Source organism: Dermacentor andersoni, chromosome 7 (assembly GCF_023375885.2).
Source record: "Dermacentor andersoni chromosome 7, qqDerAnde1_hic_scaffold, whole genome shotgun sequence".
NCBI lineage: Eukaryota > Metazoa > Arthropoda > Arachnida > Ixodida > Ixodidae > Dermacentor > Dermacentor andersoni.
Genome location: NC_092820.1, coordinates 122,841,709 through 122,955,549, shown reverse-complemented (window position 1 = coordinate 122,955,549; position 113,841 = coordinate 122,841,709). Strand labels below are relative to the sequence as shown.

The following is a 113,841-nucleotide window of genomic DNA, read 5'->3' as shown; positions in this document are numbered from 1 at the left end:
GACGTTCTAGAAAATATATATATATGAGGAAGTATCATTTTCTCCTACTAATAAAATGGAGCTTTTTAAATCCCTTTCGATGTGCTATGACCTAAGCTGCTATAGTACAGCAGAAAAGAAATAGGAATCGGGGCTTCATTTTTTCCGGGGATTCGAATTTCGTTTCTCCGTATGAATGCACGCGAGTTTCTGGAACCGCTAACGTGACACGCTTAAGGCAAGCCGGTGTATGTAACAACTGCTTCACTTGCTAGTCACACATTAAACACGAATAAACATTTAAACAACAAACAACAAGCACAGTGGGCAAGCTGAATTCTTTCTTGCATTCTAATTGTTGCTTTCTAATGAACCAACGCGTTGAAAGCGCCGGTTCATTAGAAAGCAAGAATTAGACTGAAACCGATATGTTTGGGGAAGGTTAACTTGTTGATCGAACACTTGAAGTTGTTGCAATCGTACGATTGTCCTTAACCGGACAACAGTGAAAAATTCGTCGCTACCATTCTTTTTTCGCGACATCGCGTCCAACTCACTGCTCTCCGTGGCGGTAATCGTTAGGTCAGAATTAACGAATCTACTTTGTTGGTGTTCTTCTAATTAGCATATATTCTCCGGTTCATGAAGAAACGCTCCTGGGCACCAACTTAGAAGGTGGGCTGTCGCTCAAATATGTGACAGAAGTCATTACGCGAATAAAGTTAAAATTACAAGGACACGGAAAACCTAAAAGAAAACGTATTTTGTCACGTGTATACAGACTTGCTCCGGTTCAAGAGGTTGGTTCGAAACATGCCACCTTCTACTCACTGGTGAATTATGTAAGCTCGCGTTCGCCCGTTTCTTATGTGCATCCCCTCAATCACTTCTCGCATACATGCAGCTCGTTATTAAAAAAAAAAAAACGGACCAGAACAGCAAAATACGACTTACCCAACGCTGAGAAGACGATGTCAGTGCCGTTCGCGGACTGTTTGGCGGACGAACGATCACCACGGAGGTTGGAACAAGAGTAACGACTACGATGCGATGCTTTCTTGCTACCAGAATGCAAAGCGATGCGCCCACGTGGGGTCCTCGGTAAACGTGTTTGAGAAAGGAGGAAAGGAGTCTCGTACTGGAAAGGAAGTCGCTCCCCGAGATTCTTTCAAGAAAAGAATGCTGGAAGCGGGCTGAAAAGGATATAGAGGGAGAGCCCGCTGACCGATACTGATAATGCGTTTATCTGACAATACGCGAGTACATGGTTGTCAAAGCGCCGAAGCAAGAAGTTGGCGATGTGAGTCAGTGAGTCGCCGGATTTGTCGAGGTGGCGACGTGAGTCACCTGACTAGGGACCTAGGACCATGCGCCCTTTCTGTACGAGCGAAAGGGGAGATATCGGGAACCTCGTACACGAACAGGATGTGCTATACAGGACAAATTCCAGCGTTCGACAAGATAATAAAGGATCCGTAAAAGACATGTACATTTACGAGAAGGTCATACAGTAAACCTTTTACGCAGTCAGTTTCACAAGAGGGTCAACGAAAGTTAGTGTAATGACAAAAAGACAAGAAGGACGACATGCAATACAGATAATACAAGGGATGTCATTACCGAATACATACGAACATTGTGAGGATAGTGTCATACATTTGCTTACACATATAAAAATAGAGATGGCAACTTTTATTGGGAACGACAGTAACAGCAACAAAGCGGCCTGAAAAAAATATTTATGCGGATCCCACGCACTGTGGGAATTGATGTAAGCGAAGCTCTCAGTGCAGTTTGCTTTGGTCGACGATAATTAGAGGTGACCTTGACGGCAAATGTTTAATTCATTCAGCGTTCAGTGCAATGTGAGAGTGGTGAGTTGATGTTGGCAGTTACATTGCGCGCAACACCTTTCGTTTTCGTGCGTGCTACGCAAAGCACACAAAGAGACGTTTGCTTGAGGCGTCGTGGTGCGATATTGTTCATAACCTCCGAGAAAGTATGCGTTATCATTGGCTCACTCGGCGCATCACATCGTGGCAGAAGTGTTCGATTTGATTGAATTACGGAGATTGTACTTGGTCAAAACACAATGCGATTATGAGGCATGCAAAATGATAGAAAGTTGGACGAGTTGGTACGGTAACATATTCTTGGATTGTAGCACGTAATGACACGCATAGACTAGAAAGCCACGAGGCACCATGAGGCATGGCGTAATGGCGGACTCCCGATTCATTTTGACACCAAGGTGTTGTTCTCTTAACGTGTATCTAAATCTAAATTCACGAGCGTTTTTTCTTTATTTCACCCCCGTCGAAATGCTGCTGACGCGGCCAGGATGAAATCCGCGACCTCGAGCAATGGCGTACACTCTTAGGCAAAGTTACACCCTTTGGCTTGCCCCTTCTGCCACACAACAATAATCGTTATCTGCCTTCATGCGTTTCCTTTCTTTAACGCTGCGAGCCCTGTACTTTCCAGTAACGAATGGCACGCGCGTTATCAGCATAGAACAGTTTACACCCTTTGGAGTGCCGCTTCTGATAACGCGCGTGCCGTTCGCTACTGGAAAGTCCCTGGCTCGCAGCGTTAAAGAAAGGAAACGCATCAAGGCAGATAACGATTATTGTTGTGTGGCAGAAGGGGCAAGCCAAAGGGTGTAACTTTGCCTAAGAGTGTAGCCGTAAAGCTACCCCGGTGGCACGGAAGCGTCGATTTTACGTGCGACCGCTTCCGTAGTGTCGCATAGGACTCCGCGGTGCGTTTGAATTATTGCCGCTCTGCTTCTGCGCGCCCTGCATACGTTGTCCGCTTGACATATTTGTAGGGTGTTCGTTTTTTTGAGAAATAGCAGAAGCTTACCCTACCGTACCTTGAACTTAAATTTATCCAGTTTCCCCTTAACCGCTGCCCTCTCCAGTAGTAGCGTTTCCTTGCCTGCTCACGCCACCTATTCTTTATCTCCCCCTCACCCTCCCCCTTGTATGGGGAATGCGGGCGAACAGTGGCACGGCTGTTATTCATTCGTTTCGCGACGGCGTCGGTTCTACCCAATCCCTGTCTCCTCTCCCCCTCCCCCCTGTCATTCTATCTAGCTTTCCTCTGAACCGTTCCACGTTAGTACAAAGGTAAGCGCCGCAGCTTCTGCGCTGCTTGTGCTGGGGTCACTGATAATTAGAGCCGTCAAGATGGTACTGCGTAGACGCCAAGGGAGGTCCAGATACCACTGCGGTGACGCGTTGTAAAGGTCCGAACAAGTTAATCGTGTCGCATTTCTTCTCTGCCGCGCTTTTGCCATGTGTATACACACTCTCAATGAACTCCCGACCCGGCGGAAAAGTGGAAGAAAGAGAAAAAAAAAAAAAAAGCTGCGCTGTAAAAGCTTCGCTCTTAAAGAAACAAAACTGCTCCTTTAAATGTCCGTGTAATGGGAAATGTGCCGCCAACGAAGCCCGTGAATGGGGCGTTTCTCACGAGAGGGAAAATCCTGCTGGAGGCTGCACCGAGCTACCTTGCCTTCACTAACATTACATGTACACGGTCAGATGGCCTGCAGAGTTGACGGGGGAAACGGTGACCGTTTAGAAAACAGTGACAAAAGTGCAGTATATCAGCGACATCTTAATAACGTTACGATTTTGTATGGACCTATAAAACCATCTAGTTAGGTGAAGTTAAACCGTGTACAATTACTTAGCAGTCCGCGAAGAAATGCGGAGCAATCATATGAACAAGAAAATAAGAACGAAAACGACACAATAAAATGAAATGGTCTTTTCCCGTATACTAGGCGGTAATGACAGGGAAAAAAAGAAACGAAAAAAATAAAGACGGTATTCTAACCGTGCGGATGGCGAGCTGGTCTAATTTGTTCGGTTTCCCAGTTTTCACCTGTCGTTTACACTTCTTTTGTGCTTGCGTGTTTAACTGTTTCGCTGGAACATTGCTTCCTCTCAGTCCCCTAGCGTTCTCAGACACTTCGCGCGTGAATACACATTTAATTCTATAAAGAGAAGCACCCTGTCGTGCGATTCATGTTGTTCGTGGACGCTTAAAATGTCACTATACACGCTTCAATTCGACTACCTAATCGTCTACTAACCACCACGTGGCGAACTTTGACAATACTGTGCTATTCTCAAGATGCATCGGCACGTCTGGCGTTGTTCATGGAAGCGGCCATTTCTGCAGCAAAGATGACTGCTACATTCTTCACATCGGCACTTGGTTCACGTGGGTGAGTCAGCCATTCCGATGCGATAGCTGCACGACTTGGCGAAGGCTACTCCGAGACCACATTTGACACAACTGTGTTGCGTCCGATGGCGAAATACGCAGTGGTATGACTGGCAACTGTAATGATAGATTGAGGCTTTATCAATCTGGCTAGACTGCACTATCGGTAGCAGAGGTCCTGGAAATCTGGCCTTACGTCTTGCCAGCCCACCCGAGCCATTTTTGCTGTACCTGAAGGCGACAGGCTTTGAGTGCCCGACTGTAAAGACGCTGCACGTGCCTTGTATCTTCGGTGTGATAGCGCGTGGCTCACCTCCCTCTCTCTCTCCGAACCTGTCATTTCGTCACGCGTCAATGTCGCTAGAATGCTGAAAGGGTGACGCGTTACATGCACTCATGTTTCGCCCGCTCGCTGTGGGACGCGTATGGTTTAACTAGCAGTGCACAATTTTAAGTGCCAAACACATGCAGGGTGACCATGTTTGAGTTTTATGGAATTTATGGAAAAAATCGCCTGTGCCAAATAGCGAAATTTTTTCCTTGCGCAGGATTATTCGGAGAGGTGGACATTACTAGCATGAGATATCGAAACACATATTCGACTGATCAACAACATTCACCAATTAACTCAATTATTTAAAGCACATATCGCAATTTACGAAATCTAGCCGGTGAGTATACAAGACGCGTCCACTTGAAATTAATTTCCAAAATGACACCAGTTTCGAGATAAACTTTCCCAGAGTGTGGAGCGAGATACATGCGCGTTTCAGTTATACGTTTGTGCTTCAATGCATAAAATAACATTTTGTTAAAAAAGTAAGTGGAACAACGATGCATTTTTACGGAAAGCTTGATGACCCTATCTCCAAACTGGCGTCCTTCTGGAAATTCATTCCAAATCTACACGCCTTGCAACCTCAGCGGCTACAAGTCCTAAATTGCAGCATGTGCCGTGAGGTAATTATTTCGAAAGATAATTAGTACATTTTAGTAAATTAGCTGAATGTGCGCCTCCATTTCTCGTGAAAGTAATGTCCGCCTCTCTGAACAATCCAGCTCAAGGACTGCAATTATGTTGTATGCAGCAGGCTATTTCGAAAAATTCCATAAAACGTAAAAATGATCGACCTGTGTTTGCGAAGCTGTGGGAATTGCAATACGGTTTCTCCGACATAAAGAATGATATTATTGCGAGTGTACGAAGGGTGGAGAATATCAGATATTCCAAGTCCACACATGTATATATATATATATATATATATATATATATATATATATATATATATATCAAAACGTTTATTTAAAGGAAAAGAAAATGCAGAAAGCGAGTGGGTGGAGCCCCTAGTCCAGGACCCGACTGGCTTGAGCGGTCCGCCGTGCCTGGTCGAGGAGCGCTAGTTGCATCTCCCGATCCTCGCTGGCGAGCCAAGTCTCCCACTGCTCCCTTCCGGAAAGTTTGCCGGCTATTTTTGGTGTATTAATTTTGGGTGGCCTGTTCTGGCAGTCCCACGTAATGTGGGCGAGAGTTGGCCGGCCTCCGCACCACGGACAGCGAACGCTGTACAGCGTTGGGTGAATGGCATTCTTCAAAAAAAGGTTTGGAAATGTGTGCGTCTGTATTCGGCGCCACTCATAAGAGTCCTGCCTGGATAGGTCAGGGTGTGGTGGACTGTACTTTCTTCGCTCGCGCCGCTGGTGCTCAAGGATGTCTCGTGGTAAAAAGGGGTTTTCGTCAGAGTGGTCGGCCGCTCACCGGAAAGGTTTCAAGGAAACAGAGACGATCCGGCTCGTTCAGGCTTTTGTGCTAAGTCGTCTCACATATAGCCTCCCTTTCCAGGAGCCCACGAAAACAGAACTAAAGGCCCTAGATGCGTTGATTAGGACGTCGTATAAAGCGGCTCCTGGCCTACCACAGGGAAAGTCGACAGTAAAGTTCTTCCCGAAATATCGGACGTCGCCTCATCGATGGTGCATGACACAGAGCAGAATTTGCTGATGCCTTGCAGCAATAACGCTAGGTATGCTGATCTGTCTTTCCTTCCCTTTATGTCTCTCTCTCTAGGCATGATGATATTGGTGATAAAGGAAGCAAAGTAACCCATAATTACTGTACGAGTCCTCAATACCTCGTTAGCACCAGGAGTCTCTGGACACACCATCTTTTTATTACGACCCGTTAGAGAAAACAAGCGTAGAGAGCAACGTCACTTCGAGCGTGAAAAAAAAAAAAAATACGAGACTCAGCACGTCACCGGAAGCGGAGGCGGTGGTCACGTGGTGTTTAGACGACCGCTAGAAGGTTTGTTCGATTCAGAAAAAGGTGCACGGCACCTCAAACGAAAAAGTGCAGGGGGTGCCGGGCTGTACCCACCCGCTGCAAGGTTCAAGGGTGCAGTGCACCGCGGCGGCACCTTGCATTGCACCCCGTTCAATCGAGCACGGGGGTGCAGGGTGCACTGCTGCACCTTGGAGAATCGAGGGTCTAGGTGCAGTGCACCGTGAATAGGTGCAGAAGGTACAGAAAAACTTGGCTGAATCGAATAGACCTAGTGTGTCTCGTTGTCCTCGCTCACCGCTCAGGGTGGCGACAATCGCGTCGTCTGCTACGGAGCGCGCCATGTTCCATCTCACTCCGCAGTGCCGTGCAAGAACACCCGTGTACCGTGCATCGGGTGTGCACGTTAAAGAACCTCAGGTGGCCAAAACTGACTCGATGTCCCCCACTACGGGCGTGCTTCATAATCATATCGTGGTTCTGACACGAAAAACGCCATATTTTTTTTTTAGGATCATGACGCAGCTGCTGAGCTGGCCCCGTGGTGGCTGCTAGGGCTATTGCTACCTCTTCCGTAGTGTCTGTAGCCTGCACTGTGGCCGCTGCAAGTTCTTCTGGAAGTTTACTACGCTTAGGCCGTATTGGCTGCTTGCCGGCCTTTGTATTTACTTGGCCCCGTAGGTGTACTTGACCGTTTCCTCTTTCCCGTAAGAGCACTGCACTGCACGCAATGTTGTCTTTCGTCTTGCTGCGTGGCGTTCGAGGTGCATGGTTCGAAAGGGGAATTTTTGCCACTAATGGAAAAGTGCTTGCTTTACCGTAATTATTATGTTCAGGGGTCACTGATGAAGTGCTTTCCTCTGAAGCCTCCTTCTTGGACCTAAGTGTTGGTCCAAAGTGCGTTATATGAACAATGCAGCAGGCTCTGCTTAAGCGGATTTCGAAGAGACAGGAAAAATTCGGTTTCGTTGGAAAGGCGAAGCACCAATTGAGATAGCAAATCAGTAAACAGCTATACGAAGTAAGGAGAGTAGCTTTATTGGCGGAATAAACTTGCAAACGTTCGCTTACTAGCTAAATTAACAAGCATGGGGTTAAGCGCGCGCAAAAGGAGGCATGAACACGTCTCACTCGATGGCCCGACCGCAGAAACCGTAACTTTCTGTGGCGATCAAGAGATAACAAGAAGTACCAGATGCGGAGCTTAAGCATATTTGTTAGAACACCAACTATTTTGGCCGCAGTTTGAGAACGCTTCTTATGCCTCGATTTCGGGCTACTCGAAACGGATACGCGTTTGTGACTTGCGACGGTAGCGCATCTTTTTTTTTACAAAGCGACGGAAGAGGAACGAAAGACAGAAATTGCGTAGATTTAACAAGCACGTTTTAGTCCATGCATCGAGCGAAGCGATGGGACGCGTAGAATTCAATTTATTTTTTTATTTTGTGCAAACCTGTACTTTTCATTCAATGTTTACGCACCGCATAGGTCACACGGTTAAATGTCACGAAATATGCACAGGTTGATGCCCTACGTCGTTCGTAACCTACTTCGAGATGTAAAACTGCAGTGCGGGCACTTTCAGACGTCGACAAAACGACCTCCCCGAGGTCCGAGGCGATGCTTGAGGCATTCCGGTGGATGAATGATGAGGAGAAGAGGTACGGCAGAGAGAAAAACGACACGTGAAATATATATCTTACGTCAAAGCACACAGAAACTCAACAGAGAGAGAGAGAGACAGACAGAGAACCTCTTTAATAAATCCCGAAGAGCTTTGCCTCTGAAACGCCACTCAAAACGGGCACGGTGAAAAAATAAAACGATATGCCGCAGTGCACGATATACACACAACGTGCACAGAATACGCCCGAACACTCAGCAAGCTAAAGTATGTCAATTCGACCATGGCCTCTCAGGAAGCTTAAAAAAACAAGTGGCTTCGGTGCGCAATGTGAGCATGCATATTGCAAGTGATATAACACGTGGGCGCGTTTTTCTATCCACATTGACAGAGGTACAACAGAGGCACACACCCATTTCTGGAGGTATGGCAAGTCTGGTTGAGCGGCTTGAGAATGGGTGTAGGGCCAAATATCTGAATTTGCTTTTTTTAATTCAAACCGGACATGCAGATTATTTATTCACTCATTGGGACATAACTAAGGGTGTTTTTTTTTTTTTCGCGCGATGGGTGTGTGGAGAAAGAGTGGCAAAAAAAGGGCAACTAAATGATCCGCCGGAACCCAACCTGACCGCCAAACTGCATCAACGCTCAGCCCAATGGGCTACCACATTTTTTTTTTATTTTTTCAACGTTTAAGGCCCTTCAACAATTCGAAAAGAAGCGGCTGACAATCCTTCACGACCCTCTACGAGGACACGCTTGTGCACGTTAACAAAGGCGTAGACGCACGTCATTACTGCGGGGTGAGTTCGACCCTGTTCCAGGACTGTGCGACACTGCCCGTCGACGCTGCCCGGCTTCGGATTCCTGGGCGAAAGGTTCGCCAAGGTACCTTCGATACCTGGTATCGAAGCTTCCATAGGAGCCCATACGTTCAAAACATGGCGGTCCATCAGCGGTTCATGGGACTTAGCGCCATCTGTATGTGGTGAGAACACTTCCGGCGGAAGAAAAAATGATGCGACGCCATGTCCGTTAAAAGCACAAGTGACGTCTTTTTCTTTTCGAAGGCGCGAAATTTGTTTTGTTGGCCTGCTTTTGGAGCTATATCTTCAAATGCCCCGCCATTCGACTTGATGGGCGTTTCGAGCTTTCAGCGCGGAAAGGGATGCAGGAAAAGCCAGCCGTATGGTTGTCGAAATCGCACCCCTGCAGAGAATGTACTTTCTTTGGAGGCCGACAAAAGCTTTAGGCATAGAGAAAGGAATAAAACAAGAGCGGACACTCCCATAGAGCCCAGCGGCCGAATTGACTGCAGCGCACCAAGCCGTCGGCGTTAAAACCTCAACCAGACTTCCGGTTTCGGTTTTGTGCTCGCGCGTTTTGAAAATAGCTGGTACGCGCCACGCCGGCTCCGCTTTCTTTTTTGTACAGCTCAACCGCGCGCGCTCTTCGCGCGAAATCGTTTTATTATTAAGTAAAATCGATGGCGAACGATCTTCACAAGCCGTCATCGAATATGTGCCACGTGCAATTTCATAAAGACGCAAGACGCCTTGTGTAATGAGGTAATGTTTATTGTATTTATAAATGCTCGTTGCGGTCTTGTCAATCCATCCAACGTTGTGGCACCAGGTAAGCAGCAGTAGTTTCCGTAGGAAGCTCCACCAGACGACGTCAGCTGAAAAAATTATATTACAAGCAAGTATTATTATTTTGGCATTAACATGTAATCATGCGTGTACAGGCGAAGCGCGACAGTGGTGAATGGGCGGCATTACAAACAAAAGCAGTTTGTATTTACACACACGGCGTAGAATATACGCGACTCATCGCCAACAATACCGTACATACCACGAAAACATTCTATTTCCAAGCATTACCCTCCTCCCGGGCCTTATTTCCTGCACCTTATTGGCACGAATACACGGGCTACTGCGCATTTCCAGAATTTGGCTACAACCGACGTGATACTACGCTACGAATACACAGAGGCGGCCACAACACAGGCTCTCAGACAGACCATGCTGTGCGCTCGCAGAATTCCTTCTACTCGCACTCAAAACAAACACGTGGGTGCCGTTCAGAAGACGGAATTTCGAGTTACTAGTTCCTGGCGCTTGAGCTCCTTGGCGTTATCTTTTGCGCGTTCTGCCGGCGCTAGCAACACACTCCCGTGTTATCACTCTTGACAGTTGCTCGTCGCGTTTTGGACAAGCGTGAATCCGAAAGAAGACTTATGCTATCTTCGGCTGGTCGTTTCAGAGCACTCTGGAGCGCTCTCGCGAGCGGCGTTGTCTTCGACTGGTTGAAAGAGAGTGCGCGCCCTGCGTTCGGCTGGTTCTTCTCGATTGCTCTCCTCTATCTTGGAGCGCTCTGAGGCGCTCCGAGCCCTGTCGTCGGAGCAGTCATCGAGATTGAAACGTCATCGCAGCGCCGCGTCGCTGCTGTTGGCGACGGCCCACCGCAACCTTGGCAACCTAGGCCACTGCATGCTGGCGTCTCGGCGAACGTTCGTCCCGCCGGCACGTCCGCCGGTTTTTCGGGCAGCGCCGGGAGCTTTGGACAGGCGAAACATCGGACGTTGGCAGTAGTCACGTGGTTTCGCATCAGCAATTTCCACCTCCGAGAGCGAGTCGTACGTTCGGCTTGCACGCTTGTCCCCTACCTTTGAGCTCGGGAAACGACCGATCTACCCGACTCTGCTTCGGGGCATACAGGCGACCAGTCGAAGATACCATTAAATTGTTGCGGGGCCATAATTGTCACAAACTTGTCGCAGCAAGATTCAGTACGCACCAAACTTTGTCACCACGGCCTAGCTACTTTTCGCTGCGTCAAGACAGCCGCGGTGTGCGTGCCTCATAAGTAACAAAAGTGCCGAAAATAATTTTCAACAATGTTCGGCGTCAGAGAAAGCGCCAGGAACTTGTCTAGTCAGTTCATTAAAGACCGAAACCGCGCACCAGGGCCGAGCTGCTTTTCGTTAACTGCGTCACAAGTCTATAGCCTAGGTGCCGTGCCGTAGGCCTAATTGCTTGAAATGCGTCGCAGACTTTCGAACAAGATTTCTCACCTTGCCACAGTCCAATAGTGCAGCGGTGTCATGTCGAAGTACAGAGGGAACGCGAGAATTCGCCTGCAGCCACCAAACCAAGCTAAATCCAAAAAATAGAAAAGCAGGCAGACGGGTGAACCAACAGGCCAAGGCTCAGATGCGCGGCCAGTCTCGCTCGCTTCGGCGGTGCGTCTGACGAATGACGCAGGCATCTGGCTCGTCATTTGCCGATTCGCATGTCGCTAGGCAACGGAAGTAAGCCGCAAAGTTTTACTTCAATTTATACGCAGATATTTTTACTTTTCCCGGGTAGGAATAAAAAAATAAATAAAGAAATTTCTGTTAATCTTATTTCAAAATCTTTTTTTTTTTTCGATGCTCGCGGCACCAAACAGTCGGCGTTAATACTATGGCATTACGTATTTCGTGTTTCCAATTTTCGCCGAGTGTCCGCTCTTGTTAAATTCCTCTCTCTATGCTTTAGGTGTAGAGTGCTGATCGTATCGTCGGACGCCAAGCCCGTCGGTGGGCGCAGCCGCACGAGAACAACTACACAATTATCTGGCGGTAGTAACTCACTACTTTAGACTGAACAGATTAAGAAGCGATGAAGCTACCCGCGTCACCAAATTTAGACAAACTTCGACAAGCAAGAAAGCACAAACTGTGAGGGGGGCGTATTTCAACAGGTGAACTTTACGAGTGCGCCTTTCTGCCCATTTCAAGACGTGCATTGCATTGCGAGTGACAGTGGCGTCAACCTGATTGCCTCCAACGATGGGCGCTGAAAATAAACGCATTTATTAATAATAATAAAATGGAATAAACTTATATTTTCTTAATTCGTCACGAATATATAAAATTCACCGGGAATTTTATTTTCGTTGCATGAATCTAACTCTGTCTCGCTTGAATAAAAAAAAAACGCTCTTTTCTTTCCCAATAATTGTTCCTTCCAAACATAGTCGCGCTTCAATCGCTGCTCCCATAACCCCCCTTGCTGATGTCGGTGACAATCTGTACTGAACCGCTTTTCGCCCGAAGCTTCGCGACCTATTTGGATCGACCTTGGGTTCGCCGTGAACACTTCGGTGCTCGTCGACATCGCTCGACGTTGCTCCAATTCGCGTCTACTTACCCGCAGCATGCGCTCGCGTTCTAAACAATTAACGGTCCGAAAGTCCATGTCGAAGCCCGTTCTTAAGTTCCGCAACCACACTGCTAGCGAACCCCTGGCTTCCTGCTCTCTCGACCCCCGGTCCTGGCCCCAGTGTGCCGGAGCTTGCGCCCCCTGCGCTTTGGCAGGTCACTTGGCAGACGATGCGGCACGTTCCGGCCACCTGTTCGAGCGCTTCCTTCCGTGCGCAACTGTGACGTCACGCTTTCCCCTCTCCCTCGCTACTTCCACGCACGTGTGGGGCTCGTCTCCTGTACAACTCTTCTGTCATGAACCTGTTCACATAGGTGTAAAAGATGTCTGAAATAAAACAGTTGCTGGTTGCCGGCCCTGCCTGTGTCCTGTGTTGTATAACAGGGATGGTGGGGAGGGGGGCGCTGCGAGAAAACTTAAGTATTATTGGGCGGGAAAGCGAGGACAGGTCAGAGAGTCATAGAGGAAATAATAAAAAAAAATCGTACGTATAGCATTACGTGGCGGTATTGCAGTCTAGCTTACAAGAAATAACCCATATCCAAAGCACAAGTTGGAGTACGCGTATCAGCGAAGCGTTCGTAAACCGGTGTGCGATTAATGAATTGTCGCTATGGTTACTGCTGTGAGCATGTTTTAGGGTGTGTTATTATTGTCGGTATTTTTTGCGTTTCTAGTAAGTTAACCATGCTCGTTAATTTAGTTAGTATGCCTGTGTTTAGAAGTTTATGCGGCCGATAATATACTAGTCTTATTTAGTATAGCTGTGTACTCATTTGCTATCGCCACCAATGCTTCGCCTTCCGGGAGAAACTGCGACTTTTTTACTTGCCATAAACACATTTTTTTTTATTTCTAACGCTTTGAGAGTTAAGGGACACTAAAGGCAAATACTAAGCAGACGTAGAGTGTTTAAATAAAATTCCAGAATCCTCGCAACGCTTGTGTTGTGCCAAGAAAAGACTTAGTTTACGCGAAAAAATTGCATCTGCATACATTTTTTCGAAATTGAAATCTCCCGCCACCCAACCGGGGGTGTGGTGACGTTGCATACGCCATCGCCACCCTTTCCTTCCGTCTGTGAGTAAAACGGCGCCCGACAGAGGGCGGTACCAAGCCAAGACAGAGCGGTGGACTCGCCGCTGCAGGTGCTTTTTGGTCAAGTGGCGTATACCGTTCAGGCATCCCGCGACATCACATGGCAGTTCAATTCTCGGCTGCGAGCAGTTTTTGCGAGCCAACAAAACCAGCGTAGCACTGCGCGATGACGAAACAACTAAAACGCGAAAGCGTGGGCGGGGCATAGTCGGGCGAAGACGAAACCTTTCGACCGACCGCGTCGTTGTCAAGGGGTAATTTGAGTGAATTCTTTTTTTTTTTAAATGAAATGGAACTGGACAAGTAGCATTTTATTTAGTCTTATGTACGAAGATGTTTTTTGCGACGAGTGGTTGAGTACTAGCGACAGAATTTAAATGAGGAGTGCTCTCGTCATCGGACAAGCACTTGAATGTCCCGAGCGAGTCATTGATCATGTCCCGCGTTCACCTAAAATTCTCAATTATTAAAGCTCTACTCACGATAATATTGACGCCTTAGAGATTATCGAGCCCTAACCTATCACTTTAGCCTGACCTAATATTTTCCTTTAGGTTCCTTTTCATGGAAAGGAGAGCTGGGTGTTAAAGGAGTATATAGCGGAATTGGTTTCCAGCAGAGCGTTCCGAGACGGACAGGAAGAGACGACGACCAGCGTATGCCGTCGTCTCCCTGTCCGTCTCGGAACGTCCTGCTGGAAACCAATTCTGTTATGTGCAATCAACGTGCTCAGCCAAGCACTATTCTGAAGTTAAAGGAGTGTTTATTTGTAAGGATCATGTTGAGGAGAACCGCTACTACAGAAAAGTTCAGTCGCTGTTGGCGGAGGCAGACGTGAGGCAGGGTTGCTTATGCTCTACAGTGAGAATGGCGTCGCGAAAGGGTCCCATTTCCGACAAGTTCCCATTTCGACTAAAAAGTGCCCGCAGCAGCTACGGATGTAGACGATCGAGAACTCCCAAGGGCCTAAAGTTCTGCAGGTAACAGTCGTGGGATCGAGGAGAGAACAACCTGTCACGTGAAACACTGCAAAACGAGAACGTAACTCTTTATTGAGAAATTCAGGTAACAGAACGACGAGGAGTACATCTTGAAACTCATTCTACACTTGAAAGTACACTTGAAACTCATTAAATTAGTTGTCTTACAGAGTTATGACATATTAGAACAGAAAAAAAAATATACACCGATACACTGAATACAACAAAATGAGTAATGTACACATGTTGTGCACGTATTTGTGATACTATCACAGTTCAAATGCTATAAAGAACAAGACCACCATAAGCAGCTGCGCACAGCGGATGGCCCAGTGGTCCTACGAACCGAAAGTTATCTATGACTGCAACCATCAGCAGTTGACGTGTCACGTTAAAGGCGGAATTCACCCTTACGAGCGCACGTAAAAATTAAATGATATGTGCAAGCCGGCACTGTCGGAAATGTGGCAAACTTGAAGTGCAGTGGCCTTCGAAAAAATATGTGTATATAAAACACTCGTGACAACACATAAAAAACGATATAAGCATGGTGTGAAGCAGTTGGCCAACACTAATTAGAAGAAACTAGTAGAGAAGTTTGCACTAACGCAAATGCGACTAGCGGAGTGGACACTGCAGTACTGCCCCATTCAAATACCTTTTTGTTGGCAGCGTACTTCTTATGGAGGGTTTTGTATCATAACTGTCCAGTAATTTCAATAATGCCCAGAGGTATCGAAGCTATTTGTAGAAGGTATGCTGCAAGAACAGATGAATAGAAAGTGCATCTTTTAGAATGAAAGCATTCATTTTGGCCACGAAAGCGCGAGAATGCCGGGACTAGGAGAGTGGGACAGGGAGAAGCCGCAAGCCCCGAATCACGACAGACAGTCTAACGTAAGAACGTCCTCAAACTTACGAGAGAACCAACCTCGCCATATTTTGCGCAGACTCGCGCACGCCATTAACTTTACTAATGAAGGTCGCGTGACACAAGTAAAAAATACTGAGAGAACATTCGTGGCAAGTCCTCCTTTTTGTTCTGCCCTTCTCTTGTTCTGTTAACAAGATATAGGGGGAGGGAGTGGAAAGAAACCAAGTAATGCAACGTTTCAAAGGTTACAGCACAAAGAGAAAAAAACGCTGCGGTGTCCCCTACAGGCAGCACAGTGCGCCAAAGCTTGTGGTCGTATGTGGACTGCACGAGGTGGCTACAGTATAGGGGCCGATTGAAACGAGGCAGCCACAACGTTTCGACTCTTCAGCAGGCGCAAAGTCCAAAGCAGCTACAGTTACTCCTTTTTAGGGGTCGAACAGCGCGGCTGTCTCTCCGGGCAAGCCCAGGACGGCATCTCGATGGACTTGTTGCATAAGAAGAGACTCATGATCGCGAAGGCGTCGTCCTTGTCCAGCACGCCTCGCGTGTCGTCGGAAGCGTTGAAGGTGACGAACTCCTCCGGCGACAGCGCCAGGAACCGCAATTTGGGCAGGAACGGGGCCATGGCTGTCTTGAGGTCGACGGGCTTGTCGTCTGTTGTGGCTATTTTCTGGCAGAATGATTGCGCCCATCGGTGTACCGCAAGGATCACGTACATTTCCGGCACGTTGGTCACCTGCGGTCATGAAGTTCAAGATCGTGAAAAAGAACGTGCAGCCCATCAGAACTACGCCCAGTTCACTCTTAAAGCGACAGAAGGCTGAGGGAGTTGTTAAGGATTCGTGGTTTGAATCTCTTCCGATTGTTCTCAGTTCATCGTCCCCGATTGCGATTTCTTTTTCGTCCCACTTTTTCTCGTGTTTTGTGCGTTACCTTTCAAACTATGGACTGTTGAAGATGCTGCACTTTTTTGGAAAATTTTGAGTAATGAAGAAGCTTCATTCCGCTTAGGGATAACTCCGATGCTGTCCAGATACACGTAAAATGCAGAAATATTTTCGTGAGGCAACCTCAGGACCGATTTGAAGCGAATTTGTTGCATTCCAGAAAGCAAGCTTAATTTTAGTGACTGTATGAAACACAATTTAATATTGGCCCTGGATTTTTTTATGACATGCCAAAGATTGCCAAGTTAAAAAGAAAACAGAAGCACAAAGTTTATAAATCGTACCTCTGCACCAAACATGGATATCGCAGTTCTGTAAACCAGTTCTGTGCATCTTTGAGCGCTTAAAGGAGATATATTCCATATATGTACTTGTAGCTTATCTGAACTTGTCACAACGTTTACAAGCGTTTCGAAAAAGTCCCACTAACCTGTTAGCGGTGCACTTGAGAGAAATGCATAATACATAAGTATGCTTCGCCTTAGATGTACCAATAGATGCAGTTTACAGAACTGTGATATCTTCTTCATTGCGAGCTTCAGGGGTAAACTTCCTCTTATCTAAACGGATACTAAAGACCAAACATCTAAATGGCTAGTAAACACCAACATTAACCCATTTATATATATCTAGTTGTAAAGAGTTTTTTTAAGTACTGCGTACTCGCAAAATTTTGACGAGAAAAGGCAGGTCATTAGTAAAGAACGAACGTTTCTTGAAATTATTTTAACTGTGGCTGTTGGGCGAAGCGATATTTTCGGAAGTTGCTACATTGTTTGTTTGGTTGCTTTGAAATACACCATGGGTCTCCTGTACAGACAGTGAAATCCCCGAGAAGATGCTATCCAAATTGATGACGTAACCCGGTATCGAGCAAGAACGAACGAAGGGCAACGAGGGCACCGCCTGTATTTCATAATTTGCTTAGTTGTGGCATACTAAGCCTCTCGCCACGGTAACACACGTGGTGCTCTTTGCCGAAGCGTGATTTACAAGTAGAGCCAAATTCTAAAATGTTGTGCCGAAACCGCCTACGATGATTGCCAACGTCAGCGAATAGCTGAACGCTTCAAGAAAGCTATTGGCTTTATAAAAGGAATGGCGCACGTGTATTCGTCGCAGTGAATATATTTAGGTAACGTTGGCTGTTTCAGTGCGCGATTCCCTTAAAAAAAGCAGAGCCGTTAACCAAAAATTCGCAGTAGCTTAGCTCGGCTATGCCAGGATATACGTAGCGAAAGCTAAGGCGTAGCATGGTTAGCCTTGGTTAATCTTCATTGGAAGTCCAGGTTAGTCTGGTTGTCTAGCTACGTTGCGGCTTTTAGCCAGTCGTTCGGCGCGCTGTTTGTTGGTTTTCTGGGCGATTCATTTCCTCTTTATCTCGTTCGGATGTCGATTCCAGGCCTCCTCCTGCTTATCAGAATTGTCGCCGTCCATACTGCCTCCTCAACTGTGGTTGCGGCGCACGCCAGCAATCGTTTTCAATCCTCCCACATTTTATCAGGCATGCGACGCAGCTGGCGAAGCGAGCGGAGGCAAGCGCAACGACGAGGAACGCGGTGTGACGTCATACCAAACGGCGGCAGGAGAAAGGCGCGGCGCTGCGCAGCGAAGGAACACCTGTGGCTCGGTGCTACTAGTGGCGCATGCGCAGTAGTGACTAGGGAGTGAGAAAGAGAAATATCCGCGGCGAGGCTCGCGCTGTGACGTCATGTGCCTCCTCGGGGCACCAAGGCGAAATCGCAAGTCCGCGGCCAGTAATGCTTTAAAAATTTCCATCTAGCCTTAATAAATGTGGACAGCAAGCGCGTCTCAATGGAGGCGTGACAGGTGGAGTTTGAAAACGAACGCACCCCGGAAGGCGAGCGCACCCACCTTTTCCGCAGGCGTCTTTGTTCCGACCTCTAACCGTCAACCACCGACCACGAGAACTGGCGAAAGCGCAAGGCTATTCACTTTTATGTGGGTATACTTAGCTAACCTGCACAATTACAAGCGTACATCCGCCCTCATTCCCCCCCCCCCCACCAACACCACTAAGAAAGCAAGGAAATATCTAATGCTTTCTAAGGAAAACAGATTAAGGAAGCGACTCTCCCCCATCCTTTCGCCACATTCAAGGCACCCCAACCAGAAACTCCCAGCACACTGCTCAGGAGAACTAACACGTGCTTAAAGGGACCCTGAAACGATTTTGGCGATTTTCTACAAACGTACTGAGTCGTTAGAGTAGGTCCTTCTGATCATTAATTGACACATCTAAGTGCTCTGCGTAAAGCGTGTAATTTATTATAAGGTTTTAAAAATGCACATCGCTGTCGATTGCAGCGCACTGCTCGGCGGAATTTTAAGCCGCCCCTACCCATATGATGCAAATAACCCATATGACGTCACATGGGCGAGCTATCTGATTGGCTGACCAGGGCGCGTGGTCGATAATTTTTCCAACTTTATGGTGAACAAATGATGCTCGCAATAGTTGGAATGTTAGTTACTTTGTTTTTGTAAAAAGAAAATAACTTAAAGAGAATACACAAGAATAGTTTTTAGTACACTTGAGCACTTCCGGCACACAGCAAGTGTCGTCTGCTTGTGTTACAACGTGCGCAGTCTTTGACGAGAGCTCCGCCGTCAGTATCGATCAGTCTTTTCGTGAGCACGATGAATCACCCTTGTTGCATTGTGGGCTGCAGACGTAGCGACTGGAAAGATGTGAAGTTGCGAAATCGTGTCCCTCTGCAAGGCAGCATACGAGCGAACTGGCTGCTGCGCATCGGACTGCGGCTATCCGATAGGCGCCAGGGTTTGCGCGTTTGTGGCCGTCACTTTACAGCGGAAGATTACTAACGCAATAGCGTTTCGCAAGTCCGGTATTAGGGCAAACACAAGCGCAAGGGGACAGGGTCTGGCCGCTTGACTGTGCCGGGATGAGCCATGAGATGAGCATAAAGGTAAATGTGAATGGTCTGCACGGTGCAGCCACCTGGTGGCACAGAGCTCAACCATACACAGTAGCAGCAACGAAGTGCATTCTTCTTTGCTGCTGGTGTGTATTTTTCGCAGGAGTGTAATCATCAACACGTTGTTCTTATAAATGTTTAAAATGTTTTACACTTGGTTAGAGCAATATTAGCGCTTCGTTTGACTGGTTAAGCGCTGCGCCAACAAGTGTCTGGACCGTGCAGACCGATCAGGCTGCTCACGTACGTCTACTCTGAAGTTCCTTCATCAGCTTGAGTTTATGCCTCCAGTCATTTGCCGAAATGACCAGCTTGCCTGTGGTTACCGGAATACCGGCCACCTTCGGCGCTACGACAGAATGCTCGCAACGCACGCTGCTTCGATGGCTCTCGGTCGACGGCCAAGCGGCCAGCGGAGAGGTCTCGCGCGGGAGGAGGCGTGCTCCAACAACCGGAAGTGGACGATGTGACGTTGCATCGTGACGCAGGACCAGTGAAGGCGGAGCTTAGCGCCGCTCGCTCGGCGAGCGAGTTGAGGAGGAAAGGCATGGCTAGGGAGGAGGGTAACTTCTAATCGCTTGTAACTCTATTAATACGTAACGCTTCACTTAAATTGTGGTGCGAATGTTCTACTTAAGCTGTACCCTATGCGCCTACAAAATTTGTCCGAACCATTTCAGGGGCCCTTTAAGGCGTTCGGGGTAACGTATGGCGGTGACTGTATATGCCTTTAGTACTCAGTTAGGCTGCGACCAAGTAAACACTTCTCACTTTGTCAAGAACGTAGTGCACCGTCTGTTCCAAGCAGTCGGTGAAAGCGTCCGACGCCAAGACGGCCTCGGGACGCTCTTCGAGAAGACGCCCCACGGCGCCGTCGACGTCCTCGCCGCCGGTCAGCAAAGTGTAGTCGATGACGTGACACACGTCGTCGGCAGTCACGTGACCTCTTATGTACTCCGAGCAGGCGAGGGCCAGGTGCGGCACGAGATACTTGTCAGCCGCCGTTCTCGTGTACATGGCTTCCTCCGTGCTTTTAATCTTTGGCTTACCCGTGTACAGGTACCTGGAACAATGAAAGCGATAGCATGAGATGCATGTGGCATGCAAGGAGCCCGCCAAACTACACATCCCGAAATCCGCTGAAAATCATCCACAGGAAATCTTAACCAGCAAGAAAAATTAGATATTGGTGCTGGGCTGCTTAGCACGAGGTCGCGTGATCGAATCCCGGAATCGGCGGCCGCATTTCGATGGAGGCGAAATACGAAAACACCCGTGTACTTAGATTTAGCTGCATGTTAAAGAACCCCAGGTGGTGAAAATGTCCGGAGTCCTCCCCTACGGCGTGCCTCATATTCAGAAAGTGGTTTTGGCACGTAAAACTCGATAATTAAAAAAAAATTGATATTGGGAGCAGGCAACCTTTAAGGATCGGTGCGCATGAATGCGGAAAAAAGAATATTCGCGGCAGCGGCGTGCAGCAATTGTTAACGTACATCCTCACTTGCGGAAATAAGCGCGAGCAAGGCTGCGCGCTTAAAAACGCGTGCCGCGGCTTTCGCGGCAAGAATTATCTGCCCGCGCGGGGATGGGTCCCGAACGCATTCTTTTGCGGCGCCGCGTTTCCGCAAGCACGAGCGAGCCAATCAAGAGCCAATGCTCTCTGCGGCTAGCCCGACCGGAGCGTGCGCCGTGTCCCAGAAGCAGGGGAGGAACGACTGAAACGCGCGGGGAATTCTCGCGGGCTCCCGAGGCATCTCGAGAGAGGGCGAGAACTCTCGCCTGCCGGCCGCTCCCCGTTGTGCGGCCTTCGGAACGCGGCGCGCGTTTTTAAGCGCGCAGCCTTGCGCGCCCTTATTTTCGGAAGTGAGGTGCGTGCGCGGACACTGTGCGGCGGATTCAATGCCTCGGTCTCGCCGACACGAACCCATGCAACAACTGCGGTGCAGTGGAGAGCTTCCAAAGCTCGTTCCGCGGTGCATCGCATTCTCGGAACGTTGACAAGAAATCTTTTAGCTGATACCGCGCCCTTCGAATAAACGCGGCAATCGAGTGCCGAGAGCGCCGGGCCGCAGCCTTGGCGATTTCTGGTCACCCTAGCCTCACGCGTCTCTGCACGCCCCAAGTACGCCGAAGCCGAGAGCGCTCGACGGGCAAGGGAGAACGCCGACACGCGTAAAGCTCGTCTCGCCAAACCACGCGCCAAAGAATTAACGCGGCCGAAGCTCGCGAAGACTGTCCCACCCAAATGCGTGAATCCTATCGTGGCCGCATAGTCAACTAACTGCATATCATATTGACCGCTAATAGAGACGAAGAGAGGGGTAGAGAACACAAAACGACGAAATGGGCGGTACACGACACGAACGACAACACGCCGCCCATGTCGTCGATTTGTGTTCTCTTCCTCTGTCTTGGTCTTTATTGATGGTCTTTAGACCAGAACACGATAGTCTCACACCCAGACTAACCGAAAGTATACTCTCGCACCCGGGTTGCCCCGTCGACCAGCGCCATTTTGTACTGGGCTGCCAAAGTGTGTTCGCCGGCGACCGGTAGACATGGCAAGCGCCAGCTCTAGGACTCCAAAGTGCGGAAATGTGCCCGTTCACGCGGATCCAAAGGACAAGTCATCTGGGCATCGTTTCGTCGTGTTTGGATGCCAAAACAACCAGCGCAAAAGGAGCAGGTTGCTTAGCGCTGTTTGCGAAGAGCACAACACACGTAGGGAATCGTGCCTGTGCGGTGTTTTCAGCCTGCGCCGATATATCCGCAACGAAGAATGCCAAGCTGCGCCACCGGTGGATAGCTGCAGTGAATACGAAGAACTACCAACCCAGTGAAAATGCACGAGTGAGTATTCGATCTGTGTATATTTTGGTGCCACGTTCAACTTTGCGCCCTACGAACGTAATATGTGAAACACGCAGGTTTGCTCCGAGCACTTTCTGGACAACAAGCCTACAGAGGAGATTCCCGTTCTGGTGGTTCGTCTTGGCTATAACAAAAAGGCAAGCCTTTTCGTGTTTTCATTCATGCAGAGCTCCCGACGGTTAAGCGGAACAGTTGAGTTTGCGGTTAGCGATACTTGCATCTGGTGCACGGCATGACCATTAAGCGTGAAGGACAAGTTGTAGGCAATATAATGTTGCCCTGCTGGTGAGCGTTATTGCTAATGAAAGTAAACCGAAATCTGCTCGTCACGTAGCATGCTTCCGCAAAAACGTAAACGACGACTCCTCGTCGCCGAAGGTGTTCATGCAGCGCGCCTGTCTTTACGAGCTGGTGTTGCAGGTGTCATTTGTAACGAATTCATTTGAGCCTCCTGAGCTCTAAACTGCGTGCGGGGTGCTATGCGGGGCAAAGCGCAAAATTTTCCCGTTCATATAGCGAGGAAAATAAGGTGGTTAATTATTGTTGTATATTGTAACAAAATTTTGCTCATTCACACCAGTTTTCTTTTTTTACTGTTTTCTTTTCTAAGGGAGCGCCAACAATCCGATATGGCCTCGCACAAGCGAAACATGTCTGATACCAGGTAGCTGCAGCTGGTGGGGCTAATTTCTTGGAATGCAGGTGCGGTTGTTGTCTTGTACCAAAGGGGTCCCTGAGGATGCAGCTTTCAGTAGGGATGGCAATTTTATATGCCCCGTCATGGTTTGTGCAACAACTGTAAAACACTTGCATCTGTCACGCTCACCCTGTTATACGGGTTTTGACTGCACATGTAGTTGAACAATATAACTACTTTAGTTCCTCATTTTCAATTGAGCTGTAAAGCAGTGATTTGGGCTTGTTGGTAAGACATCGTCTTTTTAACGCGCTATAAGCCTCACGATGTTCAAATGAGCGCAGGTTTTGCATCATATGCTGCTTGTTCGAGTGCTGTAGGCTTGTGTTCTGAATGTTGTACTCTTAAGTGGTTGCACAATACAATTGGCCTGGTGTATTTTCTATTTCATTTTCAGAGGACTTTATATCTTCGCAACAGTGATGGCATGGGAAAGAACTACAGCCCTTGTTGCTATAACATATATTTTGTTTTCAATGTGCAGGTGGTGAAGGACAGGCGTCTGCTAATCAGGCAGGCTGTAAGCCCAGTAAAACGACCTCGCCTGTTGGCTGCCAAACGCGGCCAACCCAGTAGTGACCATGACAAACAAGACCAAACTGAAAGTGCAGAGGACAATGTTCTGCGTGCTTTAATAATATATGGCACCAACACAGTGCTGTATATTCATTCACAGGTTACGTGCCAAAAATGCGGAGATGTTACAGCTCACACGTGTTCTAGCATCTAGCGTGCGGTTTGTACAAACGTAATAGCGTACTTACCCGATGTTTCCGCTTCTGCAGTCTGCACAGCACTCAGTGTGGCCATTGCGGACTTGCATGAGGTCTTGAAGTTTGATTGAATCGAGAGACAGCGAAAATGACAGGTTAGAAAAAACGCGAAACACGCCTTCCGCCCAGCTAAAAAGCCCAAGTTTCGCTTTGCGCAGGGTCGCATCTCCCGGCGTGGCAGCCCAGGCCTGCTACTTCGCGGCGCTTGCGATAGATGGCGCGACCGGCGCTCATCAACATGGCGGCACGCTTTGAATTCACGGTGTCCTGGTGCATAAGATATGCAGTAAGCACCAGCTGGGCCATACTCAAGTTATTCTGACGTACAGTCAGCATTTAGTCATTCATTCACTTAAACCATCATGTACGTCGACCCTGTCTTTTTAGTGTGGACCCTAGGTTCACTCTTTTATTTAACAGTGCATGCACGTTTCGTCCGCTGTCTCGCATGTTTGCCTATTCGCGCGGAGTGAAGTCAGCGAACTGACTCATTAATGGACTACTGTTGACATAACTGCACCGAACTCACTTTAGAAGGCCGTAAAAGCCATCAGGATGGAGGTCGGTGACGACCACGACGTCCTTCTCGGGGAGCTGACCGTAGAACATGGCGGCGAACACCTCGTTCCTCAGTGCCAGGAGCTGCCGGTGGGCCTTGAAGGTCTTCGAGACGGGAAACTTCTCTGGCTTTACGGCGAAATCCACGTCCGAGTACTGGCCACTTTCAAGGAACTTCTTGAAGTTGAACTGCGGTATATGGGTTGTCGAGGTTAAGAATACATAACTTGGCACGTGATAACGCTGAATATAACCGCCGAGCGGAGCAATATGCAAGAGGACTTCTCAAAACTTTCTCAACCAAATTCAATTAAAAGCCAATTGTGTCGATGCCAACTGATTCTATGTGGAGTAGCGCCAAAAATGAATACCAAGGCCTTAATAACTGTACTTGAGAGAACTGATTTACGCAGAGCGTCCAATTTTATTTTTAATCAGGGTTTGTACGTCACTGCACTGTAGGAGGACGCGACCAAACGTTGGGCGTAGAACCTAAGAAATACCGGTTTGGTTCGAATTCAACGTGCTCCGATTTTGTTCCGGTTTCGAAAAATAAGAATTGTAACGGGTTACAGCACTGGTTAAGCGCAGTCCACGTTATCTTTCACCGCGTCCTGTTGCACAGTGTTATCGACTCGTCCGCATGCGCTATAGTTCTGCCAGCAGGAAGCACAGATAGACTCCCTTAGACGTGAGATAAAAAGATCGCTCGCTTGCGAACGAACGAAAGGTAACAAATAAAGCTTGCCGACAATGTGAACAGCGATCGCGCAGTCCGGTGTCCGGTCTTTTACTTTCCTTTATTATTTATTTGCATAAACTCGTGCATCGGACGGTGCACGTAGACCTTAGATACATTTATAGGAGTGAAAATGAAAGGCAAGACCTCTGCACAGCTCTCAATCAGCTAGATGGAAAGCCGTTCACCTTGAACAAGATCTCGGGACCATGGCCTCCCATATCGCAGCTACAAAAGGCCACAAAAGCGCTGCTGCGATATTTCAAAGCGACCGGATTGAGTCAGCGTCTGTGATCCGGACTGAGTGACCGACTGATATCTGCAGTGGACCTTCTCTTCTTTTAATCTTTCGTCCCCCTTTCCATTTCCGCAGTGTAGGGTAGCCAACCGGGCTCAGTCCTGGTTAACCTCCATACCTTTCATTTATCATTTTCTCTCTCTCTCTCTCTCTCTCTCTCTCTCTCTATAGGAGTCACATCGTTTGCCGGGGTTTTAGCGATATAAAAAAAAAGACCGAAAAAGAAAGGACGCTGATAAGAATGGGCGGGGACGTTTTTCGCTATGATGGGCAGTTTACGAATAGAATTTCGCATATATGGGAGATTACTTGTTTGTATAATAATGACAGAATTAAGGAGACGGAGGGAGAGACTGAAGGAGGACAGACAAGGGGATCAACGAAGGTCTTCTCCGGTTGGCTACCGGGGTTGAGAACAATCCCTGTCTGCGTCCAGTGTCCGTAGCATACACGGCACGTTACCTTTACAGCAGGTTAGGGAGTCAATTTTTCCACTGATTCAGGTACTGCTAAGTTTCCGGAGGGTTATATGTGGGATGTAATTTGCTGTGTCGACTACACCGCAAATCAGTATCAACTAGGGATTCAAAGTTCGGATTACGGGAATAGATGGTCGGCTGACAGGTGTTTTCCCTCTACACATACCTGACAAGCTGCAAGTTTTAAAATTCGTAAAGAGTCCGCTGAAATGACATCGACCAGTGAGAGAGGAAAGTTTTACGCAATAGCGTTCTTGTTTTTATAGTGAGATACAACTGGACATTATTTTAACAATTATTTAGCTTCGACGGACGCAAGCAGCAGCAAACTTGAAACAGCAGAGTCTGTCGAGCGAAACATCCCTATTTAGATAACAGTGACTCCTAAACAGCTTTGGTGTTGCTGATTTCGTCGGCTTTAGGAGCTTGTCTGAATAAACTCTCTCGAAACAGGTACACCTGTGGCGTAATTTCACCACATGCTGTGGTGAAACGACTTTTTGAAAAAAGGCAGACCACCGAGCGAAAATATCTCAGAGAGAGCTTAACTTTTCGTAAAACAATCGGCGTTTGCAGCTTGAAGTTTGCGTGCGCACGGACTCAGCAGAAAGGAGTACTGTGGCGCTATAAACGCACAGCTGTTGCAACATGTTTCTATTTCATGTTTCCTCCACGATGGGTGAAACATTTTTCGGGCCATCCCCGTTAGGTCTGTCTGTCGCGCGATGTCACGAAAACCGCGAGACCGTGCGCACACTGATTACGCATGGATAAACCGAACAAAAGAATTTTTTTTCCGTTTCTAAGCACCTTTTCGCCCTTAGCCCTCGCCTATATATAGGTCAAAATGTTTTCGCTTCGCCTATCTACCTCGCGCCGTTATAAACTGCTCGAAAGTAACGTGTACGCCCTAAAGTTTCATTATTATGCCGAACAAAACTGAATTTAGCTGGAGCCCTGCTTAGGCCCGTCCCGAAAGGAAGGACAGCTGCCTATGCACCGACCGTTCTGGAATTGGATACTCGTAGCTGACGGGAATACAGGTGCTTTCTGAGCACAATAAAGCTTTTTGGATGTCACTATAACGTTGCTGTGCACCTTGCAGAAAGTATACGAGATTGCCCGGCCAACTTCGCTGAGGATCCGTTTGCGCGGTATTTTCATCCTTCTATTGCACCACACCGCGATTTCCGACCAACGCCCGCAGGCTAAGCAAGGGGAAGCGGACCAATCGCCGACGCCGGCACCGCCCTCCTCATCCGGTTATCTACTTCCAGAGCGCCAGCTCAGACCCACCGAATCCCTCTCACTAGTGCGCGCTCCTGGCCTCTTGTCAGCCAATTAGACAAGAAACGCCTGTCAAGGTATAGACAATGCTATGTGCATTCAAGGCAAGCGAAAGTAACCTCCTATTAACGAGGAGAGCGTTTGATTGACCTGTTCAAACTACTCAGCGGGTCGCCGCCAAATGCGTAAGAGATTCGGTAAATCGCACGTCGGCAGATTGGAATAAAATCAGAATAGAAAAGTTTTACGTTGTATGGCCCCTGTATCTACGCACAGTTAGCGCTCACGCCACCACAGGAAGGCAGAGAACGCTGCCGCGGCTCCGCTGACAAGGCGTACGAGCAGATGGTGAGGGTGCGTCCACTTGGATCCGTCGTTTTTTGCAGACAACGCTGTGCGTCTGTAGCGTATGTTAAAAGACTTTCTAAACTTTAATGCACGCGTCGCAGACTGCGCTGTCGATGGCTTGTCAACATGGCGACGAGGACGGCGAGAGCACGCCTCGAACGGTCGCATAATTGAAATTGCAATAAAACGTAGCAAACACGAACACTATAGTCACCAAATGAACGAACTTACAGCAAACATTTTTCGTCGGCGTCGTTTGAGAAGATCACTTCGAACAGATAAATGGGCCTGGCGAACCTGCGAACCGCGAAGCACGTGCAACGGTTAAGAGAAAGCTCTGCCGTAAGAACTCGCATATCCGAATACATTGGAACGGAGACGTCGTTTTTAAGCGGCATACACCCAACCCGATTTCGTAAGGCTTACTTCAAGAAAAGAAAAAGGTCGAATTCTACAAACTGGGCGTAATACATTTCATTTATGCCGTCATCCTTTATTTATATTGTTGAAATCACCAAATATATAAAACTAAAGCATAAATCGATCTTTCGGCTCTGTAACTCATCAATAAAAAAACAATCTTGCAATTCCCTGTGCACCTACCGAAAGATACAAAGCGGACAAATTTGATCGCTCTGTGAGCAGGAATTTGCAAAGACGTCGTAAACATTAGAAACATCTTAAACGTTAGCTGCAGCTCATACGCTTCATATCTGTCCGCTTCAGATGTAGCACATGGCTGTACAGCATACGACAACAAGGCAAAACTGAGACTTCAGCGTTGTGCTCGTGCTGGCATCAGCGCAAGGCCATATATGACAAAAACGACAGTATCGTTTCCCCGCACAATGCCCAAAAGTGAATGGTTCACGGCGTCAGGCACGTTGAAGGAGCACGCGGACACGGCAATTTTCGCATTTGCATATTTCTTTCGCAGTAAATTTATGTCCTACGCCCCAGTACCTTAGATCCGGAAAGCCTCAGATCACAGTAAATAATTTAATATAGGACAGCGTTTCTACGGACAGCGTCGGTTTCGTTTCTTAGGAGCCGTGCCTGCCGTTATGTCATGCACGAGAACCGTATTCTCGAGGCTCTGTATAAGGAAATTTCGAATACCAAGGCACTCTTCATCGACGCATATTAAAGGCATCATAATAACGTGACCAAGGATTCCCGGATTGATTTATTAACATCCGGCGGCTAGGCCTACTCACAATACCGGCACTAGGTTGCAGATGCAGCCACGAATCTCTAATCCACTGTAAGGGCAAGATACGCAACACTTCTGCCTTTTTCATACTCAGAACTGGAATGACACCCCCCTCCCTCCCCAATTGTTTGTTTTATCCTCCCACACCCTAACAACGGGCGCTATAACGTAAAACTATTCCAAACTTTTCTATTCCAATTCTGCTATCAGTCCTCCACGATTGGTCAAAAACTTTTTTAGACCACCCCCACTTCACCTGTCTGTCACGCGACATCACGAAAACCGCGATACCTCCCCATCTGATGTGATGTGTACACACTGATTATGCATGATTTGACAGAAGAAAGAAAAACAGTTATTTCTTATTCGACCCCTTTTCGCCATTAGCCCTCAGCTATTGGTAAAAAGTTTTCGGGCTGCACCCACTTCACCTGCCTGTCACGCGAGGTCACAAAACCACAAGAACTCACCGCGTCAAAGTGACGTGTATGCGATAAAGATGTATTAATATGCCGAACAAAACTAAATTTTCTTCGGAATAACCGCAGGCTGCCCCGTTCCGAATGGAATAGAAGACGGCTGCCGCCGATCGCTCAGACGCTGGCTACTCGCACCTGCCGGAGAGCATGGGTGTATTTGCGTATAATAAAACTTCTTGCGTGGCCGTGTAACGTTTTCGAGCATTTTCGGCGCGTTTACCCCCTCATTCTGCCAACTCTTATTTGCTGAGGGTCCGTTTTAGCGTCATTCTTGAGCTTCCGTTGCATGCCGGCGCGATTTTCGACCAGCCACCGCAAGCTAAGTAAGGGAAATCCGACCAATCGTAGCCGCCGGCACCACCCTCTTCATCCAGTTATCGACTTTCAGTGCAGTGGCTCAGCCCCATCGAATCCCTCTCCACTTGAGCGTTCTCCTCGCCTCTTGTCAGCCAATTAGATACGACAAGCCGCTCGGTGTAGGCAATGTTATTCGTTTTTCAAGCAAACAAAAGTGACCTCCTATGAACGAGGAGAGCGTTTGATTGGTCTGTTCAGACAACCCTGTGGGTGACCGCCCGGTGCTTGCGTCGGTGGTTACGCAAATTTGACGTCAGGAAATTGGAATAGAAACATATTGGAATAGTTTTACGTTATAGGGCCCAACGTTTCCTTTTTTTCAATAATTTGTAGCGTCTATAATATCAACGTTCACGAATGTGCAGAAGACATACCAACATAGTATATCCAAAACGTGCGTCGAAAACATGACGTGAAACCGGCGGAAAAGCATGGCGTGACAACGGCGTCTCTGCAGAAGCACCTACGTCTGTAAGCATACATTATCTGTCACGACTCTGAAGAAGACGCGCCTTCTCCATAATATGATTGACATAACATTGGAAGACCTGCTGAGGACAGCAAAGAGCGCGATGAGACCAATGATCGGCTGCCGTTACGCAAGAAAAACATTCGATCTTCCCCGCAAAAGTAGTACGGCCCCTGTGGCTAGCAGATAAGTTGGCTTTGGCCATCGCTGGTTTTTGGCTTAGAGAAATACGACACCAGTTTTAGTGTAGAGTCACGGTCTTTTAAAGTTAGTACTACTTCTTTTTTTTTCGATTTGGTACATTTAGGAAAGTGTGTTAAAAATACATCAGGTAATAACTGAAAATTCTGTTTGCCACTGTCTTTGAATTCAGCATCCTCACTGAGCTATATCATTCAAATTGGCTCAGTGGCTTCCTAATGAGAGAGTTTGTGCGTTTCACATGCATTTCAGGGGGGAAACACGACTATAGGCCCAAGGCAAGGTTTCCTCTTAAAAGCAACCGGTGTTGTGCGAGCATCACGAAAAAGATGTTGTATAAATGTGTCAGATACAAACGAACGCGGCTTAAATGGACGCGATAGAATGCTGTAAAGTTGTTAGACGTAGATTCTGGAATACCGAAATGATCAATCGTATCAAGAAAAGAGGCATGATAAACCAGAAAACACACGGAAACGCCTCGGCGTTCTCGTAGAAGCAGCCCGTGACAATGCGGATGTTTATGGCAGATTACGCTGTATCGTAAGGTAATAAGTAAAGGCTCACCATCGCCACATTCGAGAACTTGGAACAGGAACCATCGCGTGGGAACGTGCATTTCGCCATACCCCCGTCATCGAATGAATCGTTCCTGTTCTGAAAGGACACTACGTTAAACTGATTTACTGTTTATCTAAAGTGTCCCTTCAAAGTTAGGAATGCTCATGCAAGTCGTATTGCTTAAAACGCCAATAGCTCACACCCTGGGACACGCCTGTAGCAATTTCCTTTAAAGTAAACTGTACTACAACGTTCAATTTCAGTGCAGTATAAGTGTTTCTGGGCGCCGTCACACAACACATCGCACTTCACTCACACCGAGCGCTTCGTGAGCTCAGCAATACGTCACATCCGCGCAAATTTTTCGGATTTGTCGCGCCTGCATAGTCGATGATGCAAGCGTTAGGATGAAATTACTGCTTACACTACGGCTATTCAGGGAAGTTAGAGCTCAAACGGCAGTCAAAAGTAATTGCTGTCAGCGTAAAAAGAGACAACCGCCTCTCTTACATTGGCAGCATAACCACATCAAAATAGCAGTAGGAATTTCCTGTGCGTTAAGGTTTGGGAATCGCAAACAGACAAAAAGCGGAACGAGCATAGGCACTTCCCATGTCCACGAGAAAACCGCCGACGTGCGCTACACACGTAACGTACGCTTCAAGACGGAGGACTGGCGCAGCGTAATGTCTCAGAGCAACAACACGAAAAACGAAGCAGGAGCTACGAAAAACGAGGCTGTAGAGGGCTCCAGATAATTGTTGATAGCCTGCAGTTCTTAAATGTGCAGACAAAGCTGGGTACACGTAGGTTGTCGAACTCCGCCCTCGCGAGAAGGCGCCCACCGCGTCAAGGGATCGAACGGGCGACCTCAGCAGAACTGCCGCAGCCAAGGCAAAACATGACGCAACACGTACGAGGAAATTGAATGTGACAGGCATTAGCGAAACTTTCTTCCCGTCCTGGTATTCTTGGAGCCGTGTTCCGTAACAACCGCTTATATTCCATTGTTTCGTTATCATCCGTGCTGCTGGGGTTAATGGCAGCGGCCAAGCCCAAAGCCAAAGTACGTAAGATTAACTGGATCATCAGAAAACATGACATGTGCGAGCGAACAGCCCTGCTCACCCTTCCGCCGATGGGATCACCTTACGTGTTCTCGTACACAAAAAAGTATGTTACGCAGGCCACCCTATGACGCACTTTCGCGAAAGTGAGCCGAATGTACTTTCTACACAGTCCTCCGCTCACAGCGCGAACCACAGACAACTCCTGAACTTCGTCGCGTACGCCCTCATCTCCTGCCACGAGCACGACGCCAGACCACGCTTTGTGTCTACGCAAGTAGACTCTACTCTCCACCATCTCATAGAAATAGTGCGGCGTGCTTTGGCGCCTAGGAGGCAGGCAGTGGCGCCCTCCCTCGTCGTACTCTTGCAACTGCTTGCGAACTTAATCTAACGGTGTAATCCTATTGGTCCGTACGCCCGCCTGTTTGTGTGTGTGCATGTGTGTGCGCGGCTAGAGGTGAGCTCTGCGTCGGAGCGCTCGGTCAGCTGTGCAGCGCGTGGTATCGTTTTCTCACGTGGGCATTCGTGCATCGTCTTGGTGTTGCCGTAACGTCGTGGCACCCTGAGTACCCGTACCAGGTACACGTAAGTATAAGTTTCTGCCATTCTCATCAGTCATGCTGCTCTGTGTATTGTCACCACAGCTGTTTATTGTATCTCTTCCGACCCTTGAGCTGTGTTTCGGTAGCTTCCGGTTAGTTGTGCAGCCCAAAGTCGTTTTCTCACATGTATTGTCCTGCATCGTTTTCGTTTGGCCCGGGTTTGACCTTGTAGTTCGCATCGTGAGTACCCGGACGACGTACACGCAAGTGTGTGTTTCTGTCATTATCATCACTTCTGTAGTTTTGCTTATTTTAGCCACAACTCTCCTATCTCGGCGCAACACACGGAGGAAGCAAACTAAGGAGAGGCCCTGACGTCACTCTTTGTGAAGCAAAAGTGAAGCCGGAATTTGGCGTTGCTCATGGCGATGCTCCGCCTTTTGGGCCACCCTCCTCTCTTGTTTACATCTTTCGCGAAACCACGCCGCGCTGCGCGTGGTGTCGCGCGCTCGCGCAACATCTGGCAGAGCACGGTGCAGGTAACACAGCGCAACAAGACGCGGTGACTAACGCAAACCCGCCCACTCAGCGCCTTTGCCACGGCCCGAAACCTACCAGAGCAACACGTGTGAGCGCTCAAAACCATAAGAACGCCGCCATTGTGGCCCAAAAGGCGTGGCCATACAACAACAAAAAAAATAAAAAAGCAGCAAAAAAATGAGAACCTACTACGTCATTTCCGCCACACTTTTCTCCTAGCGCGCGGAGGGGGTAGGGCCTCTCCTTAGTTTCCTTCCTCCGTGGCGCAACATTTCGAGACTGTGAAACAAAGTATACTAAAACTGCGGACAACTAAAGGATGGCAGCTCCCGTTACCCTCCCCCCCCCACCCACTCCCTTCCCCTCCCAATCCAGTGTACTCCCGCTTTCATCATCATCATCATCATCAGCCTGATTACGCCCACTGCAGGGCAAAGGCCTCTCCCATACTTCTCCAACTACCCCGGTCATGTACTAATTGTGGCCATGTTGACCCTCCAAACTTCCTAATCTCATCTGCCCACCTAACTTTCTGTCGCCCCCTGCTACGCTTCCCTTCCCTCGGAATCCAGTCCGTAACCCTTAATGACCATCGGTTATCTTCCCTCCTCATTACATGTCCTGCCCATGCCCATTTCTTTTTCTTGATTTCAACTAAGATGTCATTAACGCGCGTTTGTTCCCTCACCCAATCTGCTCTTTCCTTATCCCTTAACGTTACACCTATCATTTTTCTTTCCATAGCTCGTTGCGTCGTCCTCAATTTAAGTAGAACCCTTTTCGTAAGCCTCCAGGTTTCTGCCCGCTTTACGCTCACTCTATTTGAGTTTAGCTAGTGAATAACATATAGGGCCCACGCCCAGTGGCGTAGCTAGGTCGTCTGGCACCCGGGGCCCATAGGTCTTCTGTCACCCCCCTCCCCGGGTGTAGCCGGCGGAAAGAGGGGTGTTTTCAGACGTATATGACACCCCCCCCCCCCCCCTCACTGGCCCCTTGCACCCGGGGCCCACGGCCCCCCGGCCCCCCCTGTTGCTACGCCACTGCCCACGCCTGCGCAGAAAGCTTGAAGATGTACGTTGCGGTCACGTATGCATGCCGGCTATTGGATTTAGCGTCAGCTGGATTTGCATGGCTTGCCTATTCATAGCACGCTAACGTGGCGACGGCCACGTTTCATTTGAATTCACCCGTGCTACTTGCTCATTGTCGCTACTAGAGAAATACACGGTAAAAACACTTTTCGTTTACTCTCATCCCATTACTGATGTTAGCGGTCTGATTTAGCCATGTTAGGTTTGACGAAAGACACCGTCGTTGCCCCGAAACTCCTTAGATTTCTATCTGCACAATGGGCCCGTGGTATTTTGCGCTCACCATTCGCTGGCACTGCGGCTGACTGTGCTATAAATAAAGGTGCCTCCAGGATATGCGCGTACCGACCTCATAGCTGTTCTGTATGTCGCACTGTGAATGGGTCGAACGCCATATCGAAACTGTGTTTTTCCATAGTGACCGGCCGAATATTATGGTAACGAGCCCGTTTTACGGTGGTGACTGGTTATCGCAGATTGACTGGACCTTCCCTCTCCGTTATAGCGAGTGACAGCCGACGACGGGGACGACAATGCCTGTGAGTGTTTTTTTTTTTCCTTCAGATTTCCTTTGCGCGTAGCTAGCCTCTGTAGCGAAAAAAAATGCATTATGGCGGCGTAAGTCCCTGGGACATTGCTGCAGTATCTGCGTTACACACGGTTGCACGCTTTTATCTTATCCCCCCCTCCACTTTGAAACAACTGACACTCGATGTCGAGTGGCGTTGATAGCCGTGCACGCCTGCCGTGTACCGGTATTCCGTAAACCACAACACGTATAGCTTGCACTGTGCACACGTTTATGCACAGAGAAAGTTAAGAGCGAAAGACACTTGCGTAACGGCCAATTACGATGAGTTTTGTAGAGGCGCTCCTGAAAGTGCCGACGTCGTTTTGCAGTTGAACGTGGAGAAATTCCTGCAAACCGGAAATCACGCCGATGTCGAATTCGTCGTGAAATCGGAAAAATTCGACGTCTCGAAGACCTTCAAGGCCCACAAGCAATTACTGGCCTTAAGTAACGAAGTTTTTGAAGCCATGTTCTACGGTCAGCTTGCCGAAAAGGACACCGTGGTCATCACGGACCTCCACCCTGATGGATTCTACGGCCTTCTGAAGTGAGTCCTTTGCAGCCGTGTTGATTAGCCGTCGTCACAGGTATTACCCTATTATATGTCTTTTAGAATGTCGCACGGCTTCGATACAGAAGACAAGCGTGCATCACAAAGAATAGGCGAGGCCTTTACCAAGCGCTTCAGCGTGCCGGAATACTCAGTAGTGATTGTTGTAAAATGATGCATTATGTCCTTTTACAGCGAAGCTTTTGTGCGACTAGAAGCATTCAAAAACGTCATGTCTGTTTGGACGGTATTGTATAAAAAATCTAATTACTCAAGAGATTTATTCAGAAAGTAGGGAAAATGTTAGAGGTGGTATATGCGAGTAAATTTGATGTGTACGCGTTATTTCAGAGATAAATGAAAATTGCTAAACGTTTGTTCTGTACGCTTTAACGGGCATTATGCAGTTTCCTGGCTGCTCTGTAAGGACCAAAGACGGCAGGAGTCTCAGATTTGGGCAAAAATGGCGGCAGTCTATTTGTGACGTGTACCGAAGCATTGAAGCGTGTAGGTGTAATTTTGTGCATTGTAAAACTTAACACTAGCAGTCACCAAATTTCTATGCGTTATATAAACCTGTAATAGGATTTTCTGGTGTCAGCAGTGAACTATGCGGGACACGTTGCTTATATTTGTTCAACTAGGTAGCATGCTGTCCGTGACTGACGATAAATGTTAATTTGTTTAAGTAATTAGAGCGTATGTAGAAAATTGCTCATTAAAGTGTTTCAGAGTGTCATACGGCCGTTTTGCGCGTTGTTTCCCATAGTCTTAACCCTTTGAGGGTCGAATTATTTTGAAAAAAACTTTCCCAGGTGGTCAAATTACTTTATTACGGATCTTGAATGTACAAAATGTATAAAGTCGTAAATAAATAGTAAAAAAAAATTAGGAACAGTATTTTGGTGTCGGCATGACTCAGAACTGCTAAATTTTAATATTATTTCAGAGTGTGGTACCCCTTGAAACACAGGTCTACGCACAGCGCCTTATCGCAGTCTGCACACCTAAAATACGTGTCTGTTCTCCTCTTGGAGCGACGAGTTGTGTTGACGCACACATGACATCTCTGCATGTGGCTGCCTTGGGCAGAGGTCTGAGGCACCCTCTCGCATAAGCGGCATAAGCGCTTTGCCGCAGAGAGCGAGAATACCTCGTGAACGGTGGTGATAAACAAGCTAAGAGCAGCGCCAATCAAGATAGAAATCAACTTCCGCCGCCCCTACGAGAGCGTGCCGACAAAGAAAAATCACGTTTCGCGCGCCTCCGTTGCGATCACGCGGCGAAACCAAAACCGTGAAAGCGTGTTGCCGCTAAACCGAGAATACCTCGCGAGCGGCAGTGATAAAGAAGCTAAGAGCAGCGCCAATCAAGATAGAAATCAACTTTCGCCGCCCCTACGAGAGCGTGCCGACAAAGAAAAATCACGTTTCGCGCGCCTCCGTTGCGATCACGCGGCGAAACCAAAACCGTGAAAGCGTGTTGCCGCTAAACCGAGAATACCTCGCGAGCGGCAGTGATAAAGAAGCTAAGAGCAGCGCCAATCAAGATAGAAATCAACTTCCGCCGCCCCTACGAGAGCGTGCCAACAAAGAAAAATCACGTTTCGCGCGCCTCCGTTGCGATCACGTGGCGAAACCAAAACCGTGAAAGCGTGTTGCCGCTAAACCGAGAATACCTCGCGAACGGCAGTGATAAAGAAGCTAAGAGCAGCGCCAATCAAGATAGAAATCAACTTCCACCGCCCTGCAAGAGAGTGCCGACAGAGAGAAAAATGATGTTTCGCGCGCCTCCGTTGCGATCACGCGGCGAAACCGAAACCGCAAAAGGGGTGTTGCCGCAGTCTGCGCGATCCACTGAAGCTAGAAATCAGTTCTGTTTATCTCCCCAAGAAGGTAGCACAAATTTAAAACACTTCTTGTAAGTCCTAAGAGGTGGCAGCACCTCCCAGTGAGCACGCATCGTCATTATGGCACGAAATTTCAAACGGAGGGACGAAACCGTACCCGTACGGCAAAGACCTTGTGGGACAGAAAACCACCGCCGTACATGTACGGAAAAAACCTTCAAAGGGTTCAGGGAAGCCTACATGACACCGTAGCTGGTGAGCATAGGAACTATAATGTCTGGGAAAGCTTTCACGTAATCATCGGAACGGAGTGAAGGAAGCAGTAATGACAACCTAACCGCATGAACTGACAGACTCCCTAATGCTTTCTTGCTCATCGGGGATCATTATTTGCCTATAGCGAAGTCCTCATGATGGAATAACAGTTTCGACTTCGACACCCTTAACTACAATAAAATTTCCCGCAACTTACTGATGCATTGAGTTATCCTTGCCATTTATGCAGTCACCATTTGGGATGTTTGGTGGACTTCTGTTGCATACACCAATGAGTTAGGTGTAGTAGTTTCAGTTGAAGTTCAGTTTAACCAGACTTCGCAAAAACGATTCGTTTCATATAACCCGACTTTGTTAACATCGTGCCTGTTGGCGGAAATTTCTTATCATCGTTCCGCTTATCTTGTATTTCCTTTTAAGCGAACTTGGTTTTTCCCGGATTCCACTGTACTAATAAATGTTGTATGACTTGAAAAGAAGCAGTGAATCGAAACGTAGTAATAATGATTACATGACTTTTACGTTCGAGTATCTGATGATTATGCAGAAAATGGGTCACAGTACGCCATGGCTTGATTGACCATATTTGATATGCGTTTCCTACTTGAAAACGTTTTTCACATTTAGCAAGTAATAAAACTACATTGTTTTGTGTACGTTATTTGATATTTAAATGTAAAGACTTGTTTGTTCCATGACATGCTCTATATTATTTTTTGTTTTATGTACTCCTGCACGGGCACGAAGAATCCCTGGAATATGTATTCGTATGAACAGCGTAAATAAGTATTTGCGCACACATCAAAGAAAGTTTCACTTACACCTGTAATGTAACGACACCATTTTCCACTGAGTAAAATTGTAACACCGTTATCTATGTTTCCATCGGTGGAGAGTGCACTTATACAAAAAACGTAATATGTTATTTTAGTTCGAAGCATATTAGCATATTTAATAATTATTGATTAGTTTGATGAACAGTATTGCCATCTTTTTTCAGACATGACGCTAAACTGAGGTAAATAATCCGCTAAATTTTCGCAATATCCTGCTCGAAGGTCGCTAAAATTGTCGCCAAAATAATCTAGAGATTTTGATGCTGTTTAGGTGTTCTTGCAACACTACAATATAGTCTAACGTCTAGCAAAACATTGCCTGTTCGTCTGGTGTCCATGCAGGTTAACAATAAAAATTATTAGTAGGGTATAGAAGACTTAATTTATATTAAAAATTCATTTAGGACACAATGTAAAGTGGCTGCTGAAATCTTGCATTTACGTCCAGATTTTAAGAGGAAAGATTTAGCGCGCTTCAAACAATCACTGGTGACCTGATTCTAGAATCAGAGAGACGCTTAGTCCTCTCTATGCCTGCAAAATCATTAGCTTTAAGCGCTCGTGAAGGAAGTGATCTTGCTCATGTTCACCATGTGTACCTTTGTACAGGTGCGATACTACGTTACCGCCCCTTAATCCATCTGACTGCTAGTTCCGTGCAGTATTGGTTTGTCTGAAAGCCGTGAGAAACGGGGCCAGTGCATTGATTGGCGTGGACGAGCCCAACAGTAACACGCCTTTCTACAGTTCATATGTCCTATTATTCACCTGCTTCACTGGAAACGTCTCCATAGATTTTAAATTTATTGCACTAAGTCCACCAATCGAACTTAACTAAGCAACTCCAGCAACCGCAGTGTAAAGGCCCTTTCCAAGTGTTTCATGAAGGCGAACAAAAAAAAAACACAAGAAAGAAAAGAAACCGCGCATTTTGTGAGCGCAGTTTGAAGCCTGCTTGCCTCATCGCAACTGACCTCTGTGTACGCCCGTGGTGAGTGGAGACCAGCGAGCCGTACAACCAATTTCGGCCACCTTTTTTCTAGCTTTTGAATGATAAAGCGCGCTCTATAAAGTCATTTCTGAAGCAAGTTTCTTTGAACTCGCTAAAATGTCGCCAGCGGTTCTGCCACATTGCTAATGAATGTAGCTGGCCGCTAAAGTGACAAAAATGTGTCACTCAACAGACTTAAAATTCGCTAAATCTAGCGACAAAATCGCTAAAATGGCAACGCTATTGCTGAATCATTTGATGGCCTAAGGCTCACTCCAGCGTATAAGAAACCGTACTATACGCTATGCGTTAAGTTTCTTGTGCATGAATCGGAGTTTTGAGATATCAAACTCTGCGTAGCATATATTGATGCGAGAATGGCTGGCACCGGTAGCTGCCGCCCACTTTAACGACAACGACGAAGTGAGAAGCATTATTAAAGGAACACTGTTTTGCGAAAGCCTCTTGTTGACTTCGTGACAATACGATACGCTGCGGTTACGTCAATTCCTACATAACGGCGGGATCCGCGTAATTTTGTTACTTTTAAACTTTTTGAGTTACATGTTATTCTACGAAGCACAATTGGCTCTGAATCGAGCGACCGGTCTGCTTACACATTAGTCGCTTTCTGGATATTGCTCTGCATCGCAAATAAGGTGGCGTATGCTTAGCACTCGTTCATATGATTATTTTATGTTAACCGTTCGTCGCGTGCTATCTCTTTGCAGGGGTTATATTAGCCTTTGTTGTCGTGTTTATATTTCAGATGCGTATAGACGAGGCTTTTTTCTTCATTGGCCTGCCATGCTATACGTCGCTATAACTTATTGTGCCATTTAGGAAAAAGAAAACCTCCGGGACTTAGCCGTCTATCTGCCCTTGTATATTTGGTCACATGTTCGTCTGTGACAGCCATTTTGCCACCCCGTTTTTGTTTCACAGGTACGTGTACGCGGGACAGGACAGGATCGAAAATTGTTTTGAAGCCTTGCACACAAAGGCTGCAGCGGAGAAGTATCTCTTCGAAGCGCTGGCAAGTTCGTGCCTGACCTACATTCGCGCACTCGTCGGCGCCAAAGACGCGTGTCTCCTGCTGGACTGTGCCTTCGAGAGCGGCTACGGATCGCTTGACAAACTGGCAGACGCAGTGCTCGCTAACAAAGGCGAGGCTGTGTTGCGTTCCGACGCGTTCTTCAGTAGCCGTCTGGAGACGGTGCATCTTGTTCTGGACAAGGTAACAGCTAATCGCATGACAACAATTCTATACCTAGGTTGTTTAGCATGAAAGTACTGAAGCAGGGGCTGCATTCCTCCGAGGACAATTCCGAGCAAGAAAAAAAAAAAATCGTAGGCGCGCGGTGTCACGTGACTGGGCTACTCCAATAGGAAGGAGGAGGCGCGCAGCTTCCGGCTAGGAGAAGAGAGAACGGCGAAGAGCGGGCGAGCGGGTGGCAAAGTTCGAAAGGTGCCGCTACTTTAGTGAGTACGGCTCCGAACAGCACTATATTGTTCGACTGCCGCTTAGACCTGGTAAAAAGCAATCGTTCTGGAGTTGTTCTAGCAATACCGTGCGTTGTGCAGACATTCATATCTGTCGTGTTGCAGGTTACTTTAGAATAGCATGTTGCAGGTTACTTTCGAATAGAAAGAAAAACCAGGATTATAAGCTTTAAACTTTTAAATGCGCGGTTAACGTGAACAAGCTGCGCCTTGGATCGGTAGCCACGAGACGAGCGATCGCGTACGTCGCATCACGTGAGCGATCGGTGATGACGAAAGTTCCGGTGCACCTAACCAGAAACTTCTGGCACAGACCGCGCTTGCCAGTCATGATAGCCGTGCGATGTCACCCTTGTCGTACGACACTTCCCGTTGTCGTTGCTGATCTTGGAGAGCTGCTGGGAGGCATGCATACGTATCTGAGCTGTGTGACGTGCTTCCTCAGCGGGGCAGAGAGTCTGGGCGATAGAATGGTTCGCGTGAGGAGTAAAACGCAGAATGGTGTCAATGAAGCTACGTGGTTGACGAACAAGAAGTGGAAGGGGCGGTAACCAATGGTTTATTGTTGTGCACTATTGCAGGCGTACACGATGAAAGACAAGATGTCATACATGTTTCGTGCCTGGAATTTACGTACATAAAAATTATATTCGTTAATGTTTAGTTAATGCGCTCGACGAGACCATTTGTCCGCGGTTGATGTGGGTACTCGTGGCGAAATTGGCAAACAGAGACGCAAGAGCTCTTTGACTACGTCGGCCACGAACTGGCGACCGCGAGCGCTCATATTATCACACATTATAACAGTGGGCAGCAGGAAGCACGAAACATCGATAGCCGTGGCCGTTGGTATCGCTGCGGATTCAACATAATGCGTCGCTTGATCGACGTAGGCGTAATCTAACACTAAAAATGTTTACACCCTTAAGGGTGTTCTCTTGTCGCACTGGTAACACCTTTACTGTTAGTGCCTTACAAATATTTATAGAGGCCGAAAACGGAGCTCTGACTAGACGTGCGATGACAAAAGAGGTAGTTGGAAACTGTAATCATTCTGACAGTCTTGGGCGCATAGGACTATCCGACACTGAGAGATATGAAACTCTCTTGTCGGATATTTATGAGGATATATGGATATTTATCTGATATGGCGTGTAAACATCTCAAGCACGAATATATCTAACAACAAAAATAATTATTTTCCGTATCTTTGTCGCCACCAGTCGGGCCCACGCTGCCGACTTCTTACTGCCGATGGTATTGGTCAGAAGTTTTCGGACTGCACCCACCTGGCATTTCTTACCGCGCAGCATCAGAAAATGGAGATAGCTCACCACGTCAAAGTGACGTTTGCGCATTAAACGCGTTATAATGCCGAACAAAACTGAATTTCTTTTAAAGTAACTACTGCGTTCCGAAAAGAATGGATGCCTACCCGCCGTTCGCTCTGGCACTGGGTATACTCCGGGCTGCAGGGGTGAACGTGTTTAATTATTTGTCTCCCGTAATTTACGTGGCAGAATAACCCTGTTGAGGCCTTTCGACACGTATCTCGCTCTGCCAACTCTTCATTGACGGTGCTTCTTTGTGGGATTTTTTATCCTTCCGTTGCACGTCGTCGCGATTTTCCACCAGCCGCCGCAAGCTAACCAAGCGGTAGCGGCCCGGTATCGGACGCATGCACCACCCTCCTCATCCGATCATGTACTTTCCCTGCGCTAGCTTGTACCCGACAAAACCCTCTCCACTGCTGCATACTCCTCGCCTCTTGTCAGCCAATTAGATAAGAGAAAGCTCCCATAGACAATCCTACCCGTTTTGAGAGCGAACAAAACTGACTTCCTGTACAGGCGGAGAGGATTCCTATTGGGCGGATAAAACAACGCTGCGGGTCACCGCCCGGTGCTTGCGTCGGCGGTTACGTAAATGGAACGTCAGCAGATTGTATGAAAACGTAATTTAACTGTTTTGCGTTATAGGGCCTTTGGTACACATTCTTGACGATCGCTTTTAGAAGATGGCCAACTTACCTCTTTCGCCATTTGCGGTTTGAGGGCCTTGCACGACTTAAACTTAAGCACTTCTTTGATGTATCTTGTGAAGGTTTCGCCGGGAGGCTGTGCTCACTGCATTATCGTTTGCTGTGCCTACACTGTAATATAATTTACACCTTTAAAAGTGAAAAAGCGTGTTAATGTGTCTATAACTCACACTCCTAGGGTGGTATTTATATAACTGACACCCTCGGGGAGTGAGTTATAGACAGATTTACACCCTTATCTCTCTTAAGGGCATAAATTATTTTAGAGTGCACTTTTTAGCCGCCGGATCCCTGGAGCACTTCTTGATTTAATCTGCGAACTTTTCCCCCATTGTGAAAGTTGAATGATCCGCACACGTTTCGCCGGCTGTTCCGGCAAGGGCGTCGAAGGTAAGTAGCTCGATTTAGTGCTGCCACGGGACGCTGAGGAGTGGCGAGCTCTGGCCGTCGGAAGCCATCTCTCGCTGTAGACTGGCAATTCGGCGACTTCAGCAAAGCTCATGGCGTTTTTCACCGGTCGATCTCGAGCGGCCGCCGAAATCCTCGAGCGAGCGCTCGGGTTTCACAAATCCGAATCCGCCAGCGGAGCGCAAGAAAGCTCCGCAGTGGATCACACAAGAAGTCTGCGTAGACGTTACGCAAACCATGCCCGACTTCCGCCCGGTACGTTTCCACGGCAACCAAAGTCGCCGTCCCCCGTGCGTAATTTGACCGCGGCAGTCGCAGAGTCCATCATTTCCATGCCGCGCCCGCAAGGATCGTGCATGGACAACGTACACAGAAGGCTTCGTACACCACCTACGTCAACTCGTAATCGCTGTCCGAGCTCTCATCGCTATACGCGAGTTCTGTAGCTCCACCGAACGCAGCCATTTTGCACAGCAACACAATATTGCGCCTACCGAGCTGGTACCGATTTCGCTTGAAAACGGAAGTGACGCGAGCTATTTCCGCCCGAATCCGCGCCTCGGTGGCGGAGCAAGTGAGAGCGATCCAGCGCGGAGCGAGTTGATTCGAAACGACCAGCGGAAAACGCGAACCCGCTCCGAATCGACCAGTGAAATTAGGGTTCGTTGCCACGGAGCAAGAAATCCTGCTCCCAATCGACCAGTGAAAAACGCCAGCACATTGCGCCTCTGTGGTCGGTTCGTCGTCATTCTTCGGGGGCGCCATTGCTATACCCCGCGCCTCCACGAAAACTGTTACGATGGGATTTGATTTGCCATTTGATTATGGTATGCAGAATGCAGTCATGGGCTCCTGAAAATATTTACACATTTTCTGTCGTAGTGTATCTAGATGATTGCAGATACGTTTTATTCGAATAAAATTAACAACAAATTGGCATACTAAACATGGAGGAGGATTTACAAACTTGTTGCGCTTTTCTTGACACTTCGAAAGCGCTTGGCCTTGTAGCACATTGCCCTTTGATTTTGAAATTGTCTGCTCCTAAATTAGATTCTCTTACACTAACATGGCTTCGCAATTTCCTTTCTAATCGTCAGCAATTCACAGCACTTAATGATTTTTTCCTCTCCTCTTTCACACGTTACTTCAGGTGTACCACAAGGCAGCGTTCCTGGGCCGTTACTATTTCTAATATACATTAGTGACTTACCGAATAACATTTCCTCACACGGGCGCATTGTTGCGGATGAATGCATTTTTTATCTTTCCATTAAGTGTGTCGATGATAATACAGTCCTCCAAAAAGATCTAGAACTTCTCCTTGGTGTAATACTTGGCTAACGAACCTTAACGTTCCTAAGTGTAAAATGATTTCTTTTAGCCGCAAGCATACTAATTCTACGCTTCTTTATCACATAAATAACATAACAATTTTTCATGATACTCAATATAAATATCTTGGTGCTAACCTAACTTCGACTTTTTCATAGTAAGAACATATTGAGTACATATGCGCCAGTGCGTCGAGATCATTAGGGTACACAAGACGCAAGTTACATACTTCTACTAGAGACATTTGTAAACTAGCTTAATTAACATTTCTTCGACCTCGGCTTGAACATGTCGCATCCGTCTGATCTCCCCATCAGAAATATTTGATCGAAAACTTCGAATCTATTCAGAATAGGGCTGCGCGTTTTATTTCACGTTGTTATGCGTATAACGATCATCATCATCATCAGCCTGGTTACGCCCACTGCAGGGAAAGGCCTCTCCCATACTTCTCCAATAACCCCGGTCATGTACTAATTGTGGCCATGTCGTCCCTGCAAACTTCTTAATCTCATCCGCCCACCTAACTTTCTGCCGCCCCCTCCTACGCTTCCCTTCCCTTGGAATCCAGTCCGTAACCCTTATTGACCATCGGTTATCTTCCCTTATCATTACATGTCCTGCCCATGCCCCATTTCTTTTTCTTGATTTCAACTAAGATGTCATTAACTCGCGTTTGTTCCCTCACCCAATCTGCTCTTTTCTTATCCCTTAACGTTACACCCATCATTCTTCTTTCCATAGCTCGTTGCGTCCTCCTCAATTTAAGTAGAACCCTTTTCGTAAGCCTCCAGGTTTCTGCCCCGTAGGTGAGTACTGGTAAGACACAGCTATTATACACTTTTCTCTTGAGGGATAATGGCAACCTGCTGTTCATGACCTGAGAATGCTTGCCAAACGCACCCCAGCCGATTCTTATTCTTCTAACACTTATAATTCTTATAACAATAGCATAACACTACTTAAACTCGACCTCCCACTACAACCCTTGCATGATCGTCGTAATATAGGCCGGCTATGATTATTTCATAAGTACGTCCATGATACAGCGCCATCAGTTCTGCCTCTTGAAACGCCTCACTACAGGTCGCAACGGTCGTAAAACCGGTTCAATTTCATGCGTATCCACATATTACACCGACACCTGCCCGTGGTGCGGCTGCAGAACCCACGCTGGCCCACATAACGTGGGAATGTACGGCTCGGCCAAGCAACGTCAATTCACCTTTTCTAAGCGTCACGGACTTCGCACGGCAGTGGGGGGCACTACTCGCAAGCGAGGATCAGGGGAGCCAGTTGGCCCTCCTGGACCAAGCTCAGCGAGCCTCAAGAGCCAGTGGAGCCCTGGACTGAGGGCCCCACCCAGACCTAGCATAACTCCGATTAACTGAGCAATAAAGTTTTTTCTCTCTCTCTCTCTCTCTACGGAAAGACTAATTTATTTAACTACTCCCCTCTTCCAAGAGCCATTCGCCTTTGGATCGATCTTCCTAGCGCCATCGCTTGTGAGAGTGACCAAGAAAATTTCCGGCTTCTTCCAACAACGCATTTTTCAAACTCGGCATAACCTAACGTGTTATTTTTCTTACCTTTCCTGTTAATAAAGTGCAACTATCCGTTAAGTGATGTTTTGCTATAGCCTAATTATGTCCCGCTCGCTCTGTAATTCTATTGATTATATTTTACTGAGTGAAAGTTTATTCAGTGACCCGTCGCGTTCAAGAGCATTCGGTTTGTACATTGTACAATGGTAACACTGCATTATATATGTTAACGTATTTCTTACACTGTATTTTTGTATATGCATTCACATGTGTTCTATTTATTGTATGTAATAATCTCAGTACACTCGCCCCTCTAGGGCCTCTAAGGTATCTTAAAAAAATACTGCCCGGCTTACTTTCTTTCGGCTTATGCGTAATGCTAACACATTGCGCAACGTAAATTAGAACAATATATCTGCAGGTGACAAATGCATTTGTATATGTATTCGCAAATATATTTGCAGGTTACAGATGTACAAGAGATTTTGATCATTCGTGCGGTGTTAAAGTGGGCGCGATCATTTTGCAAGGCGGGTGCCACGGACTTCAAGACGACCATTGCCGCCTTCATGCCGAAGCTGAGGTTCTTGGCGCTGCCATCGTCGGTATTTGTGCTGTTCATCACCTCCGAGGACTCGCAAGGTGTGATGGAAAAAGAAGACGCGCTCGCCATATTGTGCAACCTGATCTACGAAGGGTGCGCTGAGCTGCCAGAATGGGTGTGCCGGGAGAATGAGTCACGCGGTCTGACAATGACAGATGACATGTCTGATGGCGACAGGTCTGTCTTTTCTGACAGTGAGAATAACTGGTATGAAGATTACGATTGAGAAAGCTTTAGGCCACAGGTGAACTGATTTCTCTACTCAAACGTACGTTAAGCGTGGAAGATGTCTTTGTTGAGCAACCACTGTGCTTGTTTGAATGAGATCTCTTGCATTCAAAAGAGATAAATTGTGTAACTGGTGGCAGCAAAGTTCGATATTCTTGAGTCATTGAATTGATATGTAAGTGAAAGCGAAGTACCAAATTTAGAAGTTTTCAACTGCGCAGCAGAATGAGGCATCAAGATTTTCCAGTGCTTCTGTCACAACAGCTTGTTTAGCATACGTTCATCAGTTTAAGTTGAATCACTACGCGTGAGTTCTGCTAAAATGTGCTCTTCGGAAAGCGCAGTTTTCTTTATTTAACAAATGCTGGCATAGGAGAGGTTGCAGAAATGGTAGCAGCGTGCCGAAGCAACGCATATACTATTTCGATTCGCTCATTGTGTACTGATCCGTGCCACTTTATAAAAATGCGTTTGTTTGTTTTTTAAAGGGAAACGTGCCAATTTGATGCTTAATTTAAAGCGAATTGTTCAGTATATTCCCACCATGTTTCTCAATATACAGGCAGGTATAAACAAAATAAGTCTTCTCCCAACTGTCACTGGGGTTTTGCTCTTTCATACAATTGCAACAAGTTTTACGCAAATATGAACAACCGTTGTTTAGAAAGGTCACTCGTGCGTCTCGCAAACGTTTCGAGAGAGAAGTGTAGGCATACCTTGCTCGCATGTCATTGTTCGTAAATTGTTGTTCATATGCACAGTTGCCGAATATCACAGCGCTGCATTTCTTGTCGAAAACCAATTTAAAGATAGATTTCGGCGAGATGTATGCTGTATTTTGCTTTCATTAGTGCTTCCGCATCGGGTTATTTGTGGAGCGAGAGGCTTTTATATTTTACGTGCACCTAATCACGAATGTATGTCAGTACTCTCTGTTGACAGGTTCGTCTGTTCGCGAAGTGTTCCGAGTGAAAGATCTGTTTCTCTAGTTGTTGAAATTCTCATGGTCTGATTCGCGCGTTTTTCAGCGGTGACAGTGTCAGATTATTGAAAGAAAGTTATTCAGGGCGATCTTTACTGAAGAAAATTTAGCAATGGTGAACGCAAGAACTTGCGTGGTAAGTAATCGTCAAATAAATACGTTAACAAGATTTTGCAAGTTTACCAACTTTAGGAGGTATGCTGTCATCGCAGAATTGGGACTAAACGCAGTTATTGAAGGGACAACCGATTTGTAAAAACGTAGTGCATATGTCACAACTTTCGTTAAGTATGGATTGTAAATGTGTTGCGAAATTCACTGTTTCCATTTAAGTGTTTTTCGTGCAGAAATTCTCTGCACAAAATCTAACCTAACCAGAAATGCTGCAGATGTTGAGTACTTGAAGCTGGTGCAAATCACAGAGTTCCGAGAACGAAAGGTTATGCTTAGAATAGCGTCCGACTTCAGCAATGACAACATCCCCCTAAATACATTAATGAGAAAACGTAATTAGTGCTTAAGAGGTCATTGACGCTTACGTTTGCAATTATTGCACAAAATCCGACGTCCGCCACTGCTCTGTATACCTCATTCACCTAAAATGGTCTCAAATCTCTCATGTTTATTAACCTCAAACAGACCTTGCAGAAACTGAAGCCACGAGAACACAATGAATGTCAAACTGCGCCTTTCGCAGTTGCCCGTTTTGTCTAGGCCCACATGTTGCACTGTTACAAGGTTGAAATCTAACCAGTTAGCCCAAGTGTCTACATCATGAACATTTTGTGATCGTTTGTATCTAAGAAAGTTCGAGGATTACGGTCAAGTTATTGCGGTTGGAAGTTTCTCCCTCACTGTACGTTAACGTTACACGGCATCCACACCACTTCTGTTCCTTGGAGTCATTTCACCAATTTCTTTGAAACAGAAGCATTCTGTTTCCGGCGTAACAAACCACTGACAAACATTAATTTTCCGACCCTTCTTAGAGCTTAATGAATATTCAGGGTTTATTTTAATATACATAGAGGGCAGCTGGGATATCATAAGCAATCCTTTTACACGACGTGACCACGAATTCTTCCGAACAAGATCTAGCCGTGTACTCTAAGTGTGATCTAATCGTGTATTGTAAACTACCAATCTTTTCACACTGTGGGAATCCGATTTCGGTTGGAATGCATGTATGTATATTGTGTATGTGGCTTCTCTCACTGTGCTGTAAGTTTAGTTACTGCCTTATTTACAACTGTTACTCAGGCGATGTCAAGGCGTGACAGCGCATGTGGGATTGTTGTGTACTTGTATTTCCACCTTTAAAGCCTTCAATAAATGTCGTCATGTGAGGCATTTCGCGTCTGTTGACTTGTCACACTCGCTGTTCGCTGCTTTGGCAGCGCTTGATCTTTGCTTTTTCCTTTCTATGCAATATGTACCTGGCACGAAATATTTACTGGTACAACCTGAATCACTGTTATGTTGCGATAACAAATAGTTGAAAAAAAAAAGAAACTTTTCAGGCGATCCCTGCGGTTGTGATTTCATTTACTACGACTGAAGTGGGCTCTCAGAACAGGCACCACCACCATCTCGACGACAAATTGTGATGCGCGTATCGTCGTTTTCTTCATCTGCAGTATTGCCAGTTGTGGAGCGAGAAATAGATGCACAGCAACCACTCGGAGTTCATGTGTAGGACAGGCGTCACGAAAAGAAAAAAAAATCGAAAAGCGCCTACACTGCACTTTAGACCGATTTACAACCTGAAGGATCCTTAAAGGTGCGTATCGGTCTATAACTGACGCCCGTACAAAGGTAAGGGCGTCATAGTGTGAGCTATAGACAGAAACACCATGAAGGGTGTAAATCGGTCAACAGCGTGCTCAGTAGCGCATGGTATGTGAGTTCTGTTGCACATTGTCGCAGGGTCGTGAGTTTGAATACCAGGGGCACTAGAATACAAATCCCAGTTCTTTTCTGGCCTTACGGCGAAGGTAAAGCGCTTAATAATGTTGCCTGACGACAGTGGTCGTTGGCGTAATCGCAAGAACGGGCGGACACCGAAAACCAAGTTTCGGACTTCTTAGCGGGACCATTGTACATGTTTAAGAAAGCTTAAGAAGGACAGTATCGTGGAAACTGGGAAATCTACTCCCACTTGAAAAAACGCTAAATCAAATGAGGACGGGTGTTTAACCGGCGTTGAAGCAAAGTAGAACCATCTCAGGTCGATGAACATCATTGCAGCTCATTTAGCCTGCTGCAGTTTGAAGGTGTCACGCAGTCAAAGCTTGGGTGAACGTAAGTTGAAGTCCACATCACACGTTTTATCTGGTTCTCTGTAGCACACGGGTGCATATGCGAGGATTAATAACCGTGATCGCCAATGGTGAATCTGCCTGCGTACTCGAGCATGAGTTGAGCGATTTGCTTGATAGAGTACGTCTGCCTAATAAATGAAATGCTGTACATAAAATTTTGCTGCTCCTGTATTGCGAAATGTCTTCTATACACTGTTGAAAACTTTTTGTGAAAGATACAGAAAAATATGGCAATTTCTTGTAACATATACTTTTAGTTTAGCTTGTGCTCTGCCTTATTTCGGCACAATCGCCTGTTATTGCTTTTCTGCAATTTTTACACTTTCTTCCAATAAGGGGCTGAGCGTTTGCTCCCGTAATAAAGCGTGAAATTCTGGGATGTGCTTGTAACAGATCTTACATGTTGAGATAAGCATGCTACGTAGAACATACGAGATGTGACCGCTGACGAGAGATGTGGTACCAAGACACCTGGCACTGCGCGGCACCATCCACTCTACAGTATTCGTGGCATGACTGCAACTCCAACTTAGCTAGAGAGAGAAGTATCTATTATAACAGAAAAGGTGAGAGGTCGGCCTGAATCAACGTTCTTACCTGTTACTTGGCGTTGGGGGAAGGGCAAAGGGTGTAGAGAGAAAGAATAGAGAAGAGGTTGATTACGAGGATGAAGAACGCGGTGAAAATCTTTCACGCCCCAAGGCTCTTCAAAGTCTGTTGTCCAGTCCGCTCTCATACAAAAATTTGTTGAGAGCCTCCAAATTGAGAACGCACTACAAACGGCTATTCACAAAGTCGAAAAGTATCTCCAAGGGACTGGCCTCAAATGCTCACCGAGCAAGTCAGAACTACTCCTTTACCAGCCCACGCGCAGAGGCATGCCACCAAAGAGCCACACGGGACCCCGGGAGTACGAGGAAATCGGTCTGTACACACAACACGGAAACACAATCCCCTAAGTTTAAACAAGATCAAAATCCTCGGAATGATCATTGAGGCTAACGTAACTAACGGCGAAACCGAGAGGAATATCGAAGGCAAAGTCACCAGCGCCACGAGACTCATAGAGAGGATAACCAACAGACACGCGGGCATGAAGGAAGAAAACGTCATTCGACTGATCCACTCCCTTGTCAGCCACATCGCCTACGTAGCCGCGTACCACAACTGGTACGTCGCGGAAAAGAACAAGGTCAACACGCTCATAAGTAAAACGTACAAGATAGCCCTGGGCCTCCCGGAATCGACGAGCACCGAGCCCCTGGTCCAGCTGGGCATACACAACACTCTGGAAGAAATAGCCGAAGCACAACGCCTCTCGCAGTTCGAACGCCTGTCGACCACCACACGACAGGAAGGCACATTATGAACAAGCTCGGTATAACGTACCACAACCAGCACGACCAGAAAATGCAAATCACCAACAAAATCACAGACACCGTCACGGTGGCAAACATCCCAAGAAACGTGCTCCCCGATTACAACCGAAGCAAAAGAAAGGCTAGAGCCGAGACTCTGCTCCGTTCATTCGGCAGGGAGAGAAACGCGCGCTTTGTCGACGTAGCCGAATATCCGAACGGCCAAAAATACACCGCCGTATAGTCATCGACACAAACTACAACATCAGAATCGCATGCAGTGTTTTTCTACCAAGCACTCGGAAATATCAGAGGAAGTAGCGATCGCGCTGGCCCTCACAGAACAGGAATGCGAAGTCGTACTAAGCGAGTCGCAAACGGCAGTAAATACGCCAAAGGTAGAATTTCCAAGGAAGCCCTGTCCATTCTGGTCAAAGCGGGCAGATCCAAAACCGCGAGCTCGAGGATCATATGGTTCCCCGTGCACGTCATTACGGAAGGCGACGCGCTCCCGAACCTGAACGAGACGACACACCGGACGGCGCTCGACATGAACCGCCGTGCCGAACAGGGCAACGCCTCTCGCACGATAGCGAACACCCCTCGCGCAGAACGGGACAGGCTCACCAGATACAATGACATAACCAGTGCATATCTAAACGCCAGAAGGATATACCCACCGCCGAATCCCAAATAGTACAGGAGGCAGGCCGTCGCCTGGAGACAGCTCCAGACGAACACCTTCCCTAATCCATTCCGTCTGAAACGTAGCTTCCCAGATAGGCATCAGGACGACACGTGCAAACTGTGCCAGGAAGGACCAGCAGCACTCAAACACATGCTGTGGGAGTGCAATGTAGTTATAGGAGGGATGGCAGTTGCTCCGGAGACCCTGTCGTCGAGGTGGGCCGCCGCTCAGCGCAGCTAAGACCGCGAAATCCTGACGTGGGCAGTGCGGCAAGCCCGTGAGGCGGCGTTGAAGCAGGGTCTTGACGTTCCCCCGTGGGAGACCTGAGCCCGGGTCGCGTTAAATCTTGCCGGACGTACAATAAAGTTGTATCCATCCATCGATCCATCCATTCAGACTGTCAGGCTGATGACGAGGATCAGGTGAAGGTCCCAATAGAATCTTTTCAGTCAATTGTCCAACGACAAATTTTGACATGTTTGTCAGCGATTGTCTCTGCACATCAAATCGCGGGCAGATGCAGAAGAGGTGTTCTGTCGTCTCAGGAATACCGCATTCCTGACGACGGCAAAGGCAGGGAGGTCAACCAGACGAGAGCCCGGTTTGCTACCCTACACAATGGGTGGGGGAATGGGGAATAGAAAGAGGGAAAAAGGGAGAAAGCAAGCACTGAACGCGTGTCAGAGGCCGTACAGGGACTCTAGTAACTAAGACCACTTGGCTCGTGCATACTAGGTCCATTACCTATACTTGCGGGGCTGGCAAAAGCTGCAGCACACAAATGTTAATGTAAGATTGTAAAGAGACAAGCAAAAGTTATTTCGCTCACAGTATTTATTACATTTTCACTTTACTGTATGGAGACCAATGCTGTTGAAATGAAGAAAAATTATGCCAGGCCATAAACAGAAAAAGACCACTTCTAAAATTAATTTACTCATTTCTCTTTATATTGTAATTTATATCTACGTACAATTTTATACTGTAATGGCCGACTGCAGCAAGGAGGAACACGTACGCACCTTCCGACGCCTAGACGTAGTCTTCCCATTGCGTGTACGTGGTCGCACCACAACCATTACGCCGTTCCCGGACGTGGCGTTCCCGAGAGCTCCGTATCTCTCGCCTCCCTACCTGCACGGGATGGCAGCGGGATATAAAACGCTGTCACTCGGCCGTCATCGCTCCCCCGGGGAGGTCGACGGGCTTGAAAGTTTTGAAAAAAGAAAATGCTGGAGACCCAACGAGTTGAAATCTATCTACAGCGAAGGTTTGTGTCGAAGCACTACTACGCGCGCGCACGCACACAAGCGTGCACAAATTGTACCGACGCTTTTGTTAGGCGGAGTTACTGACTGCTAGCGAGTACGACGGACGCCTTGAACGCATCATGGTTTCAGAGGCAGCACGCGCATACTTGTGTATGGTGCAATTCGAATCCATTCTATCCGTACGAATCGTTTACTTCCTCGTTACCATGCAGCCGCTTATGCGCGGAGGCGAGGGCCATCTGGTGGTGTTGCAAGGAAACCGAGCGGCGGGCGTACTCCGCTCTGATTGGTTGGCCTCTTCAGCTAAGAAGCACAGCAGGGCCATAGCCAGGGTCACGAAAGCTGCCTTTTTACGCCCATGCACGTCATGTTGCTTAAAACGCCAATGGCTTGCACTGGGACATGCCTGTACCATTTTTGTTTTTAAACTCAACTAAAATATTCAATTTCAGTGCAGTGCACATGTTTGTGGACGGCGTCATGCAACGTAGATCTGGTGGTGCTTCACTCACAGCGACCGCTTCGTGAGGCCAGCGATGCGCCAGATCCGCGAAATTTTTCAAACGTGTCGTGCCTTAATAGTCGACGAGGCAAGCATAACGATGAAATTACTGCTAACACAACTATTCAGGTAAGTTGGATCTCAAACGGCGGCCAAGAGCACTTGATGTCAACGTAAAAATTCAAATATGGGGTTTTACATTCCAAAACCACGATCTGATTATGAGGCATTCCGTAGTGTGTGTGTGTGTGGGGGGGGGGGGGGGAGGTGTTCCGGAAATTTGGAGCACCTGGGGTGGTTTAACGTGCACCTAAATCTAAGTACCCAGACGTTTCCGGATTCCGCCTCCCTCGAAATGCACCCGCTTTGGCCGGGATTCGATCCCGCGACCTCATGCTTAGCAGCCCAACACAATAGCCAATAAGCTACGCAACAAAGACAACCGCCTTTCTTGCAATTTCAGCATAAATAAGTACCAGAATAGCAGTAGAAGCATACTGTTCCGTATGGTTTCGGCATTGCAAACAGACAAAAGCGGTATGCACATAGGCACGTCCACGAGAAAGGCGCAGACGTGCGCACGACACGTGACCTACGCTTCAAGGTAAAAGATTGACGCAGCTTGAATTCTCGAAGCAACAACGAGGGTTACAAAAACCGCCGCTGTAGAGGCACTGGGTTAATGTTGACAGCCTGGAGTTCTTATGTGCATGCGAAGCTAGGTACAGGTAGGTTTTCTCACTCCGCCCTCACCGGAAGGCAGCCACCGCGTCAGGTAATTGAGCCCGCGATCTCAGTAGAACCGTCGCAGCCAAGTGAAGGCATAACATGATAACAACGTTCAGCGAAATTAACTGTGAAAGATATTAGCGAAAATTCCTCGCCGTCCTTGTATGTCTGGAATGGTGTCTCGTAATATCCACTTATTGTTCATTCTTTCGTTATAATCAGTGACGCTGGCGTTATCGGCGGCGCCCGAGGCAAAGGCCAAAGTACGTAAGATATGAACTGGATCATTAGGAAATGGACAAATGCGCGCGAATTGTTCACCGTTCTCCCAACTGCATCACTTTAGGTGCTCTCGCACACCAACGCACACGGTGCAGACCGAGAATTGCCACACGTTTAGTGTAATCGTGTCTTATCTACTTCATTTTTCCAAGTCCTCGCTCACAGCGTGAACTGCAGACAACACCCTCAACTTCGTCGCGTAGGCCCTCACTGCCCTAACCCCTGCCAGGGACCACCACGCTTTGTCTGTCCTCTGGTACACTCTACACTTCATCATCTCAAAATATAAATAGGGCGGCGTGCTTTGGCGCATAGGAGGCCGACAGTCCCGCCATCCCTCGTCATACTATTGCAACTGCTTGGGAACTTAGTGTAACGGTGTAATCCTATAGACTGTTTTACTGAGGGCGCCGCCATTTTGCGATGACAGCGCCGTCTATCGTCCGGCGCCATACTGGTATGCCCTCGAGGGTAGGGTGGCCATGCACCCTATCGAGGGTGCATGGCGAACGTGCTGTTGACGACGAGTGGCGAGTTTTCGAGCTTTGCTGAAAGGTGTCAACAAGTTGTTTAGATTGGGAAACATCTTAGCATGTTGTCACTAAGCTCTTAGCTTCGATATAGCCGTAATATAATATCGCAATGGACATAGAGGCGCTCCCGCAGCTTTGCCCGCGATCGAAATAGGAGCCAAGTCTGAACATTGTCGATAGGTAACGTACACCAGTAGCTTGTTAACATTGTATACCTAGCCTTGAACTCTATTGAGGTATCACTCAGGGGACAACAATCAGAGGTGTCCCCATCTGTCATGCGGTGTGCCGCACGAGCTTAACCCAATCCAGGTAACTGCGAAGCTCCGAGGAATAACGTTTTGCTAGCTTTCGTGCTTCTGTAATTTTCACGGTAAGAGTTTCTAAACAGTGTTTGTCAGACCCCCGGACATCTAGGTTTACAAAATAAGGAACTGTAAAATAAATCGACTGAAAGGGCTGCTAACATGGAGAAAATGAGCTGAATATAGTAGCTGTGATTATGCCACGATCAATCTGACTCACGCGACACGTTGAAAGATTATGCGCACTCTTTTAAGTTTCGAATGGTGCCTGTGCGTGCAAGGGCACATCGCCTACTCGAGAGAGTTGAAAAACGAAGAACTAATATTTGCAACAGGAACTTTATTTTCTGCAATAATACAGCGCCCGATGAGCGGCGTCGACAGCTTGCCGTTGAGACTCTGAAGAACGGGAGAGCCCATGTGAACTAGGGTCTGCCGGCACACGGTGAGCGTGGCTTTGGTTACAGAATGGAAAGGAACACACCATCATTTCTTATTCCGCATGTGCTGTTTTCATAGTATGACTTCGGTCAACTTCCTCCAGAACGTTAGTTGCCAAGCATGATAATCTTAGAACACGTTTGAACAGAATAAGTTTAATGTGCGTGCACGAAGTTCATCCATTCGCAATAGTTCACCGACTCCAATACGCACCTTTCTTTCATATCCCAGTTTGATCATGGGTGCCCAGTTCCGAGTTCGTCGGCGATCGCTCACTGGGAACAAAACCGTCCGAACATACACGCGATGGCATCAAGTTCTTCATGTTTATGCTAGCAATACAAAACGGACGCGTCTCTGTTATCGCAGCGGCGGTGTCTACGAAGTCGCCGCGGCTGGAGATGCGCTTCATGCTTGCTTCCGAGAGTTATTTTTGCTGCCGAATACAGCAGAGTGGTAGCCCTTCGAACCTTGTAATCTGAAATCGTAAGAATCCCAGGCACAACTCGTTAGAATCGCACTAATTCTCCAATAAACTGCTACCTTGCCCAGCTGCCGCTGCAAGGAATCCGCATATATCAGTGCGAGGAGGATAGCGGCCCGGCGCGCTGGTTCGAGGCTACGTTCCCCCTCACCGATAAAGCGGTCTATTGGTCCGTGCGCCCGCCTGTTTGTGTGCGTGCGTGTTTGTGCGCGGCTAGTAGAGAGCCGTGTATCAGTGAGGTCGGTCGGCTGCGCAGCAGTTGGTATCGTTTTCTCGCGTGGGCATTCTTGCATCGTCTTGCTGTTACCATATCGCTGGCACCGTGAGTACCCGTACAAGGTACACGTAAGTTTCTCCCATTCTCATCAGTCATGCTCATCGGCCTATTTACCCCACGGATGTTTAACATTTTGTCTGTGTTACCGACCCTTGAGTTGTCTTTCGGTGAGCTCCGTTAGCTGTGCAGCGCAAAGTATTGTTTTCTGACGTGGGCTTTCCTGCATCGCTTCGCTTTGGCGCGGGTGTGGCCTTGTAGTTGGCAGTGTGAGTACCCGGACGGCGTGGACGCAAGTATAAGTTTGCGCCATTCTCATCACTTCTGCCGTCCTGCTTGCTTTAGAAACAGCTCTTCATCTCGGCACAACATTTCTAGACCGTGGATCAGCTAAAGTATAACTTCTTTCGGAAGTGCATTGACGGGGGCCAGTTGATATATGGCGTCACTGCATTGTGTATGGTTGCACTTCGAAAGTGGCGCACGGCAGCCGACACTCACTGACACACGAAAACACATAGCGCAAGGTACAGCAGGGCGCGAAAGTTTAGGGGACACGGGTACCACGGCGAATGTGAATTTCTGCTTTGGTAAGGCATGACGCTTTTGTTTTAATGGATCGCTGTGTAGGTGATGAGTTCAAATTCGAGACCAGGTGTACGCCCAGGGTTCGTAAAAGTTCAACTTTCTCGCAAATCACAATTCCCGTAAACTTTTGCGACTGACTCTGAGGGTTTTCGTGTCAGTGTATCTGTATGTCACCGTACCAGCGTAACCTTAAGCCAGGAAATCGTACGTTCTTCTCGGTACGAAGTTCAGCTTGAGCAGGTTCAGCATTTCCAGCGACACGTAATATGATGTGTGCTTATTACTTGTGGTTAAGTGATTTTCTGTCTGTCTTCAATTCGTGGATGTGCATTTTTTTAGCGTATTCGATGTAGCGTATTGATTGTATAATATAGAGTCAGTGCAGCGCGGCGGTAAGTCAAACGTCATGGGGTTGCGCTGCTGAGCTCGAGATTGCGGTTTCGGTTTCCGGCGGCAGCGACCACTCTTGAGAATTTCAATATTAAAAAAGTAAGAAATTCAAAACCGCAATCACTCTGCTTTGGGTGCACGTTAGAAAAAGCCTCATGTTGTGAAAATTAACCCCCAGCTCTCACCACTATTCCGTCAACCCGCTATGTTGCTGTGATAAATGCCTTGCTGGTTGGGCACGCTAAATTTCAATATTCTTTTTAACCTAGGCGTGGCTATCGTAGGCATCCGCGATTGTCTTTGCGAGTAATAGAGGAGAAGGGACTGAGCTGAAAAACGTCATCCGTATGGGATTTGCTGGCAGGTGACGTCCTAAGCGGCCTTTGCTATCGAGGCATGCCAGCACCAGCTTCATAAGGAAACAAATACCGAGCCCCGGTGTCTGCTTGCCTAAACATGCGCATTTGCTTTCGGCAAATTCAGGTCAGCTCCGTCGCCTGTCACAGGTTGTATCATCAATAAAGTAACTGGTTGCATGTAATTGGTTGCTAAAAAAAAGTTAAGTGAATTACAGTTGTGGTTACATGATAAACGAGGAAAGCCTTAAAGAACAAGACACCGAAAACATAACTGGTTTCAAGTAATTATGTACACGTAATTTCTTACGTACACATCTGGTTGCGGCGCTTGTGCTTTAAGAAAAAATGTCTGTCGTCTGTATTGTTCGGCACATAAACGCCTCTAATACGACTGCACAAAGATCGATCCGATTGGGTTTCCGAATCGGAGGAACATGTTTATGTGCTGTTCGATGCATGCGCTGCGAAGCGATAGATGGCGCCACTGTGGCGCGTGTATCGCCGGAATACGGAGTCCGCCTTTGCACAAAGCAATGTTGCCGCAGGTCACGAATAACAGTGGGCCTAGTACATTTATGCTTGAATAATAAGTAGAAAATTTTCGCTGCAAAAGAGGCATTTTAACGGAAGTCTTTGCCGGCACGGATGTATTGGTAATAGTTCTACGCTAAACTATATGCGAAGCAATAATACATACAATGACATCTAAATTATCTTTGCGCGGTAAATCTTTAGAAAACAGACGACGCGCACCAAATCTCAAACACCCTAACTGTTATAAATACGCAATGTTTGAACCTTCAGAACTATTTTATAAGAAGGAAGTCAGGTGACATCAGGTAGCCGAATTTTCGCACTATTCTTTCTCTCAAATATGAATATTCAGGCGCCTAGTACTTGTGTTTAGTAAAAGTTGATCGCTCTTTAGCAGTAATCTGTCAAAAAGTAGCAAATTTGATGTAATGTAGGAGAAGTAGTGGTAAACATAAAGATTCTGAAGCTTTATCGCTTAGTCACGAAAGAGTCGACACAAACCAGTAGTCCTGCTGAAGTGTCAGTAGCTGTGGCATCACTTGGGCTGAGTTCCTTGTGTTCGTTCAGAGGGATTTAGTGTGCGATTAATGATAAAACAAACAATTATTAAGCGGAGTGTCACTGAATGGCCAGTGTTTCACTTCGTCATGCGGCCTCTATATATTGCGCTTTGATGTGCTTGTCAAAGGGCTTTCGACAGAGGAAACGCATATTTTTCGGTCTAGAAAAGAAAGTCTCTCGTAGTTCTTCAATCCTGGAGGTCTTCGCAGGAACTGCTTCAGTTCCAATTTGTCATCAGTAGACGTGTACAAGCGAAGGTCTTAATGCCAGGCTCAGTTCCGCACGTTGGTTCCGGTTATTGAACCCCGTGCCACGAGAAGGGCACTACTTCTGTTTCGTTAAGGAACTAAGCAAAGTACAGTGACACTGCTGAAAACTAAACGCGAATGTAGATGCCCTTCCCTTCGTCCCTCCCTTCCCCTAATCACTGCGCTCCTCTCGCTTTGCGCCCGCTCCATTTCAGCTTACCAATATAGCTAGAGTATATAGTACAAAGGGCCCAGAGGATGCGTGCCCGGAAGGCTATACGATATAGTTGGCGGTCACGTAGGCAAGCTGGCTATTGGATTTAGCTTCGGCTGGATTTGCGTCACTTGCGTATTCATGGTGTGCCAACGTGGCAACGGTCATGTTTCATTTGAATTCGCCATTGCCACTTGCCATTTGACGCTAGAAGAAAACTATACGGTAAAATCAGTTTTCATTTAGTCTCATCCCATTTTGAGGACAAAAAGCGACGTTTAATCATTGTTACATTTGTTGGCTGTTAGATATACAGCTGTTAGGCCTAACAGAGGCCCTGTCCCGAAACTCCTTATGTTTCTATCTGCACAATAGGCCCGTGGGATTTAGCGCTCACCATTCGCTGGCACTGCGGATCGCTGTTCCATGTACAGTCGTCTCCAGGATGTGAATGTAGCGGGTTTGTAGCTATATCAAAGCTATTCGGAAATTGCGACCGGTTTAATATGATAAGGCGCCCGTTTCACGGTGGCGATTGTTTATCGCAGATTGACCGGACCTGCCCTCTCTGTGATATCGAGTGACAGCCGACGACGGGAACGACAATGCCGGTGAGTGTTAGCTTTTTCCTTTTTGAGACTTACTATGTGCGTAAGCCTAGTGCCTGTCGCAAAAAAAGGCATTGTGGTGTTATAAGTGCTCGACACAGTATATCAGCATCAAACACGCATGGACAGAAGTGTCGCGCCAATTGCGCAAGTTGCGCAAAACCATCGAGCGGGGCCAGCCTGAGCCAAAACACTAATTTCCAATCAAGTTTCCAAATTTAACAGAATGTACGCGTCCAGTGGCAACCACACAGTCATAGGCATGCGTTGGCTAGCGCTTTGCCCTGCAATCCGTTTCAGCGTTGGCATCTTTCGAGTGTGGGTGTGTTTGGTGGCATAATTGTAACTAGGCGACAAGAAGATGAAAACTGTTGATGCTATACAATGCATTATAACTCAGACTGAGTCCGAAAATTTTGATAAACCATTGTTCGGTGAATGAAATATCGGTTGCCGTTTTACACGGGCTTCATGCAGCTAGTGTCTGAACCGCGACTGAGCCCGAATAATCGAGCTTATTCAAAATATTGGACAACGACGCAGCCTGGAAATTCAATAAACATTTTTATCCCTTTATTATTTTGAAAAACAAATTATATTAGAGCGGTTTCTTGGCAAGTGATGTAATGTACTGGCAAACGTGCAATGACCAGTAAGTCACTTCACCTTTATTATGCGTTATTCTGCTATCTTAACTGACAGTTGGCAAGAACGAAAAATTAGCTGGGGCCACCACGAGAACGGCGTTCACAGTACCTTGATGGGAGTTGTTCATGGTGGCCACTGTGAATATTTCTGGTTCATTGTGCACGAATACCTTTAATTAGCTAAATTTTAAAATTCAGCTAATCGATAAGATGTCAACGAAAAAGTTGTGCATGTCGTTTGTAAATGACCTATAACAGCGTTTAAAACAGCCTAGGATTCGTGAAGAACCCGCCGTGGTGGCATAGTGGCTTTGGTGAAATCAAAAGTTCGACGAAAACTCGTGTGGTCCGTATTGCTCACAGTCAAGGGGAAAACGGACGCCGACCAATATTATTTAAAAAAAGAAACCAATAGTTTTCGGCTCCCATACGGAGGCCTTGTTCACAATGAAAGTAAACGGAAGGGGGGATAGATTGAGTACGTGTGAATAGATGGCGCAAACAAGCTCATTACATGACAAAGATGTCATGCTATCCGTGTCACGACCCAGATCGTTTATGTTCGTCATAGACTCTTGTCATACTATGCCAATTATGGTACATACCAATGGCGAATTCCATTGAGGGAACAGAAGTGTCATGATATTCGAGTCACGACAGATCGTTTATGATCGTCATGCACTCTTGTCATACTATGCCAATTTTGGTACATACCAATGGCGAATTATATTGAGAGAACAGAAGTGTCATGATTTTCGTGTCACGACAGATCGTGCATGTTCATCATACACTCTTGTCATACTATGCCAATTATGGTGCATACCAATGGCGAATTCCATTGAGGGAACAGAAGTGTCATGATATTCGGGCCACGCAGATCGTTGTTCGTCATACACTCTTGTCATACTATGCCAATTATGGTGCATACCAATGGCGAATTCCATTGAGAGAAGTGAAGCAGAGCGCGGTGCAGTGCGGAGTCGGGTGGCAGCGCAGTGAAAGCCGCAACACTCGGATGGGGACGTGTGAGGAGAAATGTACCACGTGACGCAAGCAATGGACGTCCCAGCGTTCTCTGTGGGAGAGCGGCAAAACACTAATAACCGTGTTGTTGTCGTCGGGTGCTCACCGGTTCGCGGTGAGCACCCGACGCGGTGACAGTAGCTTTCGCTGCTGCCACCGTCAAACGTCTCAAGCACTTCTGCAAGGCGGACACACTTTGCTGCCGCTGTCCTCGGTGGATCTGACGAGCAGCAAGGAGTGCTAGAAATGCCAGTATCTGTAGCCGAATCTTTGCGAAGCTCGCTCGTATCAACGGCGTCAAAGTCACGGGGGCCAAAACAGCGACTACGCTTGGTTGCCGGCAGTGCCGCTGCGATCACCATCTGAAGCGAAATAAATACAAATGAGGAGGATATGACGGCTTGAATCACGTGACTTTCTCCGTACTAAGCTTTTCAGGCGAGAGCAGTGCGGACTGCTCACGACTGCTCTCGCAGCAGCGAAACTGCTCTTGTTCCACCACTGGATGGCGCCGCTCCCACTCCTGTTCGACCACTGAAACACGCCGAGCCTGGAAAGAGCACTTTCAGCGTGCTTTTGGGTGCTCCTGTTGTCCCCACTGGAATTCGCCACAAATTAATGAAACGACCCTGAGAGCCCCAAAACGTAGGCGGCTAGATAGATACTGTCAAAGTGGCAAGTCTTCGCCAAGAAATGCTTCCCATTAAAAAAGAAAAAGAAAGCTCGCCTGGCAATAACACTAGCTATCCTATCAATATCAAGTGAGCGCTGCTCACGGAAGCCGCTCGGTTTTTTTTCTTGGCCGCGTTTAGCAGGCACATCCAGAAGGTAATTTAATGGTGGTTTCTCAGAAACCAATGTGGGTTTCCATTGTTGCTTCATGCTACAGTCAGGTCCAGAAGGCGGCGGCGGGTTGCGGTGGCCACCGGAGTCCTGGAAGAGCGACATACCCTGCGCCACTCCCTTCCCGCCATTTTTTCTCCTCATCAAGAAATGTTTATTCCTCCTCCTCCATTTCATGTATTTTGCTCGCCTGCCGTCTTCTGCAGAACTGATCAGCCATAACCTAATAGAGTTCTGCAATGTGAAATAGGAACACTTTTCTCGTGATACCTGTATTTCACTCATATTGACATTCAATAAGCTGCACCAAAACGCGCATTTACTTCTCCAACACGGATAATTCGTGCTCCAAACCTGCTCCGAACAGCCAAATTTGCTGAAGCCAGAGCTGTTCCAAAACTAGCTTCGCTGCGTCCATCCCTGATCACAACTGCGTGCTTTTATTTGATGCCCCACTTTGACGCTGACACTAGCGTTTTCGCTAGCCGTGCATGTATGTCCTGCCCCGGTATTCTATAAACCACAACATGTATCGCTTACACGCGATGTGGACTGTCTTGTTTATGCAGAGAGAAACATTATAGTTAAAGAAACTTGCGTAGAAGCCAATTCGAATAAGTTATGTCGAGATGTTTCTGAGAGAGCAGATGTCATTTTGCAGTTGAACTTGGAGAAATTCCTTCAAAGCGGAGATCACGCTGACGTAGAGTTCGTCGTGAAACCGGAGAAATTCGACACCTCGAAGACCTTCAAGGCTCACAAGCAACTACTGGCCTTGAGTAGTGAAGTTTTCGAAGCCATGTTCTACGGTCAGCTTCCGGAAAAGGACACCGTGGTCATCACGGACCTCCACCCTGATGGATTCTACGGCCTTCTGAAGTGAGTACTTGCAGCCGTGTTGATCCGCCGTCGTCAGTCATTCCCCTACTATGTCTTTTTAGAATGTCCCACGCCTTCGATCCGGAAAGGACACGCGTGCATTGTTCACAAAGTGTAAGCGTGGCCTTTACATGGCCTTTACCACTTGTGATTGTTGTAAAACGATGCAGTGCGTTCTTTTACGGCGAAGTTGTTACAGCGTCTAGAAGCACTGAAAGGCGTTATATCTGTTTTGAAGTTATTCTAAAAAAATGTAATCCCCAAAAATTTTATTGAGGAAGTGAGCAAAGTGTTGAGTGTGATGAGGGCGCAAATATTTATGTGTGCTTTATATCGGAGATAAATAAAAAAATTTTGAACTTTCGCTTTTGGCCTGCTGACAAGCGTTACGCAAAATTTTCTCACTGCCCTGTAAGGACGAAAAACCGCAGGCGTTTCACATTTGGACAAAATGGGGGCCAGTCTGTTGGTGACGCGCACCGAAACATTGAAACGCGTAGGATTACTTCGGGCTTTGGGTATAAATAATAATAATACTCCAAAATACCATGCGTTATACGAGGCCTGTAGTACGTTTTCCCGGTGTCCTTGGTGAACTATATAGGGGACACGTTGCTCATATTTCGTTGAACTAGGTAACATGCTGGCCCTGACTTACGATGCATGTTCAATTTGTGTAGGTTATTTGGAGCCTTCGTATAAAATTCCTTATTAAGTGTTCCAAGGTACCATACGGCTGTTTTTCGCGTTTCCCGTGTAGTCTTAAAAGAAGCCTACATGACACAGTCTTCCCACTTGGTGCGCGTTCTGAGCATAGAAAATGTAATGCATGGGAAAGCTTTCAGGTTTATAGCTTGATAAAAACCGTCGAAAAAAAATTAACCCTCGTTTTATTCCATATTTTCACGCGTCGTGTGGAGTTTGTAGTTGGTTTCCCGGTGTACCCTGTCAAGAAAACGAGGCGCCGCTGTCGAAAATTAGAGAATTTTAGTGCGTCCGGGATTCCAGCAAGCGCGGGTGGTTAGCCGGTTGAGCGGGGACGTAAACGTGAGCGACCAGATTGGTGGCGCCAGCTGGTGGTGCAAAGCTCAACCACACAAACGCAACGCCTATTGCTGTATTCTGCTTAGCTGCTGGTTTAAATTTTCGATAGCGGCGTAATCGTGTTCACCATTATGCCGCTACCGAAAATTTGCACCAGCAGCGAAGCAGGATATAGTGGGTTACTGCAATTTTAGCTCTGTGTTTGTCTGGTTGAACTCTACTCCACCATGTGGCTGCACCGCTCCGGCCGCTCACATTTACGCCCCCGCAAATCCGGCAATCCGCCCAAACCGGCCCCCATTCGCCAGAACAGCGGACAGCTAAAAGTCTCTCTTACACCGGCAGCTAAGCAGAATATAGTAATCGGCTTTGTGTATGTGCGGTTGAGCTTTGCACCACCAGCTGGCGCCACCAATCTGGCCGCTCATGTTTACGTCCCCGCTCAACCGGCTAACCGCCCGCGCTTGCCGGAATACCGGACGCCATAAAATTGTCTATTAAGTCAAAGGCTAGGGTCGCCTGGCATTTTTGTTTATCTTTAACTTCGAAGTCGCTAAAATGTCGCCAATTGTTCTGTCAAGTTGGTAGGGATTGTCGCTGGTCGCTAAAGGGAAAAGCTTGTCGCTAAAACGCTTGCTGAACCAATGAGTATCTAAAGCTCACTCCAGCTTGTTAGAAAGCATACTGTATGTTGTGCATGAATCAGAATTTTACTATATGAATACCAGTATACTGTAACTGATATACTGCGGTTATATTAATCTCCATATATCGGCGGAATACACTTATATTTTTAGTTATTAAACTGCTTCAGATAAATTTTATTCTCTAAAGTACAATCCGCTCTCAATCCGGCGACCGTGCTGCTTACGTATTAGTCGCTTTCTGGACATTGCGTTACATAGGAAATAAGGCGCCGTATGTTCGACACTCGTTTGCATCTTCAGTTTGCCTTCAATGTCCGTCTCATGCTATCTCTTTGCTGGGATTGCGTTATAAGCGTGCGTTGCCTTAATTTTTTTATGCATATTAAGGACCAGGCTCTTTCATTCGCCGGTCCTGTTACATAGCCACATTGTATTGGCATTGTATGTTTCCTGAAAAGCTCATCTGTGACAGCTAATTTGCCACTCGGCTTTTGTTTTGCAGGTACGTGTACGCGGGACAGGCCAGGATCCAAAATTGTTTCGAAGCCTTGCACACAAATGCTGCAGCGGAGAAATATCTCTTCAAAGAGCTGACAAGTGCGTGCCTCGACTACATTCGCCAGCACGTCGACGCCAAAGAAGCTTGTCTCCTGCTGAACCGTGCCTTCGAGAGCGGCTATGGATCGCTTGACAAAGTGGCGGAAGCCGTGCTCTATAAGAAAGGCGAGGGTGTGCTGAGTTCCGACGCGTTCTCGAATAGCCGGCTGGAGATCGTGCATCTTGTTCTGGACAAGGTAACCGCCAATCGCATGACAAGAATTTCATACGAAGATTGCTTAGCCTGAAACTAGAGTTGTATGGACTGCATTCCTCCGAGAATGATATTGAGCAAAACACAAAGAAATCATAGGCTTGCGGACTCAGCAGACTGCGCTACTCCTATAGGAAGGGGGAGGCGCACTCGTGCAAACAAAAGTGACCCATGTACGATTTGGAAAAGAATGATTTTAGGGCGCAAAGGGACACAGGCAAAGGAGGAAACACGCATAGAAACAGCGCCAGAGCTTTGTGTATGAGCGCTTTGAGTCTGTGTGCGTTTCTCACTTGTGTTGCTTTTCAGCGCCCAAATCTCATGTTTTCCAAATCGCGCCCACTTTCCCGAGTAGATTTATTATGACCTACATACGAGGAGAAATTGGGTGGTGAAAATAACGCGGCGGGTCACCGCCCGAAGCTTGTGTTGTAGGTTACGCAAATGGGACGTCAGTAGATAGCAGTAAAAACAGATTTGAACAGCTTTACGTTATACCAACTCTGGTACCCGTCATTAAAGATCCCTTTTAGAATATAACCAACCTTGCCTTCTTCACTCGTCTGAGGTACAAGGGCCTTAAGCTTAAGTACTTCGACGTATGCCGTGCAGGTTGCGCCGGCAAATTGAACTTCCTGCATCAATGTTTCTTCGGTCCACTTTTCTACCGCCGGATTCCCGGCGCACTTGATTTCGTCTACGAACTTCTTCTTATTTGAAAAAGTGTCTTTGTGGTTTTCATGTCACGAAGACGCAGTTAACTTCAGGAAGAAGGCGCCGTTATTCAGCTGGTTGGTAGCGTTCAGCCATTGAACCGGCCTGCTCGTTGGTAGAGCTGAGCCTCGTCCCCGGCTTTTCTGGCGAATGTTTGTGGCTCGATTTAAGGCTGCCGCGGGACGCTGCGAAGTGGAGAGCTGTCGCCGTCAGGAGCAGTCTCTTTTTTCTAGACCGTCAATTTGGCCTCTTCAGCAAAGCTCAGATTGCGCCTGCTTTGTCGGTTGGTCGTCGTTCTCCGGGGGCGTCGTTGTTTTTTCTGCTGCCTCCACCAAAACTGTGACGATGGGATATGCTTTGGGATTTGATTATGGTACACAGAGCGCAATCATGAGCTACTGAAAATATTTAGCAGATTTTTGTAGCAATATTGCTGATTGCAGGCACGTTTTTATTCAAATTATACTGGCCTGTTCTACTTTTCGCCGAAGCTTAAGGCTAACTTGAGGGACAGTCTAGCAGCCACTTATACTTGCAATCCTAAGGCAATATCTTGCGCAACATAAATTACAACGAAATATTTGCGTAGATTTTGTGTAACTGTATTAAACTGTGACTCTGTTGCCGCAGGTGAGAAATGCACAAGAGATTTTCGTAATTCAAGCGGCGCTACGGTGGGCGCGATCATATTGCAAGGCGGGTGCCATGGACTTCAAAACGACCATTGCTGCCTTCCTGCCTAAGCTGCGGTTCTTGGCGCTGTCACCGTCGGATTTCGTGGAGTTCATCACCTCCGAGGACGCGCAAGGTGTGATGGAAAAAGAAGACGCGTTCGCCATTTTGTGCAACGTGATCCACAAAGGGTGCGCTGATCTGCCAGAATGGGTATGTCGGGAGAGTTCGCCACGTTGTACTATGTTTGGTTGATTTCAATGAAAATAGTACATCACAAAACTGTTGGGCCAATAGCCTAAGCTAGTGGAGGCCCCCATCTTATGTGTGACAGTGACAGTTTCGTCTGGTGTTACGGTGACAAATCTGTCTTGTATGGCTTTTGTAAGTGCTTTTAGCGCACTCCAAACCAACTGATTTTCCATCTCCAACTTACGTTAATTCAAAAGATATCTTGTCTAGCAACCACTGTGCCTGTGTGAATAAAATTTGTTGCATTGAAACAAGATAAATTGTTAAAATGGGTTGCATTCAAACGATATAAATTGTTGTCAGCGAAGTTCTATAATCTTGAGTCACTGAATTAATGTGTAAGTAAAACTGAAGTACCAAATATAGAAGTTTGTTGGTTTTGTTTTGTTAGAGGAAATCCTGCAAATTTGCTGCTTAATTTAAAGCAAACTTATTCGGTATATTCCCGCAATTTTTTGTATAACACAGGCGGGTCTATAGAGAAAAGTCTTCTCACAACTGTCACTCGGTTTTTTTACTCTTTTATAGAACTGCAGCAGGTTTTACGCAAATATAGACAGCGATTGTTTAGATTTAGCGTCTCGCAAACGTTTCAAGAGAAAGACGTGTAGCCAAACCTTACTCTCATGTCATTGTTCGTAAAAATGTGTTCCTATGCACGCTTGGCGAGACGCCACAGCGTTACATTTCTTGTCAAAAACTAATTTAAGGGTCGAGTTCGTCGAGATGTGTGCTGTATTTTACTTTCATCTGTGCTTCTGTGCCAGAATATTTATGAAGCGACAGCCTTTTATATTGCACTGCTGTACAATTATAAATGTATTTCAGTATCCTAGCTGTCAAGCAAGTTTGTCTGTACTTGAATAGTTCAAGTCAAAAATATGTCTTTTGTTGAAAATGTAAGGTGCCTATTAATGTTTTTCTGCGATGACTGTGTGAGGTTATTGTAAGTAGGTTATTAAGGTTACGTTTGCTAACAATGTTTCATGGCAATGGTGGATGCGTGAACCTGCATGGTAATAAAGGGCGAATATAAACATTAACAAGATTTTGCAACAACTGCAGGGGGCATGCTGTCTTCGCAGAATTTGGAATAAGTGCCGTGACTGGAGCTATTAGTTTTCAGTAGAAACTGTGCATACGGCACACGCTTTGTTATGTAGGCACTATAAATTTGTCACAAAATGCAATGTGGTTGCAAGTAAGAGTTTTCCTTGCTGAAACAATCTGGCGTGCGGGAATGTACTAAACATACATGTTGCAGAATCCGAGTATTAAAACTCGTGCCAATTACAGAGTTCCGATAACGAAAAGTTATGGTTTGAATGGCGTCCGATTTCAGTTCACCACTAACAACATGCCTTCCAAAGACATTAACTAGAAAACGTAATGAGTGCTTAAGAGTTCATTAACGTTCATATTAGGAGTTATCGCGCAAAATCTGACGTCGGCCACTGCTCTGTAACATAGGCAGCAAAGATGGTCTCAAACCTCTCATTTTTGTTAACCTCAAACAATCCTTTCAAAAGCGAAGCCAGGGGCCCGAGCACACAAAGAATGTCAAACTGCGCCTTTCACAGTCGTCCACCTTGTCTAGCCCCGCACGTTGCATTATTACAATGTGGAAATCTAACTAGCTTGCTCAAGTGTGTGCACTCTGAACATTTTGTGATTGCTTCCATCTAAGAAAGTTCGAGGATTACTGTCAAATTATTGCGGTTGGATGTTTCACGCTCACTGTACGTAAACGTTAAACGGCATCGACACCACTACTGTTCTTTAGAGCCGCTTCATCAATTTCTTTGAAACAGAAGCATTCTGTTTCGGTAGTAAGAAACAACTCGCTAAAATTAGCTTACCGACCCTATTTAAAGCTTAATGAATATTAGGGGTTAATATTCAGAGACATAGAGGCAGCTGGGATATCATAAGCCATCCTCTTACGCGACACGACCACGCGTTCTTGTGAATACGATCTAGCCGTGTGCTCTGAACTGTAATCGTGTATTGTAAAAGATCAACCTTTTCACATTGTGGGACTCAAGTTTTGGTTGGAACGTATGACTATACTGTGTATGTCGCTTCTCTCACTATGCTGTAAGTGCAGTTATTGCTTTATATTACAGCTGTAACTCAAGCGATGTCAAGGTGTGGCACCGCGAGTGTGATTGCTTGTGTACTTGTATTTCCACCGCTTAAGCCTTCAATAAATGACGTCATGTGAGGCCTGCCGCCTCTTTTGACTTGTCGCATTCAGTGTGGGCTGCTTTGGCAGCGCCTGCTCTTTGCCTTTGTTTTCCTTTCTGTGCATTCGTACCTGGCACTAAATATTTGCTGGCATCACCTGAGGGACTGTTGTGTTTCGATAGCAAATAGTTGAATAAACAAGAAACTTTTCAGGCGATCCCTGCGGTTGTCATTTAATTTACTGCGATGGCAGTAGGCTCTGACAACGGGCACCACCATCTCGACGACAAATCTGTGACGTGCTCAACGTTGTTTTCTTAAGCTACAGTATTTCCTGTTGTGGAATCGGAAATACGTGAACAGAGGCCATCAACCGGACCCAACTGTGGGGGAAGCTTCTCGAAATAACAAATTCGCCAGTCGCCAAGGCTGTACTGTATACCAATTTACAGCCTTAGGGATCCTTAAGGGAGCATATCGTTCTATCACTCACGCCCGAACACAGATAAGGGTGTAACAGTGTGAGCTATGTGTCTCTCGCGAATCCACGCAGCGCTGCGCGCAGCCGGGCAGCTCGGACGCGCGCGCTCCGCAGCAATACTTAACAAAAAGATGCAATCGCGATGTCTCATTGCATTAGCGTTGCCGAAGTCACGTTGAAAGAAGTTAATAACGAACTTCGCAAATTGGGCCGTGAGGTCGAATCTGCTGCTTTTACCGGCTTTTATGAAATCAAACATGCCTTATAAGGCCTGCCAACTGAACTGTTCTCATCAACCGCAGGTACCGGCCGCTGCCCAGTTCTTGCGTGTTTTTAAACAAAAAGGTCACCTTTATCGCTGCTTTCTACTTGCTTTTCTCTGCTTGGGCTTCCTGGGGCTCTCAGATGGTCTTGCGAGCTAGACGTCTGGCGATACGAAAAAAAAATGTACACATTCAAACTGCACTGCGAGTACGCACTGGAGACACGTACGACAAAGGCACCTATTTGCGCTCCATTTGGAGTTTATGAGCACAAACAGATATTCTCGCTGTGGCTTGAGGAATCTATTGAACAAACTTGGAGTGGCCGCGCACACTACAACAGCGCGCCAGCGAGGAGGCAGAATGTAATTTCTGACTTCGCGTTTAGATTCATTGACTGCCGCGTGAGGTGCCTTCTTCCCTCGGTAAGTGAAGCTTCACGGAACCAGAGTTTTGCGATAGCCGGCGCACTGTGCAGAACAGTACGCGCGTAGAACCGGCCTACGTGCGACCATGAAACAGCCTTTGATGTGTTCGCGTGCGTACGCTCTCTGGAGCCTTGCTCACCCTAGCAGCGCATCCGCTAACCTTCACTTCCCTGCGCTTCTAGCGCGCACAGATAAGATACGCCTGCGGTAGGGAGGATTCACTCCTTGAGTCAAAGCAGCCGCTTCTTTCCCATCTTCCAGGATAAAACATCGGTGGTACAGCGAACGGTGCCGAGGGCAGCAAAATGCACATATTCTGCGTAACGCTCTATCGGCACGTGTATTGTGGCACACCTGTTTAGGTGCGCATGAACCTCGAACGCGCTCTGCTTAAAGGGACACTAAAGCGAAACAATAAATCAGTTTAGACTAATAAAGCATTGTTTGAGAACCCTGCAGGCAGTCATTTTAAAAAATAGTTTGATTATTAGATGAGAAAATGAAGGTCCAAGTATCATTATTTGAATTTAGCGCCGAAACCCCAGCTCCAGTACGTCAGCGTGACGTCAGGGATACCAAAGTATATTTCCGCATTTGGGCCGCGTTGGCAGAATAAAGGTTCCCTAAACTTGCCACGTTGAATATTTGGTTCCTTTATAACACAATGCAGTCAGTCTGTACCGCTATATATAATTAGTAGGCCGTAGAAGATGCCATCAAAATCCAAGACGTCACAGCCCCCAGGTGCGGGAACTTAAGTAGGCGTCGCCACCCGTATTTCGTTATTGCGCTTCTTCTGGCTTACCAAACGCCTTATCGTTGTAAGAGTGGTGTTTTTGGTGTTGTAGAACGGTAATTTACTGATGCAAAAGAAATCATTTTTTCACTTTAGTGTCCCTTTAAAACACTTCGTGCTGTCGCGAGTACTGCGACGAAAATGCAACAGTTAAGCAACGTGCGTTTTAATATGCAGAAAAGCAAGTTGTTACTCAACACGAACTATGCATTCATAACGTAAGTTCTACGTGCCGCCAATGCACCATGCGCTGTCAAAAGCAAGAATCACTGACCTGCAAGGCGTTCATTGTACAGATTCTGAAACGCATCGGTTTCGGCCTGGCACGTTAGCATGATTCCGTCAAAGAGGGCAAAATTTCCCGCGGATATTTCTTCGTCCGTTGCCATTGCCGTGGCGCGGCACATTGCGTACAGGGTTGCATGCGCGTTCATTTCACGAACTTTAGTTCCTCCTCTCCCACCTGGCGACAGCAACATCCGGGCGAGCACGGTCCAGATAACACAGCGCAACAAAAGACGGAGACCAACGCAAACCTGCCTGCAAGGCGCCTTTGCCACGGTACGAAACCTACGGAGCAACACGTTTGAGCGCACAGAACCATAAGAAGGCAGCCATTGTCGCCCGAAAGGCGTGGCGGCTAGAGCAGACATAAAAAAAAACTTCAAAAAAGGGAGAACCTACTACGTCATTTCATCCACACTTTTCTCCTAGAGCGCGGAGGGGGTAGGGCCTCTCCTCAGTTTCCTTCCTCCATGATTGAAAAGGAGAGCTCGCGTGCGCCACAACCACAGTTGAGGCGGCAGTATGGACGGCGGCAATTCCGATAAGCAGGAGGAGACCTGGCATCAACATCGGAACGAGATGAAGAGGATACGAATCGCCCAGCAAAAAGACGAGCAGCGCGCCGAACGACTGGCTAAACGTCGCAACATAGCTAGGCCACCAGACCAACCTGGACTTGCAATCAAGATTAACCAAGGCTAACCATGCTATGCCTTAGCTTTCGCAACGTATATCCTGGCATAGCCAAGCTAAGCCACTGCCAATTTTTTATTGCGAAGCAATACTACTTTAGGTCGCACTTCAGCCCGTTCCGTGACGAGGCGGTGGTAGGCACCATTGACCTTTAGCGTGACCTCGCTGCGTGACGTCACACCACGTGACCTAGAGTGACGTCACACCAGCTGTGTAAAAACGGGGCCCCATCTCACGCCGTCGCGAGGCGAGGCGGTAGCCACCAACGGCGGCCTAACTCCCGCTCCTCTCACCAGGGGCGCGGCGTGGCGCCCGAGTCTAAAGTCCCTCAATACCCGAGTCATCCTCGCGTGTCGCGACATCAGCAGCGGCCTCCTCGCAGCCGCCGACGTTCGGCGGGTGTCGAGCATCGAGAATGTCGTCATGCGCTACTTGGACCTCTCGTCCTTCAGCTCGATACGGGCGTTCGCCAACGGCGTGCTCAAGTCCGAGATGCACCTGGACGTGCTGGTGCTTAGATGATTCACTGTAAGCCGTAACACTAGCATAACCCAAGACTACCACCAGCCATACTACCAGCTGATCCGAGAATAACACACTATTGCTTCGCAATCACCAGGCTTAACCAAGCTAAGCCACGGCCGTTTTTTTTTTTTCTCTCTCTCTTGCTCCCTAGTCACTACTGCGCATGCGCCACTAGTAAGACCGAACCACAGGTGTTCCGTCGCCGCCGTTTGGTATGACGTCACACCGCGTTCCTCGTCGTTGCGCTTGCCTCTGCTCACTTCGCCAGATGCGTCGAATGCCTGATAACATGTCGGAGGATTGAAAAGGAGAGCTCGCGTGCTCCGCAAGCACAGTTGAGGCGGCAGTATGGACGGCGACAATTCTGATAAGCAGGAAAAAGCCTGGAATCGACATCGGAACGAGATGAAAAGGAAACGAAATCCCCAGGAAACAGACGAACAGCGCGCCGAACGACTGGCTAAACGCCGCAACATAGCTAGACAACCAGACTAACCTGGACTTGTAATCAAGATTAACCAAGGCTAACCATGATATGCCTTAACTTTCGCTACGTATATGTTAGCATAGTCGAGCTAAGCCACTGCCAATTTTTTTACGTGAAAAACATTGGATGATATGTGTTTTGTGGAAGGAGTGTTATTTATGATTGCTACGAGCGTAACTATAAGTTGGAAAAACGAAACGCCGCTCAACGCGCCTCCGGTGGCTTCCTGTAATGCCTCATTATCCGCATTGTGACACGAGCGCCACGTCCTTGAGGTTGATCCCCCTCAAGAAATGTCGCGGCCCCACATCCAAAGCAGTTCGTGTGTGCCTTTGTGAAACCGGTATTGCGTTGTATCACAGTGTAATGTAACAAGCGAAGCCTCATCACCACATTTTAGAACTTGTTATCAACAGTCCTTACGCAGGAAAATACATGACGTCGTATCCACGTCATCGAACCAGTGATGAATGTTCTGAGTAGATGCGACGTTAAACCTATTTACTTTTTCTCTATAGTATCCATTCGAAGTTCTTGAAAAAATGCTGCAAATCCAACGAGGTGGAATCTATAAACAGCGAAGCTTCGTGTGAATGCATAAAGAGTCGGAACAGGAGTACACGCATGCACGCACGAATACACAGACACAAACCCCATTCGCACACAAATTGTACCGAGCCTTTTCTTAAGCGGAGCGGCTGACAACGAGCAAGTACGACGGACCCCTTGAACGCATCATGGTTTCAGAGGCAGCACGCGCATACCTGCGTATAGCGCAGTTCGAATCCATTCTATCCGCAACGAGCGTTTACTTCCTCATTACCATGCAGCCGCGGATGCGCCGAGGCGAGCGCTATCTGCTGGTGGTGCAAGGAGCCCAACGGCCCGCGTGCTGCGCTGTGATTGGTTGGCCTTTTAGGGGCACAGCCATGGTCACAAAACACGGCGACGTTACCACAGAAAAGCTTCGCTTTTAATACTCTTACGTGTCACATTGCTTAAAGGGACTGACAACCAATTTTGATGTTACGCATTTTTTTAGTGCAACGGAAAGCTTACCGGTCAGAGTGTCTAATCGTGAAGTGCTGGCGCAGAAAACGCCGTGGAACATTTTTGATCAGAATTTTTCGATTTGCAGTGAGGTTGTAGTCGTTCATTGGAAGCATGCTGAAAACGGTGATAAGTGAGCGTAACAGCGGGAGGCAACTGACAAGCGTGGGCGTAGCTGTGACATAGTATGAAGTCGCAATGTTTCGCCGCCAGGCCTAGCCACTTGCTGGTTTTTGAGATTTTCGTTGCCAATTTAGAATTATAATTTCTACGTAAATGGTGAACAGCCTGCTATATTCTATCACTATAAATCATGGTAATTTAATTTCCATGAAACTCTAGCAGCATATTCTGGCCAGTTGTCAGCCCCTTTAAACGCTATTGGCTCACACTGGGAGAGGCCTGTACTAGTTTCTTTTAAAGTAAACTGTATTGCAATGTTCAGTTTCAGCGTAGTATATAGGTTTGTGGACGGCGTCGGGCAACCTCTTCTGGCGCTTCAGATCCGCGCAATGTTTCGAATGTGTCGCGCCTCTATAGTCGATGATGCAAGTGTTAGGATGAAATGACTGCTTATGCTACTATTCAGGGAAGTTGGATCTCAAACGCCAGTCAAAAGCACATGATGTAATTGTAAAAGAGACAACCGCCTCTTTTGCAATTGCCGCATAAATATACCAGGATAGCAGTAGGAACTTCCTGTTCGTTAAGGTTTGGGCACTGTAAACAAACAAAAGCGGTATGCACATAGACACGTCCACGAGAAAGCCGCCGACGCGCGCATGACACGTCACCTATGCTTCAAGGTAAAGGGCTGACGCTGCTTGAATTCTCGAAACAGCAACGCGGGCTGCAAGAAAACGCCACTGTAGAGGCACAGGGTTAATGTTGACAGTCTCTAGTTCTTTAATGTGCGCTCAAAGCTGGGTACCCGTACGTTTTCTCACTCCGCCCTCATCGGAAGGCAGCCACCGCATCAGGTAATCGAATCCGCGATCTCAGTAGAGCCGCCGCAGCAAAGTGAAGCAAAACATGGTGCAATACGTATAGCGATATTGAATGTGACAGATGTTAGCGACAATTCCTCGCCGTCCTTGTATACCAGGAACGGTGTTTTACAATATCCGCTTATTGCTCATTCTTTTGTTATCATCAGTGACGCTGGCGTTATCGGCGGTGGCCGAGGCAAACGCAGAAGTACGTGTGATATGAACTGGATCATTAGGAAATAGGACAAATGCGTGCGAATAGCCCGACCCACCGATCCGTCAAAGGGATCACTTTAGGTGCTCTCGTACACCAAAGCATACGGCGCTGCGCGAACTCTGCCGCATTGTGTAAGTTCGTCGAATCTACTTTCTTTACCAGTCCTCTCGCTCACAGCGTGAACCGCAGACAGCGCCCTGAACTTCGTCGCGTATGCCCTCGGAGCCCTCACCTCTGACTGCTACCACCACGCTCTGTCTCTCTTCTAGTACACTCTAATCTCCAACATCTCATCATCATCGCGCGGCGTGCTTTGGCGCATAGGGGTCCCGCAGTGACGCCCTCACTCGGCATGCTCTTGCACGCGCTTGCAAGCTTAGCGTAACGATGTAATCTTATTGGCCAGTGCACCCGCCGGTTGGTGTGTGTGTGCGTGTGTGCGCGCGGCTGTGGTGAGCTCCGTGGGCTTCGCAGCGCAAGGTACCGTTTTCTCACGTGGGCGATCGTACATCTTGGTGCTGTCGCGCCGCTGGTACCGTGAGTACTCGGACGATGCACCAGCACGTGTACGTTTGTGCCATTATCACTTCCGCCGTCTTGCTTGTTTTGGACACGGCTCTTTATCTCGACACTACATTTCTAGACCGTACATTCGCTTGTGTTGGCGGCGATCTCCACCACTGGAAAAGCTGGCGCTGCCGTCGGCGTGACGTGTAATGAGGGATCACGTGAAGACCGCAGCCGTGACGTCTGCTCCGGAGGCGCTGAAGCGAGCTGAGAACGATAGTTCAAGGTCCCACCTGTGCTCCTGCGATTCTGGTTAAGTGAGGAGGTTTTCTCGCTTAGGGTGTGTGCTTCACAACACGTGAAAGCACTATAATAGACAGTGGCTGCCTTTGAAGGCGTCGAACATAGTAGGCTACTGCTATGCATGTAATGGTAAATGGCTAATGCTTAAATGGATATGCGTGTAAGGAATTTCTAGCAGTTATGTCTGTTCCCCTGTGAACGGGTGGAACGCGATATCAAAACTGTGTTTGTTAATTGTGACCGACTGAACATTATGGTAAAGCGCCCATTTTAACCGCGGCTACTGGTTATCGCAGATTGACTGGACATTCCCTCTCCCTAATATCCAGTGACAAAGGACGACGGGAACGACAATGCCTGTGAGTGTCTGTTTTATTATTTTTATTTTTTGCGGATTTGCTATGTTCATGACGCTAGATTCTGTCGTTAAAGAACATAAAAAGGCATTGTGGAGGTTATAAGTCCCGGAGTCATTGCGGTGCTATCTGCGTCACACATGGCAGCATGCGTTTATTTGGTGCGCCACTTTGAAACCGATACTAGATATCGCTACCAGCGTTGTCACTAGCCTTGCACGTATGCCGTGCCCCTTGCGTAAACCACAACACGCATAGCTTACACGGGTCGTGGACTGTCTTGTTTATGCCGAGAGAAACATTACGGTGAAATCAACTTGCATGGCGGCCAATTCAGACGAGTTTTGTAGACATGCTCCTCAGAGAGCCGATGTCGCTTTGCAGTTGAACTTGAAGAAATTCCTGGAAAGCGGCGAGCTCGCTGACGTGGAGTTCGTCGTGAAATCGGAAAAATTCGGCACCTCAAAGACCTTCAAGGCTCACAAGCAATTACTGGCCTTGAGTAGTGAGGTTTTCAAAGCCATGTTCTACGGTCAGCTTGCCGAAAAGGACACCGTGGTCATCACGGACCTCCACCCTGATGGATTCTACGGCCTTCTGAAGTGAGTGCATTGCAGCCGTGTTGATTCGCTATCGCCACCCTACTATGACTTTTTCGAATGTCCCATGCCTTCGATCTGGAAAACACACGAGTGCATTCTTAACCAAGTGTAAGCGTGGCCTTTACCAAGCGCATGTGAAGACCCGTTCTAACGGTTTCCTAAAGAGAGAGAAAAACAAAACGTGAATTTTTAAAGCATAATTTGAAGCTTTTTTTGGGCAATTAAACACAGCCTCTACTTTCGGTGAGCAGAGACCACCGTTGCTTCATCATGGTCACAAAGTGCACATGCCATCCAGCCAATTTCCGCCGTCTTTCCATAGCTTTTGAATCATAAAGCGCAGTCTAGAAAGTCACTTTTGAAGCATCTTTTTTGAACTTGCAAGTCGCTAAGTCGCTTTTCATAGCTTTTGAATCGTAAAGCGCGATCTAGATACTGATTTTTGAAGAACCTTTTTTGAACTTCGAAGTCGCTAAAATGTCGCCAATGCTTCTGCCATGTTGGTAAAGAAATGTCACTGGTGGCTCAAGGGAAACATTTGTCGCTAAACAGACCATAAGTTTTCTAAATCTAGCGATAAAATCGCTATAGCACTTCCTGAACCATCTGGTAACTAAAGATCACTCGAGCCAGTATCATATATGACACTCTGCGGTTGCATCGATTGCAACATATCGGTGTGATCCACTTAATTTTGTCAGTTATTCAGCAGTCTCGGATAAATTTATTCTCTAAAGTACAAGCTGTTCTGAATCTGCCGACTGTGATGCTTACGTATTAGTCGCTTTCTATTACGTTCCATGAGAAATAATGTGCCCTATATAAAACACACATTTACGCCATTACTTTATCTTCAATATTTGTCTCTTGGTCTCTCTGTGCAGAGGTTGCATTATAAGCGTGTGTTGTCTTTTAATTTTTTTGATGCATATTAAGGACGAGGCTTGTTCATTCGCCCGTCCTGCTGCATTGTATTTCCATTGTATATTTCCTGAAAAGCTAATCCGTGAAAGCTATTTGGCCACCTCGCTTTTGTTGTGCAGGTACGTGTACGCGGGACGGGCCAGGATCGAGAATTGCTTTGAAGCCTTGCACACAAATGCTGCAGCAGAGAAATACCTCTTAGAAGAGCTGGCAAGTGCGTGCCTGACCTACCTTCGCAAGCACGTCGACGCCAAAGAAGCTTGTCTCTTGCTCGACTGTGCCTTCGAGAGCGGCTACGGATCGCTTGACAAAGTGGCGGAAGCAGTGCTCGGTAGCGTTGACGAGGCTGTGCTGAGTTCCGACGCGTTCCTCAGTAGCCGTCTGGAGACGGTGCATCTTGTTCTGGACAAGGTAACAGCTAATCGTATGACAAAAATTTCACGCGAAGATTGCTTAGCATGAAACTCCGCTGTAGAATGGGCTGCATTCCTTCGAGCATGATTTCGAGCAAAAAAGAAAGAAATCGTGAGCGCAAACGGCAGGGAGCCGGCGAACCGGTAGCCAAGTTCAAAGGACGGCGCTACTTTAATGCGCACGGCAACAAACATCGGTGTTTTGTTCGCCTTTGCACGCGTAGATCTGGTTAGTAGCAGTTGTTCCAGCGTTTCTTTATCTGTCGCGTGCATCGTACAGGCATTAATATTTGTCTTGTTGGGAAATGTCCGTAGACGGTTTTACTGAGTGCGCCGCCATTTTGCGATGGCAGCGCCGTCTGCCGTGCGGCGCCATGCTGGTATGTGGGATCGCCCTGGAGGGTGCACGGCGAGCGTGCTGTTGACTACCAGTGGCGAGTTTACGCGCTTTCCCGAGAGGTGTCGACAATTTGTTTGGATTGGGACACTTATTAGAGTGTCGTCACTAGGCTTTTAGCTTCGATATTGACGCAATATAGAACGGAGACGTGCTTAGAGTTGCTCCCGCAGCTCTGCCCACGATAGGAACCGGAGGCGAGTCAAGTCTGAAAATCGTCAGTACGTAACGTATACATGTACGGTGTTATTATTGTATGTCTAGCCTTGAAATTTATTAAGGTATCATTGGATCAGGAGACAACAATCAGATGCGTTTCCATGTGTCATTCAGTGTTCCGCATCAGCGTACATCCCAATTCACGTAACAGTTAAGCTCCGAGGAAACACGTTTTGCTAGCTTTCCTGCTCCTATATTTTTGTGGTACGATTTGCTAAGCATTGTTCATCCCGCACCCGGGATAAACAGCTTTACAAAATAAATAACTATAATATAACTCAATTGAAAGGGCTGTTAACATGAATCAAATGAGCTTATTAAAGTGGCCGCGAATATCACCCAATCAACCAGACGCATGCAACGCGTTGAAAGATTATGCGCAATCTTAGGTCTCGAATGGTGCCTGTGCGTGCAAGGGGACGACGTTTACTCGAGAGAGCTGAAAAACGAACAACTAGTCTTTGCAACGGCAACTTTATTTTCTGCAGTAATACAGCGCGCGATGGGCGGCGTCGGCAGCTTGCCGGCGAGATTCGGAAGCACAGGAGAGCCTATGTGAACTATAGGGCCGGCCGGCACACGGTAGGCATGGCTTTGGTTACAGAATATTACAGTTGGAATATGTACCTGGTCGTTGGAGGTTACAGTTGGAAGATGTGCCTGGTGAACAGCTGGTCAGTATGTACTCTTGGTTCGGCGTTCCAAAATTTTCCTACCAAGGACAACATGAGCATGATGTAAATAAAATTAAAAACGCAATTTTAATAGCCGACTTGCCTGCATAACCGCGAATCGTTCGGAAAAACTCTTCTGTGCTTCGTCCCTCGTGCGGCCTTAGAAGCGTCCCAGAAAGCTATGAAACAATTGTCTTGTATGGCACGGAATTTTTCATTGTGGCTCTTCACTAATCACTTAAGCGAGCAATGTAACGAATTCGCGTTTAAAGTGAACAGCACTAATTGCTACGGTTCTTTGAACACTATAGTTTCGTGCTGTCGAAACTTTTTCACAATTTCATACACGCTCGCCGCGATCGTGCCATGGAATTGCATGCTTTAGCGGGGAAAATGATGCCCCATACCCTTTTGCGTCCCTTAGCCACGCACGCGGCCAAAACGACGCGCAGGCATCCAAGCAACCGATTTCCTGGCGTCATTGAAACACCTGTCGACGTACCGTGCTCTAGAGTTACTGGGATGAGAGCGCTTCAAGCGGCGATGCGAACAAGCTGCGTCGTAGAAGGGTAGACAAGAGATAGATAGATAGATAGATAGATAGATAGATAGATAGATAGATAGATAGATAGACAGATAGACAGATAGACAGATAGATAGATAGATAGATAGATAGATAGATAGATAGATAGATAGATAGATAGATAGATAGATAGATAGATAGATAGATAGATAGATAGATAGATAAACTTTATTAAAAGACTAATCAGAAAAACCGCTAATGGTCGGGGCCCTTAGTCCAGGGCTCCGCTGGCTCTTGCCATCTTCTCAGCTCTCTTAATCAGCTTGAGCTGGTCGTCGAGGGCCGAGCTGGACAGCAGTGCCTCCCATTGCTCCCTCGTGGTGTTCGTGTCTGGGTGTTCTATGTTGTGTAGTGTGCACTCCCACGTAATGTGGTATAGGGTTGGTGTGGCCCCACACCATGGGCATTCGTCCCTGTAGGCTGTGGGGTGTATCCGATGTAATATGTGTAGGTTCGTGTAAGTGCCTGTCTGGAGCCTACGCCAGGCAGCGGCTTCTTCTGTCGTTAGGTTTCGATGGGGTGGTGGATATCGCAAGCGACGCCCCCTGTGGTAGTTCACGATGGCTGAATACTCGAGGTCGACAGGGTCCAGGTCTTCTGCAGCCGGCGTGATGAGTGCTCGGTTATGTACGAATCCTCGAGCTGCTCTGTCGGCTTGCAGGTTGCCCGTGATGCCAGTGTGGCCCGGTATCCAGATGATGGTTTGGGTGGTGAAGTCCTCAGAGTCCTCCTTGAGTATTCCGGCTAGGACTTGTGCAGCAGGTCTTCCAATTCTACCATGTAGGAAGTTGCGACAGGCCTGCTGGGAATCCGTGAGGATCGTCAATGGTTGGTTGGCGTGTAGGCCCTCGCGGATGGCTAACGCGATGGCCAGCTCTTCGGCTTCCGTAATCGTGCAGGGGCGGGTCGATGCCGCGGAGGTAACGTGGCCTCGGTGGTCGCATGCCACTGCAACTGCGCCCTTGTTGTTCGTCCCATACATGGCGGCGTCCGTAAAACGGGCCGTTGTACTGAACCTGAACGCTTTCTCCATGTACTGGGCCCTTGCTCTCCTCCTGCCGGAGTGTAGGTTAGGGTCCATGTTGCGTGGTATCGGGGCAACGTGAAACCTGTCCTGGACGTGACGAGGTATCAAGCAGGTTTCTTGGGTTCGTGTTGTTATTGCTGGGAACCCCAAGGTTTGTAGGACCTGCCGGCCCGTGCGAGTCCGCGCAAGTCTCTGTTGTTGCGAGACGTAATGGGCCTCTGTCAGTTCGCTGAGGGTGTTGTGCAACCCTAGCGCCAATAATTTTTCAGTCGATGTACTCATCGGCAGGCGGAGAGCGGTCTTCAAAGCCATCCTCAAAAGTGTGTCGGCCTGCTTTGTCTCGGACTGTGTGAGGTGGTAGTAAGGCAGGCTGTACGTGATTCTGCTCACCACCAGGCTACTGACCAGTCGGAGGGTGTCCCTTTCCTTCATGCCTCTGTTCTTGGATGTTACGCGGGAGATCATGCGTGATACCGCCTTGACACTGGTTTTAAGGAGTGTAAGGGTGTGTGTGGCCCGCTGGTTGGACTGCAGCCACATGCCCAGCACCCTCAGCAATGGCTTCTCTGGTATGAGGCCCCCGTTGAGGCGTACCTCGAGTCTTCTTGTTGGGTCTGTGGGGACTGTGTGGTTACCCCGGCCTCGCCAGACTCGTAGGAGCTCAGATTTCTCGGGGGAGCATTGTAGACCCCGTTGGCCGACGTAATCTTGGATGAGATTTGCTGCAGTTTGCAGCCGTTCTTCTTTTTCAACGAGGGACCCTGTTGTGGTCCAGAGCGTTATATCGTCTGCGTAGATTGCGTGCCGAAGACCTGCTACATCCTGCAGTTTGCTTGCGAGACCGATCATGGCGACGTTGAACAGCGTGGGAGAGATGACAGCACCTTGTGGTGTGCCCTTGTTGGGAGGGTGGTACACTGGAGTCTGGATCTCTCCCATCTTCAGCTCCGCCGTGCGGTGGCTCAGGAAGCTCTGAACATACTTGTACGTTCGCTCGCCGCAGTTGGTGTCGGCCAGCCCTTCTAGGATTCCTTGGTGGCTGACGTTGTCGAAAGCCCCTTTGATGTCGATTGCTAGGATGACGTGTTCGCCGCTGCGGGAAACGTTACTGAGGACTTCTTCCTTGATTTGAAGTAGCACATCTTGTGTGGATAGGCCTGCGCGGAAACCGAACATGGTGTCCGGCAGGTGTTTGTTATCTTCCAAGTGTCTCTGTAGTCTCGTGTTTATAATTTTTTCGTACACCTTGCCGAGGCAGGACGTGAGCGATATGGGTCTGAGGTTTTCAATTGCCAATTTCTTGCCCGGTTTAGGGATCATGATTATTCGTGCGTGTTTCCACATCGCCGGTACAGTACTTTGTTCCCAGTGCTGGTTGAGAAAGGCCGTGAGCGTGGAGATAGACTTGTCGCTCAGGTTTCTGATCATCGAATTCGTGATTTGGTCCGTCCCCGCCGCTGTGTTACGACGGGTGGTGGCTGCGATGACTGCTCTTAATTCGTTTTCGGTGATAGGTTCGTCCATTAGTGGGTTGGGTTGTCCTGTGTAGGGTGTTCTACATGGTTGTGTGGGAGTGGGATCTCCATAGCACTTGGTCTTGATGGCATCGATGAGGTCTTGTTCGCTCCCTGGGTAGGTGTGTAGTAACCGTTCCAGAGCCCTGTGACCTTCTCCCTTGGTTTTGGTGGGGTCCAGCGTGCCACCGAAAGAGTCACAGAATCTATACCAGTTCGCTGAGGCGAGTTGCATGGCATATTCTTCTGCTTCCGCTGTTATTTGTGCTATGCGCGTCCTCAGTTTCCTGTTATATTTCTGTTTTTTCCAGCGGCGGGTAAGGCCCCTTTTGGCATCCCACAGGTGTAGCAAGTGGGGATCCACCTCTGGGGTCTCTTCCGTTCTGGCAATTTCCTTTGTGTGGCGTTGTTTATGTCGACGGAGATTGTCGCACCAGTCTTCCAGGTTCGTGATTGTGTCGGCATCCTGTTCTTGGGATTCCCTGATTTTTCGCCAGTCAGTGAGCTTAGCTGTGCCGATCTGCCTGCGTAGGCGTCCAGTCTGTAGTGTTATGTTTAGTATGTAGTGATCGCTGCCTAGGTTTTCGAGTGTGTTGAGCCATTCGGCTCGCGTGGTTTGAGTGATGAAGGCGAGGTCGGGAGTGGTGTCGCGTGTTACGCTGTTCCCTTCCCTCGTCGGTATGTTCGGGTCTGTGATGAGTGTGAGGTGACATTGTTCAATTAGTGTTTGTAGCTGGAGACCCTTCCAATCCTGCCTCTGGTACCCCCATAGCGTGTTCTGAGCGTTGAAGTCGCCGATGATTACCAGGGGACTGTCTTTAGCGAGGCGGAGGGTGTCCCCAAAGAGTTTTCCGATGTTTGCCCGCCTTTGGCTGGGGGGGCAATAAATGTTGAGGATGAAGGCGCTCTGTTTCTGATTGCCTTTGTATATTATTTCGAGAAGTACATGTAGTATGTCCACGTCGTCTATGGGTTTGTGTTGTATGGTTGTGATGTTTCTGTCTACTAGTGTGGCTACCTTCCACTTGTCGTCTTGACTTGTGTGGTATTCTTCGTAGCCATATAGTGTTGGTCGGGTACCGGGCTCTTGTAGGGCTATGACCCCCGGTGGCTTTGAGGAATGGGCGATCAATTGTGTCAGCAGCCCTTTCTTCCTCCGGTACCCACGGCAGTTCCATTGCCAAATTTCTAAGTTTTCTTTGACTTGCCTGTATCGTCTAGGCATTGTTGGACGTTGTGGTCGGTGATGTTACGATTTGGTTCGGGGCTGCTACAGGTGTGGCCTTGTAAAGGTTCTGTCGTAGCGTCTTTCGTAGTTTTATGGAGTGAAGCTGGTTCCTAAGCTTGCTATCTACAGTGGATTCAATGTGTTTTATTGCTGCATCTGTGCGTTGTATTGCAGTCTGTGTTATTTGTTCCAACTGGGCGCGTGTAGCGTCCATGAAGGCTTGCATCTGGGTGCGGATGGCATCGACATGGGTTTGTAGGTCAATGATGTCTTTGTGCGGAGCCATCTCTTGTGGTATTTGTGTGAGCTGTATCACTTGTTGTTTGAGTTGTCTGTTTTCTTGTGTGAGTGTTTGTATCTGTGCGCGCATGGTGGCGAGTTCCTGTTCCAATTTAACAGATGGTGGCGTCTGTGGTTTCTTATACGAGGGGGAGGCTACTGCTGCCCAGCTTACCTCGTGTTCTTTGGTGGTAGTCCTCTTGAGTGAGGCTTCCTTGGTCTTTCGGTGGTGTTGCTGGGGCCCCTTGTCTTTGAGTGCCGCGGTGGCTGGTGCTGCCTGCTGTCCTTGTTTGGGCGTCGACCGAGATCGCCGTCTGGGCGACCGAAAGTGAGACCGGGGGCGAGAGCAGGAGCGGGACCTGGACCTTGGGTTGGAACCGGACCGGGATCCGTAGATGCTCGGAGACTCCGAGTAGTCGGAGTCTTCCCGCTCGGAGCTGAACCATCGCGGGCGAAGGTCAGCCGCCTTGGTCGACTGAGTGACCGGGCGAGGCTGTCGTTGGGTTTTGGGTGTAGTGGTGGAGGTAGACTTCCATCTGGGTGGAATGCGCTTGAGCTTGTTGTTGCACTCTGTTGCGGCCGTGAGATGGGCCCCTCCGCACAGGGCGCACTTCGGAACACAAGTGTGTCCGACGTCTGGGTTAATGTGGTTGCAAACGTTGCACGCACGAACCGTTGGGTTGGGGCAGACGTCTGGTCGGTGTCCGGTGATTCTACAGATGGAGCAGAACTGCCTTGTCGGCTGGTAGTCTCGGCAAGGCATCTCCCCTCCGTAGTAATACACAAATCTAGGCACCTGGGGTCCCTCGAAGTGGAGTAGGGCTGTCTGGGATTGTCCCAGCATACGGGCCCGCACGATGCGGACTCCATGTGTGCGGACCCGAAGATTCGCCATAAGCTCTTCTTCGCCGGTGCCTGCGTCGATGCCGTGTACGACACCTTTAAGCAGGCCCTCGGGTGTTGATAGATACACCTTCACAGGGTGTGATCGTCCGTGAAAGGTGAGGCTCATAATTTTCATGAGGGTGGCCGCCGTGGCCTCGTGAGGGGTGCTCACGATGATGATGTTCGAGCCATGTCGCAGGCGGACGATGAAATCATCCCCCTTGCAGGTCGGCGCACCTCCGGTGGCTTGGACGATCGCCTTGGCCACCTGGTGGGTCTGTAGTTTTCGAACTATGAGGCCCGGGGTCGGGCGGATAATGATTTTCATGTCAGTGCGCGGGAGTGGAGGCGCGCGTCGGCGAGGCCTGCTCCTTGCAGCCGCGTCTTCAGAAATAGGTGTTCCGGCTCCGCGCTCTTCGCAGGTAGCTTGCGACGTGGCTTTCGCGGCGGCGGCTAGCGCCTGGGTTAGAGCTAGCCCTAACGGTGTGGCTTTCGATGGCGGGGTTTGCCCGACTGGGTCTTGCTCACCAGTGGATTGTTGTTTTTGAAGACGGCGTTTCCGATGAAGGGAAACGACCGTTTGCCACTGAGATTCTTGATTGTGGAGCTGCTCCGAGAGGACGGGAGACGGCCCAGGCAAGGCCTCGTCAGGCAGGGGTCTCGGGTGACTCTCGGATACGACTTCCATGGTTTCGGTGTCGGTGGGTTGGTGGGCAATGGTGCCTGGGTTTCCCGCGATCGTAGCTTTCCGGGCTGGGTCGCCCCCACAGCTCACCGTTGAAACGGTGGCTGCTTGCGGGTCTCCGAGCTCCCGCGCGCCAGCGTTCGGTGTTAGGGCTAACCCTACCGTCGGCGTGGCCGAACGAATAGGGCTCTCGTTGGTCTTAAAACTGCGGCTCACCGATTTTCGGTTCCGTAGAATCCCCTTGATGTTTAGAAATATATTCCGCTGATCCCAGTGGTACCAGCAGACTTTGGGCGGTTGGAAAATTTGTAATCACGGAGCCGATGCAAAGCACGTCTGCACGCTTCGAGCTTCTTCTTCTTCCCCCCCGTAGACAAGAGACGAGCATTCGCGTAAGTCGCATCGCTTAAGCAATCGGTGATGACGAAATGGCCAGTGTACTGAACCAGAGTCTTCTGGACTAGACCTTTCTTTTCGCGCTGAAGTTAGGGCAACTTTTCAATGAAATGCCAGAGGCTTGAAGTCCCGCATCTCGGACTTGCGCCAATTTGTCTTGAAGAATGGGTTTCCTATACTTGTTATATGTGAACCGAATGTGTCAATTCCATGCAAATAATCTGGTTACGAAGTTTTTGCTTCTTCCACAAGCGAGGAACCAGCAACGTTCTCATTTACATCCGCACGGACTTGACCTATGTTTCGCATACTGTTCAGCCTCATGACTACAACCAATACGTATGCCTCCGCGTCAGAAAGAGGAGAGTGTCTTTCACTCTTATTGGTTGTTACATCTCCCCATCGAGGCAGTTTGACTCTGAAAGACTGAAATATATATTAAAAAAAAATTATGACCCCTGGGTCATAACTGAGGACTTCAATGCGCACGACTTGCTTTGGGGAAGCACCAAGATCTACTCCAGGGAAAGGAATGTTGTGTCGCTTGCCTCTGATTATGACAGCTGCATCATGAACGATGGTAGCCCGATCTATCTGCGCGGTCCGGTGTGTAGCAGCTGCCTCGACTTGAACTTAGTGTCACGGAGTTTCACGTGTTAAATGGTTTTGCGACATCGAGACTTACGGAAGTGACATATTTAACAGGGAGAGGCGGGATAGCTGGTGGTCGATATTGGAATGCATTATTTAACCGCGCAAACGTCAACGGACCTGTGTGGACCAGTGTCCTGTGTCTTTCCTTCTCCGTCAGTTGTCGTTTGCGCAGTTACATAAGGCATTCCAATATCACGGAAGTGATCACATCCTACCTACCTAAAGATTAATAGACTCACACAGTCTTGCTCTCGTGCTGTCTAGACTATGTTTACGTCGCTTATGAAAGAAGCCTGTCGGAGAGATTTCGCCGACAACGTCGACGACACCATCGCAGAAGCAATGAAAGCTGCCAAGTGTTTATTATCGCAGCCGCCAAACGGAACGGATTTTCACTCTGAACTTGAGACTTCGTGCGATTCGATGGTGTGCAGAACGACGGTACAGACGCAATAAATCAATTTATGATCTGAAAGACGCACGACGCATTCAGAAGAAAGTTCGGCGTCGCCCAGACAAACTAGAGAGAGAGCGACGGAAGGCATTATGTGAATCACTGCACCCTCGCAAGCATCTTTCACATATATGGAGGACAGTCCGTGGTCTTCGTTCATCTTCGCAACAACAACACCCATTCGCAGCTTTGGCCCTCCATTGCGGCAAAAATGAGTTTGGTGTGACGGGGGAATCCTGTGCGAAAGGCACTGGCGAGCCTGTCAACACCGGCATTGATGTGAGTGTCCTCCCTGCGGTTGGTGTACCAGGAATGGACGGGTCCTTTACCATGAAAGAACTCCAAGCTGCCCTGACCGTTTCTAAACGATCATCCTCTCCATGCCCTGACGGCGTCACCTATGCTGCCCTGGGACACCTTGTACAAGAGGCAAGAAGGGCGCTTCTGGACAGTTTCAACAGTTCCTCGGCAATGGACGTCGGCTGGTGCCTTTGCTAAAGCCGGGAAAATCTCCGCTGGACTTGGCGGCATATCGCCCTATCGCTCTGGCCAGCTGCATCGGAAAAATGAGAGAAAGGGTGGTCCTTGCATGTCTAGAATGATATCTCGAGCGTTGCAATATCTACCCCGCTTCCATGGCGGGGTTTTGTCGAGGTCTTTCCTCTGTTGATAGCGTCGTTGACGGATAAGGTTTGTGCAACAGGAAAATAGCCGTAAGCGCATATCAGTTGCGCTCTTGTCCAACAGGAAAGGCGCGTATGACAACGCTGCACATGAACCCGTCAACAACTCCCTGGAGACTATTGGAATCGGCGGCCATATGCTTCGTTGGTTATCCGACTAGATAACTCGCCGGTGGTTTTTTTCCACAAACAGAAGATGGCCCCACAGCTGAATATTATACTTACTGCGGCGTGCCTCGAGCAGGAGTATTGAGGCCCACGTTGTTCAATGTGACACTCATTGGACTAGCTGAAGTTTTACCGAAAACAATCTACCTCTCGATATACGCACATGACATCGGCCTTTAGACTTGTGCGGTTACTCGCCTTCAGGTTCGCGTGTGATTGCAGCCGGCAGCAACTTTGACATCAACATACATTCAAACATAAGGCTTTACTGTATCGACCGAGAAATGTGCATTGATTGCGTTCACATATAAACCTATGACACCCTACCCAGTCTCGATTAATGGACCCACTATCACCTATGGAAAGACCCATCAATTCGTGAGTGCAATAATCGACAGAAATCTTTCCTGGAGCCCTCATTGCACGTACCCAAAGAAAAAACTGTTGTCGATTGCCCAGGTACTGAGATTAATGTGCTGGAAAACATAGGGCACTTCTGTACGCCCCATGCTTCAGTTGTGCCGAGCTCTGTTCCTAGGGTATCCACGCTACAGCCTTCCAGTGTTGTCCAGTACGTGCAAGTCAAATATTCGTTCATTGGAGAGCTTACAGGGCCAAGCATTGCGCACGTGTTTAGGACTTCCTCGCCGTGCGTCAGCAGCTGCAACAATAGTGCTCGCCAAAAATAATCACATTTAAATATATGTTACTGCGGATTCCCTTAGGATGCATATCCGTCATCTTCCCCGCGTCCCCGATCATGACTTGGCGTTCTTGCCATCGCAGACTTGCAGTGTTGCAGGAGTACGCGGTAAAGGACAAGATGGCATCACAATTTTTGTGCCTAGAATCTACACACCTCTAAAGCATGTTCGTCAACGTCCAATTGGTGCGCGTAGCAATACCGTTCACCTGCAGGTGATATGGGGCCTCGTGAGAAAACTGGAAGACATACAGACGCAAGAGCTCTCCGACTACGACAGCCATCGCTCATATTATGTAGGCTTCTATGACACGTTATAACAAAGGGATCAGGAAGGACAAGATATTTTTACCCATGGCCGTTTGCATCGCTGCGGTTTCAGCATAATGCGCCTGCTTATCGATTAAGAGTGCAGTCCGACGGTTGTCGTTGGTTCAATGCGGGTAGGGACCGAGATCTAGTTCAACCCTTTCGAAAAGAGACGATGATAGTGTTACACGGTTAAGGAGCGCGAGTGGAGCATTATTAGGACTTTTGTTCGCGCTTGTTGCCAGTGGCCACATACTTTTCTGTATCCTGTCGCCTCCTTGGCCAGTAGAATCAACTGTGAAGGCGGTGGAAGACGACGAAGTGTCTTCTTGACAGAACGCTTGTTTCTGTGCTCTCTGCATTTTTGGTGAACTCTTTGCCTTTCGGGGTGCCTTACCTCCCCGTCTTGCGACCATGGACGCGGAGCATGCCACAGGCCCTCCTGGCCAGAAGTCATCACGGCTGTCAACCGCAAGGAAGCGAGTTGGCTCCCCCAGCGACACCGAGGACACCGAGCTGTACTCTATGTCGGAAGACGACTCATCCGACGACGGCTTCATACCCGTCCGGAGTAAGAGGGCGAAGAGAAAGATCGCCAACACAGCGCCGTCACCTCCTGCGAGCACTACGACTATGAAGTCAAGGCCTGCGCGCTGGCCACACGTCATCATCTTTATGCCGGAAGAACCGTCAAGCAACCTACGGTTGCTGAACAGGCAAGCCCTATCCATTTTTCTGGAACGTGCGGTGCCGGATCAAATTAAAGACATCAGAATAAACCCACGCAAGAATATACTCGCCATAGACGTGTACAACGCGAGTGCGCTTGGAACACTTCAAGAAATCACGGAGCTTGGCGGAATCAAAATGCGCCCCTTCATCCCGATCGACGACACATCGATAGCCGGTGTAATTTACGACATTGACATTGCCATTCCCAATGAAGATTTACCTAGCCTCATCAAGGCGGCAAACGAGGGCACGATCATTACGCAAGTGCGCCGTCTTGGGAATACGCGCTGCGTAAAAGTAATCTTCAAGGGGGATTGCATACCCTCCCACGTTAAAGTCGGACATTTTCGACATCCAGTTCGACCATTCATCCAGAAGCCGCTTCAATGCCATCAGTGCTTCAGGCTAGGACACGTAAAGGGCGTGTGTCCGAACTCGCTTCTGTGTCCCCGTTGCGCTGAACCTCATGCAGAAGTGACCTGCGGTGCCACAGTTCTGAAGTGCGCTAACTGTAGCGGCCCTCACGCAGCCTCGTCGAAAGACTGCCCCCGCATCAAGAGGGAGCGCGCGGTTCTGAAGCAAATGGCCAGAGACAATTCGGCCCACAGGGAGGCAGCCGAAGTAGTCCGGCGTCGGCGTCGACGTCGGCACCGTCGTAAGTCTTCAAAGAAGGCGCATGAGCGAAGCGATAGTACCCGCTCCACTACGGTACCACTTAGTCGCGACGCGATAAGGCCCACCACTTCCACGAGGGCATCAGATAAGACTCTTTCTTTAGAGGAATGGCCTACGCTACCGAGCCGCTCCCTTGCTAAGGAACCTCAGAAGGTCACGGCGCCACCGGAGCCTTCTCCGGCCATTGATGATTCACCTAAAACAGATCAAGTCATCTCGGTGCTACGTTCCCTCATGGAGGCCATCCGAACGATTTTAGTTGAGATGGGGACACCGTCTGCTCGAAGCGCACTTAAAGTGCTGGACGCCTTAAGCCCAGTGCTTGAATCCCTCAACTAGAAAGATGGCTACCCATACCCCATCCTTCCGAAAAGAAGTCAAGGCAGCGTCCGTCATGCAGTGGAACGCCAGAGGGCTAAAATCACGAATTTCAGATTTCCGTCAGTATGTGTACACCAATGTGTTTCCACTCATTGTCATTTGTGAGCCCAACTTGTCGAAACCAATCAGACTGTCAGGGTACGAATGTTTCATGTCATCAACAAATAGTGCATGCAGCAAAATCATCATTTTTGTTCGTCGGGAACTCACCTATGTTTTGCAACCGATTGCGCCCCACGACGACAATCAGTATATATGCGTCACAGTTAAAAAGAACAAACTCTTGTTTACTCTCATAGGCGTGTATATATCGCCTTCCAACAATTTCTACACTAAAAGATTAGCGGATATCTTGAGTGTTTGCCCCGCTCCATGGGTCATCATAGGAGATTTCAATGCACACCATCCAGCATGGGGAAGTACAAAGACAAATGCAAGAGGACGAAGATTATCAAGCATCGCCTACAACTATGGCCTTACTCTCTTGAACGATGGTAGCCCCACCTTTCTTCGAGGCGTGACATACGGCAGCTGCCTCGACCTTGCTTTTGTCTCCAACTCTCTCGCCAGATATGTGAAGTGGTTTCCAGATATTAAGACCCATGGGAGTGATCACATTCCCACCTATCTGAACATCGAAGGCTTGATGTCTAGATCTGGCCCACGGAATACCATTCGGACGATTCAATGGGCCAACTTCAAATCTGATATGGAAGATGCCTGCAGCGAGGGCCTGCCCTCTGGGTTAGAACAAACAATTAAAAATACGATGCGGAACGCCACTCGCATACTGACGATCTCTCACACGCGAAACGACTTCGACATAGAATTAGAGCGACTTCGCGCACTTCGTCGTCGGGCGGAACGTCGATATCGGCGTACAAGATCAATCCATGACCTTAGGGCAGCCAGGAGGATACAAAAGAAGATTCAGCGTCGAATGAATAGATTAGCGTCGGAACGTTGGGCAACGTTTTGCCAAACACTCGACCCCCGCAAGCCGCTGTCTCACATTTGGAAAACGGTGCAAGGTCTGCGTTGCCTTCCGGAACAGCGTTTTCCATTCAAGGCACTCGCGCTTTTCCAAGGGCGGCAAGACATCGATGTCGCAGAAGACTTTTGTGTGCGAATGGCAGACCAAGCGACACGCCCAGATCCTCCAGCCCGAGATGATGTCCCCCATTCCCGAGATTGCCGCATGGACCTTCCTTTTACAATGGAGGAGCTCGAGGCGGCACTAGCTCTCTGCAGGCGCTCATCATCTCCGGGTCCAGATGGTATATCATACCGAGCCTTGTGCTATCTCGGAGAATCCGCACGGACAGCACTATTGAGTCTCTACAACACCTCATGGCAGGAGGGAAATGTTCCTGACGAATGGAAAGTGAGCCGCCTGGTGCCAATATTGAAGCAGGGCAAATCCCCACTAGAGCTCAGCTCTTACCGCCCGATAGCGTTGGCCAGCTGTGTAGGAAAGGTAATGGAACGGATGATCCTTGGCCGCCTGGAATGGTACCTTGAACACTACAAGATTTATCCGAGTTCCATGGCTGGTTTCCGACGTGACCGCTCTTCCATCGACAATGTAGTTGATCTCGTTTCATATGTCCAGCACGAAAGGTCCCGTAAACGTTTATCTGCAGCTTTATTCTTAGATGTGAAAGGGGCATACGATAACGTATTGCATGAGGCTATTCTCGACGCTCTTGTGACGGTTGGCCTAGGTGGCCGAGTATTTTTATGGATTGCAAGTTACCTATCTGCAAGATCATTCTATGTATTAACTGACGATGGCCCAACTACGCGACGCTATACCAGCAAGGGCGTTCCTCAAGGCGGTGCTCTCAGCCCGACGCTATTCAACCTCGCTCTTATTGGGCTTGCTGAACACTTGCCAACTACCACCAAAATTTCAGTATACGCAGACGACATCTGTCTCTGGACTTCGGCAGTCACACGTCCTCAGATACGTGCACGGCTTCAGAGAGCGGCTACTTTGACAGCGAGCTACTTGTGTGAACAAGGTCTCAGCATATCGCCAGAAAAATGCGCCCTAGTGGCGTTTACTCGCAAACCAATGACGCCTTATGTCATCTCAATCAACGGGCGGACCATTTCCTATGTCAGAACCTACAGATTTCTAGGCGTAATTATCGACCGAGACCTCTGTTGGAGCCCGCACGTGGCTTACATGAAACGACGCCTAACAGCAACCTCCCAGTTGTTTAAATACCTGACAGGAAAGACGTGGGGGATGTCAGTAGACGCAATGCTGAGACTCTACAGAGCTCTCTTTCTCGGTTTTTTAAGATACAGTCTACCTGTACTGAACAACACCTGCAAGACAAATATTCGTGTTCTGCAAGCAGCGCAAGCTCAAGCACTCAGAGTTTGTCTTGGTTTGCCGAGATGCACGTCAACTGAGGCAACTATTGCGATTGCTCGGGACCATCCAATGCAGACTCACATCACGGTGGAAACCCTGAGAACGCATATCAGACATTTGGCACGGGCCCCCTATCACCACCTCGCAACACTACCTTCAGACAGGCACCAAGCATCATTCTCAAAAACTATTGTCAAGTACAACGACAAACTTCCCTCGGGCTTCACCGCTGCATCTAAACCATCGATGCCCCCTTGGTGCCTTGTCAGCCCCACAGTCCATCTCAACGTGCCAGGAATAGGGAAAAAGTCTGAGCTGTCGTCGCCTGTGCTGAAACAACTGTCTCTGCTTCTTCTGCACGAGAGGTACGCAGACAGTGCACATATTTATACTGACGGTTCCACAAACATCCAGTGTTCGTCCGGTGCTGCAGTCGTCCCAGAAAGAGGTATTACCATCAGCTTTAGGACTGACCACCCAACGACATCTACATCTGCGGAACTAGCTGCTCTTCGAGCTGCACTTTGTTTTGTCAATCGGGAACCACCTCGACAATGGTCAATTTTCAGCGACTCAAAGGCAGCCCTACAATCTGTACTATCAGCTCTGCGTCGCGGGCCATCTGAACAGCTCGTATTCGATATTAGATGCCTACTTCATACATCACATGAGAAAGGACATCACGTGACGTTTCAGTGGCTGCCAAGTCACTGCGGCGTCATCGGAAATGAAGACGCCGATAAAGCCGCTCGGACAGCTCTTGAAGACACACAGGAAGAGGCCATACCACTTTCACGTTCCGACGCAGCCAGCAGACTTCAAGTACTTGCACAGGAGATCACGCTCTCTCTATGGTGCACACCAAGCAGCCAGACCAACCGCAGCGATCATCAACACGACCTGCCCTCCTTGATGCATCTCTGTATGCCAACCGGACTCCGCCGAAGTGAGGCCACCCTGCTTTATCGCTTATGGCTAGGGGTGGCCTTCACGAAATCTTACTCGTTTCGCATTGGAATGGCCGACAACGCTCTCTGCAATGCCTGTCTTTGCGAGGAGACGCTGGAACACATTCTGTGCGACTGTCCTGAATATAATGTTCAGAGACAGTCCATGGCGTCCGTTCTAGCGCACCTTGACAGTAGACCATTGTCAGTTGCAACCATTTTCACATATCGCCGACTGAAGACATCGCAGCTGAAGGCGACGAAGGGACTACTTCGGTTTATGAAGGATACGGGCTTGGACAAGCGACTGTGACAGTGATGTCACGTACCACACAAGAGTGACAGACTGTAACCAATGATGTGTGTGCCGTGTTATGTGCCCTCTATCTCTTCTCCCCATCTTTCATCCCCCCCATCCCGCTCCCATGTGTAGGGTAGCAAACCGGTTAGGCAAAACTGGTTAACCTCCCTGCCTTCCTTCTCCACTTTTTCCTTCCTTGTGAAGGCGGTAGTATGTCCTCATTAAACACATGCGCCCAGCAGTCGCATGATCGTGCATAGCAGGATGCACGTAAGGCCCCAGTTGTTTGGGGCGACTAAGAGTAGACGGACACTGAGTAGCGTATTTCTTTTTGTAGAGCTTGTCATCTCGGAAGACAAAGCCATTGTTACCAGTCGGCTGAGCATCTGAGAGGAAGGGGACCTCCTGGTTAAGGTCGCTGCATTGCTCATCCCGAAAACTGGCCAAGTCGGGAAAAGGAATGCCGTCATTGGCGACCAGAAAGTCATCGAAATTGTCGATGTCACGTACAGTAGCTGGATAGAGGGAGCTGAGAAAGACAGTCGCCGTCCGTGTGTTGACGGCCACTCTCGTAACAGACTACAAGGTCAAATTTCTGCAAACGTAGCGCGCGGCGAGCAAGACCGGACGCGTCGGGGAGACCAACCAGTCAGCATAGTGAATGATCAGGAACGGTCGTAGGGTGGTGGCCGTAGAGATATGCATAAGACTTATGAGTGGCAAAAACGACTGCGAGGCACTCTTGTTCAGTGACGGTGCAATTCTTTTCGAATATGCTTAATGACATGTTCGACGTCCCCAACACGTTACACGACGACGGCGCCAAAGGCGATTCCGCTGGCGTCGGTGTGCAACTTTGTTGCGGCAGAGGGATAACAATGACGAAGTATGGGTCCTGAAGAGAGCACAAACTTCAGTTCATTTATTTATTTATTTATTTATTTATTTATTTATTTATTTATTGTACCCTCAAGGCCCGAGGGCATTACACAAGGGAGTGGTGACTAAACAAGAGACATGAACTTTAATTAGAGAAAGGTGAAGAGGACGAAATGAGCAATCGGATCCTTGCGGAGCCATGAATTTGGAGGGTAGGTCATGCCGGCAAAGTTGAGTACAAAACGTCGAAAATACGAGCAATGACTAAACAAACTTCTCAGCTCGCGTTCTGACTGCGGTTTTTAGAGTCACTAACTGCAGCGGCCTCTTGTGGGTCTGGTCGTGCACTGTGCTTGTCCACTAGATGCCCAATCGCTAGCTCTTTTCGTTGGCCAAAGTGACATTAGAGAGTTTTAGAATTGGGGACGCAAGACTCTTGGTCCCCAAGTCGCATAGCGTAGCCTGCTCTTGGGTTTAGATGAGCAGCAGAGTTTGAGAATTGGGTCAAACGCAGACAGCACTGTGTCGAGGGCTCAGGTCGCCGCAGTGGGGAAAATAAAAAGCCACATGAAAGCGTATAAAGAAGAAAAGCTTTTCTTAAAAGTGAAAACAAACAGAATGCATTTTTGAGGAAGAAAGGGCAAACAATAAGGTTAATGAACGTAATTACTGTGTTCGTACTACGAGCTGAGTATGCAGTTTTAAGACCCAAGACGGCTTGGGTACCCACGCTAGTTTTCGATTTTTGGGCCTTGGGTCAACGCCAAAGCAAGAACCCAAGACAGGCTTGGATTCTGCTCATGCTAACTTGCGGCCAGCAATGTTGTTGCGTCCCTGAGCAGCTTCGGTCCCCCATTATAAAACTCTCTATTTCTTCGAGTTGAAGGTAAGGGCATCTTTTCCAAGGCACGTCCAAATGACGTCAAGTCGACGATTGCGTTCTTAAATTGTGCGATGAAAAATCACAACGTCGTCAAAGTCACATAAACAAATCTCCCATTACAGGCTGCGCAGTGCTATGCCCATAAACCTATCAAAAGTCGCAGGCGCGTTACACAAACCAAACATCGTGACGTTGACTTCAAACAAGTTGTGAGGACAGTGGTATGACGACGCCTGTGTGATGACGATGGTATAACGAAAATCAGATGACGAAGTTGGAATTAAGACAATCGAATTACCACAAGGCGTCGTGACCACGTTTATGCCAGCTAATGCGTGGCGACCACTGTGACGACAAGGCAATGACAACGATGGCATGACAACGTTATGATTCGAATAGGATAAAGACGAGTACATGACGACGATGACGGCACAACAAGAGTCGAATGCCCAGGCTGGCGTGACGACGAAGGTATGACAACGAATGCACGGAGACTGCATGACGATGATTTTGTGACCACGATGCATGACGAGGAGTCGGGTGACAAAGCTACAATGTCGCGATGCGACGACCACGGCTGCATTCGGACCATGAGATGCCTAGTGATGATCATGACCATGTGGGTCCATGAGAAGGACCATGACCTAGTGTGCCAAGCCGCTTTCTCGAGCCATCCAGCCAGCCTCAAATCGCAATAAAAGGCTGGAACCAGAGGAGTTGAGAGGGAAGTGGCTTCCTGGCGGTCAAGGTCTTCGCGCACCGCTTGCGGAATCACTAACAAGGAGGGGGGGGGGGGGGGTCGAGTTCGGATCAAGCGTTAACGTTGATGGCGTTAGCGGCGAGGACCATGAGGTCGAACATCCATGTGATACGCCGAGCTTTCAAAGCTTAAAATTTTCGCCAGTGATGAACGACGTCACTTATGGACTTGAGAATATTTTCCCTGTGAGGAGCTGGGATTCTATAACGTACATCTATTTCAAGCTGTTTCTATTCCATTTCTGCAATCACCCTCCACAACTGGTCAGAAATACCTCGGAGGACTCATGCTTCGCCTGTCTGTCATGCGACGTCACGAAAACCGCAATAATTTCCCATCTGATATGACGGGAAGCCGAAGGTGAGACTCTCAATCCCTGAAATAATGAATTCGAAAATGCCACTTACTGGACTCAAGCATTTGACGTTATCCTACGTTGCCTGCATGTACGGATACACCGAACATGTTTTTGCAATTGGTTCTGTAACACAGACCTCCTCCGCGGCAGCTTACACGGTACATGGGATGAGGATCACGCAACAGACAAGAAGAGAGGTTCGCACCACAACGACTGGTGGTGTGAACATCAGTGTGTGTGAACAGACGAGAAGATTATAAAATTTCGTTTTTACCGGTATGACATCAACGCAACAGATAAAGATAAGACAGCGAACGTCGTCAACCCCAGCTGAGTCGACCAGCGTTCGAGAAGCAATCCGTTACATACTGCAACAAAACCTCCATAAATGGACAGTGTTCTGTGATTCAAAACCGGCGCTGCAATTCATGAGCAATTATATGAATCACAGAACCGCATATCTGTCCTCTGGCTTACGACATCATGGCTCTGCTTGCTGACTCGTCTCAATCCGGGCGTACCAATGTGCTGCAGTGGATTCCTAGCCATTCTGGAATAGCTGGAAATGAGCAGGCTGACGCGGAGGCAGAAAGGGCACACACTGACGAGAAGATTATAAAACTTCATTTCTCCCAGTATGACATCGACGCCTTGCTCCACAACTCCACCAAAGCCCCTACGACGCTGTAGTGGGACAACCCCGAACATCGGCAAAAGCACCTCCCTAGACTTGATGCTCGTTTGCAATTCCGGCTTCTACTTCGGCTGCGGAGACGCCAGGCAACACTCATCCATCGATTACGGCTCGGTGTGGCGTACATTCGCCGATAACTCCAAAAGATTGGACGCGAACGGGACCCTGACTGTAGGGTCGGTCACACTCACGAGACAATAGATCACTTACTTTGCATGGGCCCTCTAAATGCGGCAGAGCGAAGGACACTTAAATTTAGTGTTGACAGATTTAAATTTACTGTTTACTGTTTGGGCTACCGCTCCCTTTCGGAAGAAAAGCTTTTAGGTGCGTGGCAGAAAAGTTGAACACGCCCAACGCAGCATAAAGTTCCTCTTGAACTTTCTATATGAGACCGGCTTAGACTGTCGTCTCTAGAACCTGCGAAAACAGGTCTTTTGAGACGGGAAGACAGTGCCAAATGTATTTGCGCGATAACGTTTTGCGTGGACAAAATTACTCCTGCGTGTAGTGTGTTTATAGCGCACGTCCGCTTATTGGGCAGCGTGTACATAGCTGCTCATTGCACCAAATGATAATCACCTGCCACCTACCTCTCCCTGTACATCCCACTTCTCCTCACCCCAGTGAGGAGTAGAAGGCTAGACACATGCTCTCTAGACCAACCTCTCCTCCTTTCTCTTCAGTAAAATGTACTCTTCATCCTCCTTCGCTACGCTAACTCGTACCCAATGAAACCTTCTCCACTTCTGTGTGTTCGTTGCCGCTTGTCAGCCAAGCAGATAAGAGGAACCTGTCGAGGTAGGCAATGCTATTCGTTTCGGAAGCAATCAAACGTGACCTATATACGAGGAGAGTGTTTGACTGAGCTTTTCAAACAACGCCACGGGTCACAGCCCGATGCCTGTGTTGGCGGTTGCGCAAATGAGACGTCAATAGATTGAAATAAAAGCAGATTGGAATAGTTTGGCGTCTTTGGCGATCTGTTCGGAAGACGACCAACCTTGTCCTCTTCCGTCATCGGAGGCTCGACAGCCTTGCACAACTTTTTAGGCACTTGGATGTGTGTCATGCAGGTTTCGCCGGGAACGTGTGCTCCCTGCATTAGTGTTTGCTCTCCTCCATTTTTAGCCGCCGGATCCTAGTAGCACATCTTGATTTCGTCTACTAGCTTCTTCCACCTTGTGAAAGTGTCTTTGGTTTTCATGCCATGAAGACGTGGTCTTCTTGAGAAAAAAGGTAGCGTTGTCCAGCTGGGCGGTGGTGTTGCACCCGTTCCTCTTCTTCTTCCAGGCTTGCTCGTTCGTAGCGCTGTGCCATCCGTCCACCTCGTCCCCGGATTTTCTGGCGAATGTTCGTGGCTTGATTTAGGGCTGCCACGGGACGCTGACAGAAGGAGGCTAGTTTTCGTCTTCGCAAACCATCTCTGATTCTAGACCGGCAGTTCGGTGACTTCAGCAAAGCTCCACAGATTGCGCCTCTGTGTTCGGTTCGTCGTCATTTTTCGGTGACGCCGTTGCTTTACCCCGCGCGTCCACCAAAACTATTACGATGGTATGTGTGTTTCGATTTGATGGCGGTATACAGAAAGCAGTCATCAGCTCCTGAATATATGTGCCAAATTTTCTGTTGTAGTATTCCTATAGATGACTGTAGAGACATTGTTATTCAAATAATACTGGCCGATTGTACTTTCGGCTTAAGCCTAAGGCTAACTTTGGTAGACAAGCTAAGAGCCTCTTGTACTTGCATTCCTTAGGCAACATATTACGCAATAAAAGGTATTGCAGTAAAACGCATTGTGGCTCTAGTTGGTGCATAGCTTTCAAAAGATGAAGCGACATAAGTGACGGCACACTAGGAAGGAACAAAGACAGGACAAGGCGCTACTTGCAACTGTTTCAAAATACCGTGGGAATTTCTTTGGATCACTTCATAGCACTCCTGGATTTTTATTTGCGTTCAACGGCTGTTTGTTTTGAAGGCCAGTTTTATGTGCAAAAGAAATGAGTTTCTATTGACTCGTGCATGGCTCCCGTACATTGCAAAATTTTCCTTTCGGGAAACGACAGAGCGCTATTCAAGGTGTTTGACGGAGGCAAAGTGCTCAAGGTTTTTAGGTATGTTGATGATTTTTAAATTTTACTGACGGAACGATCTCCCATGACTTACTCGAACACTGTGCAGGGTACTTTATCTGATCTTAAATAGCAAGGCAAAGGCTTAGATTTTACTTTTGAACTAGCCAAGGATAACAGCTTGCAGCTTTTAGATCTTGACATAACCCTTACTGACGAATGTTCCTGCTGAATGTACCGACTCCGTGCCCGCAAGGAATTGTTGCCGTATGAGTCTACACACTCTAAGACTGTTAAACGTGCGATTGCCACTATGTGCCTCGAATCATCCCTTAAAAAATTGTGCCCTCATAAGGCACAAACAAGCTTCGACGAACAGACTTTGAAGTTGAGGAAGGCTTGCTTTCCTTGTTTGGTTTTAAGCCCAGTTTTGGAGGCGTTATTGAAAAAGGTGAAAAAAGAAAGCAAAAGCAGCAGTGAAGAAGGTCAAACATTTGAAAATAAAGCTAAACCAGTGGTGATATTGTATTCTGTGGTTTCTTCCGCGCCTTGAAACCTTGCTACTTTGTGCCACCTTATTGGCTCTGATGATTCTAAGAAACTAGGATGTTCTATTAAGCATATGAACCCTTTTGTGAAATGTGAAGAAGGGTTCGTATACCGCATACCGCTGAAGTGTGGGAAAGAGTATATCGGCCAAACTGGCCGATGTATTAATGAACGCCTGCGGGAGCATAAGCTTTCATTGAAAAATGGTTATGGTTCAAACTTGCCCCTTCATTGCAAGGCCTGCGGGAATGAGAATAAACAAGTATGTGAAGCAAGGCTTCATGATACAACAATCATGTTTAAAAGTAATGATTCTGTATTGCGTGAATTGTTCAAGGCCAACCAGATTAAGAAAGGAGGGGACGCCTGTGTCAGCACCCCGTCTCTGAATATTTACACAAATGAAAGCATGTTCTTAGATAAGTTTTAGATTTTGATTAATCGCGATTCCCTTCATATATATCTTCAGTGTTCTTGCGCGCGCGCTTTCACATAATCAGTACACCTCTTTTTTCATCGCCCTCTCCCCATGGCTATATGATCAGCCACCCTTGCCTTCAATAAGCAGTTGCAAGTAGCGCCTTGTCCCGTCATTGTTCCTTCATAGTGTGTGCCGTCACGTCTGGCGATTCATCTTTTGAAAAGGTGTTACGCAACATACATTACAACAAAATATTTGGGCGAGTTATTGTGTGAGTCTAATAAATTGTGTCTCCGCGACCGCAGGTGAGAAATGTACGAGAGATTTTCATAATTCGTGCGGCGCTAAGGCGGGCGCGATCATATTGCAAGTCGGGTGCCATGGACTTCAAGGCGACCATTGCCGCATTCCTGCCGAAGCTGAGGTTCTTGGCGCTGTTACCGCCGGAATTCGTGGAGTTGATCACCTCCGAGGACGCGCAAGGTGTGATGGAAAAAGAAGACGCGTTCACCATTTTGTGCAACCTGATCCACAAAGGGCGCACTGATCTGCCAGAGTGGGTATGCCGGGAGGATGTGAACCGCCTTGCGATATTGTCTGACATTGTATGCAGTGGCAGCTCGACACGCCTTGGGACATTGTCTTGCCTTTTAGGGTCTGAATACAGTAGCAGCTCTGAATATGACTATGACAGCTCTGACTTTTATTGCAATGACTCTTTTTAGGCCCAGGGGAACTGATTACTCTAGTCAAACGTAGGTTAAAGGCAGAAGATGTCTTGTTGAGAAACCACCGTGCCTGTTTGAACGAAATGTGTTGCTATAAAGAGAGACAAATTGTGTAGCTCTTGACGCAGTGTTCCATATTCTTGAGCCATTAAATTCTTATGTAAATAAAGGAGTCGTTAGGTACCAAATTTAAAAGTCTTCAACTGTGTAGCAGAAACAAACACCAAGATTTTACACTGCTTATGTCACAACATCTTAATCAGTATACGTTGACCAGTTTACGTACGGCACTACATTGTTTACGCCAGTTCTGCGAGAAGTGCAATTCAGAAAACGCAGTTTTCTTTCTTTAACAAATGCGTGCATAGAAGTTGAAGAAATGGGTGGTAATGTTTCGATGCACCGTAAACGGTTTTTCCATTCGTTTATCGCATGCTAATCCGCTGCAGTATACAAAATTGCATTATCTTGTTTGTTTTTCCTTTCTTGAAGGGCAGCAAACCTGTAAATTCGATGCTTAACTTAAAACAAGATATTGAATAAATCCACGTCATTCTTTTTTCTGAAGCTGCAGGAGGGCCTAAACAGAAAAGCCTCCTCCCAACTGTCACTGTGTCCTTACTCTTTCCTACAACTGCAGCAGGGACGCTTCACGCAAATAGAGACAACTGTTTAAAAAACATTCGTGCATCTCGCGAACGTTTGAATAGAAGGAAGTCTATAGCAAATCTTACTGTCATTTCATTGTTTGTAAGAACTTGTTCATATTGTTGCGGAAGGGAAGAATCAAGACGGGAAATATATTTACAGTATGTACGCGATTGAGAAGTACAAGTCCACAGAAGGCCAGCCGCTTAAGCGTCGTCGTCTTCAGCCCCAAGCTCATGCTCTTCCTCAATGTTGTGCAGAACAGTGTAACAATAGGTACGCTGGGTGATCTTTCAATAAATTTTCCAGTTGGTGGTACAGCGCTCGTCCTGTGACGTGTGTTCTTGATTGTTGTCTTCGTCTTCGCGCTGCTTCAAGTTTTACTCAAGAGCAAACAACTCGCCCAATTCAAGTTGTTGCTAATACGTACGCTTGCCGAGATGCCATATAGCGCTACACTTCTTGTCCAAAACCAGTTAAAGATCGATTTCGGCGAGGCATGCTGTATTTGCTTTCATCCGTGCTTCTGTATCGGGTAACTTATAGATCGAGGAGCTTTTATATTTCACTGGTAAATAATCATCAATGTGTCGTACTCTGTGAAACAGGTTCGTCTGTAAGCGAAATGTTCTCCGTCAGAGATTGCTTCTTTAGTTGTTGAAATCGCCAAGCTCTGATTGGGCGTATCTTATGCAATGAGTGTGTCAGATTATTTAAAGCTGTTTATTCAGCACAAATATAGCTGAAAAAATTTAACAGCAATGATGCACTCAAGAACGTGCATGGTAATTAAATATAGCATAAGAACTTCAAAAGATTTTGCAAATTTAACAACTTTAATAGGCACGTTGTTATTGCATATTTTTTATATACGCCGTTATTGGCATCATTACCGTTTAGTTGAAGCTGCGCACCAATTCCGGTCAGGAGCATTGAAGCGGGCAGCAATATTGCTATGACATGACCTCCACAGTGACCGCTTACATGTTTACAGCGATGGATCGGTCATGAACTCTAGTTAGGCAGCTGCAGTACTTGTCCCAGCAGAATCTACAGCGATAAAATGCAGGACATCGCACTTGAAATCAACGATGGTTGTCGAATTTCCAGCTCCGCGTGCAGCAATTCAAATTACTAATAAGGAAACGCCCCAGAAACGGCCCATCTTCTGCAACTCCAAGGTCGTCCTCGAATGCTTGCCCTGTGCATTACGCCGTTAACCCCATCAATGACTTTTGCGGACTCACGAGCACTTTACCATCGGGCAATTGAGAAAGGACATGACATCGTATTTCAGTGGTTGCCAAGTCGTTGTGGTATCCTTGGAAGCGAGCAACCAGAGACAGTCGCTCCATCTTCACATGACAGTGGCAATTGCGTCGCTAACCCGATGTCGAGAGCAGGCGCAGAGCGAAATCTCCGTGCGCTTGCTCGCGAGCTTACCTTGGCCTAGTGGAATTCGACAGACTTTAAGAACCAGCGCCTTTGTTCTCTGGATTGTCATCCGAAGCTCCGCCTTCCACATGGCTTAACATGGCGAGAGGTAACTCTGATTTGTACTCTGTTACTTGGAGTTGCTTTTACTAATGCGTACTCCTACCTCATCGGAATGGCCGGAAATACAGAATGTCAATTTGTGGGAGAAAAGAGACGATAGCGCACCTTCTGCGTAATTGTGCTTGTTTCAAAATGCGCAAAGAAAAGTCTACAGCCCCACTCTCGACAAGAGTGACAACCATCCCCTTACGGAGGCCACAATTCTTTGACCCTGGTCCCAGCCGACGTCTGTCCGAGCTAGTGTGCTAGTGTGCTTTTTAAAGGAAACGGGACTAATCCAGGAACTATAGAGTGTGCGAAATGATACGTTCGTTTTTATTCATGTTTTTTTTTCGTTTTCTCATCTTTTCTCCCTTCACCCCATCTCCCTGCGCAGAGTAGCTAACCGGGCGTTTAATCTGGTTAACCTCTCTGCCTTTCACTTCGTTTTCCCTCCCTGTTGTGCATATGGCGCAACTTTCGTTAAGAACTGACTCTAAATGTGTCACGAAATGCATTGTCGGTCCAAATTAAGAGTTTTTTATTCAGAAATAATCTGCCGTGCGGGAATACACTAAACAGAGATGTTGCAGATTTTGAGTAATTAAAGCTGGTGGAAATCACAGAGTGCCGATAACGAGAAGTCATGCTTTGAATAGTGTCCGACTTCAATTCATCAATCACAACGTGCCTTCCAAGGACTGTGACTAGAAAATGTAATGAGTGCTTAAAGGGAAGCTGAAGAGTCTGTCGAATTCAATAAGACGCTCATATACGGATGCGGGAACCTTATAAACCATGTAGGTAAAATTTGGGGTTTTTTTTTTCAATCGGGAGCGACGTAATCGTCGGTTAAAATTTCGATGTAGCTCCGCCCCCCGTCGAATGCCGCGCGCTGCTGCTGACGCTGAAGATGCGAGCGGAGACCGGAAAGCGCGGTGTTGTGACGTCAACACTAGTGTTCCGTTCCTTCGCAGTCTCCGTGACCGTGCCTGACCGTGCTTGTTTCTGCGTGCGTGCCATCGTAATCTGCTTCGATCGACCCTGCATTCCTTTGTTGGTGCGTCTGCGTGTATGTAGAGTGGTAGTCAACGTGCGCAGCATCAACTGAAGTGGTGGGCCGATCATGCCGGCTTTCTGTGCAGCCTACGGTTGCACGAACTCCAGCGGCCGCGAAGATGTTGTCTTCCATTACTTCCCGCAAGACAAGAAACTTTTAACGAAGTGGGAGGCTGCTGTGAAGCGAAAGAATTTCAAGCCCTCAAGAACAACAGTGCTGTGCTCCAACCACTTCCGTGACGACGATTATCACCAGAATTTATCATTAAAACGTGCGTTGGGTTTGCTAGTCAAGTCGGCTCGACTAAGGCCCGGGGCAGTTCCGTCAGTGTTCGCGTACACAAGGAGCTCGTCACCGCCGTCAAGGCGAGCTTTCGCGCAAAGAAAGAAGCTTGAGGTAAGAACCTGACTGCGCGAACCATTGTTCAGTGTAGTTTAATACGTGTAAGCAAGTGATTGCTGCAATGCTTTTTTCAGATAAATGGAGTTTGAGCTGGCCTACCGGTTTTTGGTAACAGTGAGGCGTTACGCCTGAATTAAACGGCGCTTGTACGAGAACGGTAGCAAACGGCACCGTACTAAGGTTAGGCTCGTGCGCAGCTCTCCCATCATATCACATATCGACACTGCGGCTACGCCATGCGAAATTCGCAACCGGAACGGAAGGTGCATGTTTATCTCCCGCCCTTGACGCAGGTTTCGTCGCAAAGCGCCGCGAATTTTCTATTTGCACGTGTGTTGTAAAACAGCCTGCATGCAGCTACCATAACGCAGTGCAAATGCAGAGTTTGCATGTGCTGGAAAGCCGGCGCACGTCAGGACGCTACGCTCCCCCCTTCTCTCGCGCACAGCGAGAAACCGACCGTCTCGCGTAGCCGACGGAATTCGCCGCCTTTACGACTTCGCTTACGAGTAGCGTGCGGATGGCGCACAGATGAAGGTCACTACACGTACTGCATGAACCGGGAAGCTTTTCACGCGTTTAAACCGTCTTTGTAGATTGCCGACAGCTTTGGACAGCGCACAAATGCCGACGATCGCATCCCCGCTTACGTTCCACGAGGAGGCATGCAGGAACGCAACACTACAGTTGTTTGACCGGAAACGAGCTCACTAGATAGGCGAAAGATCGGCGAGATCACTACATCGATTTGCAAAACACATACTCACCAAAGAGCATTTCCAACACGAGTAGATCCCAAGAATTCGCTTTCGTTCGCGTCGAAAACACTGCTCGCACCAGCATCGTTGGTTCTTCGAGAGGCCGGCTCTTCGCAATCGGCTCGTACATGTAGGGAGTAACGCCGAACTCCTCAGAAAAACGCAGTCTCTCTAAATTTTCCATTACCGTCTCAGAAAAACAGCACCAAACTACCTGGCACCGCGCTTCATGTGTAGCGGCAGCGGTCGGTTCGGACGAACACTAGTGTTGACGTCACGAGGCGCCCGACCAATCATAGGCGGAAACGAGACGAGCGAGCTGGGCGTGTCCGCTGCTGCACTTTTCGTCGAAATAAAATATATTTGCGCTTTCTTTCGCTCAATTTGGGATACGATATTCGAATTCGGAGGGTTGAAAACCATTGTGTACAGATGTTCACTCATTTTTTCTGGAAAACCTTTCAGCTTCCCTTTAAGAGTTAATCAACGCTCACATTTACAATTACGGCGCGAAATCTCATGGCCGCTACTTCTCTGTAGCTCAGTCACAAAAAAGAGTCTCAAATCTTATTTTCGTTAACCTCAAACACTCCTCGAAGAGACAGCACCCAGAGGCACGATCGCATAATCAATGTCAAACTGCGTCTTTCACCGTCGTCCGCTTTGTCTAGGCCCGCACGTTGCACTATTACAATGTTCAACTCTAACCAGCTAGCTCAATGTGTGCACTCTGAACAATTTACTGATCGTTTTTATCCAAGAATCTTGGCGGATTACGGTCACGCTATTGCGGTTCGAAGCTTCGACTTCACTATACGTAAACGTTACACGGCATCCACACCACTTCTGTTCTACAGAGGCGTCTCACCAATTTTGTTGCGAAAGAAGCATTCTGTATCGGTAGTAACGAACAACTCACTGAAATGAACTTACCAACACGACTTAGAGCCTAATGAATATTCAGCGCTTAATTCCGTAGACATTGAGGCAGGTGGGATATCAGCAGCAGCCCTCTTACATCACACAACCACGAGTTTTCCCGAACAATATTTAGCCGTGTGCTTCGAGATGTAATGTCTATTCTAAAATATCAATGTTGCCACATTGTGCGACTCAAATTTCGGTTGGAATGTGTGACTGTATTGTGTGTGTGGATTCTGTCACTATGTTGTAAGCGTAGCTACTGCCTTATTGTAAAACTGTTACTCGAGCGACTGTCAAGGCGTGACACCACGAAATGTCATTGCTGGTGTACTTGTATTTGCACCGTTTAAGCCTTTATGAAACAACGTCATCTAAGGCCGGTCGTGTCTCTTGATTTGTCACACTGTCGGTGTTGGCTGATTTGGCAGCGATCGCTCTTTGCTTCTTGCTTTCTTTGAATTCGTACTTGGCATTAAACATTTGCGGTCCTTATCTCAGGCAATGTTGTGATGTGATGGTAAATAGTCGAAAAGAAAAAAAGAAGAATCTTTTCAGGAGATCCCCGCGGTTGTGCTTTCATTTAGCACGACTGCAGTGGGTTCTCACAACGTGCATCACCAAACGTCGTTTCCTTCAGCTGGAGTATTGCCTGCTGCGAACTCAGGAATAGATGGACAGAGGCCATCACTCAGACCCATGTGCGGGCCAAGCTTCACGTAATAAAGAAAAGTCGCCGAACGCCAACGCTGTACAGGAACCAATTTACAGCCTTAAGGATCCTTAAGGGTACAAATCGGTCTATAATTCACACCCGTACATAGACAGGGTTATAAAGGTGTCATTTATAGACAGAAAACACCAATAAGGGTGTCAATCAGTTTGCAGTATGCTCGGTGGCGCATCGTTAATGCGTTCATCACGTTGTCGCGGGGTCGTGGGTTCGAATGCCAGGGGCAGTGGAGAACAAAGCACACTTTTGTTTCTTTTTACGGCGAAGGTGAAGCGCAGTATGAAGTGGCCTGCACGCGATGGCCGTTGGCGTAATCGAAAGGTCGGCGAGAGACCGCAAACCCAGTCTCGAACTTCTAAGAGAGACCATTGTACATGTTCCAGAAAGCTTAAGAAGGAGAGTATCGTGGAAACCTGAGTCGGTAAATGTACTTGCACTTGAATAAACAACGATACATCAAATGAGGACAGGTATACGCGTACGGGAGCTGAACCGGCGTTGAAGTAGAACCAGCGCAGGACCATCAACACCATTTCAGCTAACGAAACCTCCTGCAGGTTGAAGGCTTCACACAGTGAAAGCTCGTGTGAAACCTAATGAGTTCCACTCCAGATCACACTTTTTATCTGCTTCTGTGAAGCACACGGGTATATATGCGAGTATGAATAAAATTTATCACCAGTGGTGGATGAGCTAGCATCCTGGAACATGAGTTGAGCGATTTTCATGAAAGAGCGCGTCTGTCTGATAAATGAATTGTACTTGTACGGGGCTAGGTCCTATGCATAATTTTACAGCTCCAGTTTTGCGAAGTGTCTTCCGTACACTGCTGAACAATTTCTTGAAAGACACAGGAAAATACGGCAATTTCTTGTACCATATACTTTTCTGTTAATGTAGCTTGATTTTTGTCCGATTTCAGCGAAAATACCTGTTTAATGCCTTTCTCTAATTTTACAGAAATGTTAGTTTCTTCCAATAAGAAGCTGAGAGTTTACTCCCGTTATGACTGCAGCTTTCATGTAGAGCGAAAGCGTGAAATCCTGGGATGCGGTTGTAACAGATCCTACGTGTAGAGATAAGCATGTTACGTAGAACGCATGATATATGACCACTTACAAGACATCTTGCGTCAAGATACCTGGCACTGAGCGATACCATCCAAATATCCACTCTACAAGGTTCGCGGCATGAGTCGCCCTAAGTGTAACTGCAACTTATCTAGTAACTAAGACCACTTGGCCCGTGCATACTGCATCTATTACTTATACTTGCGGAGCATGGCGAAGCTGCAGCACACAAATGTGAATTGAAGATTGTAAAGACGTATACAGACGTTATTTCGCTCACAGTATTCATCACATTTTCACTTTACTGTATGGGAACCAATGCTATTGAAATGAAACATTTTCTCTGACCATAAACAGAAAAAGATAATTTTTAAAGTTTTACGCACTTCTCTTGACATTGTAATCTATATTTATATTTCTATTGTGATGGCCGACGGCGGCAGAGTGGGACACGTAAGGACCTCCCGACGCCCGGATGTGGTCTCCCCACAACCAATGGGTGAGCTCGAAACCTGACATCGAGGGATGGTGCTGCGATGTCGTACCGTTGCGTTTCCGAGAGCTCCACGTCCTTCGCCTCCCTGTCTGGATGGGATGGCAGGGGGTCATAAAACGCCGTCACTCGGCTGTCATCTCGCCCACGGGGAGGTCAACGGGCTTCCCCCAATAAGACGGGCGTTTGATCGGGCTGTTTCAAGCAACTATCTGATTCGCCGCCCAATGCTTGCTTCAGAGATTACGTAAATTGTGCGTCAGGAGTTTGGAATAAAATTATAATGGAAAAAGTTTTACGTTCCACGGCCCGTGTTCTTACGCACAGTTAACGCTCATGCCACCACAGGAAGTGCCGATCACGCTGCCGTGGCTCCGCTGAAGAAGCCTACATGCAGATCGTGACCGTGCGTCCACTTTTGCAGGCAAGCGGTCTGCGCTCTCTCGCGTCTCTAAAGGCTTTTTTTTCAAAAACCTTAATTCACGTGCCACAAACCGTCGTCGACAGCTTGAGAGCACGGCGACGACGGCGGCAAAAACGCGCCTCGAACGGCCGCATAATTTATATTGCAATAAAACATAGTTAACACGAACACTTTAGTATCAAAATGGACAAACAACAAACATTTTTAGTCAGCGTCGTTTCAGGAGATCACTTGCAGCAGATGAATGGGCCTGGCGAACTTGCAAACATCGAATCAATTGCAAGTGTTAAGAGGAAGCTTTAGCTCGGGCCCAACTCCGACGTGGCCTATTCAAATACATGTAAAACGCAAAAACGTTTTTCTGAGATAACCCCTGGACCGATTTTAATGAAGTTTGTTGCATTTGAGAGAGAAAGTTAAATTCTAGTGACTGTTGGAAGCGGAATTTTGATTTAAGGCTTGAATTTTCTTTAAAAGATTTTCAAAAATTCAGGAGCTTGAAAATAATAGAAGCACGAAGTTTACAAACTAATAGCTCTGCATCAAAAACAGATATCGCGATTCTGTAAACGGCATCCATTAGACCATTCAAAGCGGACAAATTTTATATGTTATTTTACATCTTACGTGAATTTGTTACGTTATTTACAAAGGTTTTGCAACAGTTGTAATAACACATTGACACATTTTTTGAGGTTCATGTGTAACATATCAATTTTGTCCGCTTTAGATGTGCTATCAGTTACAATTTACAGAATTGCCATATCATTTTTCATTGCTGGGTTACGGAGTTGTAAACTTGATAGTTTCGTTTTCTGAAAATTTGAGATTTTTCCCAATTTTTTATAAAAAAAATGACAACCTAAATCGAAAATTTGAAACCAACAGTCACTAGATTTTAAGTTTTTCCTTTAAATGCAGCAAACCCCGTCAAATTTGGTGCAGTGGTTGCCGAGAAAAACGAATTCTCCTTTTACATGTATTTAGATAGGAGCACCCGAGCTAAAGCTTCCTCTTAAGAGAGTGCTTCACCTCAAGAGCTCCTGTATCCGAATACATGGAACGGAGAAGTATTTATTATGCAGCATACACCAACCCCGATTTAGAAAGGCTTCTTTCACGAAAAAAAAGGCTGAATTCTACAAGCTATAGGGCGTAACGTTTTGTGTTTGTCGTCTATCTTTATTCATATGGTGGAAATCGTCAAATATATAGAATAACTAAAGCATCGCGTTTGCGTCTCTGTAACGCATCAATAAAATAAATATCACAATTTTGTGAGCACCTACCGAAAGAAATATAGTGGACAAGATCACTCTGTCAGCAGGAGTCCTCGTAAACAGAGGAAAAGTTTAAACGTTGGCTGCAAGCTTATGCTTCATATTTGTTTGCTTAAGATACAGCACATGGCTGCAGAATATACAGCCCACGGCAAAACTGAGACTTCAACGTTGTGCTCGTGCTCGCATCAGCGCATGGCCATTTAGGGCAAAAACGACAGTTTGCCAGCAGAATACCCAAAATAAATTGTTAGCGGCGTTCGGCACATTAGAGGAGCACTGACAAGATAATTTTAAATGTTTATTTTTATTTCAACGACGTCTCGTCGCCAGGGCCAACGAAGCAGCGAAGGCCAGAGGGTTCCTGGAATGAGGAGACCTCCCACCGAGAGTATAACCTGGGCTTACCCCGGAATACTGTTTCCAAAATAAATGTTTATTCCTCCTCCTCTCAGTAAATTAAGATCCTACACCTCGAAAACTTTGAAAAAACACCGGAAAGCCTCAGATCACACGAAACAATTTAACAGGACAGCTTTTCTACGGCTAGTGTTGGTTTTGCTTCTCAGGAGGCATGTCTGAACCGTCGTTCGAGGCTTTGTACTAGGACACTACGAATACCAAGCCACTTCTCATCGACACACATTAAAGGGATCGTAATAAGGTGACCAAGGATTCGCGGAGTGATTTATTAGTGTGAGACTGCTAGCCCTACTCAAACCACCGGCAGTCGGCTGCAGATATCGTCACGAACCTCTAATCCACTGTAAGGGTACAGGACACAACATAATTCTGCCCCTTTCATACTTAGCACTGGAATCAATCTGACCGGCAGTGGATCCATGGTAAGCCAGCAAAAACACGGAAAGGCCTCGGAGTTCTCGCACAAACAGCTCGTGACATTACGGATGTTGAGGGTGGATTACGCTGTATCATAATGTAATCAGGAAATCATCACCATCTGCACATTCGAGAACTTGTGATCAACAGGCATTACGCAGGAAACTGCATGAGGTCATACCTGTGTTATCGAATGAATGGTTCTTGTTCTGGTAGGGTATACTACGTTAAACTTATTTACTGTTCCCCTACGCATAGTGTCGCTTCGTAGTTTTGAAAAAAAGAAAATGCGGGAGACTCAACGAGTTGAAACCTATATGCACCGAAGCTTTGTGTCGAAGCACACCTACGCGCACGCGCGCACACAAGCGTGCACAAACACACACCGAGCCTTTTGTTAAGCGGAGTTGCTGACAACTAGCGAGTACGACGGACACCTTGAACGCATCATGGTTTCAGAGGCAGCACGCGAATATCTAGGTATAACGCAATTCGAATGCATTCTATCTGCAAGAAGTGTTTAATTCCTCGTTACTATGCAGCCGCTTCTGGTGGTGTTGCAAGGAAACCGAGCGGCGTGCGTACGGCGCTGTGATTGGTTGGCCTATTCAGCAAAGAAACGCAGCCAGGCGGTAGCAAGGGTCACTAAACCCGGCTTTTTACGCCCATGCACATCATATTGGTTAGAAAGCCACTGGCTTACACTGGGACATGCCTGTACCAGTTTTTTTTTTGTAAACTCTACTGAAATGTTCAATTTCAGTGCAGTGTACATGTGCTTGGACGGCGTCACTCAACGTCAATCTGGTGGCGCTTCACTCACAGCGA

The 113,841-nt window shown here is 47.7% G+C and overlaps 2 protein-coding genes and 1 long non-coding RNA gene across 9 annotated transcripts; 1 reads left to right on the top strand and 2 right to left on the bottom strand.

Annotated features, from left to right (window-relative positions):
• Positions 1-9,544: 9,544 nt before the first annotated feature.
• On the bottom strand, positions 9,545-11,485 carry LOC140219329 (uncharacterized). Its single transcript, XR_011895526.1, has 2 exons — positions 11,203-11,485; positions 9,545-9,807 (listed from the first exon to the last, which is right to left on the bottom strand). It is a non-coding gene; the product is annotated as an uncharacterized lncRNA (long non-coding RNA).
• A 2,979-nt stretch (positions 11,486-14,464) lies between these two features.
• Positions 14,465-56,487, bottom strand: LOC126533886 (BTB/POZ domain-containing protein 3-like). Its single transcript, XM_050181096.2, has 6 exons — positions 56,134-56,487; positions 52,880-52,991; positions 27,481-27,546; positions 24,070-24,287; positions 19,968-20,259; positions 14,465-16,025 (listed from the first exon to the last, which is right to left on the bottom strand). The coding sequence occupies exons 2-6, from the start codon at positions 52,934-52,936 to the stop codon at positions 15,705-15,707; spliced, it is 954 nt and encodes a 317-aa protein (XP_050037053.2). The 5' UTR covers positions 52,937-52,991; positions 56,134-56,487; the 3' UTR covers positions 14,465-15,704.
• Positions 56,488-56,595: 108 nt separating this feature from the next.
• On the top strand, positions 56,596-103,816 carry LOC126533882 (BTB/POZ domain-containing protein 6-B-like). Of its 7 annotated transcripts, none has more exons than XM_055072477.1 (6): positions 56,596-56,743; positions 60,121-60,183; positions 77,220-77,282; positions 77,664-77,881; positions 78,925-79,216; positions 102,426-103,816. In XM_055072477.1, exons 3-6 carry the CDS (start codon positions 77,277-77,279, stop codon positions 102,843-102,845), a joined length of 936 nt encoding a protein of 311 aa, XP_054928452.1. In that variant the 5' UTR covers positions 56,596-56,743; positions 60,121-60,183; positions 77,220-77,276; the 3' UTR covers positions 102,846-103,816. The 7 variants fall into 7 exon arrangements, with proteins under 7 accessions (XP_054928452.1, XP_054928451.1, XP_054928457.1 ...); XM_055072476.1 differs by having other exon boundaries at positions 56,596-56,749; XM_055072478.1 differs by lacking the exon at positions 56,596-56,743 and adding an exon at positions 58,168-60,032.
• Positions 103,817-113,841: the final 10,025 nt, after the last annotated feature.

Excerpts from the sequence above, each read along its gene's own strand:
- LOC126533886 (XM_050181096.2), bottom strand. The coding sequence starts at position 52,936 with ATGGTTGTGGTGCGACCACGTACACGCAATGGGAAGACTACGTCTAGG. Across the intron at positions 27,547-52,879 it reads CTACGTCTAGGCGTCGGAAG|GTTCGCCAGGCCCATTTATC; the intron begins GTGCGTACGTGT and ends CGCGGTTCGCAG. Across the intron at positions 16,026-19,967 it reads TGCACTACGTTCTTGACAAA|GTGACCAACGTGCCGGAAAT; the intron begins GTGAGAAGTGTT and ends TCATGACCGCAG.
- LOC126533882 (XM_055072477.1), top strand. Across the intron at positions 77,882-78,924 it reads GGATTCTACGGCCTTCTGAA|GTACGTGTACGCGGGACGGG; the intron begins GTGAGTGCATTG and ends TTTGTTGTGCAG. Across the intron at positions 79,217-102,425 it reads TGCATCTTGTTCTGGACAAG|GTGAGAAATGTACGAGAGAT; the intron begins GTAACAGCTAAT and ends CCGCGACCGCAG.